General features: G+C 45.3%; 1 protein-coding gene and 1 long non-coding RNA gene across 2 annotated transcripts; one reads left to right on the top strand and one right to left on the bottom strand.

Annotated features, from left to right (window-relative positions):
* Positions 1-11,867: 11,867 nt before the first annotated feature.
* LOC138638085 (uncharacterized) lies at positions 11,868-75,475 on the bottom strand. The gene is made up of 4 exons (XR_011312450.1): positions 75,253-75,475; positions 21,163-21,263; positions 20,910-20,975; positions 11,868-12,123 (listed from the first exon to the last, which is right to left on the bottom strand). It is a non-coding gene; the product is annotated as an uncharacterized lncRNA (long non-coding RNA).
* LOC138638084 (receptor-transporting protein 3-like) lies at positions 53,432-79,148 on the top strand. The gene is made up of 2 exons (XM_069727072.1): positions 53,432-53,647; positions 77,526-79,148. The coding sequence occupies exons 1-2, from the start codon at positions 53,496-53,498 to the stop codon at positions 78,109-78,111; spliced, it is 738 nt and encodes a 245-aa protein (XP_069583173.1). The 5' UTR covers positions 53,432-53,495; the 3' UTR covers positions 78,112-79,148.
* The last annotated feature ends 54,402 nt before the right edge of the window (positions 79,149-133,550 follow it).

Consider the following 133,550-nt stretch of genomic DNA (forward strand, 5'->3'; position numbering starts at 1 on the left):
GAATACATCTCCTCGACAATGGCCTGCTGGGTTACTTTACCCTCTGCCGGTGGCGGGCAGGCCCTGGGAGATGGTCCGGATGGACTTTGTGGTGGACTTACCCAAGTCCCGTAGCTGCACCATTACTGAATTTTGGTAGCCACCGACCATTTTTCCAAAATGGTGCACTTGGTGCCGCTTCCACGGCTACCTTCTGCACGGGCCTTGGTGGCATTGTTTATTAAGCACGTTTTCCGCCTACATGATACGCCTGACAAAACTGTCAGTGATCGGGCTCCCCAGATTGCGTCTCGGTTCTGGAGAGAGCTTGACGTTTACTCAGCATTGAGCTAAATCACTCTTCAGCATACCATCCTGAGATGAATGGGTTGGTAGAGAGGGCCAACCAGACCCTGGTCACATACCTGCGACATTTTATTTCAGCCAGGCAGGATGACTGGGAATCCTTTATACCGTGGGTGGAGTTTGCGCTGAACAATGCCGTAGCCGACTCCACTGGGCAGACCCCATTCCTCCTTAATTACTGCCAGCATCCGCGGGTTCCTGTGCCCATGCCCTTGTTTTCCGCCGACTCCAGGGTGGCAGACTGGGCTGTGGAGGCACGTGACATTTGGGGCCACACACAGGTTGCTATCCGGGCCTCCAAGGAGAGAATGAGGTCCTCCGCCGATGCACATCGGCGCCCCACTCCGACCTTTGCTCTTGGTGACTTGGTGTATCTCTCCACCCGTAATATCTGGCTGCGAGTTGAGTCCACTAAGTTTGCACCTCGCTACTTGGGTCCCTTCAAGGTCCTGGAACAGATTAACCCTGTGGTCTACCGTCTGGCCCTTCCTCCACGCCTAGGCATCACCGACACCTTTCATGTGTCCCTCCTAAAGCCTGTTCCCATGTCCTGGTTTTTCGAGTCATCGATTACGAGGTGAACGCCATCATGGGGTGTAAGGTGGTACGTGGCAAAAGATTCTATTTGGTGAATTGGGAGGGTCATAGTTACATAGTTATTAAGGTTGAAGGAAGACTATATGTCCATCTAGTTCAACCCATAGCCTAACCTAACATGCCCTAACATGTTGATCCAGAGGAAGGCAAAAAAACCCCATGTGGCAAAGAGTAAGCTCCACATTGGGGAAAAAAATTCCTTCCCGACTCCACATACGGCAATCAGACTAGTTCCCTGGATCAACGCCCTATCAAGGAATCTAGTGTATATACCCTGTAACATTATACTTTTCCAGAAAGGTATCCAGTCCCCTCTTAAATTTAAGTAATGAATCACTCATTACAACATCATACGGCAGAGAGTTCCATAGTCTCACTGCTCTTACAGTAAAGAATCCGCGTCTGTTATTATGCTTAAACCTTTTTTCCTCCAACCGCAGAGGATGCCCCCTTGTCCCTGTTTCAGGTCTATGATTAAAAAGATCATCAGAAAGGTCTTTGTACTGTCCCCTCATATATTTATACATTAAAATAAGATCACCCCTTAGTCTTCGTTTTTCCAAACTAAATAGCCCCAAGTGTAATAACCTATCTTGGTATTGCAGACCCCCCAGTCCTCTAATAACCTTGGTCGCTCTTCTCTGCACTCGCTCCAGTTCAGCTATGTCTTTCTTAAACACCGGAGACCAGAACTGTGCACAGTATTCTAAGTGTGGTCGAACTAGTGACTTGTATAGAGGTAAAATTATATTCTCCTCATGAGCATCTATGCCTCTTTTAATGCATCCCATTATTTTATTTGCCTTTGTAGCCGCTACCTGACACTGGCCACTGAATTTAAGTTTGTCATCCACCCATACACCCAGGTCTTTTTCATTGACTGTTTTGCCCAGAGTTTTAGAATTAAGCACATAATTATACATCTTATTACTTCTACCCAAGTGCATGACCTTACATTTATCCCCATTAAAGCTCATTTGCCATTTATCAGCCCAAGCTTCTAGTTTACATAAATCATCCTGTAATATAAAATTGTCCTCCTCTGTATTGATTACCCTGCAGAGTTTAGTGTCATCTGCAAATATTGAAATTCTACTCTGAATGCCCCCTACAAGGTCATTAATAAATATGTTAAAAAGAAGAGGGCCCAATACTGACCCCTGTGGTACCCCACTGCTAACCGCTACCCAGTCCGAGTGTGCTCCATTAATAACCACCCTTTGTTTCCTATCCCTGAGCCAGCTCTCAACCCACTTGCACATATTTATAGTTACATAGTTATTAAGGTTGAAGGCCCTGAGGACAGGTCCTGTGAGCCTGCTGTTCATATTCAGGCTCCTGAGCTCATTGCGGCCTTCGAGCATAGCAAGGTCCAAGGAGGGGGCCCTGGGAGGGTGGGTAATGTTCGGTGTCGAGTTCCCGCCGCTGCACAGGGGGAATCTCGAACCATCTCCGCTGCGGTCTCCCATTCTCCTCCAGCCACAGTGGAGCCTGCTCAGCAGAGACATCGGTCCCAGCGTCTGGCTCAAATTGATACTGTGCGGCTGGTTACTGCTGTCCTTCCAGGCTCAGCCATCATAACCAGTACTGATCAGCAGCAAGCGGGTGCCCCTGGGACTTAGTCCTGCTTTTCTTCTTCTGAGCATGCCCAAGGGATAACCTCCCATTGGAGGTCGGGGGTCACATGCTCAGGTCCTGTAGCAGCTCCTATTGGAAAACTAGGAAGGTCCCAGAGAGCTTCCGCTATAAAAGGTTCACATGGCCGAACGGCCATGTGCTAGTATAAACCTGTTATCGTTTGTGTGTGGATGTATGCCTGCTCTGGTGATTGCTCCTTAATCATTCCCATTCCTAGTGTTGTTGAATGCCCGTGAATGTTGGAGCTACCTAGTGCCTGACAGTGCTACCCTAGACACAAGAGCACGATCCTACTGCATTAAACCAGCAACAACCGCCAGTGCGGCGCCATGCGCAATCAGTGTGCTTTCCTAGCCCTAGTTAGGGTGGTTAGTGGCATCTGCCAGAGCGGCGTACTCACTCTGTGCGGTAATCTTTAATCAATCCTGACAACCGGTCAGTGTAGGGTGGGAACTCAAGCTTGATCTCAGCATCTGACTCAGGGCATTCTCAGGCGTGGGCTCAAAAGCCACCGATGGTCAGAGCGAGATCAATCACCAACATACTGGGGATGAGTTTCAGGGATCCCACTAGCATCCATCTGCTGCACCCTGTGACTGCTAACAGGGTACAGCATTTCCTGTTTCCCTGCGACTCTGTGAAGCAACAGAAGATACAAACTTCAGGACAAACCATATGGATAAGAATCTCAACGACTTGTTCATGATTAAGGGAGCTTAGTCTCCTGAAACGCGTTGAGATTCTTACCTATATGGTTTGTGCTGACGTTTGTATCCTCCATGTTTAAGTTTGTGAATAAAGAAAAATTTTTCATGGACTCAATGAAGCTGGACATTTTCTTCACTGGGATATATGCCCTTCACCCGAACTGCATGGTCAGCCATGATCTGAAAGAACCGTAAGTCGATTTTCTTCTGTTAATCCATTTTTATTTGTAATTGTTTGTACATACCATACTTGTCTACTTTTATAAGATCTTTTTATACTTTTGTAAACACTGTCTATGTTTTTGGAGTAAAATATATAAAACTACTAGCTTCGTTTCTCCTTGCTCTATAACTTACTGTCACATCCTCTGAAGTGAATTACGCTACTAATTTGGGTTGGCTCCTGACCTGTTATTAATTAAGAAATTGGAGCTGGTGGCAGCTGACTTGTCCTGCGCGTTTGGGAAACCTGGTAGCGACGGACGGCATTGATTTATTGTTCCCGCCTGAGTGGGAGTAGTTATATCGCCCTTGCTGCAGTGTGCCCATTAGCCAGTACAAAGTAAGGCAGCCTTTCTGGCGACTAATTATCCTAGGTGCAGTACCCTGTCTGACCTGAGGGCAAGGGGGCGTCAGAGAGCTGCAAGTTCCAAACCGGAACTGGGAAGTGGTATATCGATAAATCCCAATCAGAAAAGAACTGGGCAACCAAACAACCCCGGTTCATGACATATTAGTGAGAGCGATGGGGATGATAAACATATCCTCCCTGTGAGTCGTGACAATTTAACAGACTGCATCATAAAGAAAGCAAAACCATAAAACACAAAATCCCTAACGTCCTGGCACTTACACAACAACAAATAAAATGAATAAGTTTTGGCAAGTTTCGCTAAGGTAACTGAATTTATTGAGCCAACCCACATGAGACAGATTATATGCCAACATTTCGGCCTTTTGGCCTGTATCAAGGTTATCTGTCACAAGTGCTCATCAGTGAGTAATACAGATCTGTACTGAAGCTCATCAGTGTTAGAAGATATGGCGTGAGATGTCACGCCAGCTCAGACTATAATGGTGCTGACAGAGTGAACATTCGCTCTGTCGAGCATGTAGTAGACTGTGTCTGGGTGTCAATCTCAAGCAGGTGTATATGCCCGAAATTGATGCACAGCAGAGCACACATTTTGTGAGGAGTTTGGACATAAACCGTGACATGGCCTTCGAGCGTGTAACAAAATGAAATATGAAAGCATCCTGATATACACCCCTCAATGTCCAGAACACCACTGCTGGCTGTGTCCACAGATTCATATATACAGAAGGTGGCACAGCAGCGATTTTCTACCTTTATATCGCTCAATGTTCTGCTCCTATCTGCTCACAGGCAGCTCTCTGGTGGACAGTGAGAAGCGCACAGCATGTGGTTCAAGGCACGGCTGCAAAACAGAGCAGCTGTGAATAGGTTGGACATGTGGCCTTAAATGCATACTAAAGGACTGGCCCGGGGTAAGCAAGTGCCACCCTTCCCCTTGGCAAAGCCTGCTCCTCCTCCTCTGGGACCGATAAATTTATTTACCAGATATTAGCACCATACAACACTAGATTTTGAATTGGTTTTCCTTTTTCAGGAATATATATACTGTATATACTTGAGTATAAGCCAAGAATTTCAGCCCATTTTTTTTGGCTGAAATTGCCTCTCTCGGCTTATACTCGAGTCATTCCCGGGGGTCGGCAGGGAAGGGGGAGCAGCAGCTGTCTAATAATACTCACCTGCTCCTGGCGCGGTCTCTGCAGGTCCCTGGTTCTCCAGGCGCTGACAGCTTCTTCCTGTATTAAGCGGTCACATGGTACCGCTCATTACAGTAATGAATATGGACCTGACTCCACTCTTATAGGGACAGCTCAATACAGGAAGAAGCTGTCAGCGCCCGGAGAACCAGGGACCTGCAGGGACCGCGCAAGGAGCATGGGAGTATAACAGGGGCATATTCACCTGTCCCATGTTCCACCATCGGCGCCGATCTGTCTTCCATGTCCTCTGCAGTGACGCTCAGGTCAGAGGGCGCTATGATGTGATTAGTGTGCGTGCCGCCCTCTGCCTGAACAGTCAGTGCAGAGGACGTGGAAGACACAGCGGCGCACAAAAGAAAGAAAAGCACAATTTTTTCTAGTGAAGCTAACACTAAATGATTCAGAAATACACTCTATACATTGTTAATGTGGTAAATGACTATTCTAGCTGCAAACATCTGGTTTGTAATACAATATCTTCATAGGTGTATAAGATGCTCATTTCCAACAACCATCACTCCAGTATTCTTATGGTACTTTGTGTTTGCTAACCGTGCAAGAAGGCTAATGGATGGTGAGAATACCATTGAAAACCCTTGTGCAAGTATATTAGCACAGCTGAAAACAGTTTGGCTGATTAGAGAACCTATAAACCTCACCTTCCTTTCAGCTAGTTGAGAATCTGGAGCATTACATTTGTTGGTTCCATTGAACTCTCAAAATGGCCAGAATAAAAGAACATTTATGTGAAACTCGACAGTTTATTCTTGTTCTTAGAAATGAAGTCTATTCCGTGTGAGAAATTGCCAAGAAACTGAAGATTTCCTACAACGGTGTGTACTACTCCAGAGGAGAGCACAAATAGGCTGTAACCAGAGTAGAAAGAGAAGCGGGAGGCGCCGCTGCACAACTAAGCAACAAGACAAGTGTCTTTCTAAATCATTTAATGTTAGCTTCATTGGAAAAAAACTGCTTTTCTTTAAAAAATAAGGACATTTCTAAGTGACCCTAAACTTTGGAATTGTAGTGTATACATACTGCATGGTAGTAATTTCATTTAGTGAAAACTTTACTGGTTTTATTCAGTTACTTAATGGAGGTAATCATATTTTTATACATCCCTGTATGATGGCATTATTCATTTACAGTGTGACAGTGTTATTTATTGTCAAGTGCCATTTAAATTTCTCCTCAGGCAGCAGGAAAGCAAGAATTGTCCTCGGGTACAATTATAAGCATTTCATATGTTTTAAACTTTGATCAACAAAATCATCAACTAATGTAAAGACTCAGTATTTAGAGTGATGACCCTTATTTTTTTTTAAGACTTCTGCACTTCTCACCGGCATGTTGAATATGAGTTTCTGGGACAAATCCTGATCAATGGCAACCTCGTCTTGCCTAATCACCGATTGTTTTTACAACACCCGCTTTTTACGGACTTACCACAAATTCTCAATAGAATTGAGATCTGGGGAGTTTCCTGGCCTTGGACCTATAATATTAATGTTTTGTTCTCCACGCCTCTTAGTTATCACTTTTTCCTTGTGACATGGTCAATGATCGTTCCCGAATCATTGGGAGAAGTTGTTGCTCTAGGAGCATGTTCAGATACTATTCTTTATTCATGGCAGAGATTTTAGGCAAAATTGTGACTGATTAATCCTATAATCCAAATGTTTTTTTATAGGCACATAATTAGCACTTCAATCATGGATGCTTACAAAAAGTTAAATAGACATTGGCATGTTATAGGAGCGTTTGTTATAGGAGCATTTATAGGAGCATTTAAAGGGGGCTTTTTGCCTAAGGCTAGGGTGTCCGCTAACGGAATCCGTTACATGGCGAAATTGGCGCAATTAACGTTATGTAACGGATCCGTTAGCGCACCCATTGACTGCAATGTGCTAACGGATCGTAGCGCATCGCTAAACGTATGCCTTTTTCGGCAGCGTCAGCGATGTGCCGTTAGTTTCGGATGGACCTCGAATGCTGCTTGCAGCGTTCAGGGTCCGTTCTTCACTAGCGCAGATCGGGCATCTGCGCTAGCGGGATTGCCAGACGCAATCCCTTTTTGGACATTGCGTTAGAGCAATCCGTTAGCATATCCGCTAAACGGATTGCACTAACGCAATGTGAACCTAGCCTAAGAGACTGCTTTAGGTCAGAGGTCCCCAACTCCAGTCCTCAAGGCCCACCAACAGGTCATGTTTTCAGGATTTCCTTTGCATTGCACAGGTGATGCAATTATTACCTGGGCAAGACTAAGGAAATCCTGAAAACATGACCTGTTGGTGGGCCTTGAGGACTGGAGTTGGGGACCTCTGCTTTAGGTCCACCCACATGCCAATGTCTATTCAACTCTGAAATGGGGATATATTATCAAGGGCAGATGTATTACCTATAGATTTATGCTAATCAAAATCCATTACTGTGTCACATCCTGTTTCTTTTTGGAGGTCCCACCTATACCGTCGTCCTGTCTTTTAATGTTATGTGATACACCTTTTTAATATATTGTTTCAATAAAAATTAATAATATTTTACTTACTACCTTTGAATCACTTCGTACCTTATTAGGTAGCTTTTTGTAAGCAAAATTGTGACTGAGCCTACAGTTTGGGATGAAAAATAACCCTACAAATGAATGGTCTTGGGAGGCTTTAACAAAGGAATAATTGTAGCTTTCAACTTTTTTTCTCTGGACAATCCTTCTTCTAGATGTCCCAAATAGTCTCAAAGGGGATCGTTAGAGAAAATAACTTTGCAGGAAGTTATTTTACCACCACCCTGTTACTTAAAAAAACTATTAGACCAACACCAATAATAGCACATACAAGTAACAAAAATCGTCACACCATAATCAGACCAAATATTACCACCACATAGTGACTGATAATACTACCATACTGATCAATAAAAAAACACTATATTAAAACAAATTTTACCCCGATACCATAACCATTTAGTTAGATACCAGTGATACACCAAAAATGTAAACAATTTAAGGCTATGTGCACACGTTGCGGATTTTGCTGCGGATCCGCAGCGTTTCCGCAGCTGCGGATCCGCAGCAGTTTCTCATGAGTTTACAGTGCAATGTAAACTTATGGGAAACCAAAAACGCTGTGCCCATGCTGCGGAAAAAGCCGCGCGGAAACGCAGCGGTTTATTTTCCGCAGCATGTCAATTCTTTGTGCGGAATCCGCAGCGGTTTTCCATCTGCTCCAATAGAAAACTGCAGATAGAAAACTGCAGCAGAATCCGCATTAAAAACCGCGATAAATCCGCAGTAAAAACCGCAGCGGTTTTGCACTGCGGATTTATCAAATCCGCAATGGAATCCGCAGCGTGTGCACATAGCCTAAGTGTATACAGGGCAGATTAAGCTAGTGATGTCTCATTTGAAGTAATTACCGTAATTTTTTAAATTCTTAATCTGATGCAGCCCTCTATGTGTTAGAACTCATCTCTACACAATGTAAAAAACACAGACAACTATGGCTGATCTCTTATAGAACACCCCCCACAATTTTCTCCGCACTTCTACACAAACTAATAATTAGTAAAACACACTAATGTCAACAGGGTAAAAGTAGTTTACACGTATAAAATACAAGAGATAAAATGATTAATAATCCATATAGATATATACCCTGAGAACACCCAGTGTGCCAGTGGTGTAGTGAAACACTACATTAATTGGAGGAAGTCATGCTCACCACATAGAAAAAAAACCCAGAGCAATCACAACAGAGAATGTAGTCATAAAATATTTTATTTATTATTAATAGTAGACCATACAAAAAAATAACATCAATACTAAAAGATAAAAAAATATATATATAAAAATTATATATATATACAGTTAGGGCCAGAAATATTTGGACAGTGACACAATTTTCGCGAGTTGGGCTCTGCATGCCACCACATTGGATTTGAAATGAAACCTCTACAACAGAATTCAAGTGCAGATTGTAACGTTTAATTTGAAGGGTTGAACAAAAATATCTGATAGAAAATGTAGGAATTGTACACATTTCTTTACAAACACTCCACATTTTAGGAGGTCAAAAGTAATTGGACAAATAAACATAACCCAAACAAAATATTTTTATTTTCAATATTTTGCTGCAAATCCTTTGGAGGCAATCACTGCCTTAAGTCTGGAACCCATGGACATCACCAAACGCTCGGTTTCCTCCTTCTTAATGCTTTGCCAGGCCTTTGCAGCCGCAGCCTTCAGGTCTTGCTTGTTTGTGGGTCTTTCCATCTTAAGTCTGGATTTGAGCAAGTGAAATGCATGCTCAATTGGGTTTAGATCTGGAGATTGACTTGGCCATTGCAGAATGTTCCACTTTTTGGCACTCATGAACTCCTGGGTAGCTTTGGCTGTATGCTTGGGGTCATTGTCCATCTGTACTATGAAGTGCCGTCCAATCAACTTTGCAGCATTTGGCTGAATCTGGGCTGAAAGTATATCCCGGTACACTTCAGAATTCATCCGGCTACTCTTGTCTGCTCTTATGTCATCAATAAACACAAGTGACCCAGTGCCATTGAAAGCCATGCATGCTCATGCCATTACGTTGTCTCCACCATGTTTTACAGAGGATGTGGTGTGCCTTGGATCATGTGCCATTCCCTTTCTTCTCCAAACTTTTTTCTTCCCATCATTCTGGTACAGGTTGATCTTTGTCTCATCTGTCCATAGAATACTTTTCCAGAACTGAGCTGGCTTCTTGAGGTGTTTTTCTGCAAATTTAACTCTGGCCTGTCTATTTTTGGTATTGATGAATGGTTTGCATCTAGATGTGAACCTTTTGTATTTACTGTCATGGAGTCTTCTCTTTACTGTTGACTTAGAGACAGATACACCTACTTCACTGAGAGTGTTCCGGACTTCAGTTGATGTTGTGAACGGGTTCTTCTTCACCAAATTAAGTATGCGGCGATCATCCACCACTGTTGTCATCCGTGGACGCCCAGGCCTTTTTGAGTTCCCAAGCTCACCAGTCAATTCCTTTTTTCTCAGAATGTACCCAACTGTTGATTTTGCTACTCCAAGCATGTCTGCTATCTCTCTGATGGATTTTTTCTTTTTTTTTCAGCCTCAGGATGTTCTGCTTCACCTCAATTGAGAGTTCCTTTGACCGCATGTTGTCTGCTCACAGCAACAGCTTCCAAATGCAAAACCACACACCTGGAATCCACCCCTGACCTTTTAACTACTTTATTGATTACAGGTTAACGAGGGAGACGCCTTCAGAGTTAATTGCAGCCCTTAGAGTCCATTGTCCAATTACTTTTGGTCCCTTGAAAAAGAGGACGCTATGCATTACAGAGCTATGATTCCTAAACCCTTTCTCCGATTTGGATGTGGAAACTATCATATTGCAGCTGGGAGTGTGCACTTTCAGCCCATATTATATATATAATTGTATTTCTGAACATGTTTTTGTAAACAGCTAAAATAACAACACTTGTGTCACTGTCCAAATATTTCTGGCCCTAACTGTATATATATATATATATATATATATATATATATGTGTGTGTGTGTAAAATTGTATATTCCAATATATGATTATAGCAGTGCCTGTGGCTATCTGATGGTCCAATAATAAAAGTTAAGTGTCTATATAGTATCCAAGTGGCCTTTAAAAATCAAACCAACAGTGCTGATAATATGAAAAAGGGGGCAAAAAGGAGGAGGTAAGTGTGGGAAATTTATGACATGCTTAAGTGCAATATAATATGGTGTATAACAAGTGTGCACAACCTAAATATTATAAAAGCAAGTGAGGTAAAAAGGGGGCCGATATAAGGATCATATAAGAGGACACTTACTTTGTGTAAATGGTATATATAATTCCGGGGACCACCAGCAGCACTCCAGGGCACCCCGACTCGCATTTCGGACGCACTGTTCCTTCGTCAGGGGGTAGCATTCAACTAGACTAGGGGTCTTTTATATAATGTGCCGGTAAATATGTGACGCCAATGGCTGCAGCCGCAGCGTAAGCGGCGCATGCGCCGTCGGAGGACCCGGAAACCAATGCCGGAGACGTCATGTGACTGGACGCACAGGGTGAGTTCCTGGCGTTGCCAAGGCCACAATGATGCTCCCGACGCGATCGCCGGACCCCAACCACGCATGCGCACCACCGTGGATGCGCCATGGGCGTTTAGAGCAAGGGTAATGTATAATGAATGGCTACAAGTCAAGCGGTGATCGTAGGGGAAGATAAGTTAAACTGAATAGTTAAACTAAATAATATGGGGCGTACCGGAAGGTGAAAAAGTGAGGGAAGTATGTAAACAGTCTTCAACTGTGCCTGAGACCAATACAAGTAATATATACTGAAGTAATGAGCGTGCTGAAAAAAATGGGGTTTAATTATTGACACATACTGGAAAGGGAAAAGGTAAGAGAGATATATTATGTGTGGACCAACACAGACAGTGCTTAGGGACCATATATATGACAATATGTAGTACAGATTGATATATGAGTATAAGCAAGTGTAAAAAAATGGGGGAGGGGGGGGAAGGGGGGAAAGGAGAAAGTAAAAGGAACGGGAGACATTTTAGATAATAGAAGGATATATATCCGTATATAAATCATATATATATATATATATATATATATACATAAATGTATATACTTCCATATACAATTACACATATTATATTAGATAATAACAATCGAGAAGGGATAATTGAAATATAATTCACACAAATAGTAATAATTGCTTAATATATTCCACAGAAAAGAGAAAAAAGAAAAAAGAAAGAAAAAGAAAAAAATCATTCCAGGCGGCCCGTGACAGTCTCCAGAAAAATGATGCAAGTCACACATGTGGTACAGGTCCAATCCACGATCACTAAATCACAAGTGATCAGAGCAATAGCGATCACTGAGATTCTGTCCCTCCATCAAATTCCAGGTATTCATGGACATCGCTATCACCATCCAGGTCAACAGATCACATCACTCTACGATAAATGTCAGGTATGTAGCATAAATAATAAAGGCCTACAATATACAAAATATTAATATTAATATCACAATCACTATATAAAAACCACTATTACGTTAAGATGAATAAAAATATTTTTATATTTTTTAAGGGATATATTATATATATATATATATATATATATATATATATATATATATATATATATGTATATATATATATATATATATATAAAAATGCAATAAAAAGAGAACAAGACATGGATTTTCATAAGAAAATTGCAATAAAAAAGAACACTTAAAAGAGAACAGACCATGAATTTTCATAAGAGCGGGGCAAAACTTAAGTTCTCATTTAGACCGTTGGGGGACACAGTACCTAAAATCCAAATCCATTTAGTTTCAAGTTGTGACAATGGTTTACTAGTCTTACCACCCCTTTCATTGGTTACAATTTTATCAATCCCGAATACATGCAAAAGGGATGCATCACAATTACGGTATAGTTTAAAATGTTTAGGTATTGTTTTCAGTAGATTAACATTAGCAATATCCTTAGCAGCCTGTATTCCCAAGATATGTTCGCGAATGCGAACTTTTAATTGGCGTGTCGTCATCCCAATACATATAAGGGAGCAGGGACATTGGGCAAAATAAATTACTGCTTTTGTTGTGCACGTGATAGCATGTTTTATTTGGTATGTAGTTGTACCCATAGCGTTCATAAATGTATGGGTCCTCTTAATATTCGGGCAGGCTACGCAATTCCCACACGGTTTACATCCCGGTGTTGGTTTGATTTTAGTTAAAAAGGAGACAGAAGGTTTCGGTTCTACAACATAATGGCTTTTAACCAGGGTATCTTTCAAATTCCGTGATCTCCTGAATGTTATATGAGGACGCTCACTAATGTACTGAGCTAGTATTGGATCGCTCTGGAGAATCGGCCAAGATTTCGTAAGGAGCTGGCGCATCAGTTCAGATTGGCCATGGAATTGGGTAATAAATCTAACTGGTTGAATCAATGATTTTATTTCAGTGGAGTATAAGGTCTGATGTCTAGTGGTGTTCTTAGCTCTATTAAATGCCTTTTTGATTGATCGATGGCTATAACCCTGTTCTAAAAATCTAGCTTTGAGGTCGGCAGATTGTTTCATAAAGTCATCTTCGTTAGTACAAATTCTTCTCAAGCGTAGGAATTGTCCAGTCGGTATGGCTCTTATCATAGCACTTGGGTGTGTGTTGTGAATTCTGTGGCAGAGCTCCCTCCTGTGGTCATAACTGGTACTTCGGCTGGTTCTCTCTGTGAGCTTCCGTTGGTGGAGGAAAGTGGTACTGCGGCTTCTGAGTTTCCTTCCTCAGGTGATGTGGTGAGGTTGTTAGGTGTTTCCCTATTTAACTCCACCCAGTGCTTTGATCCTGGCCTCCAGTCAATGTTCTAGTGTTGGACCTGTTTCCTCCTGGATCGTTCCTGTGGCTTTATGCTCTGCATAGCTAAGTTCCTCTTTGCTATTTGTTTGCTGTTTTTTTCTGTCTAGCTTGTCAATTTGTTTTTTTCTGCTTGCTGGAAGCTCTGGGACGCAGAGGGTGTACCTCCGTGCCGTTAGTTCGGTACGGAGGGTCTTTTGCCCCCTTTGCGTGGTTTTTGAAGGGTTTTGTGTTGACCGCAAAGTTACCTTTCCTATCCTCGCTCTGTTCAGAAAGTTGGGCCTCACTTTGCTAAATCTATTTCATCTCTACGTTTGTCTCTTCATCTTTATTCACAGTCATTATATGTGGGGGCTGCCTTTTCCTTTGGGGTATTTCTCTGAGGCAAGGTAGGCTTTTTTTCTATCTTCAGGCTAGCTAGTTTCTCAGGCTGTGCCGAGTTGCATAGGCAGCGTTAGGCGCAATCCACGGCTGCCTCTAGTGTGGTTTGTTAGGATCAGGGATTGCGGTCAACAGAGTTCCCACGTCTCAGAGCTCGTTCTCGTTTTTTGGGTTATTGTCAGGTCACTGTACGTGCGCTGACCTCTATGTCCATTGTGGTTCTGAATTATCTTTCATAACAGTACTGGAGGCCAATGTACTAATGATTCTCAATAGAGGGAAAAAAGAAGTTCTGAGACCATTTTTTTTCCCTTTGCACTGTGTTTTGCCTTTTTTTTCCCCTAGACATTTGGGTGGTTCAGGACACAGGTGTAGCAATGGACATTAAAGGTCTGTCTTCATGTGTGGATCAGCTCACGGCAAGAGTACAAAGTATTCAAGACTTTGTGGTTCAGAATTCTATGTTAGAACCGAGAATTCCTATTCCTGATTTGTTAATATCGATGAATTTTTCCTGGCGCTCGGATTGCTGTACGATGAGCCTAATTCTGTGGATCAGGCAGAGAAGAATTTGCTGGCTCTGTGTCAGGGTCAGGATGAAAAAGAGGTATATTGTCAGAAATTTAGAAAGTGGTCCGTACTCACTCAGTGGAATGAAGGTGCGCTCGCAGCTATTTTCAGAAAAGGTCTCTCTGAAGCCCTTAAGGATGTTATGGTGGGATTTCCTATGCCTGCTGGTCTGAATGAGTCTATGTCTTTGGCCATTCAGATCGGTCGACGCTTGCGCGAGCGTAAATCTGTGCACCATTTGGCGTTATTACCTGAGCTTAAACCTGAGCCTATGCAGTGCGATAGGACTTTGACCAGAGTTGAACGGCAAGAACACAGACGTCTGAATGGGCTGTGTTTCTACTGTGGTGATTCCACTCATGCTATCTCTGATTGTCCTAAGCGCACTAAGCGGTTCGCTAGGTCTGCCACTATTGGTATGGTACAGTCAAAATTTCTTCTGTCTGTTACCTTGATCTGCTCTTTGTCATCGTATTCTGTCATGGCATTTGTGGATTCAGGCGCTGCCCTGAATTTGATGGAATTGGAGTATGCTAGGCGTTGTGGGTTTTTCTTGGAGCCCTTGCAGTGTCCTATTCCATTGAGAGGAATTGATGCTACGCCTTTGGCCAAGAATAAGCCTCAGTACTGGACCCAGCTGACCATGTGCATGGCTCCTGCACATCAGAAGGTTATTCGCTTTCTGGTGTTGCATAATCTGCATGATGTGGTCGTGTTGGGGTTGCCATGGCTACAAGTCCATAATCCAGTTTTAGATTGGAAATCCATGTCTGTGTCCAGCTGGGGTTGTCAGGGGGTACATGGTGATGTCCCATTTCTGACTATTTCTTCATCCACCCCTTCTGAGGTTCCTGAGTTCTTGTCTGATTACCGGGATGTATTTGATGAGCCCAAGTCCGATGCCCTACCTCCGCATAGGGATTGTGATTGTGCTATCGATTTGATTCCTGGTAGTAAATTCCCTAAAGGTCGACTGTTTAATTTATCTGTGCCAGAGCACGCCGCTATGCGGAGTTATGTGAAGGAGTCTTTGGAGAAGGGGCATATTCGCCCGTCATCGTCGCCATTGGGAGCAGGGTTCTTTTTTGTAGCCAAGAAGGATGGTTCACTGAGACATTGTATAGATTACCGCCTTTTAAATAAGATCACGGTTAAATTTCAGTACCCCTTGCCATTGTTATCTGATTTGTTTGCTCGGATTAAGGGGGCTAGCTGGTTCACTAAGATAGATCTTCGTGGTGCGTATAATCTTGTGCGTATTAAGCGAGGCGATGAGTGGAAAACTGCATTTAATACGCCCGAGGGCCATTTTGAGTATCTAGTAATGCCATTCGGACTAGCCAATGCTCCATCAGTGTTTCAGTCCTTTATGCATGACATCTTCCGAGAGTACCTGGATAAATTCCTGATTGTGTACTTAGATGACATTTTGATCTTCTCGGATGATTGGGAGTCTCATGTGAAGCAGGTCAGAACGGTGTTTCAGGTCCTGCGTGCTAATTCTTTGTTTGTGAAGGGATCAAAGTGTCTCTTTGGTGTTCAGAAGGTTTCATTTTTGGGGTTCTGTTATGTCTGCTAATGAAAGGTGTAATGAAGGCAATCCAGAGACACAGTGTGCCTAGCGATCCGAGCGCACACAGTGATCTGACAAATACCAAAAAACAAAAGAACGAGCTCTGAGACGTGGAAACTCTGTAGACTGCACACCTGATCCTATCCTAAACACAACTAATAGCGGCTGTGGATTGCGCCTAGCAACTACCTATGCAACTCGGCACAGCCTAAGAAACTAGCTAGCCTGAAGATAGAAAAATAGGCCTGACTTGCCCCCAGAGAAATACCCCAAAGGAAAAGGCAGCCCCCCACATATAATGACTGTGAGTAAGATGAAAAGACAAAACGTAGGGATGAAATAGATTCAGCAAAGTGGGGCCCGATAATCTTAGACAGAGCGAGGATAGTAAAGCGAACTTTGCAGTCTACAAAAAACCCTAAAGCAAAAACCACGCAAAGGGGGCAAAAAAGACCCACCGTGCCGAACTAACGGCACGGCGGTACACCCTTTGCTTCTCAGAGCTACCAGCAAAACAAAAGACAAGCTGGACAGAAAAAAAGCAACAAAATAGCAAAAAAGCACTTAGCTATACAGAGCAGCAGGTCACAGGAACAATCAGGAGAAGCTCAGATCCAACACTGGAACATTGACAAGGAGCAGGGATAGCAGCATCAGGCGGAGTTAAGTAACGAAGCAGTTAACGAGCTCACCAGAACACCTGAGGAAGGAAGCTCAGAAGCTGCAGTACCACTTGTGACCACAGGAGTGAATTCAGCCACAGAATTCACAACAGGGTTCATCTTTTCCCCTTCTACTATCGAGATGGATCCTGTTAAGGTCCAAGCCATCCATAATTGGACTCAGCCGACATCTCTGAAAAGTCTGCAAAAGTTCCTGGGCTTTGCTAATTTTTATCGTCGCTTCATGTGCAATTTTTCTAGTATTGCTAAACCATTGACCGATTTGACCAAGAAGGGTGCTGATTTGGTCAATTGGTCTTCTGCTGCGGTGGAAGCTTTTCAAGAGTTGAAGCGTCGTTTTTCTTCTGCCCCTGTGTTGTGTCAACCAGATGTTTCGCTTCCGTTCCAGGTCGAGGTTGATGCTTCTGAGATTGGAGCAGGGGCTGTTTTGTCGCAGAGAAGTTCTGATTGCTCGGTGATGAAACCATGCGCCTTCTTTTCCAGGAAGTTTTCGCCTGCTGAGCGTAATTATGATATGGGCAATCGATAGTTGCTGGTCATGAAGTGGGCATTCGAGGAATGGCGTCATTGGCTTGAGGGAGCTAAGCATCACGTGGTGGTCTTGACTGATCATAAGAACTTGACTTATCTCGAGTCTGCCAAGCGCTTGAACCCTAGACAAGCTCGTTGGTCGTTGTTTTTTGCCCGTTTTGACTTTGTGATTTCATACCTTCCAGGCTCTAAAAATGTGAAGGCGGATGCTCTGTCTAGGAGTTTTGTGCCCGACTCTCCGGGTGTATCTGAGCCGGCGGGTATCCTCAAAGAGGGAGTAATTGTGTCTGCCATCTCCCCTGATTTGCGGCGGGTGCTGCAAAAATTTCAGGATAATAAACCTGATCGTTGCCCAGCGGAGAAACTGTTTGTCCCTGATAGGTGGACGAATAAAGTTATCTCTGAGGTTCATTGTTCGGTGTTGGCTGGTCATCCTGGAATCTTTGGTACCAGAGAGTTAGTGGCTAGATCCTTCTGGTGGCCATCTCTGTCGCGGGATGTGCGTACTTTTGTGCAGTCCTGTGGGATTTGTGCTCGGGCTAAGCCCTGCTGTTCTCGTGCCAGTGGGTTACTTTTGCCCTTGCCGGTCCCGAAGAGGCCTTGGACACATATCTCTATGGATTTTATTTCAGATCTTCCCGTCTCTCAACAGATGTCAGTCATTTGGGTGGTCTATGATCGCTTCTCTAAGATGGTCCATTTGGTACCCTTGTCTAAATTGCCTTCCTCCTCTGATTTGCTGCCATTGTTTTTCCAGCATGTGGTTCGTTTGCATGGCATTCCAGAGAATATCGTTTCTGACAGAGGTTCCCAGTTTGTTTCGAGGTTTTGGCGAGCCTTTTGTGGTAGGATGGGCATTGACTTGTCTTTTTCCTCGGCTTTCCATCCTCAGACTAATGGCCAGACCGAACGAACCAATCAGACCTTGGAAACATATCTGAGATGCTTTGTTTCTGCTGATCAGGATGACTGGGTGTCCTTTTTGCCTTTGGCTGAGTTCGCCCTTAATAATCGGGCCAGCTCGGCTACCTTAGTTTCACCGTTTTTCTGCAACTCTGGGTTCCATCCTCGTTTCTCTTCAGTGCAGGTTGAGTCTTCGGACTGTCCTGGTGTGGATACTGTGGTGGACAGGTTGCAGCAGATTTGGACTCATGTAGTGGACAATTTGACTTTGTCCCAGGAGAAGGCTCAATGTTTCGCTAATCGCAGACACTGTGTGGGTCCCCGACTTCGGGTTGGGGACTTGGTTTGGTTATCTTCTCGTCATATTCCTATGAAGGTTTCCTCTCCTAAGTTTAAACCTCGTTTTATTGGTCCGTATAGGATTTCTGAGGTTCTTAATCCTTTGTCTTTTCATCTGACCCTTCCAGATTCATTTTCCATCCATAACATATTCCATAGGTCATTGTTGCGGAGATACGTGGCACCTATGGTTCCATCTGTTGATCCTCCTGCCCCGGTTTTGGTGGAGGGGGAGTTGGAGTATATTGTGGAGAAGATTTTGGATTCTCGTGTTTCAAGACGGAAACTCCAGTATCTGGTTAAGTGGAAGGGTTATGCTCAGGAAGATAATTCCTGCGTCTTTGCCTCTGATGTCCATGCTCCCGATCTTGTTCGTGCCTTTCTTATGGCTCATCCTGGTCGTCCTGGGAGCTCTGGTGAGGGTTCGGTGACCCCTCCTCAAGGAGGGGGTACTGTTGTGAATTCTGTGGCAGAGGTCCCTCCTGTGGTCACAACTGGTACTTCGGCTGGTTCTCTCTGTGAGCTTCCGTTGGTGGAGGAAAGTGGTACTGCGGCTTCTGAGTTTCCTTCCTCAGGTGATGTGGTGAGGTCATTAGGTGTTTCCCTATTTAACTCCACCCAGTGCTTTGATCCTGGCCTCCAGTCAATGTTCTAGTGTTGGACCTGTTTCCTCCTGGATCGTTCCTGTGGCTTGCTGCTCTGCATAGCTAAGTTCCTCTTTGCTATTTGTTTGCTGTTTTTTTCTGTCCAGCTTGTCAATTTGTTTTTTTCTGCTTGCTGGAAGCTCTGGGACGCAGAGGGTGTACCTCCGTGCCGTTAGTTCGGTACGGAGGGTCTTTTTGCCCCCTTTGCGTGGTTTTTGAAGGATTTTGTGTTGACCGCAAAGTTACCTTTCCTATCCTCGCTCTGTTCAGAAAGTTGGGCCTCACTTTGCTAAATCTATTTAATCTCTACGTTTGTCTCTTCATCTTTACTCACAGTCATTATATGTGGGGGCTGCCTTTTCCTTTGGGGTATTTCTCTGAGGCAAGGTAGGCTTTTTTTCTATTTTCAGGCTAGCTAGTTTCTCAGGCCGTGCCGAGTTGCATAGGCAGCGTTAGGCGCAATCCACGGCTGCCTCTAGTGTGGTTTGTTAGGATCAGGGATTGCGGTCAACAGAGTTCCCACGTCTCAGAGCTCATTCTCGTTTTTTGGGTTATTGTCAGGTCACTAATGTGCGCTGACCTCTATGTCCATTGTGGTTCTGAATTATCTTTCATAACAGGTGTGATGACGTGGCATGGAGAAATGAATTTACGGATGTAGGTTTACGGTAGAAGTCGGTGACCAAAAAATTATCCTCTCCTCGTTTAACACATACATCCAGGAACTCAATACAATTAGGGTCACACTTGAAAGTTAGATGTATGTTGCTTGAATTTTGATTTAGCTGACCCATAAACTCATCAAGCAACACTCTGGATCCCTGCCAAATGAAAAAAATGTCATCAATGAAGCGCACCCACAGGGGGATGCGCTCCATTGATGCCATAAGGTCAGACGCAAGGAGGGCCCTCTCCCACAGCCCCAGGAATAGATTTGCGTACGCCGGCGCAAAAGATGCACCCATGGCGGTGCCCTGGAGCTGCAGGTAGAAGGACCCCTTGAAAGTAAAAAAATTGTGTGACAAAGAAAATTGAAGAAGTTCCAAAATGAAATTACTCATATCACTGGATATCATGGATGAATTTAAAAAATACCGTGTAGCCTTTAAGCCGTCCCCATGGCGAATGTTTGTGTATAACGACTCCACATCGCAAGACACAAGTAATGTATCATTGTCGACTTGGAGTCCATCAATTTTTTTCAAGAAATCGTTGGTATCTTTCACGAACGAGGGCAATTCTTCAACCAGTGGTTTCAGTTTAAAATCAATAAACTTATTTATATTTTCCATAAAATTACCACACCCTGATATTATGGGTCTACCCGGCGGTGTAATGCTATTCTTGTGTACTTTGGGCAGTAAGTATAGTGTGGGAATGATTGGTTCCGTAACCTGTAAGGCAAGGAATAAATCCTTGGTGATTATTCCATTACCATTGGCTTCTTTTAAAATCACCATCAATTCTTTACCAAATTTTTCCAGAGGATTGAATGTAAGTTTCCTGTAGCACACCTCAACCCTCAGCTGTTTAAATGCCTCCGCCTCATAGAGTATTTTTGGCCAGATTACTATACTCCCCCCTTATCCGCGGGTTTAATTAAAATATCATTCATTGCTTTTAATTTCACCAAACTCTGCTTTTCCTCATAGCTGAGATTATCCGTATTAGGGTAGCAAGGAATTTTATCAAATTCCCTGCTTACTGTCTGTACAAATATCTCCAATGTTGGACAAGAGGATAAAGGTGGAAATCTACGTGAGCAAGGTTGTATTGATTTTGGGATCTTACCTTCCTCAATCTCAATATGCTCCTGTGCCAGTTCCTCCAAGACATTCAGTGTCTCCTGCTCCGTCTCTGTTGGGAATAGTCTCATTAGATCCTCATTATGAAAATGCCATTTAAAGATAAGTTTTCTCGCAAATAAATGCAAGTCTTTGACTGCAGTAAACTTATCAAATTTTGCTGTGGGGCAAAACATCAGGCCCTTGTTCAACACAGCCATCTCAGTTTGAGAGAAACAATAGGAACTCAAATTAATTACCTTATTACTGCCTCTATAGTTGTCAGGCGAGTATCTGAAATTCTTCTTAGCCGGCATATAACGGGGTTCACGTTTCCGTTTAGGAGTAGAATTTATTGAAGCTGATGTAGAGACGGAGGAGAAGGCACACGAAACATCACCATTAGCCGCATCAGATGTAATAGACATTGTACGCTCACGTATCTCTTCTTTATTCTGAGGTTTCTGCCATCTATATATTCTGCCGTTTGCAATGTCTCTCTGATCTCTTAATAATTTACTAGTTTGTCTCACCTGTATATCTTTTACCCACTGATCCACTAATTTATCCAATTGGGGATTAATTGATTCATACTGATCACTTGTCAAGTTAATTTTTGCTTTAGTAATGGTCTCTTCCAACAGTCTATCAATGTCAGTTAGGGTTTTCATATTGTATTGTATCAATAGACCCATCAATTTTATAGATGTCTCATTACATATTGTTTCCCATTTATTTATAAAATCATTATCCTCAACCGGAAATGATGGTGTAATTTGGAGCTGCAGGCCCCTCGGAATAAGTTGTCTTTGCACATAGTTCTCTAAAAAAGCCCGGTTCCACCATGAGCGTGTTCTCCTGTATGTCAAATTTTTGATGGTATAAAAGAAATCATTAAATTGTGGACCCACGGCAGTAGTGACATTTGTACCGTTAGTCCCAAATACCATATTTACTTGTCCCTGCCAGGACTGTTCCCTGGACTTAAAATCCATGCGTAGAGCAAGAAAGTGGCCTGTGCAAAACACAGTAGATATATAATAATTAGTAAAACACACTAATGTCAACAGGGTAAAAGTAGTTTACACGTATAAAATACAAGAGATAAAATTATTAATAATCCATATAGATATATACCCTGAGAACACCCAGTGTGCCAGTGGTGTAGTGAAACACTACATTAATTGGAGGAAGTCATGCTCACCACATAGAAAAAAAAACCCAGAGCAATCACAACAGAGAATGTAGTCATAAAATATTTTATTTATTATTAATAGTAGACCATACAAAAAAAACATCAATAATAAAATATAAAAAAATATATATATAAAAATTATATATATATATATATATATACATATATATATATATATATATGTAAAATTGTATATTCCAATATATGATTATAGCAGTGCCTGTGGCTATCTGATGGTCCAATAATAGAAGTTAAATGTCCATATAGTATCCAAGTGGCCCTTAAAAATCAAACCAACAGTGCTGGTAATTAGAGTTGAGCGACCTTGACCTTTTTAGAGTCGAGCCGGGTTTTGCGAAACCCGACTATGTCCAAAGTCGGGTCGAGTGAAATCGGCCGATTATGACGTAAAGTCGGGATCGACCGAAACACGAAACCCAATGCAAGTCAATGGGGCAGCATAGTCGGCAGTGAGTGGGGGCCAGGAAAACACCTAGAGTGCCCATTTTAATGTCAAAACCATCCATTCTTCTTAATGAAGCTTGTCAAGCGTAATTTACCTTATAATAATTGGAAGGCATTTGAAATTGGGGGTCATTTGGCTAAAGTTGTGGGGGGTAGGGCTGGTTCAAGTAATTAGTGGGCCCAGGAAATCTGGACCACGTCACGGCAGTGGAGCAGGGAGAGGTAAGTATTTCAACTTTGCAAGTGCTGTGAACCTGAGCAAGCAGGGGGGGCCCACTCGTTGGCATTGGCACTGGCACAGGGCCCCTCAAAGTACAGCGGTGTGTTTGCACGGCGGGGGCGCCTCCCACCGGCAGCAACACTTTTGCGTACTATGAGAGGCCCTGTGCCAGTGACGTCGCCAACTAGTATTCCTCCCCCCACCTGATGAAGGAACCTGCACTTTCATCTGCACCTTCCTCTTTGTCCCCGTGTAAGGTGGTATGGTATGCGGGAAGAGCAACCTGACTTTCAGCAGGGTCACAATGTTGTTGTGTAGCGTGCACGGGGAATGTTGCGTTATGGGTCAATGTACCAGCAGACTCATCTATCACTGGCTGGGCAATGGGCACGATGAAGTGGAAACACAGATATAGGCCCAAAGAAGAAAGTGGGCTAAATGCAGTTCAAAATTGGTAACACAGGAATAACCAGGGGGCATTGCAGTGGAGGACAACTGGAATGAGAGGCTGACACAGAGAGTAGGGCCAAATCAGTAAGTAGTCGAAATGCAGTTCAAAATTGGCAACCGTAGTAAACAGGCGGCACAGCTTTGTTCAGTGGAGGAGAACAGCAAGGAGTGGCAGACACCGATAGTAGGCCCCAACCCAACTAGTAGGCCAAATGCAGTCTAACATTAACAACTACTTAACGAGAGGCTGAAAATGGTATTTCAGGACAGGAAACCAGGAGAACAGCAAGGAGTGGCAGACACCGATAGTAGGCCCCAAACCAACTAGTACGCCAAATGCAGTTGTTCCATTTAACCACAATTTAATGAGAGCCTGAAGATAGAAGCTCAGGAAAGGCAACCTGGGGAACACCTTGGAGTGTAACACACCATCTCTCTCCACCCCATACCCATTTTGTAGGCCTAATGCTGTGTACTTTTCTACAACTACTAAACGAGAGTCGGAAGACCGAAGCAATGGCAAGGAAACCTGGGGAACACCTTGGAGTGTAACACACCATCTCTCTCCACCCCATACCCAATTTGTAGGCCTAATGCAGCCTACTTTCCGACACCTACTAAACGAGAGCATGAAGATCGAAGCTCAGGAAAGGCAACCTGGGGAACACCTTGGAGTGTAACACACCATCTCTCTCCACCCCATACCCATTTTTTAGGCCTAATGCAGTGTACTTTTCTACAACTACTAAACGAGAGTCGGAAGACCGAAGCAATGGCAAGGAAACCTGGGGAACACCTTGGAGTGTAACACACCATCTCTCTCCACCCCATTCCCCATTTTTTAGGCCTAATGCAGCCTACTTTCCGACACCTACTAAACGAGAGCATGAAGATCGAAGCTCAGGAAAGGCAACCTGGGGAACACCTTGGAGTGTAACACACCATCTCTCTCCACCCCATACCCATTTTGTAGGCCTAATGCTGTGTACTTTTCTACAACTACTAAACGAGAGTCGGAAGACCGAAGCAATGGCAAGGAAACCTGGGGAACACCTTGGAGTGTAACACACCATCTCTCTCCACCCCATACCCAATTTGTAGGCCTAATGCAGCCTACTTTCCGACACCTACTAAACGAGAGCATGAAGATCGAAGCTCAGGAAAGGCAACCTGGGGAACACCTTGGAGTGTAACACACCATCTCTCTCCACCCCATACCCATTTTGTAGGCCTAATGCTGTGTACTTTTCCACCAACTACTAAACGAGAGCCGGAAGATCGAAGCTCATGAAAGGCAACCCGGGGAACACCTTGGAGTGTAACACAACCTCTCTCTACACCACGAAAGGGCTGATTCTTAGGAAGGAAGGCTGTTGTAAATAAGCATTGCGCGTCCGAGGGTGATTATATTCTTATTCGGTATCTACTCACCCTCGGACGCGCCATGCTTCTTGATTTGTAATTAATGTTTATTTGCAATGTGCTTTTGACTTACTCAATTATTTTTTTAATTATTGATTTTATTAAATTAATAGTTTAACATCTTATTGGAAATAATTTAAAGGAGACGCGACAGGACAACACTCGGTGGATGCCACATCTGTGTTAACAACTCCAAAAAACTTTCAGTTAACTTCTTGCAGGAGAAAGAAATTGTAGCTGTTGGACCTTTGTAGTACAGTTCCAGATATTTGTTGTGTGTTTGTTTTGATTGTTAAAATGTCTGCATTTGAGATCTCAACACGATCTTATTTTTTATAATCAAATTAATTTTTTAAATATTTTATTAGGTTGGTTCAAGGGGTACACGGGCCGCAGTAGACAGGTCAGTGGAGGCCTAGTGGAAGGAGGGACCGCAGATGCGCCACTGTTTCACCCATACACAATTAGTAGGCCTAATGCAGCGTAGTTTCCAACAGCTACTAAACGAGAGCCGGAAGATCGAAGCTCAGGAAAGGCAACCTGGGGAACACCTTGGAGTGTAACACAACCTCTCTCTACACCACGGAAGGGCTGATTCTTAGGAAGGAAGGCTGTTGTAAATAAGCATTGCGCGTCCGAGGGTGATTATATTCTTATTCGGTATCTACTCACCCTCGGACGCGCCATGCTTCTTGATTTGTAATTAATGTTTATTTGCAATGTGCTTTTGACTTACTCAATTATTTTTTTAATTATTGATTTTATTAAATTAATAGTTTAACATCTTATTGGAAATAATTTAAAGGAGACGCGACAGGACAACACTCGGTGGATGCCATATCTGTGTTAACAACTCCAAAAAACTTTCAGTTAACTTCTTGCAGGAGAAAGAAATTGTAGCTGTTGGACCTTTGTAGTACAGTTCCAGATATTTGTTGTGTGTTTGTTTTGATTGTTAAAATGTCTGCATTTGAGATCTCAACACGATCTTATTTTTTATAATCAAATTAATTTTTTTTATATTTAATGATGTTGGTTCAAGGGGTACACGGGCAGCAATAGACAGGTCAGTGGAGGCCTAGTGGAAGGAGTGACGGCAGACAGGCATCAAAGGCCTAACATTGGGCTGGCTGTAGGCAAGTTAAAATTGGTTCCAGGGGAACACGGCCATCAGTGGCCTGGTCAGTGTAGTTGTAGTTGAAAGAACGGGACGCAGACAGGCTTCGAAGGCCTAACATAACAAACTTGGGCTGGCTGTAGGCACTTTTAAATTTGTTCCAGGGGTACATGGGCAGCAGTGTATGGTCAGTGGAAGTCTAGTGGAAGGAGTGACCGCAGACAGGCTTCCAAGGCCTAACATAACAAACTTGGGCTGGCTGTAGGCACTTTTAAATTGGTTCCAGGGGTACACGGGCAGCAGTGGTCTGGTCAGTGGAAGTCTAGTGGAAGGAGTGACCGCAGACAGGCTTCCAAGGCCTAACATAACAAACTTGGGCTGGCTGTAGGCACTTTTAAATTGGTTCCAGGGGTACACGGGCAGCAGTGGTCTGGTCTGTGGAAGTCTAGTGGAAGGAGTGACCGCAGACAGGCTTCGAAGGCCTAACATAACAAACTTGGGCTGGCTGTAGGCACTTTTAAATTGGTTCCAGGGGTACACGGGCAGCAGTGGTCTGGTCAGTGGAAGTCTAGTGGAAGGAGTGACCGCAGACAGGCTTCCAAGGCCTAACATAACAAACTTGGGCTGGCTGTAGGCACTTTTAAATTGGTTCCAGGGGTACACGGGCAGCAGTGGTCTGGTCAGTGGAAGTCTAGTGGAAGGAGTGACCGCAGACAGGCTTCCAAGGCATAACATAACAAACTTGGGCTGGCTGTAGGCACTTTTAATTTGGTTGCAGGGGTACACGGGCAGCAGTGGTCTGGTCAGTGGAAGTCTAGTGGAAGGAGTGACCGCAGACAGGCTTCGAAGGCCTAACATAACAAAATTGGGCTGGCTGTAGGCACTTTAAATTGGTTCCAGGGGTACATGGGCAGCAGTGTATGGTCAGTGGAAGTCTAGTGGAAGGAGTGACGGCAGACAGTCTTCGAAGGCCTAACATAACAAAATTGGGCTGACTGTAGGCACTTTTAAATTGGTTCCAGGGTAACACGGCCAGCAGTGGCCTGGTCAGTGTAGTAGTTGTAGAAAGAAGGGACCGCAGACAGGCTTCGAAGGCCTAACATAACAAAAATGTCAAAACAATGGTATTGTCAGTGCCAGGCATTGAAGGATGTCAGCGCCTAGACTACACATTGGTGAAGCTGTGAGAGATAATTTTGCTAGTGGTAGAGCACTGTTTGAGCTGGGGGGGGGAACTGTCTTGTGGCCGGCGGTACAGGCACAGGGCCCCTCATATTACAACGGTGTGTCTGACGTTGGGTGCGCACCACCACCGCCAGAGACACTTTATTGTACTATGAGGGACCCAGTGGCAGTGCCGTCGACCAAAAGCGGCCACACCCACCTCTTCAGACAAACAGCACTCTCAAGGGTCCAAGCGCAAAGTGGCGATAGCACGGCCCCGTGTGGGGAGTTTGGCCATTTCGTGAGGTGGAAACATGTCGTATGCTGGACAATCAGGTGAAGAAAATTACGAGATTGGAAAAGTCATTCAGAATAGTCCACAGGCAAGACCTTTTCATAGGAAAGCTAGGTGTCAGCCGGGCAGGGTGGGGCAAAAGATTTTGAAATCCAGTTGTGGTTCATTTTAATGAAGGTTAGATCATCTACATTTTGGGTAGCCAGACGAGTCCTTTTTTCTGTTAGTATTGAACCTGCAGCACTGAATACTCTTTCTGATAGGACACTAGCTGCCGGGCAAGCAAGCTCCTGCAATGCATATTCTGCCAATTCTGGCCAGGTGTCTAATTTGGATGCCCAGTAATCAAATGGGAATGACGGTTGAGGGAGAACGTCGATAAGGGATGAAAAATAGTTTGTAACCATACTGGACAAATGTTGTCTCCTGTCACTTTGAATTGATGCTGCAGTACCTGTCCTGTCTGCGGTCATAGAAAAATCACTCCACAACCTGGTCAGAAAACCCCTCTGGCCAACGCCACTTCTGATTTCTGCCCCTCTAACACCTCTGGTCTGCTGGCCCCTGGAGCTCGTGTGAGAACGATCACGGGCGCTGTGTGCAGGGAATGCCAGAAGCAAACGGTCAACAAGAGTTGATTGTTTTGTTGCTAATATTAGTTCCAAGTTCTCATGTGGCATAATATTTTGCAATTTGCCTTTATAGCGAGGATCAAGGAGGCAGGCCAACCAGTAATCGTCATCGTTCATCATTTTTGTAATGCGTGTGTCCCTTTTGAGGATACGCAAGGCATAATCCGCCATGTGGGCCAAAGTTCCCGTTGTCAAATCTGCGGTTGTGCTTGGTTGAGGGGCAGTTGCAGGCAAATCTACGTCACTTGTGTCCCTCAAAAAACCAGAACCCGGCCTTGCCACGCCACCAATTTCCCGTGCCCCCGGGAAAGCTTCCTCATTAAAAATATACTCATCCCCATCATCCTCCTCATCCTCCACCTCCTCTTCGCCCGGTACCTCGTCATGTACACTGCCCTGACCAGACAATCGCTGACTGTCATCAAGGCTTTCCTCTTCCTCTGGTGCAGACGCCTGATCCTTTATGTGCGTCAAACTTTGCATCAGCAGACGCATTAGGGGGATGCTCATGCTTATTATGGCGTTGTCTGCACTAACCAGCCGTGTGCATTCCTCAAAACACTGAAGGACTTGACACATGTCTTGAATCTTCGACCACTGCACACCTGACAACTCCATGTCTGCCATCCTACTGCCTGCCCGTGTATGTGTATCCTCCCACAAAAACATAACAGCCCGCCTCTGTTCGCACAGTCTCTGAAGCATGTGCAGTGTTGAGTTCCACCTTGTTGCAACGTCTATGATTAGGCGATGCTGGGGAAGGTTCAAAGAACGCTGATAGGTCTGCATACGGCTGGAGTGTACAGGCGAACGGCGGATATGTGCGCAAAGTCCACGCACTTTGAGGAGCAGGTCGGATAACCCCGGATAACTTTTCAGGAAGCACTGCACCACCAGGTTTAAGGTGTGAGCCAGGCAAGGAATGTGTTTCAGTTGGGAAAGGGAGATGGCAGCCATGAAATTCCTTCCGTTATCACTCACTACCTTGCCTGCCTCAAGATCTACAGTGCCCAGCCACGACTGCGTTTCTTGCTGCAAGAACTCGGACAGAACTTCCGCGGTGTGTCTATTGTCGCCCAAACACTTCATAGCCAATACAGCCTGCTGACGTATGCCAGTAGCTGCCCCATAATGGGAGACCTGGTGTGCAACAGTGGCAGGTGCGGATGGAGTGTTTGTGCGACTGCGGTCTGTGGACGAGCTCTTGCTTCTGCAGGAGGACGAGGAGGAGGAGGAGGAGGAGGAGGGGGTGCGAACGGCTACAGACAACTGTTTACTAGACCGTGGGCTAGGCAGAACTGTCCCAAACTTGCTGTCCCCTGTGGACCCTGAATCCACCACATTTACCCAGTGTGCCGTGATGGACACGTAACGTCCCTGGCCATGCCTACTGGTCCATGCATCTGTTGTCAGGTGCACCTTTGTGCTCACAGATTGCCTGAGTGCATGGACGATGCGCTCTTTAACATGCTGGTGGAGGGCTGGGATGGCTTTTCTGGAAAAAAAGTGTCGACTGGGTAGCTCGTAGCGTGGTACAGCGTAGTCCATCAGGTCTTTGAAAGCTTCGCTTTCAACTAACCGGTAGGGCATCATCTCTAACGAGATTAGTCTAGCTATGTGGGCGTTCAAACCCTGTGTACGCGGATGCGAGGCTAAGTATTTCCTTTTTCTAACCATAGTCTCATGTAGGGTGAGCTGGACTGGAGAGCTGGAGATCGTGGAACTAGCGGGGGTGCCGGTGGACATGGCAGACTGAGAGACGGTGGGAGATGGTATTGTTGCCGCCGGTGCCCTAGATGCAGTGTTTCCTACTACGAAACTGGTGATTCCCTGACCCTGACTGCTTTGGCCTGGCAAAGATACCTGCACAGATACAGCAGGTGGTGCGCTAAATGGTGGTCCTACACTGCCGGAAGGGATGTTGCGTTGATGACTAGCTTCATTGGCCGAGGGTGCAACAACCTTAAGGGACGTTTGGTAGTTAGTCCAAGCTTTCAAATGCATGGTGGTTAAATGTCTATGCATGCAACTAGTATTGAGACTTTTCAGATTCTGACCTCTGCTTAAGGAAGTAGAACATTTTTGACAGATGACTTTGCGCTGATCAATTGGATGTTGTTTAAAAAAATGCCAGACTGCACTCTTTCTAGCATCGGATACCTTTTCAGGCATTGCAGACTGAGCTTTAACCGGATGGCCACGCTGTCCTCCACCAGGTTTTGGCTTTGCCACGCGTTTTGGGCAAGATACGGGCCCGGCAGATGGAACCTGTGGCGATGTTGATGCCTGCTGCGGCCCCTCCTCCTCCTCTGCTTCAGAACTGCTGCCGCCTGCACCCTGTTCCCCCAATGGCTGCCAATCGGGGTCAAGAACTGGGTCATCTAATAACTCTTCTTGTACCTCCTGCGCAACTTCGTCTGTGTCACCGTGTCGTTCGGTGGTATAGCGTTCGTGATGGGGCAACATAGTCTCATCAGGGTCTGATTCTTGATCAGCACCCTGCGAGGGCAATGTTGTGGTCTGAGTCAAAGGACCAGCATAGTAGTCTGGCTGTGGCTGTGCGTCAGTGCACTCCATGTCAGATTCAATTTGTAATGGGCATGGACTGTTAACTAGGGTTGAGCGAAACGGGTCGAACATTTTCAAAAGTCGCCGACTTTTGGCTAAGTCGGGGTTTCATGAAACCCGATCCGACCCCTGTGCGGGGTCGGCCATGCGGTACGCGACTTTCGCGCCAAAGTCGCGTTTCAATGACGCGAAAAGCGCCATTTCTCAGCCAATGAAGGTAAACGCAGAGTGTGGGCAGCGTGATGACATAGGTCCTGGTCCCCACCATCTTAGAGAAGGGCATTGCAGTGATTGGCTTGCTGTCTGCGACGTCACAGGGGCTATAAAGAGGCGTTCCCGCCGACCGCCATCTTACTGCTGCTGATCTGAGCTTAGGGAGAGGTTGCTGCCGCTTTGTCAGAAGCAGGGATAGCGTTAGGCAGGGTCCATTAACCACAAAACCGCTTGTGCTGCAGCGATTTGCACTGTCCAACACCACCCTCGGTGTGCAGGGACAGTGGAAGTTTTTTTTTTTTTTTTTTTCCCCTCAGCGCTGTAGCTCATTGGGCTGCCCTAGAAGGCTCCCTGATAGCTGCATTGCTGTGTGTACGCCGCTGTGCAAACCAACTGCTTTTTTCAAAGCACAAATCCTCTTGTTCCTTCCTTTCTGCACAGCTATCTTTTTTGTTTGTCCACACTTTTTATTTCATTTGTGCATCAGTCCACTCCTTATTGCTGCCTGCCATACCTGGCTGAGATTACTGCAGGCAGGGAGATAGTAGCTGCCTGCCATACCTGGCTGAGATTACTGCAGGCAGGGAGATAGTAATTGTAGGACATTCCCTGTTTTTTTTTTTGTTTTTTTTTTGGTGGGAGATTAAGATTGGCAATTTGGCATTTCTGCTAGAGTGCCATCCCTGTGTGTGCCATCTCTCTCACATAGTGGGCCATAGAAAGCCTTTTCATTTTTCTGTATTTTTTTTTGTGGGGTGTATAAATTCTCCCTGATAAAAATACAGTGGGAGATTAATATTGGCCTTTGGGCTTGTGTGCCAGTCCTGAGTGTGCCATCTCTCTCACAAATAGTGGGCCATAGAAAGCCTATTTTATTTTTTTTGGGGTTTTATAAATTCTCCCTGAAAAAAAGGGAGATTAATATTGGCCTCTGGGCTTGTGTGCCAGTCCTGAGCGTGCCATCTGTGCCAGCCCTGAGCGTGCCATCTCTCTCACAAATAGTGGGCCATAGAAAGCCTATTTTTTTTTTTTTTTGGTTTTATAAATTCTCCCTGAAAAAAAGGGAGATTAATATTGGCCTCTGGGCTTGTGTGCCAGTCCTGAGCGTGCCATCTGTGCCAGCCCTGAGCGTGCCATCTCTCTCACAAATAGTGGGCCATAGAAAGCCTATTTAATTTTTTTTTTTGTTTTATAAATTTTCCCTGAAAAAAGGGAGATTAATATTGGCCTCTGGGCTTGTGTGCCAGTCCTGAGCGTGCCATCTGTGCCAGCCCTGAGCGTGCCATCTCTCTCACAAATAGTGGGCCATAGAAAGCCTATTTAATTTTTTTTTTTGTTTTATAAATTTTCCCTGAAAAAAGGGAGATTAATATTGGCCTCTGGGCTTGTGTGCCAGTTGTGAGCGTGCCATCTGTGCCAGTCCTGAGCGTGCCATCTCTCTCACAAATAGTGGGCCATAGAAAGCCTATTTAAATTTTTTTTTGGTTTTATAAATTCTCCCAGAAAAAAAGGGAGATTAATATTGGCCTCTGGGCTTGTGTGCCAGTCCTGAGCGTGCCATCTGTGCCAGTCCTGAGCGTCCCATCTCTCTCACAAATAGTGGGCCATAGAAAGCCTATTTTATTTTTTTTGGGGGTTTTATAAATTCTCCCTGAAAAAAAGGGAGATTAATATTGGCCTCTGGGCTTGTGTGCCAGTCCTGAGCGTGCCATCTGTGCCAGCCCTGAGCGTGCCATCTCTCTCACAAATAGTGGGCCATAGAAAGCCTATTTATTTATTTTTTTTGTTTTATAAATTTTCCCTGAAAAAAGGGAGATTAATATTGGCCTCTGGGCTTGTGTGCCAGTTGTGAGCGTGCCATCTGTGCCAGTCCTGAGCGTGCCATCTCTCTCACAAATAGTGGGCCATAGAAAGCCTATTTAAATTTTTTTTTGGTTTTATAAATTCTCCCAGAAAAAAAGGGAGATTAATATTGGCCTCTGGGCTTCTGTGCCAGTCCTGAGCGTGCCATCTGTGCCAGTCCTGAGCGTCCCATCTCTCTCACAAATAGTGGGCCATAGAAAGCCTATTTTATTTTTTTTGGGGGTTTTATAAATTCTCCCTGAAAAAAAGGGAGATTAATATTGGCCTCTGGGCTTGTGTGCCAGTCCTGAGCGTGCCATCTGTGCCAGCCCTGAGCGTGCCATCTCTCTCACAAATAGTGGGCCATAGAAAGCCTATTTTTTTTTTTTTTTGGGTTTTAGAAATTCTCCCTGGAAAAAAAAAGGGAGATTAATATTGCCCTTTGGGCTTGTGTGCCAGTACTAAGCGTTCCATCTCTCTCTCTCTCTCTCTCAGTCAGTGGGCCATAGAACGCCTATTTTTGGTTTTATTTGTTTTCTAAATTCTCCCTGAAAAAATCATTTTATTTTATTTGGTTTCTAAATTCTTCCTGATAAAATCACATTTTTTTTATTATTTTTTTTTCTAAAGTCTCCCTGAAAAAAAAAAAAAAAAACAGTGGGAGATTAATATTGGCCTTTCTGCTTGTGTGCCAGTCTTGACTCCTGGGTGCGTCATCTCTCAGTCAGTGGGCCATAGAACGCCTATTTTTGGTTTTATTTGTTTTATAAATTCTCCCAGAAAAAATCATTTTATTTTATTTGGTTTCTAAATTCTTCCTGATAAAATCATATTTTTTTTATTATTTTTTTTTCTAAAGTCTCCCTGAAAAAAAAAAAAAAAAAACAACCAAAAAAAACAGTGGGAGATTAATATTGGCCTTTCTGCTTGTGTGCCAGTCTTGACTCCTGGGTGTGCCATCTCTCTCTCTCTCTCTCTCTCTCTCTCTCTCTCTCCAATTGTGGTCCATAGAAAGCCTATATTTTTTTTCCTTGATTTGGGTTCTAAAATCTACCAGAGAAAATAACTACATCAATCATTGGTAGAAAAATATTGGCCTCTGGGTTTGTGTGCCACTCCTGACTCCTGTGTGCGTCATCTCTCAGTCAGTGGGCCATAGAACGCCTATTTTTGTTTTTATTTGTTTTATAAATTCTCCCTGAAAAAATCATTTTATTTTATTTGGTTTCTAAATTCTTCCTGATAAAATCATATTTTTTTTATTATTTTTTTTTCTAAAGTCTCCCTGAAAAAAAAAAAAAAAAAAAAAAACAGTGGGAGATTAATATTGGCCTTTCTGCTTGTGTGCCAGTCTTGACTCCTGGGTGTGCCATCTCTCTCTCTCTCTCTCTCTCTCTCCAATTGTGGTCCATAGAAAGCCTACATTTTTTTTCCTTGATTTGGGTTCCAAAATCTACCAGAGAAAATAACTCCATCAATCATTGGTAGAAAAATATTGGCCTCTGGGCTTGTGTGCCACTCCTGATTCCTGTGTGCGTCATCTCTCACTCAGTGGCCCATAGAAAGCATATAGTTTGTTACATTTGTTTTCTAAATTCTCCCTGCAAATATCTTTTTTTTTTTTTTGGGGGGGTTTCTAAAGTGTTCCTGAAAAAAATAAAAATAAAAAAAAAATAATAGTGTGACATTAATATTAACATTTGTGCTTCAGTGACAGTCCTGCGTGTGGGGCATCTCTCTAATTTGCAGCCACCAAAAAAAGAGTGTGTAACATTGGGCCTGATTTTCGCTGTGGTCTCACCAACCTGTAAAGGGGTAGCTAAATCATACTGAAGTTATAGCTCACCGTGTAAGTTGTGTGACTGCAACAAATAACGTTAGTTTGGTTACGTTTTTAAAACAATGAGGAAGTCTAGTGGAAGAGGTCGTGGCCGGGGGCGTTCATTGTCAGCTGGTAATGAGGGTAGTGGTAGTGGTGGAGCATCAGGTGGTCGTGGGGGAAAAAATATTGCACCTAAGTCTGGAGCTGTGGAGCCAGGTTCGTCGTCCGGCTACACAAGGCCTCGAACGCTCCCTTTTCTGGGATTAGGAAAACCGCTTTTAAAGCCGGAGCAGCAAGAGCAAGTTTTGGCTTATCTTGCTGACTCAGCCTCTAGCTCTTTTGCCTCATCTCGTGAAACTGGTAAAAGTAAAAGCAGCGCGTCGTTAGTGGATGTTCACGGTCAGGGACAAGTCACTTCCTTGTCCTCTTCAGCAAAAACAACAACAGAGAAGAATGCAGCAGGCGACACAACGGGTTACTCCATGGAGCTCTTTACACATACCGTCCCTGGCTTAGAAAGTGAAGCAGTTAACAGTCCATGCCCATTACAAATTGAATCTGACATGGAGTGCACTGACGCACAGCCACAGCCAGACTACTATGCTGGTCCTTTGACTCAGACCACAACATTGCCCTCGCAGGGTGCTGATCAAGAATCAGACCCTGATGAGACTATGTTGCCCCATCACGAACGCTATACCACCGAACGACATGGTGACACAGACGAAGTTGCGCAGGAGGTACAAGAAGAGTTATTAGATGACCCAGTTCTTGACCCCGATTGGCAGCCATTGGGGGAACAGGGTGCAGGCGGCAGCAGTTCTGAAGCAGAGGAGGAGGAGGGGCCGCAGCAGGCATCAACATCGCCACAGGTTCCATCTGCCGGGCCCGTATCTTGCCCAAAACGCGTGGCAAAGCCAAAACCTGGTGGAGGACAGCGTGGCCATCCGGTTAAAGCTCAGTCTGCAATGCCTGAAAAGGTATCCGATGCTAGAAAGAGTGCAGTCTGGCATTTTTTTAAACAACATCCAATTGATCAGCGCAAAGTCATCTGTCAAAAATGTTCTACTTCCTTAAGCAGAGGTCAGAATCTGAAAAGTCTCAATACTAGTTGCATGCATAGACATTTAACCACCATGCATTTGAAAGCTTGGACTAACTACCAAACGTCCCTTAAGGTTGTTGCACCCTCGGCCAATGAAGCTAGTCATCAACGCAACATCCCTTCCGGCAGTGTAGGACCACCATTTAGCGCACCACCTGCTGTATCTGTGCAGGTATCTTTGCCAGGCCAAAGCAGTCAGGGTCAGGGAATCACCAGTTTCGTAGTAGGAAACACTGCATCTAGGGCACCGGCGGCAACAATACCATCTCCCACCGTCTCTCAGTCTGCCATGTCCACCGGCACCCCCGCTAGTTCCACGATCTCCAGCTCTCCAGTCCAGCTCACCCTACATGAGACTATGGTTAGAAAAAGGAAATACTTAGCCTCGCATCCGCGTACACAGGGTTTGAACGCCCACATAGCTAGACTAATCTCGTTAGAGATGATGCCCTACCGGTTAGTTGAAAGCGAAGCTTTCAAAGACCTGATGGACTACGCTGTACCACGCTACGAGCTACCCAGTCGACACTTTTTTTCCAGAAAAGCCATCCCAGCCCTCCACCAGCATGTTAAAGAGCGCATCGTCCATGCACTCAGGCAATCTGTGAGCACAAAGGTGCACCTGACAACAGATGCATGGACCAGTAGGCATGGCCAGGGACGTTACGTGTCCATCACGGCACACTGGGTAAATGTGGTGGATTCAGGGTCCACAGGGGACAGCAAGTTTGGGACAGTTCTGCCTAGCCCACGGTCTAGTAAACAGTTGTCTGTAGCCGTTCGCACCCCCTCCTCCTCCTCCTCCTCGTCCTCCTGCAGAAGCAAGAGCTCGTCCACAGACCGCAGTCGCACAAACACTCCATCCGCACCTGCCACTGTTGCACACCAGGTCTCCCATTATGGGGCAGCTACTGGCATACGTCAGCAGGCTGTATTGGCTATGAAGTGTTTGGGCGACAATAGACACACCGCGGAAGTTCTGTCCGAGTTCTTGCAGCAAGAAACGCAGTCGTGGCTGGGCACTGTAGATCTTGAGGCAGGCAAGGTAGTGAGTGATAACGGAAGGAATTTCATGGCTACCATCTCCCTTTCCCAACTGAAACACATTCCTTGCCTGGCTCACACCTTAAACCTGGTGGTGCAGTGCTTCCTGAAAAGTTATCCGGGGTTATCCGACCTGCTCCTCAAAGTGCGTGGACTTTGCGCACATATCCGCCGTTCGCCTGTACACTCCAGCCGTATGCAGACCTATCAGCGTTCTTTGAACCTTCCCCAGCATCGCCTAATCATAGACGTTGCAACAAGGTGGAACTCAACACTGCACATGCTTCAGAGACTGTGCGAACAGAGGCGGGCTGTTATGTTTTTGTGGGAGGATACACATACACGGGCAGGCAGTAGGATGGCAGACATGGAGTTGTCAGGTGTGCAGTGGTCGAAGATTCAAGACATGTGTCAAGTCCTTCAGTGTTTTGAGGAATGCACACGGCTGGTTAGTGCAGACAACGCCATAATAAGCATGAGCATCCCCCTAATGCGTCTGCTGATGCAAAGTTTGACGCACATAAAGGATCAGGCGTCTGCACCAGAGGAAGAGGAAAGCCTTGATGACAGTCAGCGATTGTCTGGTCAGGGCAGTGTACATGACGAGGTACCGGGCGAAGAGGAGGTGGAGGATGAGGAGGATGATGGGGATGAGTATATTTTTAATGAGGAAGCTTTCCCGGGGGCACGGGAAATTGGTGGCGTGGCAAGGCCGGGTTCTGGTTTTTTGAGGGACACAAGTGACGTAGATTTGCCTGCAACTGCCCCTCAACCAAGCACAACCGCAGATTTGACAACGGGAACTTTGGCCCACATGGCGGATTATGCCTTGCGTATCCTCAAAAGGGACACACGCATTACAAAAATGATGAACGATGACGATTACTGGTTGGCCTGCCTCCTTGATCCTCGCTATAAAGGCAAATTGCAAAATATTATGCCACATGAGAACTTGGAACTAATATTAGCAACAAAACAATCAACTCTTGTTGACCGTTTGCTTCTGGCATTCCCTGCACACAGCGCCCGTGATCGTTCTCACACGAGCTCCAGGGGCCAGCAGACCAGAGGTGTTAGAGGGGCAGAAATCAGAAGTGGCGTTGGCCAGAGGGGTTTTCTGACCAGGTTGTGGAGTGATTTTTCTATGACCGCAGACAGGACAGGTACTGCAGCATCAATTCAAAGTGACAGGAGACAACATTTGTCCAGTATGGTTACAAACTATATTTCATCCCTTATCGACGTTCTCCCTCAACCGTCATTCCCATTTGATTACTGGGCATCCAAATTAGACACCTGGCCAGAATTGGCAGAATATGCATTGCAGGAGCTTGCTTGCCCGGCAGCTAGTGTCCTATCAGAAAGAGTATTCAGTGCTGCAGGTTCAATACTAACAGAAAAAAGGACTCGTCTGGCTACCCAAAATGTAGATGATCTAACCTTCATTAAAATGAACCACAACTGGATTTCAAAATCTTTTGCCCCACCCTGCCCGGCTGACACCTAGCTTTCCTATGAAAAGGTCTTGCCTGTGGACTATTCTGAATGACTTTTCCAATCTCGTAATTTTCTTCACCTGATTGTCCAGCATACGACATGTTTCCACCTCACGAAATGGCCAAACTCCCCACACGGGGCCGTGCTATCGCCACTTTGCGCTTGGACCCTTGAGAGTGCTGTTTGTCTGAAGAGGTGGGTGTGGCCGCTTTTGGTCGACGGCACTGCCACTGGGTCCCTCATAGTACAATAAAGTGTCTCTGGCGGTGGTGGTGCGCACCCAACGTCAGACACACCGTTGTAATATGAGGGGCCCTGTGCCTGTAACGCCGGCCACAAGACAGTTCCCCCCCCCAGCTCAAACAGTGCTCTACGACTAGCAAAATTATCTCTCACAGCTTCACCAATGTGTAGTCTAGGCGCTGACATCCTTCAATGCCTGGCACTGACAATACCATTGTTTTGACATTTTTGTTATGTTAGGCCTTCGAAGCCTGTCTGCGGTCCCTTCTTTCTACAACTACTACACTGACCAGGCCACTGCTGGCCGTGTTACCCTGGAACCAATTTAAAAGTGCCTACAGTCAGCCCAATTTTGTTATGTTAGGCCTTCGAAGACTGTCTGCCGTCACTCCTTCCACTAGACTTCCACTGACCATACACTGCTGCCCATGTACCCCTGGAACCAATTTAAAGTGCCTACAGCCAGCCCAATTTTGTTATGTTAGGCCTTGGAAGCCTGTCTGCGGTCACTCCTTCCACTAGACTTCCACTGACCAGACCACTGCTGCCCGTGTACCCCTGGAACCAATTTAAAAGTGCCTACAGCCAGCCCAAGTTTGTTATGTTAGGCCTTGGAAGCCTGTCTGCGGTCACTCCTTCCACTAGGCCTCCACTGACCACACCACTGCTGTCCGTGTACCCCTGGAACCAATTTAAAATTGCCTACAGCCATGTGTTATTATTTTAGGCCTTCGATGCCTGTCTGCGGTCACTCCTTCCACTAGGCCTCCACTGACCACACCACTGCTGTCCGTGTACCCCTGGAACCAATTTAAAATTGCCTACAGCCATGTGTTTTTATTTTAGGCCTTCGATGCCTGTCTGCGGTCCATTCTTTCAACTACTACTACACTGACCAGGGCACTGCTGGCCGTGTTACCCTGGAACCAATTTAAAAGTGCCTACAGTCAGCCCAATTTTGTTATGTTAGGCCTTGGAAGCCTGTCTGCGGTCACTCCTTCCACTAGGCCTCCACTGACCACACCACTGCTGTCCGTGTACCCCTGGAACCAATTTAAAATTGCCTACAGCCATGTGTTATTATTTTAGGCCTTCGATGCCTGTCTGCGGTCACTCCTTCCACTAGGCCTCCACTGACCACACCACTGCTGTCCGTGTACCCCTGGAACCAATTTAAAATTGCCTACAGCCATGTGTTTTTATTTTAGGCCTTCGATGCCTGTCTGCGGTCCATTCTTTCAACTACTACTACACTGACCAGGGCACTGCTGGCCGTGTTACCCTGGAACCAATTTAAAAGTGCCTACAGTCAGCCCAATTTTGTTATGTTAGGCCTTCGAAGACTGTCTGCCGTCACTCCTTCCACTAGACTTCCACTGACCATACACTGCTGCCCATGTACCCCTGGAACCAATTTAAAGTGCCTACAGCCAGCCCAATTTTGTTATGTTAGGCCTTCGAAGCCTGTCTGCGGTCACTCCTTCCACTAGACTTCCACTGACCAGACCACTGCTGCCCGTGTACCCCTGGAACCAATTTAAAAGTGCCTACAGCCAGCCCAAGTTTGTTATGTTAGGCCTTGGAAGCCTGTCTGCGGTCACTCCTTCCACTAGACTTCCACTGACCAGACCACTGCTGCCCGTGTACCCCTGGAACCAATTTAAAAGTGCCTACAGCCAGCCCAAGTTTGTTATGTTAGGCCTTCGAAGCCTGTCTGCGGTCCATTCTTTCAACTACTACTACACTGACCAGGTCACTGCTGCCCGTGTACCCCTGGAACCAATTTAAAAGTGCCTACAGCCAGCCCAAGTTTGTTATGTTAGGCCTTGGAAGCCTGTCTGCGGTCACTCCTTCCACTAGACTTCCACTGACCAGACCACTGCTGCCCGTGTACCCCTGGAACCAATTTAAAAGTGCCTACAGCCAGCCCAAGTTTGTTATGTTAGGCCTTGGAAGCCTGTCTGCGGTCACTCCTTCCACTAGGCCTCCACTGACCACACCACTGCTGTCCGTGTACCCCTGGAACCAATTTAAAATTGCCTACAGCCATGTGTTATTATTTTAGGCCTTCGATGCCTGTCTGCGGTCACTCCTTCCACTAGGCCTCCACTGACCACACCACTGCTGTCCGTGTACCCCTGGAACCAATTTAAAATTGCCTACAGCCATGTGTTTTTATTTTAGGCCTTCGATGCCTGTCTGCGGTCACTCCTTCCACTAGGCCTCCACTGACCACACCACTGCTGTCCGTGTACCCCTGGAACCAATTTAAAATTGCCTACAGCCATGTGTTATTATTTTAGGCCTTCGATGCCTGTCTGCGGTCACTCCTTCCACTAGGCCTCCACTGACCACACCACTGCTGCCCGTGTACCCCTGGAACCAATTTAAAATTGCCTACAGCCAGCCCAATTTTGTTATGTTAGGCCTTCGAAGCCTGTCTGCGGTCACTCCTTCCACTAGACTTCCACTGACCAGACCACTGCTGCCCGTGTACCCCTGGAACCAATTTAAAAGTGCCTACAGCCAGCCCAAGTTTGTTATGTTAGGCCTTGGAAGCCTGTCTGCGGTCACTCCTTCCACTAGACTTCCACTGACCAGACCACTGCTGCCCGTGTACCCCTGGAACCAATTTAAAAGTGCCTACAGCCAGCCCAAGTTTGTTATGTTAGGCCTTCGAAGCCTGTCTGCGGTCCATTCTTTCAACTACTACTACACTGACCAGGTCACTGCTGCCCGTGTACCCCTGGAACCAATTTAAAAGTGCCTACAGCCAGCCCAAGTTTGTTATGTTAGGCCTTGGAAGCCTGTCTGCGGTCACTCCTTCCACTAGACTTCCACTGACCAGACCACTGCTGCCCGTGTACCCCTGGAACCAATTTAAAAGTGCCTACAGCCAGCCCAAGTTTGTTATGTTAGGCCTTGGAAGCCTGTCTGCGGTCACTCCTTCCACTAGGCCTCCACTGACCACACCACTGCTGTCCGTGTACCCCTGGAACCAATTTAAAATTGCCTACAGCCATGTGTTATTATTTTAGGCCTTCGATGCCTGTCTGCGGTCACTCCTTCCACTAGGCCTCCACTGACCACACCACTGCTGTCCGTGTACCCCTGGAACCAATTTAAAATTGCCTACAGCCATGTGTTTTTATTTTAGGCCTTCGATGCCTGTCTGCGGTCACTCCTTCCACTAGGCCTCCACTGACCACACCACTGCTGTCCGTGTACCCCTGGAACCAATTTAAAATTGCCTACAGCCATGTGTTATAATTTTAGGCCTTCGATGCCTGTCTGCGGTCACTCCTTCCACTAGGCCTCCACTGACCACACCACTGCTGCCCGTGTACCCCTGGAACCAATTTAAAATTGCCTACAGCCAGCCCAATTTTTTTATTTTAGGCCTTCGATGCCTGTCTGCGGTCCATTCTTTCAACTACTACTACACTGACCAGGTCACTGCTGCCCGTGTACCCCTGGAACCAATTTAAAATTGCCTACAGCCATGTGTTATTATTTTAGGCCTTCGATGCCTGTCTGCGGTCACTCCTTCCACTAGGCCTCCACTGACCACACCACTGCTGTCCGTGTACCCCTGGAACCAATTTAAAATTGCCTACAGCCATGTGTTTTTATTTTAGGCCTTCGATGCCTGTCTGCGGTCCATTCTTTCAACTACTACTACACTGACCAGGGCACTGCTGGCCGTGTACCCCTGGAACCAACATCAGAAAATATAAAAATAAGTATTTTGCTTATAAAAAAGAAAATACTGGTGAGATATCAAATGCAGACATTTTAACATTAAAAACAAACACACAACTAAAATCTGGTACAGTACTAAAAATGGCCACCAGCTACAATTACTTTCTCCTGCAAGTAGTTAACTGAAAGTTTTTTTAAATTGAAAACACACATATGGCATCCACCGAGTGTTGTCCTGTCGCGTCTTCTTTATATTATTGCCGAGAAGATGCAAAATAATGAAAATAATAAAATCATTAATTACCAAAATAATAGAGAAAGTCAACACCACATTGCAAATAAACATTCATTCCAAATAAAGAAGCAGGGCGCGTCCGAGGGTGAGTATATACCTAATAAGAATCTAATCACCCTCGGACGCGCAATACTTATTTCCAACAGCCTTCCTTCCTAAGAATCAGCCCTTCCGTCGTGTAGAGAGACGTTGTGTTACACTCCAAGGTGTTCCCCAGGTTGCCTTTCCTGAGCTTCGATCTTCCGGCTCTCGTTTAGTAGTTCTTGGAAACTACACTGCATTAGGCCTTCAAATTGGGTATGGGGTGTAGAGAGAGGGTGTGTTACACTCCAAGGTGTTCCCCAGGTTGCCTTTCCTGAGCTTCGATATTCCGGCTCTCGTTTAGTAGTTGTTGGAAACTACACTGCATTAGGCCTTCAAATTGGGTATGGGGTGTAGAGAGAGGGTGTGTTACACTCCAAGGTGTTCCCCAGGTTGCCTTTCCTGAGCTTCGAAATTCCGGCTCTCGTTTAGTAGTTGTTGGAAACTACACTGCATTAGGCCTACAAATTTGGTATGGGGGAAACATTGGCGCATCTGCGGTCCCTCCTTCCTCTAGGCCTCCACTGACCTGTCTACTGCTGCCCGTGTTCCCCTGGAACCAATTTTAAATTGCCTACAGGCAGCCCAATTTATTATGTTAGGGCTTCGAAGCCTGTCTGCGGTCCCTCCTTCCACTAGGCCTCCACTGACCTGTCTACTGCTGCCCGTGTACCCCTTGAACCAACATCATAAAATAAAAAAAAAAGGATTTTGCTTATAAAAAAGAAAATACTGGTGAGATATCAAATGCAGACATTTTGACATTAAAAACAAACAAACAGCTAAAATCTGGTACAGTACTAAAAATGGCCACCAGCTACAATTACTTTCTCCTGCAAGTAGTTAACTGAAAGGTTTTTTAAATTGAAAACACACATATGGCATCCACCGAGTGTTGTCCTGTCGCGTCTTCTTTATATTATTGCCGAGAAGATGCAAAATAATGAAAATAATAAAATCATTAATTACCAAAATAATAGAGAAAGTCAACACCACATTGCAAATAAACATTCATTCCAAATAAAGAAGCAGGGCGCGTCCGAGGGTGAGTATATACCTAATAAGAATCTAATCACCCTCGGACGCGCAATGCTTATTTCCAACAGCCTTCCTTCCTAAGAATCATCCCTTCCGTGGTGTAGAGAGACGTTGTGTTACACTCCAAGGTGTTCCCCAGGTTGCCTTTCCTGAGCTTCGATCTACCGGCTCTCGTTTAGTAGTTGTTGGATACTACGCTGCATTAGGCCTTCAAATTGGGTATGGGGTGTAGAGAGATGGTGTGTTCCACTCCAAGGTGTTCCCCAGGTTGCCTTTCCTGAGCTTCGATCTTCCGGCTCTCGTTTAGTAGTTCTTGGAAACTACACTGCATTAGGCCTTCAAATTGGGTATGGGGTGTAGAGAGAGGGTGTGTTACACTCCAAGGTGTTCCCCAGGTTGCCTTTCCTGAGCTTCGATATTCCGGCTCTCGTTTAGTAGTTATCGGAAACTACGCTGCATTAGGCCTACAAATTGGGTATGGGGTGTAGAGAGAGGGTGTGTTACACTCCAAGGTGTTCCCCAGGTTGCCTTTCCTGAGCTTCGATATTCCGGCTCTCGTTTAGTAGTTGTCGGAAACTACGCTGCATTAGGCCTACAAATTGGGTATGGGGTGTAGAGAGAGGGTTTGTTACACTCCAAGGTGTTCCCCAGGTTGCCTTTCCTGAGCTTCGATCTTCCGGCTCTCGTTTAGTAGTTGTTGGAAACTACGCTGCATTAGGCCTTCAAATTGGGTATGGGGTGTAGCGAGAGGGTGTGTTACACTCCAAGGTGTTCCCCAGGTTGCCTTTCCTGAGCTTCGATCTTCCGGCTCTCGTTTAGTAGTTCTTGGAAACTACACTGCATTAGACCTTCAAATTGGGTATGGGGTGTAGAGAGAGGGTGTGTTACACTCTAAGGTGTTCCCCAGGTTTCCTTGCCATTGCTTCGGTCTTCCGACTCTCGTTTAGTAGTTGTAGAAAAGTACACTGCATTAGGCCATACAAAATGGGTATGGGGTGGAGAGAGATGGTGTGTTACACTCCAAGGTGTTCCCCAGGTTGCCTTTCCTGAGCTTCTATCTTCAGGCTCTCATTAAATTGTGGTTAAATGGAACAACTGCATTTGGCGTACTAGTTGGTTTGGGGCCTACTATCGGTGTCTGCCACTCCTTGCTGTTCTCCTCCACTGAACAAAGCTGTGCCGCCTGTTTACTACGGTTGCCAATTTTGAACTGCATTTCGACTACTTACTGATTTGGCCCTACTCTCTGTGTCAGCCTCTCATTCCAGTTGTCCTCCACTGCAATGCCCCCTGGTTATTCCTGTGTTACCAATTTTGAACTGCATTTAGCCCACTTTCTTCTTTGGGCCTATATCTGTGTTTCCACTTCATCGTGCCCATTGCCCAGCCAGTGATAGATGAGTCTGCTGGTACATTGACCCATAACGCAACATTCCCCGTGCACGCTACACAACAACATTGTGACCCTGCTGAAAGTCAGGTTGCTCTTCCCGCATACCATACCACCTTACACGGGGACAAAGAGGAAGGTGCAGATGAAAGTGCAGGTTCCTTCATCAGGTGGGGGGAGGAATACTAGTTGGCGACGTCACTGGCACAGGGCCTCTCATAGTACGCAAAAGTGTTGCTGCCGGTGGGAGGCGCCCCCGCCGTGCAAACACACCGCTGTACTTTGAGGGGCCCTGTGCCAGTGCCAATGCCAACGAGTGGGCCCCCCCTGCTTGCTCAGGTTCACAGCACTTGCAAAGTTGAAATACTTACCTCTCCCTGCTCCACTGCCGTGACGTGGTCCAGATTTCCTGGGCCCACTAATTACTTGAACCAGCCCTACCCCCCACAACTTTAGCCAAATGACCCCCAATTTCAAATGCCTTCCAATTATTATAAGGTAAATTACGCTTGACAAGCTTCATTAAGAAGAATGGATGGTTTTGACATTAAAATGGGCACTCTAGGTGTTTTCCTGGCCCCCACTCACTGCCGACTATGCTGCCCCATTGACTTGCATTGGGTTTCGTGTTTCGGTCGATCCCGACTTTACGTCATAATCGGCCGATTTCACTCGACCCGACTTTGGACATAGTCGGGTTTCGCAAAACCCGGCTCGACTCTAAAAAGGTCAAGGTCGCTCAACTCTACTGTTAACTGCTTCACTTTCTAAGCCAGGGACGGTATGTGTAAAGAGCTCCATGGAGTAACCCGTTGTGTCGCCTGCTGCATTCTTCTCTGTTGTTGTTTTTGCTGAAGAGGACAAGGAAGTGACTTGTGCCTGACCGTGAACATCCACTAACGAAGCGCTGCTTTTACTTTTACCAGTTTCACGAGATGAGGCAAAAGAGCTAGAGGCTGAGTCAGCAAGATAAGCCAAAACTTGCTCTTGCTGCTCCGGCTTTAAAAGCGGTTTTCCTAATCCCAGAAAAGGGAGCGTTCGAGGCCTTGTGTAGCCGGACGACGAACCTGGCTCCACAGCTCCAGACTTAGGTGCAATATTTTTTTCCCCACGACCACCTGATGCTCCACCACTACCACTACCCTCATTACCAGCTGACAATGAACGCCCCCGGCCACGACCTCTTCCACTAGACTTCCTCATTGTTTTAAAAACGTAACCAAACTAACGTTATTTGTTGCAGTCACACAACTTACACGGTGAGCTATAACTTCAGTATGATTTAGCTACCCCTTTACAGGTTGGTGAGACCACAGCGAAAATCAGGCCCAATGTTACACACTCTTTTTTTGGTGGCTGCAAATTAGAGAGATGCCCCACACGCAGGACTGTCACTGAAGCACAAATGTTAATATTAATGTCACACTATTATTTTTTTTTTATTTTTATTTTTTTCAGGAACACTTTAGAAACCCCCCCAAAAAAAAAAAAATAGATTTTTGCAGGGAGAATTTAGAAAACAAATGTAACAAACTATATGCTTTCTATGGGCCACTGAGTGAGAGATGACGCACACAGGAATCAGGAGTGGCACACAAGCCCAGAGGCCAATATTTTTCTACCAATGATTGATGGAGTTATTTTCTCTGGTAGATTTTGGAACCCAAATCAAGGAAAAAAAATGTAGGCTTTCTATGGACCACAATTGGAGAGAGAGAGAGAGAGAGAGAGAGATGGCACACCCAGGAGTCAAGACTGGCACACAAGCAGAAAGGCCAATATTAATCTCCCATTTTTTGGGGGGTTTTGTTTTTTTTTTTTGTTTTTTTTTTTTTTCAGGGAGACTTTAGAAAAAAAAATAATAAAAAAAATATGATTTTATCAGGAAGAATTTAGAAACCAAATAAAATAAAATGATTTTTTCAGGGAGAATTTAGAAAACAAATAAAACCAAAAATAGGCGTTCTATGGCCCACTGACTGAGAGATGACGCACCCAGGAGTCAAGACTGGCACACAAGCAGAAAGGCCAATATTAATCTCCCACTGTTTTTTTTTTTTTTTTCAGGGAGACTTTAGAAAAAAAAATAATAAAAAAAATATGATTTTATCAGGAAGAATTTAGAAACCAAATAAAATAAAATGATTTTTTCAGGGAGAATTTAGAAAACAAATAAAACCAAAAATAGGCGTTCTATGGCCCACTGACTGAGAGAGAGAGAGAGATGGAACGCTTAGTACTGGCACACAAGCCCAAAGGGCAATATTAATCTCCCTTTTTTTTCCAGGGAGAATTTCTAAAACCCAAAAAAAAAAAAAAATAGGCTTTCTATGGCCCACTATTTGTGAGAGAGATGGGACGCTCAGGACTGGCACAGATGGCACGCTCAGGACTGGCACAGAAGCCCAGAGGCCAATATTAATCTCCCTTTTTTTCTGGGAGAATTTATAAAACCAAAAAAATATTTAAATAGGCTTTCTATGGCCCACTATTTGTGAGAGAGATGGCACGCTCAGGACTGGCACAGATGGCACGCTCACAACTGGCACACAAGCCCAGAGGCCAATATTAATCTCCCTTTTTTCAGGGAAAATTTATAAAACCAAAAAAAAAATTAAATAGGCTTTCTATGGCCCACTATTTGTGAGAGAGATGGCACGCTCAGGACTGGCACAGATGGCACGCTCACAACTGGCACACAAGCCCAGAGGCCAATATTAATCTCCCTTTTTTCAGGGAAAATTTATAAAACAAAAAAAAAAATTAAATAGGCTTTCTATGGCCCACTATTTGTGAGAGAGATGGCACGCTCAGGGCTGGCACAGATGGCACGCTCAGGACTGACACACAAGCCCAGAGGCCAATATTAATCTCCCTTTTTTTCAGGGAGAATTTATAAAACCAAAAAAAAAAATAAATAGGCTTTCTATGGCCCACTATTTGTGAGAGAGATGGCACGCTCAGGGCTGGCACAGATGGCACGCTCAGGACTGGCACACAAGCCCAGAGGCCAATATTAATCTCCCTTTTTTTCAGGGAGAATTTATAAAACCCAAAAAAAAATAAAATAGGCTTTCTATGGCCCACTATTTGTGAGAGAGATGGCACACTCAGGACTGGCACACAAGCCCAAAGGCCAATATTAATCTCCCACTGTATTTTTATCAGGGAGAATTTATACACCCCACAAAAAAAAATACAGAAAAATGAAAAGGCTTTCTATGGCCCACTATGTGAGAGAGATGGCACACACAGGGATGGCACTCTAGCAGAAATGCCAAATTGCCAATCTTAATCTCCCACCAAAAAAAAAAAAAAAAAAAAAAACAGGGAATGTCCTACAATTACTATCTCCCTGCCTGCAGTAATCTCAGCCAGGTATGGCAGGCAGCTACTATCTCCCTGCCTGCAGTAATCTCAGCCAGGTATGGCAGGCAGCAATAAGGAGTGGACTGATGCACAAATGAAATAAAAAGTGTGGACAAACAAAAAAGATAGCTGTGCAGAAAGGAAGGAACAAGAGGATTTGTGCTTTGAAAAAAGCAGTTGGTTTGCACAGCGGCGTACACACAGCAATGCAGCTATCAGGGAGCCTTCTAGGGCAGCCCAATGAGCTACAGCGCTGAGGGGAAAAAAAAAAAAAAAAAAACTTCCACTGTCCCTGCACACCGAGGGTGGTGTTGGACAGTGCAAATCGCTGCAGCACAAGCGGTTTTGTGGTTAATGGACCCTGCCTAACGCTATCCCTGCTTCTGACAAAGCGGCAGCAACCTCTCCCTAAGCTCAGATCAGCAGCAGTAAGATGGCGGTCGGCGGGAACGCCTCTTTATAGCCCCTGTGACGTCGCAGACAGCAAGCCAATCACTGCAATGCCCTTCTCTAAGATGGTGGGGACCAGGACCTATGTCATCACGCTGCCCACACTCTGCGTTTACCTTCATTGGCTGAGAAATGGCGCTTTTCGCGTCATTGAAACGCGACTTTGGCGCGAAAGTCGCGTACCGCATGGCCGACCCCGCACAGGGGTCGGATCGGGTTTCATGAAACCCCGACTTAGCCAAAAGTCGGCGACTTTTGAAAATGTTCGACCCGTTTCGCTCAACCCTACTGGTAATATGAAAAAGGGGGCAAAAAGGAGGAGGTAAGTGTGGGAAATTTATGATATGCTTAAGTGCAATATAATATGGTGTATAACAAGTGTGCACAACCTAAATATTATAAAAGCAAGTGAGGTAAAAAGGGGGCCGATATAAGGATCATATAGGAGGACACTTACTTTGTGTAAATGGTTTATATAATTCCGGGGACCACCAGCAGCACTCCAGGGCACCCCGACGCGCGTTTCGGACGCACTGTTCCTTCGTCAGGGGGTAGCATTCAACTAGACTAGGGGTCTTTTATATAGTGTGCTGGTAAATATGTGACGCCAATGGCTGCAGCCGCAGGCTGCTAAGGATATTGCTGATGTTAATCTACTGAAAACAATACCTAAACATTTTAAACTATACCATAATTGTGATGCATCCCTTTTGCATGTATTCGGGATTGATAAAATTGTGACCAATTTTTATATATATATTTTTTTATCTTTTATTATTGATGTTATTTTTTTGTATGGTCTACTATTAATAATAAATAAAATATTTTATGACTACATTCTCTGTTGTGATTGCTCTGGTTTTTTTTTGGTTTTTTTCTATGTGGTGAGCATGACTTCCTTCTACACAAACTGCAAACTAGTAGTGCCCCCTGGTGCTGTATACAGCAATACATCAGAGTAATTGCAGCCAGTGTTTGATTTAGGCCAGGGTCACACTAGACCGTAATACGGACGAGTAAAAAAATCGCATTGGGCTCGTCCCAATGTTAATTTATGGTGCAGCTCCCATCATTCGATTTTTTTCTCACCAATATTCCGGATCCGAGTGAAATCGCAGCATGCTGCGATTGTCAGTGTATCTCGGCCGAGAATCGCCAATGCAAGTCTATGGGTGCAAGAAAAAATCGGATTACATACGGACCATGCGTGTGCATTGCGAGAAATACGGAAGACTTCTCCAGGTGACAGGAAATTGAATCATCCATTATCAGGAAGCTTTGGCTGGTCCCAACATGTGTCTGCTCGACATGGCCATATTGGGGGGGACTGACCAAATGGGACAATCCAGTACCTAGGACTTGATGCCCTTCTACCCTCAACATCAAGTTTTACCTCATACACAGGATAGAAACTTGCAACAACACCCTCCATATATATCTGCCATACCACAGGTTGACAGTCTGGTTGGTCAACCACCTAGGCCAAATTCCGCACATGCTGGACACCCGCCATCACCATCACCACCCCCAACCTACCAGAACCTGTAATTTGTCCAAAAAAGTTTTTTGCCTGTCATTTAGGCTTTTTTGTGTGCTAAGTTATTTGTGACCTTAGCATGTTCATCTTTCTGGTTTCCTCTGGTTAATATGGCTCCAATTACATATGCTGTGAATATGTTTTTGGATAATATATATATGCTTTGAGCAGTAAAAATTGGTTAACAAATCTGAGTGTTATGTATTGGTCCAACTACATACATGATGTGACAACTTAACACACTTATCGAATTTATGAAGGACAAACATACTACACAATTCAAACAGGAAAATTATGCTATTTATTAACTTACAATATAACTAAACTTTAAAGCAAAACAGCATTGTCTTGCCAAACAGTCGATCCCTCTGGTGACACAAAAAAATTGGTTAACACATCACGAACTTTTAGGCCTTAGGGCTGATGACGTGAAGGAAGAACACGTGTAGTTGACAAGACATTATTTGTAGAATCAATTTCATCTGCAGCAGATGATGGGCAATCATGGTATCTTGTAAAGTTGTGAAGAACAACACATGCTTTTATCACGCCATTGACATTGCCTTCACTCAGTTGGATTGCAGACTGAAGGACCTGCCATTTTGCACTGAGAATGCTGAATGAACACTCTACCAGACGGCGGGCACGGGAAAGACGCAAATTAAAAATTCGCCGCCGGTAGTCCAGACCTCTCCGTGGATAGGGCCTCATGACGTTCCTTGATAATTGAAACGCCTCATCTGCTACCATCATGTAAGGCACCGCATCCAAATTAGCCCCTGGCATGTGACTTGGGGGTGGGAGATCCAATTCATTGTTGCGCAGCTGCCGACCCATAATGGAAGAACTGAAGACTCTAGAGTCTCCAGTTCTCCCGTAGGCCCCAATATCTACAATTATAAACCTGTAGTTGCTGTCGACTAGGGCCAACAGCACTACAGAGAATAACTGTTTATAATTATAGAATTGGGTCCCTGAACCTGGCGGCTTACGCACACGGATGTGCTTTCCGTCAAGTGCCCCAATACAGTGCGGAAACTGGCAGGTGTCCTGAAATCCTTGAGCAATATTTAACCAGTCTGCCATTTTGGGTTCAGGCATCACCTCTTGATGGAGTCTTCTCCAGATTTCCATGCATGTATCCTGCACAATTCCAGAAATTGTAGATTTGCCCAGTAAAAACTCTAAATGCAGTGCCGCATATGATAGGCCAGTGGCAAGGAAGCTAAAAGAAAAGAAAGTATTATTTAAAAATATAAAATGAACACAATACAGTGTTATATGGCCAAAAAATAAAAATAGATAACTAAGATGGCATGATTAGTAAAACATTAAGGACATGCGATGGCTTTGATGTTTTAGAAAATTAAATATTATAAAAGAAGGCCAAATGATGTGGAAGTTACATAACCATTTAATTAGCTAATTTTAAAAAGGGGTAACAACATTAAAGTCTAAACATTTTTTGTACAAAAAGTATTTCTATATACCGTAACGTAAGGATAAGGCGCTCCTCTGCTGAAATAGATTTGCGCATCCTGGTGTCCTTCTTCGTGATCCCTGGTCGCAAAATCTCCAACAAAATATCAAATGTTTGAATCCTCATCCGACAATAGTTGAAGAACTTGTCAGGATTTGTCCTCAGAGCAGCATACAGACGGCTGAAATGGCCTTTATTGATCCGTTGCTTCAGAAGTGGATGTACCAACATCCGTCTCCGCCTCCTCAGATCTACAATAACTGGGTATGGCTGGCCAAAACGTTGGGAAAGTACCCAGTTGTAAAGCACACGTTCTGTGGTGTTAAAAGTCAGTAGATCAGACATGTTGCTCATCAATCAGAAGTGCACCAACACAAGCAGTGACTCTACTGCATAGATTGGTGGCTGGCACCTGGTTTAGGGCCATTAAATAATGTTCTCGTTGATGATTTAAATTTTTTCAGGTGGAAAAACCATTATATGTCCATTTTGCGAGCCTGCGAGAAAATCTCGCCATACGGATGCCATACGGATGTCACATGGATCTCAAATGGATCATTTGATGCGAGAAAATCGCATCCTTGCACTGCACACGGATCACTGTTTTGGTAACATTTGTGCGATTCTCCGCCGTCAAAAACGGACAGTAGTTTTATACGTTGTGTGTGTCCCTGGCCTTATGCTGTCACTGGTTCAGGCAGCATAAAATGTCTATCAAGTCCTTTTAATATTTCCCCCTTTGTGGCTACCATATATTAATAAGGCCCCACATATACTAATAACACCCTTTATGGACCATATATTTATAATGTCCACTTTTCCCCCATATATTAATACTATCCCACTTTGTGACCCCTATGTATTAATAATGCCTCCCTGTGTAGTCCCCGTATAATAATGCCCCCTTTGTGACCTCAACATATTAATAATGATAGACCTACAGCTTGAATAGATAATGGAGGGCAGTGTTGCTCTCTGTTCCACCATACTTTTCAACTGGATATGCATTGTAGTATTCAAAAGAATAAAAAAAAAACACAGTGACATACCATAAAGATACAGCCTTCCCAAAACCTGTCCAATGACTGATGCACTAACAGGATGCAGCAGGCCCCCACTGATAAAGACTAAGAGCTGCACAAGTGCAAACTACTGATAAAAACAGCCTCCCACACACTTACCAAATTATGGAGGGTTTGGCTGCCTAGTAGAAAATCGCACACAAACAGGGCTTGAATAGGACGCCAGTCACATAGGTATGTGTGGTGCAAAGTTCTGGCTGACGGCCTATTAATGATGCCCAAGGTATTAGCAGGCGGCCTGCACTTTTTATCATTTTTTTTGCAGGATGCAGCTAGGTCCCTTTTTGTTGGCTTGGTGTACTGGGGAGACTGTCTCTGTGGGGTGCATATCTATATTGTGCTGGACAGCTCGCCTGCTAATACTTTGGGCGTCATCTACAGGCTGTCAGCCAGACACTTTGCACCACACATACCTGTGTGACTGGCGTCCTATTCAAGCTCTATTTGTGTGCAATTTTTCTACTAGGCAGCCAACCCCTCCATAATTTGCTAGGTGTCTTGGTGGCTGTTTTTATCAGTAGTTTGCTCTTAGCCTTTATAAGTGGGGGCCTAATGTATTGTGCTAGTGCAACAGTCATTGGGCAGAAAAAAAAAATCTATGAGCAAACTGCACTCAAATAAGATAAAAATATCAGCAAAATTCTGAATTTTAATTAAGTTTATAAAAAAAATTGTATGATCTACTGAAAAAGTAAAAAATAAAATACATGTACTGTCCCTTTAACTGTGCAAGGAGAACAGTTAGTTTATTGAACACTCGTCAGCATTCTCAGACAAACCCCCAAGACATTTACTTGCAGTTTCATTTCTCTGACATTTGTAGAGAAGATCCGCACGGCATCAGTACAATAACCTACACTGGGAGACAACTGAAAATGGAGGATTATAAGTGGCAAAACTTATTTGACATTGAGAAACAGGAATTCACCATGTGTGGAAGAAATAGTCACGTGTGGAGCTTTAGTGTGGATGAACACCTCCAGGTGCAGCAAGGGTATCTACAGCACACACAGCGCACCTTTGCCAGGTAACGAAATTAGTGATGAGTAGTGGAAGAATCACTAAACAAAATTCCAAAGGAAAGTGTATGAAATGTTTTCTTTGTTTTTCAGTTGTTTTTTTTCTAGCATCTATTACACCTGTACAATGAGTTTTTGACTCTGCATTTTTTCGTTGCGTAAAAACTGCAGCATCTTATAGTTCCAGCAAAGTAGATGGGGATAATAGAGATCTTATACCTGCTGTGCTTCTTTTTTTACACTGTGTAGACTGACCTGCATTGAACTTTTGAAACCTGCAAAGTGACAATTTCTCTTGAGTTACAGTGGGGCAAAAAAGTATTTAGTCAGTCAGCAATAGTGCAAGTTCCACCACTTAAAAAGATGAGAGGCGTCTGTAATTTACATCATAGGTAGACCTCAACTATGGGAGACAAACTGAGAAAAAAAAATCCAGAAAATCACATTGTCTGTTTTTTTATCATTTTTTTTGCATATTATGGTGGAAAATAAGTATTTGGTTAGAAACAAACAATCAAGATTTCTGGCTCTCACAGACCTGTAACTTCTTCTTTAAGAGTCTCCTCTTTCCTCCACTCATTACCTGTAGTAATGGCACCTGTTTAAACTTGTTATCAGTATAAAAAGACACCTGTGCACACCCTCAAACAGTCTGACTCCAAACTCCGCTATGGTGAAGACCAAAGAGCTGTCAAAGGACACCAGAAACAAAATTGTAGCCCTGCACCAGGCTGGGAAGACTGAATCTCCAATGGCCAACCAGCTTGGAGTGAAGAAATCAACAGTGGGAGCAATAATTAGAAAATGGAAGACATACAAGACCACTGATAATCTCCCTCGATCTGGGGCTCCACGCAAAATCCCACCCCGTGGGGTCAGAATGATCACAAGAACGGTGAGCAAAAATCCCAGAACCACGCGGGGGGACCTAGTGAATGAACTGCAGAGAGCTGGGACCAATGTAACAAGGCCTACCATAAGTAACACACTACGCCACCATGGACTCAGATCCTGCAGTGCCAGACGTGTCCCACTGCTTAAGCCAGTACATGTCCGGGCCCGTCTGAAGTTTGATAGAGAGCATTTGGATGATCCAGAGGAGTTTTGGGAGAATGTCCTATGGTCTGATGAAACCAAACTGGAACTGTTTGGTAGAAACACAACTTGTCGTGTTTGGAGGAAAAAGAATACTGAGTTGCATCCATCAAACACCATACCTACTGTAAAGCATGGTGGTGGAAACATCATGCTTTGGGGCTGTTTCTCTGCAAAGTGGCCAGGATGACTGATCCGGGTACATGAAAGAATGAATGGGGCCATGTATCGTAAGATTTTGAGTGCAAACCTCCTTCCATCAGCAAGGGCATTGAAGATGAAACGTGGCTGGGTCTTTCAACATGACAATCATCCGAAGCACAGCGCCAGGGCAACGAAGGAGTGGCTTCGTAAGAAGCATTTCAAGGTCCTGGAGTGGCCTAGCCAGTCTCCAGATCTCAACCCTATAGAAAACCTTTGGAGAGAGTTGAAAGTCCGTGTTGCCAAGCAAAAAGCCAAAAACATCACTGCTCTAGAGGAGATCTGCATGGAGGAATGGGCCAACATACCAACAACAGTGTGTGGCAACCTTGTGAAGACTTACAGAAAACGTTTGACCTCTGTCATTGCCAACAAAGGATATATTACAAAGTATTGAGATGAAATTTTGTTTCTGACCAAATACTTATTTTCCACCATAATATGCAAATAAAATGTTAAAAAAACAGACAATGTGATTTTCTGGATTTTTTTTTCTCAGTTTGTCTCCCATAGTTGAGGTCTACCTATGATGTAAATTACAGACGCCTCTCATCTTTTTAAGTGGTGGAACTTGCACTATTGCTGACTGACTAAATACTTTTTTGCCCCACTGTATATGTGCGGATTTTCCCCATAGAATTGCATTAGATGCGGATAATCCCCATAAAAAACGCTATGCATTTTTACTGAGTTTCTGATATGGAAAAAAACATATAATTTGCCTATGATTGTATCAATAAAGTTTTGTCTAAGCCAAGTACCGGGAAGTATCAAAAACAGAGCAGCTTTATTTAAAACATGACATTAAAGAGAGACAAAAAACACAAAAGCGCGATAAAAACACAAGTACGGTAATCTAATTTACCTAAATGAAATAAAATAATTTGCGCTGATTACATGTGCTAGATAAAAGGACAGGGATATAATAAATGGTTATAAGAACAGGAATATAAAATGGTTAAACTGCCATAAACAATTAGATTGATCACGTGAGGCAATATTGGCTTCTAAATCTTCAGGAGCACCTTAAACAAAGGAGTGAAGCAGACAGGGTATTTACCTAGAGGTCTTGCAGGTCCGGTCTGTAAAGGCCTCTGGTGCTTACGATAGGGTTAAGGCCCCTTCACATTAAGCGACGCTGCAGCGATACCGACAACGATCCGGATCGCTGCAGCGTCGCTGTTTGGTCGCTGGAGAGCTGTCACACAGACCGCTCTCCAGCGACCAACGATGCCGGTAACCAGGGTAAACATCGGGTAACTAAGCGCAGGGCCGCGCTTAGTAACCCGATGTTTACCCTGGTTACCATCCTAAAAGTAAAAAAAACAAACAGTACATACTTACCTACCGCTGTCTGTCCTCCAGCGCTGTGCTCTGCACTCCTCCTGTACTGGCTGTGAGCACAGCGGCCGGAAAGCAGAGCGGTGACGTCACCGCTCTGCTTTCCGGCTGACCGACGCTCACAGCCAGTGCAGGCGGAGTGCAGAGCACAGCGCTGGAGGACAGACAGCGTTAGGTAAGTATGTACTGTTTGTTTTTTTTACTTTTAGGATGGTAACCAGGGTAAACATCGGGTTACTAAGCGCGGCCCTGCGCTTAGTTACCCGATGTTTACCCTGGTTACCAGTGAAGACATCGCTGGATCGGTGTCACACTCGCCGATCCAGCGATGTCCACGGGAGATCCAGCGACGAAATAAAGTTCTGGACTTTCTTCAGCGACCAACGATCTCCCAGCAGGGGCCTGATCGTTGGTCGCTGTCATACATAATGATTTTATTAACGATATCGTTGCTACGTCACAAAAAGCAACGATATCGTTAACAATATCGTTATGTGTGAAGGTACCTTTAGTCCCACAAGGCTGCTCCAAAGCGATGAAACATTAGCGGTAGTTACTGCCGCGAGCAAAACTGATTTCAGCAGTTATCTTGCTAAAAGTAAAAGCACGGAATTGGTCCTGTTTGCCTGCCGTAATCAACCGGAGTATACCACATGACCGCAAGAGTCATGTGACTAAAGACGTCACACAGGTCCTGAAGGTATTGTAGGCAACCGCATGCTTACACGACTACCGCCAGACGCTGCAACTGAGTGCCTGTCATCGGCCGGGACAGTGCTTTTACTTTTAGCAAGATAACTGCTGAAATCATTTTTGCTCGCGGCAGTAACTACCGCTTATGTTTTATCGCTTTGCAGCAGCCTTGTGGGACTAACCCTATCGTAAGCACCAGAACACTTTACCGACTGGACCTGCAACACCTCTAGGTAAATACCCTGTCTGATTCACTCCTTCTACGTAGTAAATGAAGACTTACAGCTCTATACAACTTCCAAGTTATATGCAGCTGTAATATATCATTGTACGTATATAGGGGTCTTACTGTAACTAGATACACCTCTGAATACATAGTGACATACTCCAGACGCAAAAGGATTTAAAGGTTTCTCCTCTAAAAACAATGTATGACAGCCACAAAGAGCACCATATGGTAGCAGAGTGGGTAAATATAACACCATAAGTAGTGAGGCTAACATATCGATCGTCAAAAGTGTGCGAGTTCTGTCCCTCCTCCCTCCGACCAGGCAACGCCCTCCTCTATCAGATCATCTGGCATCATCTGTGTGTGTCTCTCCTTTTCCTATATTTTTATGCTTTAGATAGTGTAATTCCCAGTTCATTTAATTGTTATTCCATTCTTTTTGATAGTGGTATTGTTAGATAGTGTAATTCCCAGTTCATTTAATTGTTATTCCATTATTTTTGATAGTGGTATTGCTATGCTGGGTGATGGTGTATTGACCTACTACTAGCCAGCAAGAGGGGTGTGTGTGGGTCACACTTGGCACTAGCCATTGCACGGCCACACACCCTGAGGGCCGGATGTACTCTTCACTTGCCTCCCAGTCCTTGGAAAGTGGGACTTTGGCAGAGCCCTTGCCAGGCAGTGAGCAGCACGGCGGCTGGTGAATGCACAGGGCAAACACACCAGAACCAAATACCACAGGTGAACAATAATAAACCAAGCGCAGGCACCAAATCATGAACCTCCTTGGAAGCACAGAAACACTGACCTTAACCACCCACCAGAACTGATAATCAGGAACAAAAGGTGGAAATATGAGGTTTAAATCTGCCTTCCGGCAGTCACCTGACCACACTAGGGCAACAACCAATCTCCACCACCAGACCACATACAGTGGGTACGGAAAGTATTCAGACCCCTTTAAATTGTTCACTCTTTGTTTAATTGTAGCCTTTTGGTAATTTCAAAAAAGTTCATTTTTATCTCATTAATGTACACTCTGCACCCCATCTTCACTGAAAAAAAGAAAACTGAAAAACTGAAATATCACATGGTCATAAGTATTCAGACCCTTTGCTCAGACACTCATATTTAAATCACTTGCTGTCCATTTCCTTGTGATCCTCCTTGAGATAGTTCTACTCCTTCATTGGAGTCCAGCGTTGTTTAATTATTTTTATTGTTTACTTTTAAATAGCGCTAACATATTCCAAAGCACTTTACAGTTTGCACACATTATCATTGCTGTCCCCAATGGGGCTCACAATCTAAATTCCCTATCAGTATGTCTTTTGGAATGTGGGAGGAAGCCGGTGTACCCAGAGGAAACCCACACAAACACGGGGGGAACATACAAAATCCTTGCAGATGGTGGGATTTGAACACAGGACTCCAGCGCTGCAAGGCTGCAATGCAAACCATTAAGCCACCGTGCTTAGTGGTTAATTAAACTGATAGGACTTGATTTGGAAAGGCACTATAAGACCTCAATGCTCACAGTGCATGTCAGACCAAATGAGAATCATGAGGTCAAAGGAACTGGCCAAGGAGCTCAGAGACAGAATTGTGGCAAGGCACCGATCTGGCCAAGGTTACAACAGAATTTCTGGAGTATTCAAGGTTCCTAAGAGCTCAGTGGCCTCCATAATACTTACATGGAAGAAGTTTGGGACCATCAGAAGTCTTCCTAGACCTGGCTGTCCAGCCAAACTGAGCAATCGTGGGAGAAGAGCCTTGGTGAGAGAGGTAAAGAAGAACGCCAATATCACAGTGGCTGAGCTCTAGAGGTGCAGTAGGGAGATGGGAGAAAGTTCCACAAAGTCAACTATCACTGCAGCCCTCCACCAGTCAGGCCTTTATGGCAGAGTGCATATCCATATACACAAATGACAGCGAAGCATGGTATAATACAAATATATCTAATATTAGTAACCATGCAAACAACAGGACTCTGCTAGCCTATCATCAACTGCTACATATAACACCTCACAAAAAGATGATTACAAGGCAATATTTATTAATCAAAACGAATTTTTATTAAAGTACTACAAAATTTAAAACCATATTGACAGATTTGGGGAATAAGACAATATCCCTCTCCAATTACCAATGTTGACGCGCAGCACCAAGTAACAAGCGAGTACATCACATATCAGATGTTATGGTGGGAAGCACTAATGCCACTAATAATTCAATCCATAAATAATATCATGTAGTACATCTACGGCAGATCAAAAATAGTGTGCATCCATATGTTGAAACCACCTATCTCGCCCCACCAATACACAGCCTACACCACTACCATTAGTTCCAATATGGCTATGCCAGGTATTACTGGGCAAGCAGCAAGTGGTCAGTGGACCGGTATAATTACCTTTTTAGAGGCTGAGATATGGACTCCCCGCTGTCACCTGGGCCCGCACGTCCGCCCCATCGCGCGTTTCGGACTCCTTTTTCACAGGCCCCTTTTTCACAGGCAGCGGTGCAGCCAGGATATGGAGGAGTAAGGAACCCACGCGTTCCGACACACACGGTGTCTTTCTCAAGGTGAGTGTGGTGCTGTGTGTATCTGTGTGCGGGTGAGTGTCGGGGGCTGTTTGTGTGTGTGTGTGTGTGCGGGGCTGTATATGTGTTGTGCGGGTCTTTGTGTAGGTGGGAATCGTCCGATGGGACTTCTAGTCCCATCCGGCTATGCCTGCTACAGTAACAGGTAGCCGGATGATGGGACAACAGTAGTCCCATCATCCGGCTACTGTGTTCAACAGTAAAAGAAAACAAACACATACACACATAGACATACAGTATATACAGTACATACAACATACAGTATATTCTCACCACACAGCTAATTCCCGAAGCCATCGATTACCTGTAAAAAAAATTAAAATAATAAACCAACAGTATACTCCCTGATCCGCAGTAATCCATGCAATAACGAGTGTCCCAAGACGATCTCCCATGGAGAGCTGTCACATCGGCAGATGCGACCACTCCCCAGAGGCTCCAACGATACAATGACAGAAGGTATCCTTTCGCACTGTATTCCTCCGCCGCCGTGAGTGCAGAGTTCATACTGTCACTTGTGGCACCGCTGCGTGGGAAAATTCTCATGCAGCAATGCCGTGAATTGAGAAGCCATTGAATCCTCAGTGATAACACGGCAGGAGCCATTGTCTCCTGTCAGTGTGTCACTGGATGCCTATAGAGCTGTCACATCTCTTGATGTGACAGCTCTATAGGGTAGATCATCGTGGGACACTCGTTACTAAATGGACTGCGTCGGACCAGGGAGTATACATTGTGTTCCAAATTATTATGCAAATTGGATTTAAGTGTCAAAGATTTAATTGTTTTGTTTTTCAAATAAACTCGTGGATGGTATTGTGTCTCAGGGCTCAATGGATCACTGAAATCAATCTTAAACACGTGATAATTAGTTTTCCAGGTGATTCTAATTAAAGGAAAACTACTTAAAAATGATGTTCCACATTATTAAGCAGGCTACAGGTTTCAAGCAATATGGGAAATAAAAAGGATCTCTCCGCTGCTGAAAAGCATGAAAAAGTGCAATGCCTTGGACAAGGTATGAAAACATTAGATATTTCACGAAAACTTAAGAGTGATCATCATACTGTGAAGAGATTTGTGACTGAAACAGAGCACAGACAGAGTTCATGCAAATAAAGGCATAATGAGGAAGGTTTCTGCCAGACAAATTCATTGAATTAAGAGAGCAGCTGCCAAAATACCATTACAAAGCAGCAAACAGTTATTTGAAGCTGTTGGTGCCTCCAGAGTCCCTCGAACCTCAAGGTGTAGAAACCTACTATTCGGCCACCCCTAAAAAGTGTTCACAAGCAGAAACGGTTGCAGTGGGCCCAGACATACACGAAGACTAATTTTCAAACAGTCTTGTTTACTGATGAGTGTCAAGCAACCCTGGATGGTCCAGATGGGTGGAGTAGTGGATGGTTGGTGGATAGCCACCATGTCCCAACAAGGCTGCGACATCAGCAAGGAGGTGGAGGAGTCATGTTTTGGGCCAGAATCATGGGGAAACAGCTGGTAGGGCTCTTTAAGGTTCCTGAAGGTGTGAAAATGACCTCTGCAAAGTATATAGAGTTTCTGACTAACAACTTTCTTCCATTGTGTAAAAGGCAGACAAGGCAGAGCAATATCATCTTCATGCATGACAATGCACCATCTCATGCTGCAAAGAATACCTCTGAGTCATTGGCTGCTATGGGCAAAAAAAGGAGATAAACTCATGGTGTGGCCACCATCTTCCCCTGACCTCAATCCTTTAGAGAACCTTTTGGAGTATCATCAAGCAAAAGATCTCTGAGGGTGGGAGGCAGTTCACTTCAAAGCAGCAGCTCTGGGAGGCTATTCTGACTTTCTGCAAAGAAATACAAGCAGAAACTCTCCAAAAACTCAAGTTCAATGGATGAAAGAATTGTGAAGGTGATATCAAAGAAGGGTTCCTATGTTAACATGCAACTTGGCCTGTTAGGATGTTTTGGAGTTAAATAGCTTTTTTTGTTCAGTGAATGTGACCTCCTTATGCTGCAAATTCCACAAATGAGCATTTTCAGTTCTTTAAAACATATCAAATGCTTAGAAATTCTACTGTGCCTAATAATTTGGAACAGTGCATTTTGAGTTTTTATTCATTTTGGAGATTATACTGTTATCATTGGGAGGTTTCTTCAATAAAATTCGATGTATAATCTAACGGGTGATGACTTTTATTAGACTGACTATCATTTGCTCCGACCATTTAGGAAAATCCGAGAAAAATGTTATTTGCATAATAATTTGGAACATGGTGCACTGTTCGTTTATTATCTTTTATTTTTTTCCAGGAGAACACAGGCGTCGCAGAAATGAGCGTACAATAAAGATGGCAAAACTGTGTGGTGTTTTATTTCATTAAAATACTTTATTCTGCATGTGTGAGTTTATTTAACCTATTAACAACTATAGGATTATTAATGAATAGGTGTCTTATTGACACCTCTCCATTACTAAACCAGCTTAATATCACCTTACAAACAAAGGTGAGATTAACCCCTTATTACCCCATATGCCACCACTACAGAGCAGTGGGAAGAGAGGGGCTAAGTGCCGGAATTGGCGCATTTTTCAGATGTGCCATTTCTGGGGCAGTTGTGTGCTGGTGTTTGTAGTCGGGGAGGCATTATCGATGGTCCCTTCCTAGGCTATGAATATCATCCCGCAGCTGTCTGCATAGCCCTTTCTGGCTATAAATTATAGGGGGACCCCTTGTCATTTTTTTGGGAAGAGGTCCCCCTATTTTAATAGCCAGTAAAGGCTAAATATACAGCTGCGGTCTGATATTCATAGCCTGGGAAGATCCATAGGTATTAATCGCTTTCCCTGGCTATAAACATTGGCCCCTAGTCACTGGTTTTCCCTCCCTGGTGCAAAAAATTGCGGGAGCCCACGCATTTTTGTTTTCAATTTTTAAAAAAATTAAACAGATATTGCATTTAAGGCTGGGGTCACACTTGTGAAAAACTCGCACGAGTCTCTCGCATCAATACCCGACACTGCTGCCAGCACTCGGGATGGGAGTGTGCGGCTGCATGTATTTCTGTGTAGCTCAACGCTCTGGTCCCAGTGCCGGTGGCAGTGTCTCGCAAGTGTGACCCCAGCCAACACAGATTTTGTGTGTGTGTGTGTGTCTTTATTTAACTCTTTATGTACCATTTTATTAATGTTTATTACTAAACAGCAGGCTTGGTATTATCTATCTATCTATTATCTATCTATCTATCATCTATATATCTACCTACCTATTATCTATCTACAGTTAGGTCCATATATATTTGGACAGAGACAACATTTTTCTAATTTTTGTTATAGACATTACCACAATGAATTTTAAACAAAACAATTCAGATGCAGTTGAAGTTCAGACTTTCAGCTTTCATTTGAGGGTATCCACATTAAAATTGGATGAAGGGTTTAGGAGTTTCAGCTCCTTAACATGTGCCACCCTGTTTTTAAAGGGACCAAAAGTAATTGGACAATTGACTCCTAGGCTATTTTATGGACAGGTGTGGGCAATCCCTTCATTATGTCATACTCAATTAAGCAGATAAAAGGCCTGGAGTTGATTTGAGGTGTGGTGCTTGCATTTGGAAGGTTTTGCTGTGAAGTAAACATGCGGTCAAAGGAGCTCTCCATGCAGGTGAAACAAGCCATCCTTAAGCTGTGAAAACAGAAAAAACCCATCCGAGAAATTGCTACAATATTAGGAGTGACAAAATCTACAGTTTGGTACATCCTGAGAAAGAAAGAAAGCACTGGTGAACTCATCAATGCAAAAAGACCTGGGCGCCCACGGAAGACAACAGTGGTGGATGATCGCAGAATAATCTCCATGGTGAAGAATCTCTTCACAACAGCCAACCAAGTGAACAACACTCTCCAGGAGGTAGGCGTATCAATATCCAAATCTACCATAAAGAGAAGACTGTATGAAAGTAAATACTCATAAGCATCAAGAATAAAAAGGCTAGACTGGACTTTGCTAAAAAACATTTAAAAAAGTCAGCACAGTTCTGGAAGAACATTCTTTGGACAGATGAAACCAAGATCAACCTCTACCAGAATGATGGAAAGAGAAAAGAATGGTGAAGGCGTGGTACAGCTCATGATCCAAAGCATACCACACCAACTGTAAAACATGGTGGAGGCAGTGTGATGGCTTGTTCAGGCATAGCTGCCAGTGGCACTGGGTCACTAGTGTTTATTGATTATGTGACACAGGACAGAAGCAGCCAAATAAATTCTGAGGTATTCAGAGCCATACTGTGTGTGCTCAGATCCAGCCAAATGCAGCCAAACTGATCGTCATTTCATACTACAGATGGACAATGACGCAAAACATAAAGCAAAAGCAACCCAGGAATTTATTAAAGCAAAGAAGTGGAATATTCTTCAATGGCCAAGTCAGTCACCTGATCTCAACCCACTTGAGCATGCATTTCACTTGTTAAAGACTAAACTTCAGACAGAAAGGCCCACAAACAAACAGCAACTGAAAACCCCTGCAGTGAAGGCCTGGCAGAACATCAAAAAGGAGGAAACACAGCGTCTGGTGATGTCCATGAGTTCAAGACTTCAGGCAGTCATTACCAACAAAGGGTTTTCAACCAAGTACTAGAAATGAACATTGTATTTAAAATTATTAAATCTGTCCAATTACTTTTGGTCCCTTTAAAAACAGGGTGGCACATGTTAAGGAGCTGAAACTCCTAAACCCTTCATCCAATCAAAAACACATCAAATCCGCACCTGCGTTTTCTGCCAAGAGAGGAAGAATCTGCACAGAAAATTCCACAGGCAAATCTGCAACATTTGCAAATACCCTATAGTTAATTGCATTCTTACATAGTGCAACACCTGCACTGAGAGCCCCTCTGCAGGGAGGAAATTAATTTTATTCCTTCCAGCAGCCTTGCTCTTCCAGTCATTGGGGTTGCGCTGGCACAGTTTCAGTCACTGCTCTGTGTATAGACAGTAGCGGCTGTAACCTCACCCCAGCACTCACTGACAGCCAACCCTAAATAATAGTTCTTCTTAAGGGCCCACTTAATATTTAATCCACCTATGTACATGGCCCCAGCATCGTTGATGTGAGCAGGGGGTCATGTGATGACTCTTTTGGCTTCTTCCAATTGAGTGAAGTCAAACTTATCTAGTTGACGCAAGCAAATAGCAAACATGGTCGCATGACCTCCTGATCGCCTGATCGCACCAGTGATCTTGGGGTCTCATGACAGCAGCCACACCCCATTATGATTTTGCAGTCTGTAGCCTCAGAGTGACTGAGGACAATTATCCCGAGCCTTTAATAACTTTCTAATAATAAATTACTTATTATTAAATGGAATGCAGATTGTGGTTACTGTATTGTTATAATTGTTAGGGGGCAGACAGACGGATGTATTTCTCTTGCGAGGATCACATCGCAATCCTCGGACTGACCGTCAGCTCTCCACACCTGAGTGTGACAGCTGCATAGTTATCCATCACGCTGTCACGCTCATGTCAGGAGAGGTACTGGCCAGTTCGAGGATTGCAATGCAATCCTTGCATGAGTTATACTACTGTCTGTGCCCTTATGTTAATACTTATCCTTGTTATACTGATGAAGGATTTTCAATCCGAAATGCACGTCCGGGTGTGCGCATTATTAGGACAAGGTGGCACCTTAAAGGTACGGATTTCCAATTTATTTATATATTTTTGCACATTTTACCTTGGACTTTGTTGCTAGATGGAGTTTTTGGTTGCCGAATTATATTTAGCCACTGCTGCACAATGATTTTAGTAAGGATAAATTTTGTTCTCCTGCTTAATCATATGGTAATGGTATCACTTGTGGATTTTTAAATTAAGCACGTCCTCACTGAATTGCTGGAGATCTTCAATATCCTTTTCCAGTGCCCCCTTGTTTTATTTAGGCCCTAATATATTATTGGGTTTATACATTTTTTGGTCCATTACTTAGACCCCTTTATATCTTATTACTTTTTGTCCTGATATGTGCACACAATTTATCTTGTAGTAAAACTGTTGTGAATAAAGAAGATATACAGTATTTTAAATCTTATATCCTTGTTAGTATTTTTATCGTTTACTCCATGGTTCTGGAGTTTGTTTTTTTCTCTGCTATTTGAGTGGTTTCCACTCTTCTTTTGTAACACTGGGACAGATTATCTTTTGTTCTTTTGATTATAATATGTAAAATAATTTATTTATTGGTACATAGATATTATTCCCTGAGGTGTAAACAATATTGCAGGCTCCATGGTATGTGCACTCAGCCAACTACCGAATATTGACTTAATTGATTGTTATTTTATTATTTACGGATGGATTGTTATGACCTTATGATAACTTTTTGGTGTTTACATTATTCATGCATATTGCAGTTCCATTATGAGTGCCTATGTTGCTACGGTATCATGTCCTAGGGTCACATAGATGTATTATAGTACATGGATGGGGGTGTTATCATTGTTGTTTTTAAATGTTTTTAATCATGTTTGTGCTTTGGTGACAATAAAGTAGTTTTTGATATTTTCTGTACCTCGGGTGTGCACTTTCTACATACGCATTAGTCTTTCCTCCAGTTATTGCATCTCCTTTCAATTCGTTAGTAGCACCCTGTGATTATTATAATTGCATTTGAAATATATACTGTGGTGCACCATGCCCTTTGTTGTTTAGCCAGTAAGGACCCTAGGACATCATCGGGCGTGTGGAGGAGTGGGAGACTGCTGTGGAATACTTTTGGCTGCAGCGCAGCATAAGGGACTAGGGGCTCAGCGGGTCAGACCGATGACCGCCTGCTGCCGTCAGAAGAGAGAAGACCGACTTGTTAGGCAGGGAAGCTGGAAGAACCCAGCACCGGCCTCAACCAGCAGCTAGTATTCAATCCAGAAGAAGAGACAGGCACCCGAGTCACGCTAAGTGAAATTGACACATATATAAACTGCCACCTTGAATTGCCCTTTCCCTCTATAACTCCTAGCATTGATCTGATTTGTTCCCTGTTGCTCCCTGCGATTAGGTCTCTCCCTGTAACTATTAAATTATAAATTGTTTTGCAGATCAATCTACCATGAGTGCCCCAAGGTTGAGCTTGCCATTATGGGCCATGCTCAGCAATCTTCCAATATTCACAGGGAATAATATGATGTGAGACTGGACTGAGAGGGTTAATTGCGGATGCACCCCATGAACCCTGCTATGCAAGCTGAGATTGCTTTGATGACTCTGGATAGTGAGGCTCGGTATTCAGCCATGCTTTGCCCCCGGAATACTCTGGATAAGGTGGTGCAGATCCTGGAAGAAATGCATGGTGATCCCACTAATGTTGGGGAGCTACGGATGCGACTGTTTCACCACGTCCAGCCGGAGGGAGAGACTGTGACCCAGTATAATAATGCATTGCAGAAAGTGAATGCGTTTATTGTTAAACAGGATGATGTAGATACCATGGAAATGGGGCCCCCTGATATGATATTGAGGGATCAGTTTGTGTCGGGATCTGGTGTATTGAGCACCAACACTAGTATAAGCACTATTGGTTGGGGGCTGTGTGTTTACACGTTCTACATGAATTGGGAGTCCGGATTGGATTGTGGTTTCTATAACTACAATGTTGCTTTACCATGATTGGTTTGCTATTTTGCAGAGGGTCGATCTGTATTAATTTATTTCCTTGTTTTTTGCTATCTCTTTATATTTTTCATATATTTTATAACATATTTACATTGTATTACATTGTATTACATTGATATGAATTGTGTTGTATATTATGTTATAATTTTGTATGTTATTTGTATTTATTTGAGTTGGCAGTACCTTGTTGGTGATTGGTGTGGATGTGCCTCCACACTATATATGGTTGTATATGGTTGATAATGACCATTATTGGTCGAAACGTCACATCATGGCGGAATAAAGATTTTTCTCTTTTTCATCACCTGGACTGGATTCCATGCTGTTCCTTTTTTGTTCTTTGGATTATCTCATTTCCAATTAGGTCATTGGATCTGGAACGGGCATCCTGTGATTGATGTGCTGTCAGCTACCTCTTTTTCTCTTGTCCGTGGACTACCTGTCTGGGTTGTAGGTCCTGGTGCATATGGACAATAACACTCTGGCCCACCTGGAAAACGTGAAGTTGGGGGCCTTAGAACAGCGATGGGTGGCACGCATGGTGAAGTATCGATATGAGATTGCCTATCGGGCCAGGGCCAAGAACACTCACGCTGAGATTCCTGGGTTCCAGGACTTTGCCAAATTGTTAGTGGCAACTCAGGGACAGATCAGAGAGGCATCTGAAGAGCAGGTGTTGGGACTGCCCCGGGATGACTGCGTACGACTTCAACAGATACATTGCCTGGTAATATCCGATCATTTTACAAAATTTGCTTTGGTAACCCTGACCAGAGACCAGAATGCTGAATCAGCTGTGCAGGCCATCTGCTGGGATTTCATCCAAGTGTATGGTTGCCCCAAGAGGATGTATTCCAACCAAGGCACCTGCTTCCAGGGCCGAATGATGGAAGAGTTACAACAATCGAGTGCATAGTACAACGGGGTTCATTCCGTATACCTTGCTGTTTGGGTGAAGGGCGCGAGAGTTTTCTGAGCTGGAGTTGAACCCCGAAGAGGACTAACCATGGACGGGGGTGTTTTCTTAGGTCTGGGAGCACCGGCATCAACTGCATACCCTCCGCCAGCTGGTGCAGATGAAGTTTCAAGAACTCAAGCATCATGAGGTATAACCTATTCGAAGGACAACTCTGAGAGCAGGGGACCGGGTTTTGGTCCGGAACAAGTGGCCTCGAGGAAAGCTGGAAAGCCGATGGGAGCAGACCCCGCATCAAGTAACACAGCGTGTCAATTCTGACAGGCTGCTGTATGAAATTAAGCCTGAATGGATGGAAAGAGCACCTACCTGGTTGGTTAACCATAGCATGGTGCGGCCCTGCCTGTCCAAAGGACCCGAAGATGAAGATGAAGAATTGCTGAAAACTACCAAGTTACCTACTTCGATGGTTCTCGACTTTGACGAAGAAGAGATGCCAGCCTAACCACAGACCTTAATGATTTGCTGCCTTCCACTCCCAGAGATGTGAGCATTGAAGTACCAATGCTTGAAGCCACGGGAGCGACGGACATCTCGGACCAAATTTACTCCCCACCTCCCATCATTCAACCCGGACTATGCCGATCAGAGCAAACGACGGCTGGTGGGCCTCCGACTTGTTATGACCAAGATCAATTCATCTGGCAGCGGATCGTTCAAGAAGTTAAGGAATTTGAATGCCTGCTGAAAGCGCTCTCGCCCGTGGAATGGCGAGTTAAAGGAGAACGGGGGTGTTGAAAGCAAAACCAGGTTGTGGGTGCTGACAAGACACTGGGTCCAGAACTGCTGGGGCCGGTCCACTGTTGCAGTGGGAAAGGAGATTGAGGACAGAGCAAACCCTTGACCTGTGTAGAGGGGGCGTGGTGAGCCAGGTGAGCATAAGAGGGTTTGCGCGGGAGAAGAGAGGGAGGTCCCGACAGAGAGGTGACAGTGAGGATCAGAGCAGCGCCATGAGTAAGGATAGGCTGCTCAGCAGTGATAAAGGTCGAGTGCATTAAGGACCCTAGGATATCGTCGGACATGCAGAGGAGTGCACACAAAGTGGGAGACTTCTGTGGAATACTTTTGGCTGCAGCACAGCATAATGGACTAGGGGCTCAGCGGGTCAGACCGGTGACCACCCGCTGCCGCCAGAAGAAAGAAGACTAAATTATTAGGCGAGGAAGTCGGAAGAACTCAGCACCAACCTCAGCCGGCCGCCAGCATTCAATCCAGGAGAAGAGACAGGCGCTCGAGTCACACTAAGTGAAATTGACTTGTATATCAACTGCCACCTTGAGTTGCCCTTTCCCTCTATAATCCCTAGCATTGATCTGATTTGTTCCCTGTGAGGAGGTCTATCCCTGTAACTATTAAATCAGAAATTGTTTTCTCCTGTTAACCCTAGCTCTGTGGCTCTGTGTCGTTGCATCGAATTACCTGTGTTACATAGGCTGGCCATGACCTGATATTATGGAGTTCAATGAGGGAGGCCACAGCTTAATAAACTGTGAACCATAACGTGGGAAAGAGTATGTACTGTATCAACTGGGCACAAATCTTCATGGATGTTTCTTTTAACACATGGAACATCTTTATACACATTCTTTCTTTACTTCCTAAACCCGCATGATTCTGCCTCGGTTAGTTCCTATGCCTTCAGTACAACCCAGCACAGTGCTTTGGGAGCTTACCATGTCCCCAATAATGGCACTACAGTTCAGTAAGCGAGAGTCATATTTCTCAACCCGCTGTTTCTCATACTTTTATGCTAAGGGGAGCTACTTCTGCCACTATGGACATTACCAGCTTCTCTGCTTGCAGGCACCTCAGAACTACTGTAACTAATGGAAGCGGAGGCACAGATGAAGAAGTTCACATTTGTATTTTATTTTTTTAGTGGAACCTCGGGACCTCGGTCCGGGGGGCTCCGGAGCGGGTGTAACTAGTGAGTCCCAGGTTTCTGTAGCAAGATCCCTCAAACAGGACCAGAATGGAATACCTGGGGGACACAGGTGCTACCTCCAGTTGAACCCCAGACACGTGGCAGCTGTCCCAGTGGGACAAATGGATAAACAGATATCACAGATATGGTGGAGTTGAATGGCGGACACCGGGTATGATATATGAAGCTGGCTCTGGCGAGGGAAGTGAGATTCCAGGTAGATGGAAGCAGGGGCTGACTGGCAAATTTTGGCTTGGGGGGCAAGCAAACAGCAGTGGCCCATGAGGAGCGGCTCATCCTTAAAGGGGTTGTCGGATCTTATGCTACATGTCTACAGTCACTATGTGTGAATCCTTGGGCAGCACGGTGGCGCAGTGGTTAGCACTGCAGCCTTGCAGCGCTGGAGTCCTGGGTTCTAATCCCACCCAGGACAACATCTGCAAAGAGTTTGTATGTTCTCTCCGTGTTTGCGTGGGTTTCCTCCGGGTACTCCGGTTTCCTCCCACATTCCAAAGACATACTGATAGGATATTTAGATTGTGAGCCCCATCGGGGACAGCGATGATAATGTGTGCAAACTGTAAAGCGCTGCGGAATATGTTAGCGCTATATAAAAATAATAATAATTATTATTATTATTAATCCTCATATCGTGCGCACTGTGCGCTGTGAAGATTCTCTGGTGCCGGCAACAGGTGCTCTTGTGACCACAATCATGCAATATATATATTCCCAGCCACATTTCGACTAGACTGTTTTGTGCCTTGTTCAATACAGTTGCATTCGCCATGCAAGTCTTGTCGGCATGTGACCGCATGTATGCAAATCACAAACTTGCAGCCAGACACCCGCCAAATAACCACAGCTCTGCGAGCAGTGTGAGATGCACAAGTCTGCAGTCACATAGAATGATACAGTGAATTCACCAATGACACACACACACAGCCCCACTGTATAATGACAGACACACGCACAGCCCCACTGCATAATTACACACACGCACAGCCCCACTGTATAATGACACACACGCACAGCCATACTGTATGACACACGCACGCACAGCCATACTGTATGACACACGCACGCACAGCGTCACTGTAAAATGACACACACGTTCAGCCCCACTGTATAATGACACACACGCACAGCCCCACTATATAATGACATACACGCACGCAGCTCACACACACGCATGCAGCTCACACACACAGCTCACATACACACACAGCTCACACATGCAGCTCACATACACACGCAGCATCACACATACACACACAGCATCACACATGCAGCTCTGACACAAATGCATCACACACGCAGCCATCACACACACACGCAACTCTGACACAAATGCGTCACACACAGGCAGCCATCACACACACAGGCAGCCATCACACACACACAGCCAGGGGTGGATTAAGGGTAGCCAGGGCCCCGGGCTGTTTACACACTGTGGGCCCCCCCGGTCATGTGACGGGGGTCATGTGACGGGGATCATGATATACCTGAACCAGATTATTCCAGAAAAATGGCCGGGCCCTACTCTACTGTAACCTAATATTTGTTAAAATATGCAATACAATTTAGGTATATTTTGACCAATATGACATACAAGGAACAAATACCACCGCTCCATGACCAGACCACAAATTACAACCACAGTGATCGAATAATATCACATACAAGGAACAAATACCACCGCACCATGTCAACACCACATATTACCACCACTTGGTGACCAAATAGCACACACAAGGGACAAATACCACAACACCATTTCCAGACCACATATTACCACCACATAGTGACTGAATAGTACAATACTGATCAGTAATAAAAAAAGACACAATACTATCACCATAAGTGCCAGTATTCACAGGAGATCTGTACTTAGTATGCAGTGTCTGTGTAGAGGTAATACAGAGATCACTGGTGGTATTATACACAGGAGCTCTGTATATAATGTATAGATAATACAGTGATCACTGGTGACATTGTACACAGGACCTCTGTATATAGTATACAGTGTATAGTGTCAGTGTATAGGTAACACTGACTCACCAGTGACGTCTCTAGGTGAACTCCTTCATCTTTCATCCAGCACAGACTGCCATCATTTCTTCCAGCCAGGACTCATTTCTGCAGGAAATAACACAGATATCTCAAGCTCCGCTTGCAGAACACATTACTTAATTTTTCACAACTTCTACATAACACCACATGAAGAAAAAAAGGCGACATAGTGTCACTCTGCACAGTAACAGGACCGCCCCCCCCCCCATTTAAAACAGTATACTCAAAAAATAAAATAAATACATCACTGCAGTAACAATATCCCTTAATTAGCCCCTATGGTAATAATATTCCCCATCCTGGCCCCGTATATCTCATTACTGGCTCCAGCCATATGTTCTCGCATCCTGCCCTCATGAGTATCCATTCTACTCCATATGATCTCCCCATCCTGCCCCATCTGTCTCCATCCTGCCCCATAATCCAATCCTGCCCCATGTCTTTCATTCTGCCCCGTGTCTCCAATCATGCCCCGTATCTACATTCTGCCCATGCCTCCAGTCCTGCCCCCAGTGTGTCCAGCAATCTGCCCCAGTGTGTCCATCATATTAACCCCAGTATGTCCAGCATATTGCCCCAGTGTCCAGCAATCTGCTCCAGTGTGTCCAGCAATCTGCTCCAGTGTGTCCAGCAATCTGCTCCAGTGTGTCCAGCAATCTGCTCCAGTGTGTCCAGCAATCTGCTCCAGTGTGTCCAGCAATCTGCTCCAGTGTGTCCAGCAATCTGCCCCAGTGTGTCCAGCAATCTGCCCCAGTGTGTCCAGCAATCTGCCCCAGTGTCTCCAGCAATCTGCCCCAGTGTCTCCAGCAATCTGCCCCAGTGTCTCCAGCAATCATCTGCTCCAGTGTGTCCAGCAATCGTTAGGTTAGCAAAAAACAAAAAAAAAACAAAATAACAAACTGAGTTCTCCTCACCTTGCCAGCGCTCCAGGCGGCGAGCTCCCTCCAGCAGCGCGCATTCGCCGGCGACTGACAATGATGTCAGACGCCGGCGACATGTGCGCTGCGCGTGCGCCTGTGGCCGACTTCAGCTGCCAGCCTCCAGTTGGCTGGCGGCTGTTGTTGTTAACTATTGACGTGCGGGCACGCGCCCGCACGTCAATAGGAAACCGCCACAGCGCCGGTAGGGGCCCGGTGAGCAGATGAGACGGGGCCCGATGTGGGCCCCCTCTCTCTGCCAACCGGGCTCATAAATGATACGCCAGTCAGGGCACGGGCAGTAATGCCCTAATGGCGGCGGGCAATCTGTGCGGTAGCCCAGGGCCCCCCCACACCACTTGGCCCTGGGCTACCGCCCATATTGACCCTCTTATAATCCGCCCCTGGTCACGCAGCCATCACACACATGCAGCGATCACACACACGCAAGCAGCCGTCACACACACGCAAGCAGCCATCACACATGCATGCAGCCATCACACACATGCATGCAGCCATCACACACGCAGCCATCACACACATGCACGCAGCCATCACACACATGCACGCAGCCATCACACACATGCATACAACCATCACACACATGCATGCATGCAGCCATCACACACATGCATACAACCATCACACACATGCATACAGCCATCACACACATGCAGCCATCACACACATGCATGCAGCCATCACACATGTAGCCATCACACATACGCAGCCATCACACACACAACACACCAGATACCAGGCTCATACACACATCACACAATCTCCTCTGCGGTGCAGGGGCGGCTGATGTCCATGTGCAGCTCTTCAGTTTCTCCTGCTCACAGCTCTGCACTGTCCGGGCACCTCCCCCGTCTCTCCTTCTCTGCTGGGATAGCAGATAAGAGCAGGAGAAGCCGGAGCTCCATGCACACACAGGACATATGCTGAGTCGCTGTCGCTGACCTTTCATCTTGATTGCTGCTGGCTCTCTCCCTCAGAGTGGCAGCGCCGCACAGGAGCATGCTCATCACATACCCCTGCAGCCTGCATGTCGGCTGCTGGCGGGATGACGCCACCGCCGCGCACTACAGGTGGCGCTATGTCTTGCAATCACTGCTACTGCTAGTTCTCCAGCGGCCCTGTGCAGCTGCTTAGGCACCGGCCCGGGGGGCATATGCATTCCTGCCACCTGGGCCAGTCCGCGCCTGGATGGAAGGAAGCTGGCTCCAGCACCTTTAACATTGTCCAGGGGTTTGGATGGCGAGTGGCAGAACAGGATGGCACTTGAGTTTAAAGGTACAGCTGTCGTCTTAGGATAGCTGTACCACTGGTCACAGATACTCTGCGGAAACAAACAGTATTAGCAGAGTGCAAAACGGAATGCTATAACAGCACAGACAGAACAGGAACAGAACCGGAAATAGCAAGAGTAGATACCCTATGACGGAGGGCCCAGAAGTATTAATCAGTGTGCTGCCATTGGTTAATTTTCAAAAAATGCACGCTGTCGCTTTAAGAGACTGGAGGTAAGAGTGTGCATCCTAAGCATTTTCCCTCGAGGCCTGCTAGCAGTGTGCCAGGAAGTGGGGGAGAGAGAAGCAGCAGCAATACTCCGAGGGACAGACAGAGAGTGAGGATCCAGACAAAGACCACACAAGTACAGGAGCAGCCTCGGGAGCAGGATCGAGTGAGCGACCAGAAATGGAGGCAGCACCAGAATCGGGTGCAGGACCAGAACCGGGTGTAACAACTACTACACAGGAAAGTTTCTTCATCTCACGTTCCCTGCTCCCATTCGTCCCATTACGTCTTTGACTTATGAACTCAGGACCGTCCCGCCAGGCCTTCTGCCCCAGAGCCCGTCTCCAGAAAATCACTCACTTCTTCTATCTCTTTACCTCATCACTCCTCTGGATCATGCTGTCTTTTGCCTCAGTCTCCTCTCATGGACACCCACATCATGTGGCACTGCTCACTGGTCAGACCATAGGTCTGCCTTTACTGTATGCTGGCCCCTATCTAACATCCTGGCAGTAAACTGTCTCTGTCCCTTCAATTTAGCCCCTCCCACTATGGGATAGTCCCAACAATTAACTCTAACTGTCCCTATTAACTTCCTGCTGCTTGGCAAAATACAATCACTGTTAACACACCTTAGTAAACATGGCGCACATAATCTACATTGCAACAATACATGTCTTTCAGTGGAAGTCTGGGCAACACATACATATACATACACATCTCTGCAACCTCTTTACACAACTTGCCTCTACTACTACTCTCCACTTTTCTTCACTGCCAGTCATGTGATCTGAAATTGTCACGTGATCAAAAGGCAGACTAAATGGTGAAAGAAGCACTTGTCATCTCCCTGCTGCAACATTATATTCAGCTATATCTGTGACCTTTGGCCACAGATACAGCTGAAGTTAGGAAATACATATGATATCCTAAGATAACTGGACAGATCCCTGAATTCAGGACAGTCTTACTGCTAGTCCAATGAGCTGTTGCATGCAAGCAGGCAGTGGGCTTCATACAGTCTGATCAGAATGTTAAACTGAAAACCTCATATTCAGTTATATTAATTTTTGCCTAGCGGCTTTAGATCAACGTATGATTTTGGGATGTGCGGTTCATGCTCCTTTTTTTTTTTTCTTTTTTGCAAAGCATGTTGGATGCAAGCACTGCCTCACACTAGTGTGCAGGCATCGGGAGGCAGAAAGCGCGCACTGCGTAGGTGCCGGAATCGCATCTAGCACTTGTGCAGAAGAACCACAGAGAATGGTCTGTTGGAGACTGGGCATGACATCAGTTATGACATTAAGAGGAGTCTCTGAACAGTAAGAAACTACTCAGAATATGACTTGATCCTTCAAATCCCGAAATTACCATGGTCACATGCCGTAGTGTGGTATAGATGCAACGGTGCTGAATTCCGACAGAAAGTATATGACAAACTGTCAGCATTCTGCAGCTTAGGTTCATACATAAAATAGTAATAAAGCCCAGGCAACCTCTTTAAATGGAACCACATTATCACGCACCTGTGGGCATGATAACATGACTTACAAGAGCCAGTGTCATCGCCAGTGCTATACAAATCTTGCGCATGCGCGCAGCTTTGTTCACATTATTAAGCCTCTGAAGCCGGGTGTACGTGTCCAGGCTTCAGAGAGGCTCACTGCACATGATCGAAGTGCAGAAGACTTCTGATCATGTGTGAGAGTTGTATAGAGCCGGTGATATTGCCGACTGATAACAGGCTAAGTGGGCTGACTAATCTGGAGAAACTAACTCTACATCGCCTAGACTAAGGGTTCATTTATATATATGGGCAGCACAGTGGTTAGCACAGCAGCCTTGCAGCGCTGGGGTGCAGGGTTCAAATCCCACCAAGGACAAAATCAGCAAGGAGTTTGTACCTTCCCCCATGTTTGCGTCGGTTTCTTCCGGGTACTCCGGTTTCCTCCCACATTCCAAAGACATGTGAGCCTGAATGTGGACAGTGCCGATAATGTATGGAAAGCGCTGTGGAATTAATGGTGCTATATAATTGACTAAAATATATCATAAATGGACTTTAGAAATACTTTTTCTGAAGTTCCGTTCATGTGTTTATTGTGGTAAAGGGACTGTTAGGCCGGAATCACACATGTGAGAAATACGGTCGAGTCTCGCATGTTAATACCTGGCATTGCCGCCATCACTCAGGAGTGGAGCGTAGCAATACCTGCAGCCTCACGCTCCACTCCGGAGTGACGGTGGCAATGCCAGGTATTACCATGCGAGACTCGACCGCATTTCTTACATGTGTGATTCCGGCCTTAGTCAGGGAATTTAGATAGGTAGACATAGTTGCTGGTGGTTTCTGAGGGCACGGCAAGCAGCCCAGTAAGTGGCAAATCACTGGAAACTCTGCCCCTATATCATGCCTCTCACAGATAGGGTAGTAAAAACCTGATAACATAATATCTTTAAATGAGATGGTGTAGAATGATAAAAAAATCTAGTATTATAAAAAAAAACACATTTCAGTAAAGGAACATGACAGTAATAAGCACAATATAGTTATGCCTAAGGCACATCACTGTTCTATGCAAGAAATATATCTATAGTCAGTTTAATACTATAATATCATATTTATTTGTATTTTTATTTCTTGTTTTAGGTTCCAATGCTCACACTGTTGTCGATGGTGGGACTCAGCACAAGTACATATCCTGTTTTTGATAAGGTTGGATGCAAAACGTAGATGTGGCACCGTCAAAATGAAGATCTTTAGGCAAAGATGTAGACGATGCAATGTTTCTACTTTTGAAAAGGCTGAAATTTCTGAAGAGAACGGCAAGCGGGTCATCATCAACCTAACCAGCAAAATCCAAAGCAAGTTTTATGAGCGGAAAAATACAAGGCCAACATTAGAGCCGGAGGTTTACAGTGATGACGTGGAGGGGCCTCATGAACAGAAGTATTGCGAGGCTTGTAAGATGCAGGTGTGTCACTGGAATGCAGTCAGTGAAGAGAAAACAATGGCTGCTCTGCCCAAGCCAGAAACATTCTATCCCCGAGCAACGTCAAGAGTTTATGAACAAGATAAAACAATCTTCTGGCCAACAGAGACTTATGTAACTTCCCGTCCAACTAGGGCAGTTTACCAATCACCAGAAAATGAAAATGTAAATGTTTTCTTTGTAATAATTGTGTTCCTCATAATTGTTGCATTGCTGGCTACATCAGATATGAAAATACAGTAGTTAGAAACTGTTTTTTTCTATCCTACTGAAAAGAATATAAAGTTTGACAGGGCATGTGGATCTATTTTATATAAATAATGAAATTATAGAAATAGATAGGTAGGAAATTTAGATGCACTATACATTTTTCAACTTAGGCATCTGAATAACCTTAGTGTGTGTATAGGGCCTAAAAGGAATCTCACATATTGTCTACAGCATCTGCTTTATAAATCTATGTGTCTAGCATTAATGGGGTTGGCTGCGATTTTAACTATACTAATAAGAAATTTAAAGGGGTTTTCTGGGACTTTCACATTGATGGTCTATCCTTCTGATTCATCAATATCTGATTAGTGGGGATGGCTGGAACTGCTCTGTTGCGGAGTTGCACAGCACAACTCCATTGACGTAGTAGTGGCCATGGTCGGGAACTGCAAATCCACCCCCCTTTTGATTTTAAAAACCTGATGCTTACCTCACTAATTCCGCGATTCTCCAAATCCAGTGCTTACCAGGTCCACCTCTAGTTTTTGGTCTCTCTCACTATGGAATGACAGTTCAGCAAAACCCTGGTCTACTTTTTTTATAATGCTGTTCTGATCCTCTTTAAAGAAAAAAAAACAACAAAAAACAAAACAAAAAAAAATGGTTCCAAAGTGAACAACACCTTTAAGACATATGAATATAATCAAGAGCCCCCTTACCTTGAAAATATAAATAAATTTAATTGCAATTGTAATCTTAGGAGCTCGTTAGATGTGAAAGTGTTTTAAACACATAATTACGGTATGTATATGTATTTTGTGTCCAACAATCAATAGTAGCTTCATTATTTTATAGAACAATGTTAGTAATAATCAAAACAGCAAGTAGTGTTATTAATCATTATTATTGTTTTGTTATTCATTGCAAATTCACCAGATTCTATGTAAAATAAAATCAAAGATTGTGTTCTGCTATTTTAGCCAGTCATTTGATTTATGCTGCCCAAACTACATGCAGCACAATTGCAGTCAGGTATGTTTTTCCTGAAACTCTCCAGCATTTCACTTCACAGAAAACATACTTAAGAGGTACAGCCAGGAAAGACTTGTAAAATTCCTGGAGTGGGCGAGGAGAAGCTGCATCGGACTCATCTCGTCTCTCGCGGCTCTCTCTTCAAACCATGTTCTCTATGAAACGCCGGAGCAGCTCTGATTCATTCATTCTGATTTCCATGGTAGAACAGCATGAATCAAGTGACAAGTTCCCTTTAAAGTCCTTGCTTGGCTTAGTCACTAACCCAGCAAGAAGACTTGGTGCATTAACCCACCGACCCACCACCTATCATAAATATTCATGGGCAGGAACTTGTTACAGCTTATTCCTCCTCTCTTAAAAGGAACCAGTCAGCAGAAAAAAACTACTCACCTGCAGATATGGGGTTAATCTGCAGATTAAAAGAATTATTAACCTTCCCGACAGCTGCATGTAGCCGAACGCCATGGGGAGAAAGTAACATAGTAACATAGTAACATAGTTAGTAAGGCCGAAAAAAGACATTTGTCCATCCAGTTCAGCCTATATTCCATCATAATAAATACCCAGATCTACGTCCTTCTACAGAACCTAATAATTGTATGATACAATATTGTTCTGCTCCAGGAAGACATCCAGGCCTCTCTTGAACCCCTCGACTGAGTTCGCCATCACCACCTCCTCAGGCAAGCAATTCCAGATTCTCACTGCCCTAACAGTAAAGAATCCTCTTCTATGTTGGTGGAAAAACCTTCTCTCCTCCAGACGCAAAGAATGCCCCCTTGTGCCCGTCACCTTCCTTGGTATAAACAGATCCTCAGCGAGATATTTGTATTGTCCCCTTATATACTTATACATGGTTATTAGATCGCCCCTCAGTCGTCTTTTTTCTAGACTAAATAATCCTAATTTCGCTAATCTATCTGGGTATTGTAGTTCTCCCATCCCCTTTATTAATTTTGTTGCCCTCCTTTGTACTCTTTCTAGTTCCATTATATCCTTCCTGAGCACCGGTGCCCAAAACTGGACACAGTACTCCATGTGCGGTCTAACTAGGGATTTGTACAGAGGCAGTATAATGCTCTCATCATGTGTATCCAGACCTCTTTTAATGCACCCCATGATCCTGTTTGCCTTGGCAGCTGCTGCCTGGCACTGGCTGCTCCAGGTAAGTTTATCATTAACTAGGATCCCCAAGTCCTTCTCCCTGTCAGATTTACCCAGTGGTTTCCCGTTCAGTGTGTAATGGTGATATTGATTCCTTCTTCCCATGTGTATAACCTTACATTTATCATTGTTAAACATCATCTGCCACCTTTCAGCCCAAGTTTCCAACTTATCCAGATCCATCTGTAGCAGAATACTATCTTCTCTTGTATTAACTGCTTTACATAGTTTTGTATCATCTGCAAATATCGATATTTTACTGTGTAAACCTTCTACCAGATCATTAATGAATATGTTGAAGAGAACAGGTCCCAATACTGACCCCTGCGGTACCCCACTGGTCACAGCGACCCAGTTAGATACTATACCATTTATAACCACCCTCTGCTTTCTATCACTAAGCCAGTTACTAACCCATTTACACACATTTCCCCCCAGACCAAGCATTCTCATTTTGTGTACCAACCTCTTGTACGGCACAGTATCAAACGCTTTGGAAAAATCGAGATATACCACGTCCAATGACTCACCGTGGTCCAGCCTATAGCTTACCTCTTCATAAAAACTGATTAGATTGGTTTGACAGGAGCGATTTCTCATAAACCCATGCTGATATGGAGTTAAACAGTTATTCTCATTGAGATAATCCAGAATAACATCCCTCAGAAACCCTTCAAATATTTTACCAACAATAGAGGTTAGACTTACTGGCCTATAATTTCCAGGTTCACTTTTAGAGCCCTTTTTGAATATTGGCACCACATTTGCTATGCGCCAGTCCTGCGGAACAGACCCTGTCGCTATAGAGTCCCTAAAAATAAGAAATAATGGTTTATCTATTACATTACTTAGTTCTCTTAGTACTCGTGGGTGTATGCCATCCGGACCCGGAGATTTATCTATTTTAATCTTATTTAGCCGGTTTCGCACCTCTTCTTGGGTTAGATTGGTGACCCTTACTATAAGGTTTTCATTGTTTCTTGGGACTTCACCTAGCATTTCATTTTCCACCGTGAATACCGTGGAGAAGAAGGTGTTTAATATGTTAGCTTTTTCCTCGTCATCTACAACCATTCTTTCCTCACTATTTTTTAAGGGGCCTACATTTTCAGTTTTTATTCTTTTACTATTGATATAGTTGAAGAACAGTTTGGGATTAGTTTTACTCTCCTTAGCAATGTGCTTCTCTGTTTCCTTTTTGGCAGCTTTAATTAGTTTTTTAGATAAAGTATTTTTCTCCCTATAGTTTTTTAGAGCTTCAATGGTGCCATCCTGCTTTAGTAGTGCAAATACTTTCTTTTTACTGTTAATTGCCTGTCTTACTTCTTTGTTTAGCCACATTGGGTTTTTCCTATTTCTAGTCCTTTTATTCCCACAAGGTATAAACCGCTTACACTGCCTATTTAGGATGTTCTTAAACATTTCCCATTTATTATCTGTATTCTTATTTCTGAGGATATTGTCCCAGTCTACCAGATTAAGGGCATCTCTAAGCTGGTCAAACTTTGCCTTCCTAAAGTTCAATGTTTTTGTGACTCCCTGACAAGTCCCCCTAGTGAAAGACAGGTGAAACTGCACAATATTGTGGTCGCTATTTCCTAAATGCCCAACCACCTGCAGATTTGTTATTCTGTCAGGTCTATTAGATAGTATTAGGTCTAAAAGTGCTGCTCCTCTGGTTGGATTCTGCACCAATTGTGAAAGATAATTTTTCTTGGTTATTAGCAGAAACCTGTTGCCTTTATGGGTTTCACAGGTTTCTGTTTCCCAGTTAATATCCGGGTAGTTAAAGTCCCCCATAACCAGGACCTCATTATGGGTTGCAGCTTCATCTATCTGCTTTAGAAGTAGACTTTCCATGGTTTCTGTTATATTTGGGGGTTTGTAACAGACCCCAATGAGAATTTTGTTACCATTTTTCCCTCCATGAATTTCAACCCATATGGACTCGACATCCTCATTCCCTTCGCTAATATCCTCCCTTAAAGTGGACTTTAGACAAGACTTTACATAGAGACAAACCCCTCCTCCTCTCCGATTTTTATGATCCTTTCTAAACAGACTGTAACCCTGTAAGTTAACTGCCCAGTCATAGCTTTCATCTAACCATGTCTCGGTTATTCCCACTATGTCAAAGTTACCTGTAGATATTTCTGCTTCTAGTTCTTCCATCTTGTTTGTCAGGCTTCTGGCGTTTGCGAGCATGCAGTTTAGAGGATTTTGTTTTGTTCCAATCTCCTCACTGTGGATTGTTTTAGAAATGTTCTTACCTCCCTTCTGAGTATGTTTTCCTGGGTCGTCTTTGTTCGAGTCTAATGTTTTTCTTCCCGTCCCCTCTTCTTCTAGTTTAACGCCCTCCTGATGAGTGTAGCGAGTCTTCTGGCGAATGTGTGTTTCCCAGGTTTGTTGAGGTGTAGTCCGTCTCTGGCAAGGAGTCCATCATACCAGTAATTCACACCGTGGTCCAGGAATCCAAATCCTTGTTGTCTGCACCATCGTCTTAGCCAGTTGTTTGCATCAAGGATCCTGTTCCATCTCCTGGTGCCATGCCCGTCTACTGGAAGGATAGAAGAAAAAACTACCTGTGCAGTCCTTGCAGATTGTCGGTAGGTCCTTCCTTGCCGTGTCATTGGTGCCAACATGTATCAGAAGAAATGGGTGGACGTCCTTGGAGCTGAAGAGCTTTGGTATCCTATCGGTCACATCCTTGATCATCGCACCTGGAAGGCAGCATACTTCTCTTGCAGTTATGTCCGGTCTGCAGATGGCTGCTTCTGTGCCTCTCAGTAGTGAGTCTCCCACCACCACCACTCTTCGTTGCTTCTTGGCTGTACTTTTTGCTGTCACTTGTTGCTGTGTGCCCTTTTCTTTTTTGCTTGCTGGTATTGCTTCATTCTTAGGTGTGCCATCTTCATCCTCTACAAAGATTTGATATCGGTTCTTCAGTTGTGTGGTTGGTGATTTCTCCATGGTCTTCTTGCTTCTTTTGGTCACATGCTTCCACTCATCTGCTTTTGGAGGTTCTCTGACACTTTTTTCACCTTCTGTGACCAGTAGAGATGCTTCTGTTCTGTCTAGAAAGTCTTCATTCTCTTTGATGAGTTTCAAAGTTGCTATTCTTTCTTCCAGACCCCGCACCTTTTCTTCTAAAAGGGCCACTAGTCTACACTTCTGACAGGTGAAATTGGATTCTTCTTCTGGTCGATCTGTGAACATGTAGCACATGCTGCAGCTCACCATGTAGGTTGTCACATCTGCCATGTTGCTCCTAGATCCTGCTGACTTGCTGTGTGTTTTCCTTCTTGTGTAATCTACTCAGCCAAGCTCTCTTGCAATAATGTCCTACAGGCAAAAATTTGGTGATGCTTTCCAAGCAGCTGGTCCCGGCTGTACCCAACGATCTTCTAGCTTAGGGAGACTTCGCTTATCCCAGAAGGCACCTGGAATATGCAAATTAGCCTCCTGAAGCTTGAATCCCTGGTTTGGTGATGCTTTCCAAGCAGCTGGTCCCGGCTGTACCCAACGATCTTCTAGCTTAGGGAGACTTCGCTTCTCCCAGAAGGCACCTGGAATATGCAAATTAGCCTCCTGAAGCTTGAATCCCTGGTTTGGTGATGCTTTCCAAGCAGCTATTCCCGGCTGTACCCAACGATCTTCTAGCTTAGGGAGACTTCCTTCTCCCAGAAGGCACCTGGAATATGCAAATTAGCCTCCTGAAGCTTGAATCCCTGGTTTGGTGATGCTTTCCAAGCAGCTGGTCCCGGCTGTACCCAACGATCTTCTAGCTTAGGGAGACTTCGCTTCTCCCAGAAGGCACCTGGAATATGCAAATTAGCCTCCTGAAGCTTGAATCCCTGGTTTGGTGATGCTTTCCAAGCAGCTGGTCCAGGCTGTACCCAACGATCTTCTAGCTTAGGGAGACTTCGCTTCTCCCAGAAGGCACCTGGAATATGCAAATTAGCCTCCTGAAGCTTGAATCCCTGAACTGCATTCTCCCGGGCAGCATGCGGTTTTAGTCACGGGGCAGAGCCGCTCAGGTTCAGTCATTGCTCTAAGCATACAGAGCAGCAGCTGTTACCGTGATCCCGGCCCGGACTGACCGAGGAGCCCTAATGCAGAGCCAGGGTCAGTCAGGGTCAGGGGCCAGTTACCGGCCCAGTCTGACTGCTGAGCCCTAATGCAGAACCAGGGTCAGTCAGGGTCAGGGGCCAGTTACCGGCCCAGTCTGACTGCTGAGCCCTAATGCAGAACCAGGGTCAGTCAGGGTCAGGGGCCAGTTACCGGCCCAGTCTGACTGCTGAGCCCTAATGCAGAACCAGGGTCAGTCAGGGTGGGAGGTCAGTTACCAGCCCAGACTGACCGCTGAGCCCTAATGCAGAGCCAGGGTCAGTCAGGGTTGGAGGTCAGTTACCAGCCCAGACTGACTGCTGAGCCCTAATGCAGAGCCAGAGTCAGTCAGGGTTGGGGGCTAGTTACCAGCCCAGACTGACCGCTGAGCCCTAATGCAGAGCCAGGGTCAGTCAGGGTTGGGGGTTAGTTACCAGCCCAGATTGACTGCTGAGCCCTAATGCAGAGCCAGGGTCAGTCAGGGTTGGGGACTAGTTACCAGTCCAGACTGACCGCTGAGCCCTAATGCAGAGCCAGGGTCAGTCAGGGTTGTAGGCCAGTTACCGGCCCAGTCTGACCGCTGAGCCCTAATGCAGAGCCAGGGTCAGTCAGGGTTGGGGGCTAGTTACCAGCCCAGACTGACCGCTGAGCCCTAATGCAGAGCCAGGGTCAGTCAGGGTTGGGGGCTAGTTACCAGCCCAGACTGACCGCTGAGCCCTAATGCAGAGCCAGGGTCAGTCAGGGTTGGGGGCTAGTTACCAGCCCAGACTGACCGCTGAGCCCTAATGCAGAGCCAGGGTCAGTCAAGGTCGGGGGGCCGGTTACCGGCCCAGACTGACCTCTGAGCCCTAATGCAGAGCCAGGGTCAGTCAGGACCGTGTGTGTGGTTACAGCTGCCGCTCTGTATACTCAGAGTGATTACTGAACCCATGCCAGCGTCGCTCCCATCACTGAAACCGCATGCTGCCAGGGAGAATAAAGTAAACTTTGTCCCTACAGCATTCGGCTACGTGCAGGTGCCAGGCAGGTTAGTAACGCTATTAACCTGCAGATTAACCCCGTTTCTGCTGGTTAATAATTTTTTTTTCTGGTGACAGATTCCCTCTAATGTTATAAGCAAAGCATGACAGACCAGTCCTAGTAGTGTGAGAAATAATCAGCTGTGTGACAAAGGGATGGTTAAAATGATGCCATGAAGTACAGATATTTGATGCCACTATGAAAAATTGATAGCCTCAATCCCTGATGACGCCAGTCTATGCTGGCGAAATGTGTCGGGAAGGCTTAGGGCAAATTTTAAATAGCACGAAACAGCTTTAGTAGGGCAATAGTTTGGGATATAGGTAGCGGCCGCACCTTGATGCATAAGCCCACAAATGAATTAATATTAGGACAATGAGTATGGTATAAGATGTTAGTCCAGTGAGTAGATATTAGTGTCCACTTTCTACTAAACTGAGTAGTTCGGTTTTTAATCTTATAAATTTCTTTAGTAGTTGAATTAAAAGTTATATTTTAGGTCTTTAGTTAGGGATTAGTTGCCTTTTGGCAAATTGTTATTCAGTTTTGTTACCCTACGCTGAATTAGGACAGCAATTTGTGTTTATGAACTATGCAAAATTGAACACTTAATAAAATCTACTTTTTTAACCAAAAATAGTGATGCATTAAAGTTTGGAAAAACAGCGCTGTTGTGTGTATTGCTTTTCTTTGTGTACAGTACATTTAGTTCATTTTTATTTTATCTTTAAGTAATTAAAGTTAAATGATTTCACTAGTATTATTATATCTCCCCAATTGTATTTGTTTCTTCAGAATTGTTTGTCTTTACAGGGAACCTGTCATACCCCCAAATGCTGCTAAGGTCGGGGTCACACTTGCGAGTGCAATGTGAGAAACTCACGCGAGTCTATCGCCTCAATACCCGGCACTGCCGCCGGCACTAGGGACCGCAGCATTCAGCTGCATAGCGATGCATGCAGCCACACACTCTGGTCCCGAGTGCTGGCGGCAGTGCTGGGTATTGAGGCGATAGACTCGCGTGAGTTTCTCACATTGCACTCGCAAGTGTGACTCCGGCCTAACCTGCAGATACAGTGGGGAAAAAAGTATTTAGTCAGCCACCAATTGTGCAAGTTCTCCCACTTAAAAAGGTGAGAGAGGCCTCTAATTGACATCATAGGTAGACCACAACTATGAGAAACAAAATGAGAAGACAAATCCAGAAAATTGCCTTGTCTGATTTGGCAAGATTTATTTTGCAAATAATGGTGGAAAATAAGTATTTAGTCATTAACAAAAGTTCATCTTAATATTTTGTTATATATGACACGCCCACCAGGGCCGTAGGGTACTCGGAACCGGATCGCTCAGTTCTTTGGGGAAGTCACGGGACCGTGACCCAACTCCGTGGCCCTGGCTGTGCCGTAAAATGGAGAATATGTACCGTATATACTCGAGTATAAGCCGAGATTTTCAGCCCATTTTTTGGGCTGAAAGTCCCCCTCTCGGCTTATACTCGAGTCATATACCCGGGTGTCGGAAGGGGAGGGGGAGCGGGGGCTGTGTAATCATACTTACCTGCTGCGGCGCGGTCCCTGCAGTCCCTGGCTTCTCCGGCGCTGCAGATTCTTCCTGTACTGAGCGGTCACATGGCACCGCTCATTACAGAAATGAATAGGCAGCTCCACCCCCATAGGGGAGGAGCCGCATATTCATTGCTGTAAATGATCGGTGCCATGTGACCGCTCAATTACAGGAAGAAGCTGCAGCGCCGGAGAAGCCAGGGACTGCAGGGACCGCGCCGCAGCAGGTAAGGGGAGCGCAGCGCTATAATTACCTGCTCCTCGCTCCGGTGCGGCTCAGTCTGCAGCGTCCTCTAGCAGTGACGCTCAGGTTAGAGGGCGCGGTGACGTAGTCAGTGCGCGCCCTCTGCTGAGTGTCAGTGCTGGAGACGGAGACGCAGAGGAGCAGGTAATTATTGAAAGCGCCGGCGTCCTGAGAAGAGAGGTGAGTATGTGATTTTTTTTTTTTTTTATGGCAGCACCAGCAGCATTCTAAGGAGCACCTATGGGGCCATAAAGGTGCAGAGCATATATGGGGCACAGCATTATAAGGAGCACCTATGGGGCCATAAAGGTGCAGAGCATATATGGGGCACAGCATTATAAGGAGCACCTATGGGGCCATAAAGGTGCAGAGCATATATGGCACAACATTATAAGGAGCATCTATGGGGCCATAATCAAAGGTGCAGAGCATATATGGCACAACATTATAAGGAGCACCTATGGGGCCATAATCAAAGGTGCAGAGCATATATGGCACAACATTATAAGGAGCATCTATGGGGCCATAATCAAAGGTGCAGAGCATATATGGCACAGCATTATAAGGAGCATCTATGGGGCCATAATCAAAGGTGCAGAGCATTCTATATGGCACAGCATTATAAGGAGCACCTATGGGGCCATAATCAAAGGTGCAGAGCATATATGGCACAGCATTATAAGGAGCACCCATGGGGCCATAATCAAAGGTGCAGAGCATATATGGGGCACAGCATTATAAGGAGCACCTATGGGGCCATAATCAAAGGTGCAGAGCATATATGGGGCACAGCATTATAAGGAGCACCTATGGGGCCATAATCAAAGGTGCAGAGCATATATGGGGCACAGCTTTATAAGGAGCATCTATGGGGCCATAATCAAAGGTGCAGAGCATATATGGCACAGCATTATAAGGAGCACCTATGGGGCCATAATCAAAGGTGCAGAGCATATATGGGGCACAGCTTTATAAGGAGCATCTATGGGGCCATAATCAAAGGTGCAGAGCATATATAGGGCACAGCTTTATAAGGAGCATCTATGGGGCCATAATCAGAGGTGCAGAGCATATATGGCACAACATTATAAGGAGCATCTATGGGGCCATAATCAAAGGTACAGAGCATATATGGGGCACAGCATTCTAAGGAGCATCTATGGGGCCATAATCAAAGGTGCAGAGCATATATGGCACAGCATTATAAGGAGCACCTATGGGGCCATAATCAAAGGTGCAGAGCATATATGGCACAACATTATAAGGAGCACCTATGGGGCCATAATCAAAGGTGCAGAGCATATATGGCACAACATTATAAGGAGCATCTATGGGGCCATAATCAAAGGTGCAGAGCATATATGGCACAGCATTCTAAGGAGCACCTATGGGGCCATAATCAAAGGTGCAGAGCATATATGGCACAACATTATAAGGAGCATCTATGGGGCCATAATCAAAGGTGCAGAGCATATATGGGGCACAGCATTCTAAGGAGCATCTATGGGGCCATAATCAAAGGTGCAGAGCATATATGGCACAACATTATAAGGAGCATCTATGGGGCCATAATCAAAGGTGCAGAGCATATATGGCACAGCATTATAAGGAGCATCTATGGGGCCATATTCAACGGTGCAGAGCATTCTATATGGCACAGCTTTATAAGGAGCATCTATGGGGCCATAATGAACGGTGCAGAGCATTCTATATAGCACAGTTGTATATGGAGCATCTATGGGGCAATAATGAACGGTATGGAGCATCTATTTTTATTTTTGAAATTCACCGGTAGCTGCTGCATTTTCTACCCTAGGCTTATACTCGAGTCAATAAGTTTTCCCAGTTTTTTGTGGCAAAATTAGGGGGGTCGGCTTATACTCGGGTCGGCTTATACTCGAGTATATACGGTATATGGGATATAATGTGACGCCACCTGTGGCTTTCGGCAATGGATGGCCGACGTTGCTAAATGAAACTGCTGGGGCTGATGGTGATGCAGCTGGGAAGGTTCTGCTCCCCACAGATGGAGCTGGGCCTCAAGGCTACCGGTTCTGTTTGTCAGGCTTCGTGTACCTTGTGGTGCAGGACTCAGGGTGCAAGAGGTCACTGAATGACACAAGGGCTGTAGTTTTCTTTTCCTTTACTTGATGGTTGATAGTACAGACTGGAGTACTGGTAACAGATTGTAATGGAGAGCCGGGCAGTCTGGAAGCAATTTTTGGATACACCTGGCCAGGTAGGTACAGAGGCCTTCCTTCTACGCTGTCCTCCCTTTTTTTCCTTTCTGCCTAACAGCTCACCCTCCTGCTGCTAACTGCCCCTCTCAGTTTTTTAAAACTAACCGTTGCCTGCATGGCAGACAGCTGGAGCCTATCACAGGTGCCGCTCCTAGGTGTTGGCTCCAGGCTCTGGTATGCTGCTGTGCCACCAGGTATTAGATTGGGCCAGGAGACCTGCAGTCCCCTGCCCTTCAGATTTAGCTGCCGGGGCTTCAGTACCCATGCAACTATGGACTCCGGTATCCAGTTCCTAGTGCTCAGCTCTGGGGTGAGTTTAGTCACAGTTCCACTCCCCAGGTTCTGCTCTACTTCTCTCCTACTGACACCTGGTAAGGGGACCCCTTCTTGCTTCCAGGCATGACATTATTCCTTGTGAGGGAGACAGTGCCACTGTGACAACTGGACTCCTGGAGTGCCACATATATCCTTTGCTCGCAATCACAGAGGTCAAACATTTTCTGTAAGTCTTCACTAAGTTGGCACACACTGTTGGTGGTATGTTGGCCCATTCCTCCATGCAGATCTCCTCTAGAGCAGTGATGTTTTGGGTCTGTCGCTGGGCAAAACAGACTTTCAACTCCCTCCAAAGGGTTTCTATGGGGTTGAGATCTGGAGATTGGCTAGGCCACTCCAGAACCTTCATATGCGTCTTACAAAGCCACTCCTTGCTTTCCCTTGCCGTGTGCTTGGGATCATTATCATGCTGAAAGACCCATCCACGTTTCATCTTTAATGCCCTTGCTGATGGAAGGAGGTTTGCACTCAAAATCTCACGATACATAGCCCCATTCATTCTTTCATGTACACAGATCAGTCGTCCTGGTCCCTTTGCAGAGAAACAACCCCAGAGCATGATGTTGCCACCCCCATGCTTAACAGTAGGTATGGTGTTATTTAGATGCAGCTCAGCATTCTGTCTCCTCCAAACACGAGTTTTGTTTCTACCAAACAGTTCTACTTTGGTTTCATCAGACCATATGACATTCTCCAAATCCTCTTCTTGATAATCCAAATGCTCTCTAGCAAACTTCAGACGTGCCCGGACATGTACTGGCTTAAGCAGGGGGAATGTCTGGCACTGCAGGATCTGAATCTCTGGCGGTGTAGTGTGTTACTGATGATAGCCTTTGTTACGGTGGGCCAAGCTCTATGCAGGTCATTCACTAGGTCCCCCCGTGTGGTTTTGCTCACCATTCTTGTGATCATTTTGACCCCACCGGGTGAGATCTTGTGTGGAGCCCCAGATTGAGGGAGATTATAAGTGGTCTTGTATGTCTTCCATTTTCTTATTATTGCTCCCACAGTTGATTTCATCACAGCAAGCTGCTTGCCTATTACAGAGTCTTTCTTCCCAGCCTGGTACAGGGCTACTTTACAATTTTGTTTCTGGTGTCCTTCGACAGCTCTTTGGTCTTCACCATGGTGGAGTTTGGAGTATGACTGCTTGAGGTTGGGGACAGGTGACTTTTATACTGATAACAAGTTCAAACAGGTGCCATTACTACAGGTAATGAGTGGACGACAGAGGAGCCTCTTAAAGAAGAAGTTGCAGGTCTGTGAGAGCCAGAAATCTTACATATTTTTAGGTGACCAAATACTTATTTTACACCATAATTTGGAAAATAAATCTTGCCAAATCAGACAAGGTGATTTTCTGGATTTGTTTTCTCATTTTGACTCTCATAGCTATGGTCTACCTATGATGTCAATTACAGGCCTCTCTCATCTTTTTAAGTGGGAGAACTTGCACAATTGGTGGCTGACTAAATACTTTTTCCCCCACTGTATGGATTTAATCTACAGGTTAAGCCGCGGTCACGCGGTCATCGATTCTCTCATGTGAGAGAATTAGGCATGATTAGTCAAATTACATATGGCTCAGACTCTGTCAGAGTTTGAGCCGAGTGTCAGTGCAATGAGATCTGATTCTCTCACATGGGAGAATTGCAGCAGAGGTGTATAGTGAGCCCCTGGGGAGGCGCCAGATGATGCAGAAGGGCCAGCTGGGGCATGTAGTCCCACTGGCAGCAGATAATGTCACTGTAGCTGAAGTGGGTTGCTGGACCCCTGAACACTTCCCTCACCAATTGTCAATAGCGGGAGGTGAGACTTGTGGATGGTATAGGAATCCTGGGGGCACTCCTGTAGCGGTTGTGTCTGGGTACAGGTTTTGGAGCGCTCATGGTGTTTTAGCAATCTCAAGCAGCCAGACACGCAGGTGAACTTGTAAACATAACAATTTTACTGCACGATGTAATGGGGTACATTCTCTCTCTTAAACCAAAGTTCACAGTATATTGTGCATATGAAAGTAATGGTTTTCTCCTCATGAGACAAGCGAGGTTATGGCCTCTCAAGGCAGCTGGAGCAGAGTTCTCTTCACTTGCTATGAGAGGAAATGCTATACACAGTCCAAAAAATATTACACTGATGGAGGGACCTTCACAGATTGGCTCTCTGTGGAAACACACTGAAGTGTGGAAGCACTCACAGTTTTGAGCCTACCGACCCCTTTTGCAGGGGGAAGGTGAAGCAAAGTTGGTGGCGTGGCAGCAACTTGGGTGTGGTCCTGGCTAGAAGCAAACAGGATAACCAGCATGCAGGAGAGCATATGTGCAGCGTTATCTCTCCTGACTGGATGAGGCTTCCCTCCTTTTTGGAGGAGATTATGTGGCAAAAGATGTCCCCCCAGCCTGGACTGGCATGGAAAATATGATGGGAGCAGTAGTGTTTGCTCCCTCAGGCAGCTTGAACCACCCAGAACTGGAAGTTACCTCATTAAGTGTGTGAGCCATGAGCTGGGAGGCTCCTGCCAGCCGTTTCTATGGCAGCTTGTTGGGAGGAGAATAATCACTTAGCTTTCATATGCAAAGCACATTTATGAATCGTCGGTTTACAATGCAATGTCTTGCATCTCCTAACTCACAGTGTCCAAACTAATTCTGACACACTGGAACAAATCTACTGCCATACAGCAACTGTCTCATTCAGCAGCAGTACAACCGGTACCGGGATACCACAAACACGGAAGAGACGGAGAAAGTAATTACTACATCTCCTCCATTGCCGCTGCAACACCCCAGTTGGCCAGTTGTTGCAGTGATGTTGCCTTCCTTTCGGGGAGGGTGATGTCACTCTGGTAGGCAAGGGAGATTCTCTCTATCAGGTAAGGTACTCGCATTCAACACATCTGAATCCAGGCCAGGAGGGGGAGCTCAGGACCTGGATTCAGGGTAGCTTCCTTACTCTTTATGTATCCTGGTCTGGAGGAGGAGCTAGTCAGACAGAGAGGAGAGGAGAAGGACGTCTGGAGCAGACGTAGGGGCCGAGCAGCCACGAGAGATCCGCTACTCCTGGAAAGAGTGAGAATCTGAAGGAGGCAGAAACAGCAGAGGAACAGCGGAAGTACACTCTGGGAGGTAGAGCGCAGAAGCCATGTACCGGGAGCCCGAAGTCGTGTTGTTTTCCAGGACACACGGCAGAACCAGAGGGCATAGGACTGTATGTCAATTGCCTGCATCAAGTCTGAAGTGAAGCAGTAAGCTTAGAGCCCGGGTCATGATAGAGACCCTAGAAACAGGCTCGAACTGCCTATCATACAAACATCATCTTAGGACAGGAGAGAGGGGACTTGCAATAAGCTTCAAGTGGCAGGGACCTAATCAACTAAATAGCGTGGGTAGGAAAGGCTTACGGACCTCACCTGGGAGAAGGATCTCCTATTGCCTCCAAGCCGGCCAGACCACAGCTGCCCTGCACTTGGTACCCTGGACTGAGGACTGCTACCATCAATAAACCAGGTAAAGACTGCAAACTTGTGTCCTCGTTCTTTCCTATACCATCCACCACATCATCGGTGCCATACACTTGGGAAGCCCTGGGGACCCCGCTTCACCTGTGGGAAGCGTCACCATCTAGCTGCCCTACCATCACCCCAGAGGACCCCTTTAAGCGGTGTCGGTCCTTACAGACCGAGAACCACAGGTGGCATCACGAACAAAAGACATTATTTACAATTCCCTTTAAAAGATCTTTCCCCTTTAATTGGGTGCCCAGGGCCATGGACGGGGTCGCAGCCACCATGACATCCCCTTTTAGACCGGACCCGGTACCGAGTAGCCCACGGCCCTGCCTGGTGTTCCATTTTGGCGTCACAAACAGGATGAACCAACCCTGAGAATTGGGTCATGTGCACCTAAGAGACTGTGCCTAACTGTGTGACTTGTGAACTGTAAAATACCAACAAAACCGCCCCCATTACGGCACCATGTGGCGTGCAGGAGGAGTGGGGCATGTTGTCATGGGCAGAGCTTGGAAAAACAGCGTGGAAATTATGGCCGCCCCTCACAGATATTATTATGTGCGGGAAATATGCCGATCAACGAAAGATCTGCCTCCTAGTCTGGCATGGCATGAGAAAGAGGAGTAGAAACCGCCCACGAAAGGAGAAGCAGCAGAAACAACAGGTAGATGCCGAGGGGAACCTGGTTGGCAAGATGGCAAGCGGAGGTCACCCGGAGGAGGGGGAGAAAGCTCGCAGCTGTCCCAGCCAATAGGAGGAAGGAAAGGCCCCGCCGTCACCGATGAACCCGGAGGTTCTCGGCGCAGAAGTGGAGGAGCTGTGCCGTCAGCTCTGGTGGTCCTGGTTCTGCACAGCCGCAAGCGCCTAGGAGTGGCAGCACAGACAGCCTACAGGACCTCAGCCTGCAGTGAAGGAGTCCGGCACCAGAGACAAGGCAGCAGCGGATGAGAAAACCAACCCTGCCTCGGTAGCCGATGACACCTTGCTAGGGCCCGTAGATGCCCCGCCACCACTACCACCTGGCCAGGTGTGCAGCCTCCTCGAGAGGGAGCGGCCCTGGAAGACATTACAAATTGCTGAAGCCCTGCTACAGCCGATGAGGGGGGCCCCATCCGTACACGGGGAATGGGTGATCTTCCAGTGGAAGCACTCCGGCACTGACCTGATTAGGTTCCCTGGGGAGAACCAGGCTGAGGGAGAACACCTAGAAATCATCCGCCAAAGGGAGTACTGCCAGGAGCAGGCACACAAGCAGAAGCAGGAGGACAGAGAGCGGGAACTCCAGCATAGAGCTGCAAAAGAAAAAGACCTGCAGGCTAAGGCACAGAATAGTAGAGCAAGCCATGAGGACAGGGGCCCATGGAAGATTAGGACTGTGGCAGTCTTCCGCATTAGCACTGGCTGGGGGTACATTAACCCCTTTCTGACCTTGGACGGGATAGCACGTCCAAGGTCAGATCCCCTGCTTTGATGCAGGGCTCCGCGGTGAGCCCGCATCAAAGCCGGGACATGTCAGCTGTTTTGAACAGCTGACATGTGCCCGTAATAGGCGCGGGCAGAATCGCGATCTGCCCGCACCTATTAACTAGTTAAATGCCGCTGTCAAACGCAGACAGCGGCATTTAACTACCGCTTCCGGCCGAGCGGCCGGAAATGACGTCATCGCCGACCCCCGTCACATGATCAGGGGTCGGCGATGCGTCTCCATTGTAACCATAGAGGTCCTTGAGACCTCTATGGTTACTGATCGCCGGTGGCTGTGAGTGCCACCCTGTGGTCGGCGCTCACAGCACACCTGCATTTCTGCTACATAGCAGCGATCAGCAGATCGCTGCTATGTAGCAGAGGCGATCGAGTTGTGCCTGCTTCTAGCCTCCAATGGAGGCTATTGAAGCATGGCAAAAGTAAAAAAAAAAAGTTGAAAAAAATGTTAAAAAAATAAAAAAAATATAAAAGTTTAAATCACCCCCCTTTCGCCCCAATCAAAATAAATCAATAAAAAAAATATAAAATCTACACACATTTGGTATCACCGCGCTCAGAATCGCCCGATCTATCAATTAAAAAAAAGCATTAACCTGATCGCTAAACAGCGTAGCGGGGACCCTGCTTCACCTGTGGGAAGTATCACCATCTAACCACCCTACCATCACCCCAGAGGACCCCTTTAAGCGGCGTCGGTCCTTAATGACTAAGAACCACAGGTGGCATCACGAACAAAAGACTTTATTTACATTTCACCTTTAAAAGACCTTTCCCCTTTAATTGGGCGCCCAGTGCCACGGACTGGGTTGAAGCCACTGTGACATCCCCTTTTAGACCTAACCCGGTACCGAGTACCCCACTACCTTAGCGGGCGTTCGACCGGCATCCGTGGTAATCAGACTGCATTCGGATGACATCCGAGTGCAGCCTGATGGTTGTTAACTAGCAGACAGTCTTGTATGGCTGCATGCAATCCAATTCTCGGATGCATCAGGCCACGCCTCTGGCCACACCCAGTCATAACTAGTCACACCTATATCCACGTCTCAACCACACCCATTTAGCACTGCTGATCACACTTCATAAAGAATAATTATAAACAAAAAAATATGGCCACACAGTGCTCCATACTGTATAATGGCCACAGATGATGCTCAATACTGTTTAATGGCCACACATGATGCTCCATACTGCATAATGACTGCACATGATGCTCCATACTGTATATTGGCTGCACATGATGCTCCATACTGTATAATGACCGCACATGATGCTCCATACTGTATAATGGCCACACATGATGCTCCATACTGTATAATGACTGCACATGATGCTCCATACTGTATAATGACCGCACATGATGCTCCATACTGTATAATGATCGCACATGATGCTCCATACTGTATAATGACCCCACATGATGCTCCATACTGTATAATGACTGCTGTTATGAAAGGTAATTCAGAAACACAATGGATATAGAGGTCAGCGCACATACAGTGACCTGACAATAACCCAAAAAACAAGAACGAGCTCTGAGACGTGGGAACTCTGTTGACCGCAATCCCTGATCCTAACCAACCACACTAGAGGCAGCCGTGGATTGCGCCTAACGCTGCCTATGCAACTCGGCACGGCCTGAGAAACTAGCTAGCCTGAAGATAGAAAATAAGCCTACCTTGCCTCAGAGAAATACCCCAAAGGAAAAGGCAGCCCCCACATATAATGACTGTGAGTAAAGATGAAAAGACAAACGTAGAGATGAAATAGATTTAGCAAAGTGAGGCCCAACTTTCTGAACAGAGCGAGGATAGGAAAGGTAACTTTGCGGTCAACACAAAACTCTACAAAAACCACGCAAAGGGGGCAAAAAGACCCTCCGTACCGAACTAACGGCACGGAGGTACACCCTCTGCGTCCCAGAGCTTCCTGCAAGCAAGAAAAAACAAATTGACAAGCTGGACAGAAAAAAAAACAGCAAACAAATAGCAAAGAGGAACTTAGCTATGCAGAGCAGCAAGCCACAGGAACGATCCAGGAGGAAACAGGTCCAACACTAGAACATTGACTGGAGGCCAGGATCAAAGCACTGGGTGGAGTTAAATAGAGAAGCACCTAACGACCTCACCACATCACCTGAGGAAGGAAACTCAGAAGCCGCAGTACCACTTTCCTCCACCAACGGAAGCTCACAGAGAGAACCAGCCGAAGTACCACTTGTGACCACAGGAGGGAGCTCTGCCACAGAATTCACAACAGTACCCCCCCCTTGAGGAGGGGTCACCGAACCCTCACCAGAGCTCCCAGGACGACCAGGATGAGCCATATGAAAGGCACGAACAAGATCGGGAGCATGGACATCAGAGGCAAAGACCCAGGAATTATCTTCCTGAGCATAACCCTTCCACTTAACCAGATACTGGAGTTTCCGCCTTGAAACACGAGAATCCAAAATCTTTTCCACAATTTACTCCAACTCCCCCTCCACCAAAACCGGGGCAGGAGGGTCAACAGATGGAACCATAGGTGCCACGTATCTCCGCAACAATGACCTATGGAATACGTTATGTATGGAAAATGAATCTGGAAGGGTCAGACGAAAAGACACAGGATTAAGAACCTCAGAAATCCTATACGGACCAATAAAACGAGGTTTAAACTTAGGAGAGGAAACCTTCATAGGAATATGACGAGAAGATAACCAAACCAAGTCCCCAACCCGAAGTCGGGGACCCACACAGCGTCTGCGATTAGCGAAACGTTGAGCCTTCTCCTGGGACAAAGTCAAATTGTCCACTACATGAGTCCAAATCTGCTGCAACCTGTCCACCACAGTATCCACACCAGGACAGTCCGAAGACTCAACCTGCCCTGAAGAGAAACGAGGATGGAACCCAGAGTTGCAGAAAAACGGTGAAACTAAGGTAGCCGAGCTGGCCCGATTATTAAGGGCGAACTCAGCCAAAGGCAAAAAGGACACCCAGTCATCCTGATCAGCAGAAACAAAGCATCTCAGATATGTTTCCAAGGTCTGATTGGTTCGTTCGGTCTGGCCATTAGTTTGAGGATGGAAAGCCGAGGATAAAGACAAGTCAATGCCCATCCTACCACAAAAGGCTTGCCAAAACCTCGAAACAAACTGGGAACCTCTGTCAGAAACGATATTCTCTGGAATGCCATGTAAACGAACCACATGCTGGAAAAACAATGGCACCAAATCAGAGGAGGAAGGCAATTTAGACAAGGGTACCAAATGGACCATCTTAGAGAAGCGATCACAGACCACCCAAATGACTGACATCTTTTGAGAGACGGGAAGATCTGAAATAAAATCCATAGAGATATGTGTCCAAGGCCTCTTCGGGACCGGCAAGGGCAAAAGCAACCCACTGGCACGAGAACAGCAGGGCTTAGCCCGAGCACAAATCCCACAGGACTGCACAAAAGTACGCACATCCCGCGACAGAGATGGCCACCAGGAGGATCTAGCCACTAACTCTCTGGTACCAAAGATTCCAGGATGACCAGCCAACACCGAACAATGAACCTCAGAGATAACTTTATTCGTCCACCTATCAGGGACAAACAGTTTCTCCGCTGGGCAACGATCAGGTTTATTAGCCTGAAATTTTTGCAGCACCCGCCGCAAATCAGGGGAGATGGCAGACACAATTACTCCCTCTTTGAGGATACCCGCCGGCTCAGATACACCCGGAGAGTCGGGCACAAAACTCCTAGACAGAGCATCCGCCTTCACATTTTTAGAGCCCGGAAGGTATGAAATCACAAAGTCAAAACGGGCAAAAAACAACGACCAACGAGCTTGTCTAGGGTTCAACTGCTTGGCGGACTCGAGATAAGTCAAGTTCTTATGATCAGTCAAGACCACCACGCGATGCTTAGCTCCTTCAAGCCAATGACGCCATTCCTCGAATGCCCACTTCATGGCCAGCAACTCTCGATTGCCCACATCATAATTACGCTCAGCAGGCGAAAACTTCCTGGAAAAGAAGGCGCATGGTTTCATCACCGAACAATCAGAACTTCTCTGCGACAAAACAGCCCCTGCTCCAATCTCAGAAGCATCAACCTCGACCTGGAACGGAAGCGAAACATCTGGTTGACACAACACAGGGGCAGAAGAAAAACGACGCTTCAACTCTTGAAAAGCTTCCACCGCAGCAGAAGACCAATTGACCAAATCAGCACCCTTCTTGGTCAAATCGGTCAATGGTTTAGCAATACTAGAAAAATTGCAGATGAAGCGACGATAAAAATTAGCAAAGCCCAGGAACTTTTGCAGACTTTTCAGAGATGTCGGCTGAGTCCAATTATGGATGGCTTGGACCTTAACAGGATCCATCTCGATAGTAGAAGGGGAAAAGATGAACCCCAAAAATGAAACCTTCTGAACACCAAAGAGACACTTTGATCCCTTCACAAACAAAGAATTAGCACGCAGGACCTGAAACACCGTCCTGACCTGCTTCACATGAGACTCCCAATCATCCGAGAAGATCAAAATGTCATCCAAGTACACAATCAGGAATTTATCCAGGTACTCTCGGAAGATGTCATGCATAAAGGACTGAAACACTGATGGAGCATTGGCTAGTCCGAATGGCATTACTAGATACTCAAAATGGCCCTCGGGCGTATTAAATGCAGTTTTCCACTCATCGCCTCGCTTAATACGCACAAGATTATACGCACCACGAAGATCTATCTTAGTGAACCAACTAGCCCCCTTAATCCGAGCAAACAAATCAGATAACAATGGCAAGGGGTACTGAAATTTAACCGTGATCTTATTTAAAAGGCGGTAATCTATACAAGGTCTCAGTGAACCATCCTTCTTGGCTACAAAAAAGAACCCTGCTCCCAATGGCGACGATGACGGGCGAATATGCCCCTTCTCCAAAGACTCCTTCACATAACTCCGCATAGCGGCGTGCTCAGGCACAGATAAATTAAACAGTCGACCTTTAGGGAATTTACTACCAGGAATTAAATCGATAGCACAATCACAATCCCTATGCGGAGGTAGGGTATCGGACTTGGGCTCATCAAATAAATCCCGGTAATCAGACAAGAACTCAGGAACCTCAGAAGGGGTGGATGACGAAATAGTCAGAAATGGGACATCACCATGTACCCCCTGACAACCCCAACTGGACACAGACATGGATTTCCAATCTAAAACTGGATTATGGACTTGTAGCCATGGCAACCCCAACACGACCACATCATGCAGATTATGCAACACCAGAAAGCGAATAACCTCCTGATGAGCAGGAGCCATGCACATGGTCAGCTGGGTCCAGTACTGAGGCTTATTCTTGGCCAAAGGCGTAGCATCAATTCCTCTCAATGGAATAGGACACTGCAAGGGCTCCAAGAAAAACCCACATCGCCTAGCATACTCCAAGTCCATCAAATTCAGGGCAGCGCCTGAATCCACAAATGCCATGACAGAATACGATGACAAAGAGCAGATCAAAGTAACAGACAGAAGAAATTTTGACTGTACCATACCAATGGTGGCAGACCTAGCGAACCGCTTAGTGCGCTTAGGACAATCAGAGATAGCATGAGTGGAATCACCACAGTAGAAACACAGCCCATTCAGACGTCTGTGTTCTTGCCGTTCAACTCTGGTCCAAGTCCTATCGCACTGCATAGGCTCAGGTTTAAGCTCAGGTAATACCGCCAAATGGTGCACAGATTTACGCTTGCGCAAGCGTCGACCGATCTGAATGGCCAAAGACATAGACTCATTCAGACCAGCAGGCATAGGAAATCCCACCATAACATCCTGAAGGGCTTCAGAGAGACCTTTTCTGAAAATAGCTGCGAGCGCACCTTCATTCCACTGAGTGAGTACGGACCACTTTCTAAATTTCTGACAATATACCTCTATTTCATCCTGACCCTGACACAGAGCCAGCAATTTCTTCTCTGCCTGATCCACAGAATTAGGCTCATCGTACAGCAATCCGAGCGCCAGGAAAAATGCATCGATATTACTTAATGCAGGATCCCCTGGCGCAAGGGAAAATGCCCAGTCCTGAGGATCGCCACGCAAAAAAGAAATAACGATCCTAACTTGTTGAACTGGGTCACCAGAGGAGCGAGTTTTCAAAGCCAGAAATAGTTTCAATTATTTTTGAAACTCAGAAATTTAGTTCTATCTCCAAAAAACAAATCAGGAATAGGGATTCTCGGTTCTAACATAGAATTCTGAACCACAAAGTCTTGAATACTTTGTACTCTTGCCGTGAGCTGATCCACACATGAAGACAGACCTTTAATGTCCATTGCTACACCTGTGTCCTGAACCACCCAAATGTCTAGGGGAAAAAAAAGGCAAAACACAGTGCAAAGGAAAAAAAATGGTCTCAGAACTTCTTTTTTCCCTCTATTGAGAATCATTAGTACATTGGCCTCCAGTACTGTTATGAAAGGTAATTCAGAAACACAATGGATATAGAGGTCAGCGCACATACAGTGACCTGACAATAAACCAAAAAACAAGAACGAGCTCTGAAACGTGGGAACTCTGTTGACCGCAATCCCTGATCCTAACCAACCACACTAGAGGCAGCCGTGGATTGCGCCTAACGCTGCCTATGCAACTCGGCACGGCCTGAGAAACTAGCTAGCCTGAAGATAGAAAATAAGCCTACCTTGCCTCAGAGAAATACCCCAAAGGAAAAGGCAGCCCCCACATATAATGACTGTGAGTAAAGATGAAAAGACAAACGTAGAGATGAAATAGATTTAGCAAAGTGAGGCCCAACTTTCTGAACAGAGCGAGGATAGGAAAGGTAACTTTGCGGTCAACACAAAACCCTACAAAAACCACGCAAAGGGGGCAAAAGACCCTCCGTACCGAACTAACGGCACGGAGGTACACCCTCTGCGTCCCAGAGCTTCCTGCAAGCAAGAAAAAACAAATTGACAAGCTGGACAGAAAAAAAAACAGCAAACAAATAGCAAAGAGGAACTTAGCTATGCAGAGCAGCAAGCCACAGGAACGATCCAGGAGGAAACAGGTCCAACACTAGAACATTGACTGGAGGCCAGGATCAAAGCACTAGGTGGAGTTAAATAGAGAAGCACCTAACGACCTCACCACATCACCTGAGGAAGGAAACTCAGAAGCCGCAGTACCACTTTCCTCCACCAACGGAAGCTCACAGAGAGAACCAGCCGAAGTACCATTTGTGACCACAGGAGGGAGCTCTGCCACAGAATTCACAACAGACTGCACATGATGCTCCATACTGTATAATGACAGCACATGATGCTCCATACTGTATAATGACCGCACATGATGCTCCATACTGTATAATGGCCGCACATGATGCTCCATACTGTATAATGACTGCATATGAATCTCCATACTGTATAATGGCCACACATGATGCTCCATACTGTATAATGGCCGCACATGATGCTCCATACTGTATAATGACTGCACATGATGCTCCATACTGTATAATGACCGCACATGATGCTCCATACTGTATAATGATTGCACATGATGCTCCATACTGTATAATGACCGCACATGATGCTCCATACTGTATATTGGCCGCACATGATACTTCGTACAGTATAATGGCCACACATAGCTACTCCTACACACGCGGCTGCGCTCCGTACACTTTGCACACACGGCTCTGCTCCGTACACATGGCTCCAATCCATACACCTCGTACACACACGGCTCCACTTCGTACACCTCGTACACACACGGCTCCGCTCCGTACACCTCGTACACACACGGCTCTACTCCGTACACCTCATACACACACGGCTCCACTCCGTACACCTCGTGCACAGACGGCTCCGCTCCGTACACCTTGTACACACACGGCTCAGCTCCGTACACCTCGTACACACACAACTCCGCTCCGTATACCTCATACACACACGGCTCCGCTCCATACACCTCATACACACACGGCTCCGCTCCATGCACCTCATACACACGCGGCTCCGCTCCGTACACCTCGTACACACATGGCTCAGCTCCGTACACCTTGTACACACACAGCTCCGCTCCGTACACCTCGTGCACACACGGCTCCGCTCCGTACAGCTCGTACACACACGGCTCAGCTCCGTACACCTTGTACACACACGGCTCAGCTCCGTACACCTCGTACACACACAGCTGCGCTCTATACACCTGATACACACACGGCTCCGCTCCATACAGCTCATACACACACGGCTCCGCTCCATGCACCTCATACACATGCGGCTCCGCTCCGTACACCTCGTACACACATGGCTCAGCTCCGTACACCTTGTACACACACGGCTCCGCTCCGTACACCTCGTGCACACACGGCTCCGCTCCGTACAGCTCGTACACACACGGCTCAGCTCCGTACACCTTGTATACACACGGCTCAGCTCCGTACACCTCGTACACACACGGCTCCGCTCCATACACCTGATACACACACGGCTCCGCTCCATACACCTCATACACACACGGCTCCGCTCCGTACACCTCGTACACACACGGCTCCGCTCCGTACACCTCGTACACACATGGCTCTGCTCCATACACCTCATACACACATGGCTAACTGCACAGACTTCTCCATACTGATACGTCGATCTGCAATCACAGCAGCAGAGGCCAGTAACAGAGGAGGCTGTGAGTGTTTCCATCCCACCATGCTCAGCCCCACTCATTCCACGCACAATTAGTTTACTAGCCAGGCATAATTAGCTCAGCAGTCCATTGGTCTGCTGCTTTTTGCGGCACCCAGGGCTGTGTTCGGCAGATAAGCCCTGGAGATGGTGACTGACTGTGTTGTAACTTATTCAAAGAACAGAAGTGCCCCCTCTCAGTGTCTCCCTCTCTGAAGTTCTGTACCGCACGCACACTGGAGACTCACTCAGGAACATATCGGGAAGGGGCGTGGCCTAACACAAGGGGGCGTGACACATACCTCAAAAATGTCCCCTCTCTCCCTCTGAGCTGTACCGCGCACACTGGAAGAAAAACAGACTGCAGGGGAAGGGGCGTGGCTTAACACAAGGGGGCGTGCCGGCTGCTTCTCATGCTCTCTGCGGGAAGCAGAGCGTCCCGTGCTGGACAGCGGGGCAAAGGCTCAAATCCGGGACAGTCCCGCACAATGAGGGACGGTTGGGAGCTATGGCTAAACCATCTGTTCTGTTAGCTGGCATTTGAGGAAGTAAAAGGTTCCCTTTAAGGGCTGACAATCTGGGGACGTCTGGGGTTGAGGGCAGAGAGACATATGCCCCCCAGCCTTGTCCCCTAGCGGCTGTTTGGAGCCGCCTGATGCTTTAGACATGTTACACCTTTAAATTTAAACTATCTGTCAGCACACACAAAGTCTGCAGAAGACATAACTCTCTCACACTGCCTGCATGAGAGGAGCATGTGAGGGACACTATCTATCACTGCCTGACTGGCCTGAGAAGGTACAGTGACAGGATGCCAGCCAACTAAAGAGCAGTCAGCAAACTGTATAAGTACAATATCCACTGCTTTTCTTGTGGCTGCTACTAGTGGCCCGCACAGGCACTGAGAGTCTGATTCAGGTAATGACATCGTTTACTGCTGACGAGCAGTCTCCGGGCCTGTGCAGCCTTAATAACACTCACGGAGCAGTAGGACATAGATCAAATATTTTAACCACTGCACCTGCGCCAGCGAGACAATTGTTTATGTTGATATCACCTCCTGTGTATAGCAGCAGGTCATTATACTGCAGTGCCCAGACAAGAGCGAGGTTCAGACAGAGCAGAGACAGAGTTATGGCCTCATTCATGTCTCACCAGGGATATGTAGAACATCTGGCCACTTAACCCTGCTCCATTGCTACAAAACCCTATTATAGTCAGAACGGGAAAACTAAGATTGATTTAGTAAAGGGAAACATTGCCAAAGTATGTTTTTATTTTATAATAACAATAATTTTATTTCTATAGCACCAACATATTCCGCAGCACTTTACAATTAAGCGGGGACATGTACAGACAGTAAAGACCATACACAGTAACACATAGTTCACCAGTTACAGGAGGAGTGAGGGTCCTGCTCACAAGCTACAATCTATAAGGAAATATGGGGGACACAATAGGTAGAACGTGCTCGTCATGTATGGTCCTGCCATCATTATACAGTTAGGTCCATATATATTTGGACAGAGACAACATTTTTCTAATTTTGGTTATAGACATTACCACAATGAATTTTAAACAAAACAATTCAGATGCAGTTGAAGTTCAGACTTGCAGCTTTCATTTGAGGGTATCCACATTAAAATTGGATGAAGGGTTTAGGCGTTTCAGCTCCTTAACATGTGCCACCCTGTTTTTAAAGGGACCAAAAGTAATTGGACAGATTCAATAATTTTAAATAAAATGTTCATTTTTAGTACTTGGTTGAAAACCCTTTGTTGGCAATGACTGCCTGAAGTCTTGAACTCATGGACATCACCAGACGCTGTGTTTCCTCCTTTTTGATGCTCTGCCAGGCCTTCACTGCGGTGGTTTTCAGTTGCTGTTTTGTTGTGGGCATTTCTGTCTGAAGTTTAGTTTTTAACAAGTGAAATGCATGCTCAATTGGGTTGAGATCAGGTGACTGACTTGGCCATTCAAGAATATTCCACTTCTTTGCTTTAATAAACTCCTGGGTTGCTTTGGCTTTATGTTTTGGGTCACTGTCCATCTGTAGTATGAAACGACGACCAATCAGTTTGGCTGCATTTGGCTGGATCTGAGCACACAGTATGGCTCTGAATACCTCAGAATTCATTCGGCTGCTCCTGTCCTGTGTCACATCATCAATAAACACTAGTGACCCAGTGCCACTGGCAGCCATGCATGCCCAAGCCATCACACTGCCTCCGCTGTGTTTTACAGATGATGTGGTATGCTTTGGATCCTGAGCTGTACCACGCTTTCGCCATACTTTTCTCTTTCCATCATTCTGGTAGAGGTTGATCTTGGTTTAATCTGTCCAAATAATGTTCTTCCCGGACTGTGATGGCTTTTTTAGATGTTTTTTAGCAAAGTCCAGTCTAGCCTTTTTATTCTTGATGCTTATGAGTGGCTTGCACCGTGCAGTGAACCCTCTGTATTTACTTTCCTGCAGTCTTCTCTTTATGGTAGATTTGGATATTGATACGCCGACCTCCTGGAGAGTGTTGGTCACTTGGTTGGCTGTTGTGAAGGGGTTTCTCTTCACCATGGAGATTATTCTGCGATCATCCACCATTGTTGTCTTCAGTGGGCGCCCAGGTCTGTTTGCATTTATGAGTTCACCAGTGCTTTCTTTCTTTCTCAGGATGTACCAAACTGTAGATTTTGCCACTCTTAATAATGTAGCAATTTCTCGGATGAGTTTTTTTCTGTTTTTGCAGCTTATGGATGGCTTGTTTCACCTGCATGGAGAGCTCCTTTGACCGCATGTTTACTTCACAGCAAAACCTTCCAAATGCAAGCACCACACTTCAAATCAACTCCAGGCCTTTTATCTGCTTAATTGAGAATGACATAATGAAGGGATTGCCCACACCTATCCATAAAATAGCCTTGGAGTCAATTGTCCAATTACTTTTGGTCCCTTTAAAAACAGGATGGCGCATGCTAAGGAGCTGAAACTCCTAAACCCTTCATCCAATTTTAATGTGGATACCCTCAAATGAAAGCTGAAAGTCTGAACATCAAGTGAATCTAAATTGCTTTGTTTAAAATTCATTGTGGTAATGTCTATAACCAAAATTAGAAAAATGTTGTCTCTGTCCAAATATATATGGACCTAACTGTATAATAGGGGTTTTCAGATAAAGCTGCATGATCCGGTCATCAGCCGGTATCTAAGTGCAGTTACCAAGTGCTACTGGGTGCGTGGAGGTTGTGGAGACAGATGAATAGGAGGGAGCAGATTCTGAGGAAACTACAGAAAAAGGGAACAAGGAAAAGTGAGATTAGTGAAGCGAGGTGACACACTTGTCTAAACAGTTGTGTTTTTAATGCACTCTTGAAAATGTGAGGGCTTGGTATAATCATTTTAGTAATAGTAATACTTTGATCACGTAAATAATTTAGTCACTCAGAAATATTTGTAGTAGAATAAAGCAGATAGTCAAACCATCACAGTTCAATAAAAAATAAAATATACCGCTTACCCATAGTAGCAAAGAAAGATAATGATGAGTTTGGGGAAATCTGTAATGGTTTGACTATCAGCTTTATTATCCCCTAGTTATTTCTGAGTGATTACCTTTTTTACATGCTCAATGGATAGAATTGGTTATTACAGGCTATTGATGTGGTTCGTGTACCGGCGAGGTCTCTACCAGAATACAGCGTGCTGAGGACAAAGTGACCAAACAATTTGCCAAGGAACTATACTTTACTTGGAATTCAAGAAAGAAACACAGTAAAATTTCACACATACCTAGCCCGGGTTGGCACAACCGATAGGCACAGGACGTTCTATGGAACATACCTTAATTTGGCTGACCTGTGGTTCCGCCTAGTGCAATAGCCAAGAATTAACCAATGGTGAAGGTGTTATTAAATGGGTGCAAGAATCGGTTCCTACAGTGGTGCAGCGCAGAGATTCACAAACTTATCAATTCTCTAAGATTACAATTCTGTTAGGCTATATGTATACGGTGTTTATTTATCTCTGCTTATACAGTTCTACTAGCAACCATTGTCTCTAGCTGAGAATCTACATTTGGCACCAAACTCTCTATGTCTGCATGCATGCTCCCATTGGGATCCCTGTGATGGAGCCTGAGCTCAGGCCGTAAGCTAGTCACTGATGAGGCTGGCTGATCGTTCCATTCGGCTGTTAAGCTGGGAGGCTGAGGAGTGGATCCTGGACTTGTCATCTGGAGCTTAGTTTTAGCCTGGTAGGTTAGCAGGAGGTCCTCCACGTGACAATCCATGTCCTCCCACCAAAGTAATTATTTCTCTCTAACAGGAGTCTCGGGAACAGGTACACTTTTCTCCAGTACTCTGGTCAATTTCTGGAAAATGGCAAACTCTGATCTCCCAAGAGGCTAGTGTATTGTCCTGCTCCAGTCAGCTCTCTGATCGAACTGAAGAAATGCCATGAGGTCTGCAACAGTCTATTCAAGAGGCAACAGTGACTTCTTGTGGCTGGAGTCGATAGTGCAATAATATTTATTCCTTACCATCTCACATGCCACCCCACTAGAGGTTGGCATCCCCGACACACCTTCTCAGATGAAATTGTCCTGCGGATAACGTTGTGGGGTACACCCGTGGTGCCTGAGTGGTCCTTCCCAGGACTGGAGTTGACAATACCCCTGTTGCACTATCGCTGGGGACAGCCATATGTCGTAAAAGGCAGCCGTCGTCTCTCCTGTATATCGTCAACCACAGGTTGTGAAGTAGTCTCTCTGGGGGGCAATATTATAACAGATGGGCCCTCAGTCTGCAAGGGAGTGGGCACAGTCCACCAATTAACATCTATGCTGCTGTCTGCGGCTCAGGTGCAGATGTCACCTCAATGATGGCTGGTTCTTCAAACTGCCACCGTCGCAGTGTAACAGTGTCTTCTGTCATCCCATCTCTCCTCCTGCTCCCTCTTTGACCGGTTACAATCTGGCTTCCGACCCCATCACTCAACTGAAACTGCCCTAACTAAAGTCACCAATGACCTACTAACCACCAAAAGCAAGCGGCACTACTCTGTCCTCCTTCTCCTGGACCTGTCTTCTGCCTTTGACACTGTGGACCACTCCCTTCAGCTACAGATTCTCTCATATCTTGGCATCACAGACTTGAATCTCATCATATCTAACAGACCGAACATTCAGTGTCTCCCTCCCCCACACCACCTCCTCACCTCGCCCCTTGTCTGTCGGTGTTTCTCAAGGCTCAGTTCTAGGACCCCTACTCTTCTCCATCTACACCTTCGGCCTGGGCAGCTCATAGAATTCCACAGTTTGCAGTATCATCTCTACGCCGATGACACACAGATCTACCTATCCAGACCTGACCTCACCTCCTTATTCAACAAAATCCAACACTGTCTGTCTGCTATCTCGGCCTTCTTTTCTGCTCGCTTTCTAAAACTGAACATGGACAAAACAGAATTCATCATATTTCCCCATCTCATTCTACCCCTCCATCAGACCTATCCATCAATGTCAATGGCTGCTCACTTTCCCCAGTCGCGCATGTTTGGTTACTCGGGGTGATCCTCGACTCTGCCCTCTCTTTCAAGCCACATATCCAAGCCCTTGCCTCCTCCTGCCATCTCAAACTCAAAAATATTTCCCCGAACCGTACATTCCTTGACCAAGAAATCACAAAAACACTAGTGCACACCCTTATCATATCCCGCCTTGACTACTGCAACCTCCTACTCTCTGGCCTCCCCTCTAGCACTCTGGCACCACTCCAATCCAATCTACACTCTGCTGCCCAACTAATCTTCCTGTCTCCCCGCTATTCCCCAGCCTCTCCCCTATGCCAAGCCCTTCACTGGCTTCCTATCGTGCAGAGACTCCAGTCCAAAACCCTTACTATGACATACAAAGCATCCACAACCTGTCTCCTCCATACATCTGTGACATGGTCTCCAGGTACTTTCCTACAAGCAACCTTTGATCCTCCCAAGATCTCCTTCTCTACTACCCTCTTATCTCTTCTTCCCACAACCGCATCCAAGGCTTCTCCTGTGCTTCCCCCATACTCTGGAACTCTCTACCCCAACACATTAGACTCTCGCCTACCATAGAAACCTTCAAAAAGAACCTGAAGACTTACCTCTTCTGACAAGCCTACAGCCTGCAGTGATCCTCAACCTACTAAACTGCCACACAACCAGATCTACCCTCTCCTAGCATATCCTCACCCATCCCCTGCAGACTGAGAGCCCTCGTGGGCAGGCTCCTCCCTCCTTCTGTACTTGTAAGTGCCTTGTTTTTTTCTCATGTTTATTGTATTTGTCTATATTTGCCACCTTTTCACATGTAAAGTGCCATGGAATAAATGGTGCTATAAAACATGTATAATAATAATGTTGCGATGGAGATTTCTAGTCGGCCCAGTAGACCACAATGGTTCCACCTCACACATGGGTATATTTGACCTCACTCTCTTTTTCACCACAAACTGTACTGCTTCCTACCAGTTACAGTTATATGAAAAGTTTGGGCACCCCTATTAATCTTAAGCTTAATGTTTTATAAAAATTGTTTTTTTGCAACAGCTATTTCAGTTTCATATATCTAATAACTGTTGGACACAGTAATGTTTCTGCCTCGAAATGAGGTTTATTGTACTAACAGAAAATGTGCAATCTGCATTCAAACAAAATTTGACAGGTGCATAAGTATGGGCACCCCACCAGAAAAGTGACATTAATATTTAGTAGATCCTCCTTTTGCAAAAATAACAGCCTCTAGTCGCTTCATGTAGCTTTTAATGAGTTCCTGGATCCTGGATGAAGGTATTTTTGACCATTCCTCTTTACAAAACAATTCCAGTTCAGTTAAGTTTGATGGTCGCCGAGCATCGACAGCCCTCTTCAAATGATCCCACAGATGTTCAATGATATTCAGGTCTGGGGACTGGGATGGCCATTCCAGAACAGTGTAATTGTTCCATTGCATTAATGCCTGAGTAGATTTGGAGCGGTGTTTTGGATCATTGTCTTGCTGAAAGTTCCATCCCCTGCGTAACTTCAACTTTGTCACTGATTCATGAACATTATTGTCAAGAATCTGCTGATACTGAGAGGAATCCATGAGTCCCTCAACTTTAACAAGATTCCCGATGCCGGCATTGGCCACACAGCCCCAAAGCATGATGGAACCTCCACCAAATTTTACTGTGGGTAGCAAGTGTTTTTCTTGGAATGCTGTGTTTTTTGGCCACCATGCATAACGCCTTTTTGTATGACCAAACAACTCAATCTTGGTTTCATCAGTCCACAGGACCTTCTTCCAAAAAGAAATTGGCTTCTCCAAATCTGCTTTTGTATACCTCAGCCGACTCTGTTTGTGGCGTGCTTGCAGCAATGGCTTCTTTCGCATCACTCTCCCATACAGCTTCTCCTTGTGCAAAGTGCATTGTATAGTTGACCGATGCACAATGACACCATCTGCAGCAAGTTGATGCTGCAGCTATCTGGAGGTGGTCTGAGGATTGTCCTTGACTGATCTCACCATTCTTCTTCTCTGCCTTTCTGATGTTTTTCTTGGCCTGCCACTTCTGGCCTTAACAAGAATAGTACCTATGTTCTTCCATTTCCTTACTATGTTCCTCACAGTGGAAATTGACAGGTTAAATCTCTGAGACAGCTTTTTGTTTCCTTCCCCTGAACAACTATGTTGAATAAGCTTTGTTTTCAGATCATTAGACAGTTGTTTTGAGGAGCCCATGATGCCACTCTTCAGAGGAGATTCAAACAGGAGAACAACTTGCAAGTGGCCACTTTAAGTAGCCACGGCAGTGTGGCGTTTCAAGCAGGGGGGTGAGGACCCGCCTCCCTGGATAAAGACAAGTATTTTGGAGAAGTAATAAAACACTTTATTTGAGCAATACATGCACCAAAAACTAAAAGAGCCACCTTGTTAGAATGCAGCATTACTGCTGCACAAGGTGGCTCTTTTAGTTTATAACGGCTGGAGGGGGTGACAGTGACCCTTTAATAGGGGTGCCCGAACTTTTTCATATAACTGTATCTAACTTCCCTGATCGCTTTTTGATTCGGACTAGTACTCTTTCTCCTGGAGCAAACACTTTCTACATTACCAGTCTCTGGTCATAATGTGTCACCTGTCTCATCCCATCACCCACCACTCTGGGCACTGTTCTCAAGAGCAGCTGATGCTACTGGGCCCATGAGGTAGTGGTCCAATGAGGATCAGCCTTGGGAACAGGCATATGTAGGTATAGGTAGGTATTAGACCTGTCCTCTGCTTTCGACACAGTTGACCACTGCCTCCTACTACAGATCCTCTCCTCCTTTGGCATCAAAGACCTCGCCCTATCCTGGATCGCCTCGTACCTTTCCAACCGCACATTCAGCGTTTCCCACTCCCATACTACCTCCTCATCCCACCCTCTCTCTGTTGGAGTCCCCCAAGGCTCTGTTCTAGGACCCCTACTCTTCTCAATCTATACACTTGGCTTGGGACAACTCATAAAGTCCCATGGATTCCAGTACCACCTCTATGCTGACGACACTCAGATCTACCTCTCTGGCCCAGACGTCACCGCTCTGCTGTCCAGAATCCCAGAGTGCCTATCAGCCATATCCTCCTTCTTCTCCTCTCGCTTCCTCAAACTCAATGTGGACAAATCTGAACTCATCATCTTTCCTCCATCCCACAAATCTTCCTTACTTGACCTATCTATCGCAGTCAATGACATCATGCTTTCCCCTGTACCCGTAGTCCGCTGCCTCGGCGTAACCTTCGACTCTGCCCTGTCCTTCAAACCACACATCCAAGCTCTTTCCACCTCCTGTCGCCTCCAGCTCAAAAATATCTCCAGGATCCGTCCTTTCCTCAACCCCCAATCTACTAAAATGCTTGTGCACGCCCTCATCATTTCCCGCCTTGACTACTGCAACATCCTTTTCTGTGGCCTCCCTGCTAACACCCTTGCACCTCTCCAGTCCATCCTTAACTCTGCTGCCCGACTAATCCATCTTTCTCCTCGCTACTCCTCCGCTTCCCCCCTCTGCAAATCTCTTCACTGGCTCCCATTCCCTCAGCGTATCCAGTTCAAATTGCTAATACTGACCTACAAAGCCATCCACAACCTGTCTCCTCCATATATCTCTGAACTAATCTCTCGATATCTTCCCTCACGTGACCTCCGGTCCTCCCAAGACCTCCTTCTCTCCTCCACACTTATTCGCTCCTCATCCAATCGCCTCCAAGACTTCTCCCGAATATCCCCCATCCTCTGGAACTCTCTGCCCCAACACGTCCGACTATCAACCACAGTCGGATCCTTCAGACGGAACCTGAAAACTCATCTCTTCAGGGAAGCCTTCAGCCTGCACTGACACCGCTGCTGCCTCATCACCAACGAAGCTACCGCCTCACCAACACCGGAGCTACCGCCTCACCAACACCGGAGCTACCGCCTCACCAACACCGGAGCTCCTGCAACCCTCAACCTACTGTCTCCTTCCCCATAATCCTGTAGAATGTAAGCCCGCAAGGGCAGGGTCCTCGCCCCTCTGTATCAGTCCGTCATTGTTAGTTTGTTTACTGTATGTGATATTTGTAACCTGTATGTAACCCCTTCTCATGTACAGCACCATGGAATCAATGGTGCTATATAAATAAATAATAATAATAATTCAATCTCCCTACCTTCTCTCCCAAACATCAGCATGTGGGGCGAGTACCCTGTCGTGCTGTGCACCCGAATTTCATAGGCCCACATCAGTTCAGGCAGGTACTCAGGACAGCATGCTTTTTTCTCCAGGGTCTGCAGCATTTGCTGGAGGGTGCAGTTGAAACGTTCACATGCAGATGATAGGAAGTCATCCTAGTCTGCTCAATACCACACAGGCAGTAAAGTTGCTTCATTAAGGCACCCTGGAATTATGCTCACTGATGAGAATGAATCCACCGCAGACACCCAAACAATTGAATGAAGTGCTGATATACTGCCTCAGCTGCTGATTCTGTGGTTTGGTCTCTGTTAGGTACCACCACTGTGTATTTAGTGAAATGATCGGTTATCACTTGGTCTATCATGAATATCTCCAACTGAACGGATGTCCGGATCGTCTGAACAGGAGCTTGCTGTTCCAGACTCTTGCTCAATCCACATGATCGACATTTTTGACAAGCTTCAATTACCATTTTTTCCAGATCTTGGCAGTATATTATTATCTGTAACCACTTATAAGTCTTTCTGTCCCCAAAATGAGCCCCTCTCTCATGGGCCTTTCAAGCAGCTACTGGACTTAATGACATGGGAATTACAAGTTGATGGCGGTGCTGCAACTCCAACTGTAGGTAGATCTTACAACATAAAAGGCCCTGAATCACACTCAACTTATCCCATTGACTTAACTATTTTTCCCCCTCCGAGGACAGCGCTGCCCATTCCTCAGGCTGTGGCCAAATATTGACCTGGACCCAGTGTTTCACCCACTGTAAATCTCCAATGCGTTCTAGGCGTGTTCCCAAGCTGCTTGAGCTTTTCTGAACACTGTGGGCAACCTAGAGACCATCCCACTTGAATGTACCATGGTCTGGAGGACAGTCAGCTGGCCTAGGTTGGGGTCTCCATGTCCTTGAGTTCATCATCTATACACATAGCTGGTGGTCCCATCAGAACCAGGTATAATGCGTCTGCGTTTCCATTTTCCCTTCCTGACAAGAACTTAGTAACATAGTAACATAGTTAGTAAGGCCGAAAAAAGACATTTGTCCATCCAGTTCAGCCTATATTCCATCATAATAAATCCCCAGATCTACGTCCTTCTACAGAACCTAATAATTGTATGATACAATATTGTTCTGCTCCAGGATGACATCCAGGCCTCTCTTGAACCCCTCGACTGAGTTCGCCATCACCACCTCCTCAGGCAAGCAATTCCAGATTCTCACTGCCCTAACAGTAAAGAATCCTCTTCTCTTCTATGTTGGTGGAAAAACCTTCTCTCCTCCAAACGCAAAGAATGCCCCCTTGTGCCCGTCACCTTCCTTGGTATAAACAGGTCCTCAGCGAGATATTTGTATTGTCCCCTTATATACTTATACATGGTTATTAGATCGCCCCTCAGTCGTCTTTTTTCTAGACTAAATAATCCTAATTTTGCTAATCTATCTGGGTATTGTAGTTCTCCCATCCCCTTTATTAATTTTGTTGCCCTCCTTTGTACTCTCTCTAGTTCCATTATATAATTCCTGAGCACCGGTGCCCAAAACTGGGTAGTTGATAAGGTAGTTAAAATTAGTCAGCCATACCATCTACCTTTGTTCTAGCTCACCAGTTTGGTGTTTTCTAAGTGGGACAACAGATTGTTATCAGGTGTTACTATCGCTTCAGCCCATTAGGTACACTGAAAATCGTTTGGTCATAGCCCCAACCAAAGTCAGTAGCTCTAACCTAAAATTATCTACAGTGTATGGGGTTACATTCTTTCTCTCTTAGGGAACAGCTTCCATAGGTGACCACTCTCTCCCGGCCATCCTGTACCTGCGATAACAATGCTCCCACACCATGCAGATTGCCATCCATGTAGAGCAAGACTGGAGTATCAAACCCGGCAAAAGCAAGAATCTGTGCACTCGTTAGGTTGGCTTTCACATGCTCAAAGACATTGTGTTATTGAGGACCTCACTGAATTGGACAATTCTTAGACCCTTGGGATGTGCCTCTCAGTAGCTCGTTCAAAGGACCAAGCAGATGGGCAAACTTTGAGTTAAACCACTGGTAAATCCTGCTAGTCCCAAAGGCTCTTGCAACATTCTCGGCTTAGGCCACTTCTGGATGGCCTCATCCTTTCTAGCAGTGGGATGTACTGCTTCAGGAGTCACCACATAACCCAGGTATTCTATACGGTCTCAGAACAATTGGCATTTCTTTGGCTTGATCTTTAGTCCATGGTCTCGAAGTTGCTGCAGGACCTGCTGTAGTTTCTGCAGAGGATCCGAACACTACCACATTGTCCAGGTAGATTAATACAGACTCAAAGTTCAGGTCACCCAGATAATATTTAATTATCTGTTGAAATGTTTCAGGTGCATTTGAAAGACCAAATGGCATTCTGTTGAAGTCGTAGAGTCTCATTGGCATGATGAACGCCGTCTTTTCTTTGTCGTTCTCTGCGTACCCCAGAGTATAGTGACTTCAGTATCCAACACGTTGATGCAACGGATGGGTACTCAGCTATCTTTCACAGTTGATAGCGCACGGGCAACCAAAGATGTTGTCTTAAAACCCTCCTCGAAAATAAGCACCTCCAGGTCATTCAGCCTCTGGTAGGCCCCCACAGGTAACATCAGCAGTTGTTCTCTCTTCGGTGAGATCACCACTGGTATACGTGAAGGAACTTTGATGAGGCCCAATGACTGGATAAGGCGCTTTTCTGAAAACCACAACTTCTCGCTACCTGCTGCAGGACCCTCTGGGTTGGCCAGTGGGTTGTCATGCATTGCCAGTACCACAGGCATTCCTTAGTGCACAGACGGTTATCCAGATCCTGTAATATGTTCATTTCCAAGGTCACGTCCATTCCCCTCCTTGGGGGGTGATCCACTAGAACCACTCCTTTCGTGCCTGTATGTTGGCTACATAGCTTCACTCTCATCCACACAATTCCCTTCATGAGCAGCTGGCCATCGTTAGCTGCTGTAAGATGATTAACACTCCCATCTTCAGGTTCCATCATATGGCTGAAATAGCTCTCAAAGATCTATATGGGCATAATGGGGCATTTGGACCCAGTATTCACTAAAACCTCACTTTCTGTCCTTCAAAATAAGCCTCGAGCACCAGACTGCATCGATACAATTCGTGTTCTCAAAGTTATGGGCTATGCAAATCAGAAGTCGCTGCAGGGTGCCCAACTACTGCAGCGGTTGGTAGTTTAAAGTTGGTGCCATCATCTCAAGGTCAGTCCCTACAGAGTCTTTGGACCCCGCCTGGCTTCCCATTACTAGAGTGCTATTCACTATTTTCTTGACCACAGATGTGGACTCCTTTAATTTCTCTATTGCGCTAAGGTAGACATTGTAAAACGTGAGGTCATGCATCATCAGGGTCTTCTCTTGCAACTTGTCCCATAGGAATTTGTTGGCTAACCCAGCTATGAACTGATCCTGCAAAAGACTATCCATCTCCTTGAAAGCTCCCATAGCATCGGGATCCCGCTGGTGTGCTTCATTCAATGATTCTTGCAAGGCATTGCAGTATTGCATTAGAATGCTGCCTTCCAACTGCAGATGGCTGAAAAAGGAACTTCGCAGTTGAGTTACTTTGGCAAGCCCCCGTGGATTCCTTACAGCAGCGCGAGTATTTTGTCTAAGGTATCCCTTTCGGACTTGGGGCTGTACCATTACTGTCTGTCTAGAGCATTCAGTGCTATTTTTACTCGCAACTCCGGTACCAAGTTGCACAATAAAACTCCACACCCTTTCTGTCCAGTCTCGCAATGTCATGTATTTACTGATATATTTCGGCAAATGTTGCAAAAGCACCCCGGCTGAAAGGTACTCAGCTGGGTCCAAGGCTGTGGCAGGTGGGTTCAACAACTGAGTTGGGGACTCTGGCAATAAGGGATCGTTTCTCTCCATGTTCCTGTCCATGTTAGTTGCTGTATCCTGCCGAACATGTCAAATTGTAAGGTGCACAGGGCGGTAGTTATGGACGAGGGGCTGTTGTTCTCCCACACCCTGGCACCCCATAAAAAAACGGTGACGCTATTCTCCTGTGCTATGCGTGTGGTATACACACAGGAGAACAACGGGAGTTTTTAGAAAGTATATAGTTTATTTAGTTTGTTTAGTTTGTTTAGTTTTTTAGTTTATTTAGAAAATTAGTTAAAAACTAACACACATTAAAAAAGGCACCAATGAAAACACCAGAGATACATACATATTAGTATACTCATATTTGCAACAAAATTGTTGGCATATCTAGATATATAAGGAGAAGATCCTAAATCCCCAAAAGAGAACCAAAACCTCTTGTAAACCAGCCTAAGTATCCCATACCTAACAAATATCGCCGCTGTGGCCGCGGATATGTAAGGAAGAAGCCAGCACAGAATGAATGGTACTAAATGAGGGTAAAGGTGAGGAGTGCCAAGAGGAGCAACATGAGTAAAATGCCACCTGGCGTGAAGAGCGCCCCTCCCGGGACACAAGTTGTGAGCGGATCTTACCCAATAGATGTAATACCTGGATAGAGCGCTACCCCCTCAGTATACTCATATTTGCAACAAAATTGTTGGCATATCTAGATATATAAGGAGAAGATCCTAAATCCCCAAAATAACCCCCAAAAGAGAACCAAAACCTCTTGTAAACTAGCCTAAGTATCCCATACGTAACAAATATCGCCGCTGTGGCCGCGGATATGTAAGGAAGAAGCCAGCACAAAAGGAATGGTACTAAATGAGGGTAAAGGTGAGGAGTGCCCAGAGGAGCAACATGAGTAAAATGCCACCTGGCGTGAAAAGCGCCCCTCCCGGGACACAAGTTGTGAACGGATCTTACCCAATAGATGTAATCCCTGGATAGAGCGCTACCCCCGACGCGCGTTTTGCTGTTATCCTGCTGCTTTATCAAGGGGAAGCAGAATAACAGCGAAACGCGCATCTGGGGTAGCGCTCTATACAGGTATTACATCTATTGGGTAAGTCCACTTACAACTTGTGTCCCGGGAGGGGCGCTCTTCACGCCAGGTGGCATTTTACTCATGTTGCTCCTCTTGGCACGCCTCACCTTTACCCTCATTTAGTACCATTCATTCTGTGCTGGCTTCTTCCTTACATATCCGCGGCCAAAGCGGCGATATTTGTTAGGTATGGGATACTTAGGCTGGTTTACAAGAGGTTTTGGCTCTCTTTTGGGGATTTAGGATCTTCTCCTTATATATCTAGATATGCCAACAATTTTGTTGCAAATATGAGTATACTAATATGTATGTATCTCTGGTGTTTTCATTGGTGTCTTTTTAATGTGTGTTAGTTTTTAACTAATTTTCTAAATAAACTATATACTTTCTAAAAACTCCCGTTGTTCTCCTGTGTGCATACTGTTCTATTGGGAGTAGCATGTATAATGGGCCTAGACATTGTCTTTGGCCACTGTGTTCACTATGAGTCTGGGTTTATGTGTAGTGCTATGCGTGTGGTGTATAACCTTCAAGTTTTGGACTCAAGCCTTTGCTGTCTCTGGCTCTTCACCTTCAGGAACCGCCGCACACACATTGGGGAACATCATTTTTTTTTCTATAACAAAGAGGTTTACTTAACTCTCCATTTTCATCATATTGAAACATGCAGTTATGGGCACAAACTTTTAAGTTTTCAAAATCCATAGTACAGCACGTTCTGATGTCCACAGTTCACTCACCCTGAGCTATCCCTTTCCAAAATGGCATCTCTGGCCCATGGGTCACTCCGTTTGGCTCTGCAGCCTCCATGAGTCCAATCCCAACTCAACTATGTGATTCCCTGTTTGACTTCCTCTCCTAGGAAGATATTGAGGCACGCTTCTCAGTGCCTCAGTGGGACCGTAGGTATTAGGTGTTTCAAGAATATGCGCTCCAAGTTTGTGGCTAACATTCTCTTGCTGCTGAACAGACTATGCTCCTTGTGCCCACAGACCTCCAACTACTGTTCCCTCTTCAAAACCTATAAATAAACCTAAAGATCTCTCCTATTAAGACCATGAAAAACACCTACAACAATTAAATAGGCGTATATAGCCAAAATATTTACAAATTAATTTTATTCAGTCAAAACATGCAAAATGACAAAATGACATAAAAGTTTTAAAAAGGAGATGCTAAAACAGAGGTAAATCTGACCATGGGTTAAGGTGTGCAAATGGTAACCAACTGGTGTTTTTTTAATTGGAAAGAAAATGTCTCACTGAAATTCGATCTACGTATAGGGAAAGCCTTCCATGTGTTTCAATTTTAATACATTATTTGCTATTGCACTGGACAACATCTGAAGTAGAGGATCTCTCTTTGGGTAAATATGCCACTGTGGCTGTACTTTTAGTGTATTCTGTCTGTGCAAATACTGAGCATGAATGAGCATGCCTATTAACAATGGGAGTCTGGATTTGTTTTTTTTCTATTTTGCTATGCAAATTTCTACTTCAGATCCTGAAAAAGGAAAAAGAAATGGGCAGAAATACATACACATTTCCGTCCTCTTCTTTTTCTGTTTTCCTCCTGAATTGATTCATTATAATAATATAGTCCTCACTTTTTACCCTCATCTTGGTAGTCACATAGCACTGCATTATTTCTTGGAATTAATTGAACTTTCTTTGGGTAAGCCAAGCCTAGTTTTAACTTTTGTATGTACTGCCATCAGGGCCGGTTTTAGGCAAAGTGGGGCCCTATGCAAAAGTTTCAAATGGGGCCCCAAATGCTAACATATTGCACATCACACAAAAGCATTTCTAATTTATTTACATGCGCTGAGTTCAGGCCGCTAAACGAGTGTGATCGATAATATTGAAGTCATTCGACACTTGTTTCCCGGCCTCTTTACACCAACTGAGAAAGAACGATAGGGACAGAACAAACACTATTAGAGCAATCTGTCCCTATACAGTATCATGTTATCAGCAGCACATTTACAGCTTACACCAGGCGATGTGCTGCTGAGAACAATGATTTCTGTTCCAGCATAAACAATCACTCGATGAATATGCAGCATTTTGCTTGTTTACTATAATACACACCATAGTCCTCCATATATTTTAATGTGCACCACAGTCCTCCATATTGTAAAATGCAAACTCCATAGTCCTCCATATAGTATAATACACTCCTCAGTCCTCCATATATAATACACTTCCCAAAGTCCTCAATATAGTATTATATACTTCCCATAGTCCTCGATATAGTTTAATACACTTCCAACAATCCTCCATATAGTATTATACACTTCCCATAGTCCTCTGTCATGATCCCAATGGCAGGGGATCACAAAAAGGACAAGCACAGATACAAACAAGCTCTAGGGCGATGGAACCTGAGCTGACCGCGACCCTGAACCTAACACACAAATAAAAGTAGCCGGGGAACGTGCCTATGATGATCCTAGACGTCTCGCTCCAGCCGAAGATCTAACTTCCCCTATCAGAAGAAACACAGACCTCTCTTGCCTCCAGAGAAATACCCCACAGCAAATAGCAGCCCCCCACATATAATGACGGTGAAATGAGAGGGAAGCACATACGTAGTATGAAAACAGTTTCAGCAAAATGAGGCCCGCTAAAGCTAGATAGCAGAGGATACAAAAGTGAACTGCGCGGTCAGCGAAAAACCCTTCAAAAAACCATCCTGAAATTACTTGAACTCATGTGCCAACTCATGGTACATGAAAAGCAATTTCAGCCCACTAGAGCAACCAGCAGCAGAGAATCACATATCTGCAGGCTGGACTAAAAACCAAATTAAGCAAACAACAAAACAGGAAAATCCAAACTTAGCTTATCCAGAAGGTTCTAGGAGCAGGGAGCAGAGGTAACAAGACACACTGGATACATTGATAACCGGCGAGGAAATGCCAGCAAAGCCAGGTTAAATAGGAAACTCCCATATGCTGATGGAACAGGTGGAACCCAGAAACCCAGGAAAGACAAGTCACCCAGCACCATCAGTAACCACCAGAGGGAGCCCAAAAACAGAACTCACAACAGTACCCCCCCCTTGAGGAGGGGTCACCGAACCCTCACGAGAACCACCAGGGCGACCAGGATGAGCCCTATGAAAAGCGCGAACCAAATCATCAGCATGAACATCCGAGGCAACCACCCAAGAATTATCCTCCTGACCATAACCCTTCCACTTGACCAAATACTGGAGTTTCCGTCTGGAAACACGAGAATCCAAGATCTTCTCCACAACATACTCCAATTCTCCCTCCACCAGCACTGGAGCAGGAGGCTCAAGAGAAGGAACAACAGGTACCTCATACTTCCGCAACAACGACCGATGGAACACATTATGAATAGCAAACGATGCCGGGAGATCCAAACGAAACGACACAGGGTTAAGAATTTCCAAGATCCTATAGGGACCGATGAACCGAGGCTTGAACTTAGGAGAAGAGACCTTCATAGGAACAAAACGAGAAGACAACCACACCAAGTCACCAACAAGAAGTCGAGGACCCACGCGGCGACGGCGATTAGCAAACTGCTGAGCCTTCTCCTGGGACAACTTCAAATTGTCCACCACATGACTCTAAATCCGATGCAACCTATCCACCACCATGTCCACTCCAGGACAATCAGAAGGTTCCACCTGACCAGAGGAAAAACGAGGATGAAACCCCGAATTACAAAAGAAAGGAGAAACCAAGGTAGCAGAACTAGCCCGATTATTAAGCGCAAACTCGGCCAGCGGCAAAAAGGTAACCCAGTCATCCTGATCAGCAGAAACAAAACACCTTAAATAAGTTTCCAAGGTCTGATTAGTTCGTTCAGTCTGGCCATTCGTCTGAGGATGGAATGCAGACGAAAAGGACAAATCAATGCCCATCTTAGCACAGAAAGTCCGCCAAAATCTAGACACAAACTGGGATCCCCTGTCAGAAACGATGTTCTCAGGAATCCCATGCAAACGAACCACATTCTGAAAAAACAGAGGGACCAACTCAGAGGAGGAAGGCAACTTAGGCAAGGGTACCAGATGAACCATTTTAGAAAAGCGATCACACACAACCCAGATGACGGACATTTTTTGAGAGACAGGGAGATCCGAAATAAAGTCCATGGAAATGTGCGTCCAAGGCCTCTTCGGGATAGGCAAAGGTGACAACAATCCACTGGCCCGAGAACAGCAAGGCTTAGCCCGAGCACAAACCTCACAAGACTGCACAAAAGAACGCACATCCCTCGACAAGGAAGGCCACCAAAAAGACCTGGCCACCAAGTCTCTAGTACCAAATATTCCAGGATGACCTGCCAACGCAGAAGAATGGACCTCGGAGATGACTCTACTGGTCCAATTATCCGGAACAAACAGTCTCTCAGGCGGACAACGATCAGGTTTAGCCACCTGAAACTCCTGCAAAGCACGTCGCAAGTCTGGGGAGACAGCAGACAAAATCACCCCATCCCTAAGGATACCAGAGGGCTCAGAATTTCCAAGGGAGTCAGGCACAAAACTCCTAGAAAGAGCATCCGCCTTCACATTCTTTGAACCTGGCAGGTATGAAACCACAAAATTGAAACGAGAGAAAAACAGTGACCAACGAGCCTGTCTAGGATTCAGACGCCTGGCAGACTCAAGGTAAATCAAATTTTTGTGATCAGTCAAGACCACCACACGATGTCTAGCACCCTCTAGCCAATGACGCCACTCCTCAAATGCCCACTTCATGGCCAAAAGTTCCCGATTACCAACATCATAATTCCGCTCAGCCGGCGAAAACTTTCTAGAAAAAAACGCGCATGGCTTCATCACTGAGCCATCGGAGCTTCTCTGTGACAAAACCGCCCCCGCTCCAATCTCGGAAGCATCAACCTCAACCTGAAAAGGGAGCGAAACATCTGGCTGACACAACACAGGAGCAGAAGAAAACCGGCGCTTAAGTTCCTGAAAGGCCTCCACAGCCGCAGGAGACCAATTAGCAACATCAGCACCCTTCTTAGTCAAATCCGTCAAAGGCTTAACAACACTAGAAAAATTAGTTATAAAACGACGATAGAAATTAGCAAAGCCCAAGAACTTCTGTAGACTCTTAAGAGATGTAGGCTGCGTCCAGTCACAAATAGCCTGAACCTTGACGGGATCCATCTCAATAGTAGAAGGGGAAAAAATATACCCCAAGAAAGAAATCTTCTGGACTCCAAAGAGACACTTTGAGCCTTTTACAAACAAGGAATTGGCCCGCAGGACCTGAAACACCTTCCTGACCTGCTGAACATGAGACTCCCAGTCATCAGAAAAAACCAAAATATCATCCAAATACACAATCAAAAATTTATCCAGATATTCACGGAAAATATCGTGCATAAAGGACTGAAAGACTGAAGGAGCATTAGAAAGTCCAAAAGGCATTACCAAATACTCAAAATGGCCCTCAGGCGTATTAAATGCGGTTTTCCACTCATCACCTTGCTTTATTCGTATAAGATTATACGCACCCCGAAGATCAATCTTAGTGAACCATTTAGCCCCCTTAATGCGAGCAAACAAATCAGTCAACAATGGCAAAGGATACTGATATTTTACGGTAATCTTATTCAAAAGACGATAATCTATACAAGGCCTCAAGGAACCATCTTTCTTGGCCACGAAAAAAAAACCTGCTCCCAAAGGGGACAAAGATGGACGGATATGTCCCTTTTCCAAGGACTCCTTAACATAATCCCGCATAGCAGTATGCTCTGGCACTGACAGATTGAACAAACGACCTTTAGGAAATTTACTGCCCGGAATTAAATTTATAGCACAATCGCAATCCCTGTGAGGAGGAAGCGAACTGAGCTTAGGCTCCTCAAAAACATCCCGATAGTCAGACAAAAACACAGGAATCTCAGAAGGAGTAGATGAAGCGATAGAAATCGGAGGTGCATCATCATGAACCCCCTGACAACCCCAGCTTAACACAGACACTGATTTCCAGTCAAGGACTGGATTATGAGTTTGTAACCATGGCAGACCAAGTACTAGAACATCATGCAAATTATACAGTACCAGGAAGCGAATCACCTCCTGATGAACGGGAGTCATACGCATGGTCACTTGTGTCCAGTACTGAGGTTTATTCATAGCCAAAGGTGTAGAGTCAATTCCCTTCAAAGGAATAGGGACTTCCAGAGGCTCCAGACTAAACCCACAGCGATTGGCAAATGACCAATCCATAAGACTCAGGGCAGCGCCTGAATCCACATAGGCATCGACGGAAATGGATGACAATGAACAAATCAGAGTCACAGACAGAATGAACTTAGACTGTAAAGTACTAATGGCAACAGACTTATCAACCTTTTTTGTGCGTTTAGAGCATGCTGATATAACATGAGCTGAATCACCACAATAAAAGCACAACCCTTTTTTCCACCTATACTTTTGCCGTTCACTTCTGGACTGAATTCTATCACATTGCATTATCTCAGGTGACGGTTCAGACGACACCGCCAAATGATGCACAGGTTTGCGCTCCCGTAAACGCCGATCAATCTGAACAGCCATAGTCATAGACTCATTCAGACCAGCAGGCGCAGGGAACCCCACCATAACATCTTTAATGGCCTCAGAAAGGCCATCTCTAAACTTTGCAGCCAGAGCGCACTCATTCCACTGAGTAAGTACCGACCACTTCCAAAATTTTTGACAATAAATTTCTGCTTCATCTTGCCCCTGAGAGAGGGCCAACAAAGCTTTTTCAGCCTGAATCTCTTGGTTAGGTTCCTCATAGAGCAAACCCAATGCCAGAAAAAACGCATCTGCATTAAGCAACGCAGGGTCCCCTGGTGCCAATGCAAATGCCCAATCCTGAGGGTCACCCCGCAGGAAAGATATAATTATCTTGACTTGCTGAGCAGGGTCTCCAGAGGAGCGAGATTTCAAAGAAAGAAACAACTTGCAATTGTTCCTAAAATTCAGAAAACGAGATCTATCTCCGGAAAAAAACTCTGGGACAGGAATTCTAGGTTCAGACATAGGAGCATGTACAACAAAATCCTGTATATTTTGAACCTTAGTGGCAAGATTATTCAGGCTGGAAGCCAAACTCTGGACGTCCATGATAAACAGCTGAGATCAGAGCCATTCAAAGATTAAGAGGAGGAGGAAGTAGCCAGGCTGCAATAAGGCTAGGCAGCAAACTCTGAGGGGGAAAAAAAAAAAAACTTCCTCAGACTACTTATCCTCCTACTTCAGCCAATACAATTAACACTTTGTGGGCCGGTTATACTGTCATGATCCCAATGGCAGGGGATCACAAAAAGGACAAGCACAGATACAAACAAGCTCTAGGGCGATGGAACCTGAGCTGACCGCGACCCTGAACCTAACACACAAATAAAAGTAGCCGGGGAACGTGCCTACGATGATCCTAGACGTCTCGCTCCAGCCGAAGATCTAACTTCCCCTATCAGAAGAAACACAGACCTCTCTTGCCTCCAGAGAAATACCCCACAGCAAATAGCAGCCCCCCACATATAATGACGGTGAAATGAGAGGGAAGCACATACGTAGTATGAAAACAGTTTCAGCAAAATGAGGCCCGCTAAAGCTAGATAGCAGAGGATACAAAAGTGAACTGCGCGGTCAGCGAAAAACCCTTCAAAAAACCATCCTGAAATTACTTGAACTCATGTGCCAACTCATGGTACATGAAAAGCAATTTCAGCCCACTGGAGCAACCAGCAGCAGAGAATCACATATCTGCAGGCTGGACTAAAAACCAAATTAAGCAAAACACAAAACAGGAAAATCCAAACTTAGCTTGTCCAGAAGGTTCTAGGAGCAGGGAGCAGAGGTAACAAGACACACTGGATACATTGATAACCGGCGAGGAAATGCCAGCAAAGCCAGGTTAAATAGGAAACTCCCATATGCTGATGGAACAGGTGGAACCCAGAAACCCAGGAAAGACAAGTCACCCAGTACCATCAGTAACCACCAGAGGGAGCCCAAAAACAGAACTCACAACAGTCCTCCATATAGTATAATACACTCCTCATAGTCCTCCATATATTAAAATACAATGCCCAGTCCTCCATGTAGCATAATACACTCCTCATAGTGCTCCATATAGTATAATGCACCGCCATAGTCATCCATGTAGTACAATTCACTTCCCATAGTATAATGTACCCCATAGTTCTTCATATAGTTAATGTATTCCCCATAGTCCTCGATACAGTATAATGCAGCCCACATATAGTATAATGTAGCCACCCCACAGAGTATAATGCAGCCATCCCAAAGAGTATAATGTAGCTCCCTCAGAGTATAATGTAGCCCCATCATACAATATAATGTAACCCCCATAGAATACAATGCAACCCCCCTCATAGTATAATGCAGCACGTTCATAGAATAAATGGTAGCCCCCACAGAATATAATGCAACCCCTCCATAGAATATAATGCAGCCCCTCCATAGAATATAATGTAGCCCTCATCATATAGTATAATGAAGCCCCCCATACAATATGATCTAGTCTTCCCATAGAATATAATGCAGCCCCCCCATAGAATATAATGTAGCCCCATAGAATATAATATAGCCCACCTCCCCATAGAGTATAATGCACCCCCATAGAATATAATACAGTTCACCTCCCCATAGAATATAATGTAGCCCCCCATAGAATATAATTCAGCCCACCTCCCAATAGAATATAATGTAGCCCCCCATAGGATATAATACAGCCCACCTCCCCATAGAATGTAATGCAGCCCCCCATAGGATATAATACAGTCCACCTCCCCATAGAATATAATGTAGCCCCCCCATAGAATATAATACAGCCCACCTTTCCATAGAATATAATGTACCCCCATTGAAAATAATACAGCCCCTCCACAGAATATAATGTACACCCCACAGAATGTAATACAGCCTCCCATAGAATATAATGTTCCCCCATAGAATATAATACAGCCCCCCATAGAATATAATGTACCCTCCATAAAACATAATGCAGCCCCCCATAGAACATAATACAGCCCCCACGATAATGGCCCCACAATCCAGTACTCAAGTACTCATTGATATAGTAAAAAAAACAAACACAATCCTCACCCCTCCTCATGCCCAGCGCTGCTCCAGGCTTGGCTCCAGCCTCCGGTCTCAGATGCTGCGCTGCCCGGGTCCTTCACATAGCGGATGCGCAATGAACTGATGTCATCGCGCTCCCGCAGTGTCAAAGGGGAATGATGAGAGAGGGAGCGTAATCTGATTCTCTCTCCTCCATCATTATTTTGAACTGTAATGGCATCATAGACAATGCGGCGGCAGCAGGGGGAGTCGGTGCTGGTGGCAGGCGAGACCCCCTGACCCACGGGCCCCATAGTGGCTGCATGATGTGCCGCTATTAGCGGCACGCCACTGGCTGGGGGCCCCTGGGGGAGCGGGGGTATAGGCAGCTGCCTGGTCTGCCTGCCACTAACACCGGCCCTGACTGCCATGTATAACTGTAATGAGACTCATGATGGTAGCCGTGGGTGAGGTACTCATCTTCTGTACCACAGCCCGCTCCAAAAGAAATGGAGTCTTGCTTTGTTGTGTGTGCAACCATATTACTGTAATGGACACCTTCCAGCTCTGGTCTGTCACGCATTGCATTGCTATGGTTCCCATCAACCCCACCATCCCTTGTGGAACCAGCATTTAATGAACTCCACCATTTTCCTGGGATAGAGACTGTGGAGTAACAGGTGAAGATATTTTTTCTTGATGGCGCTTCGGTTAACATAAAATTGGTACTTAATCCCTTCCTCTTCTCCCTCAAAACACTTTCCTGCAGAGAAGCTGCATCTTTCCAACTATGCCAAATATAACGGGGCTTAGGACGGTAGGCGTTGGGGAGATACTATGCTACAGAAAAATGGGGTCGTGCTTTGGTGTGTGTGTGTGTGTGTGCAGCCATGTTACTGTAATGTACACCTTCCAGCTCTGGTCTGCCACACGTTGCATGGCTCCGGTTCCCATCGACTCCATAAGAAAGAGACCAGATCAGTCGATAAAAAGAAAATCCTTTCTAAAAACTGCACCTCTCAAGGTGCTCAAAACCACATTCAATATGTTTATTAACCCTTCAGGTGCTTCACAGGAATTTTTGGAATGTTTAAAAAAATATGAACATTTAACTTTTTTTCACAAAAAATGTATTTTCAGATCCAGTTTGTTCTATTTTACCAAGGGTAACAGGAGAAATTGGACCCCAAAAGTTGTTGCCCAATTTATCCTGAGATACCCCATATGTGGGGGTAAACCACTATTTGGGTGCATGGCAGAGCTTGTTAGGTAAGGAGCACTTTTTCAACGCAGAATTGGCTGGAATTGAGATCAGATGCCATGTTGCGTTTAGAGAGCCTCTGATGTGCCTAAACCGTGTAAACCCCCCACAAATTACCCCATCTCGAACACTAGACCACCCAAGGAACTTATCTAGATATGTGGTGAGAACTTTGAATGCCCAATTGTTTCACTAAAGTTTATAACGCAGAGCCGTGAAAATAAAAATCATTTTTTTCCACAAAAATGATTGTTTTAGCCTGAAATTTTTTATTTTCCCAAGGGTATCCAGAGAAATTGGACCACAAGAGTTGTTGTGCAATTTTTCCTGAGTACGCTGATAACCCAATGTGGGGGGGGGGGGGGGGCACCGTTTGGGTGCATGGCAGAGCTCAGAAGGGAAGGAGCGCTGTTTTGGAATGCAGACTTTGATAGAATGGTCTGTGGGCGTCAAGTTGGGTTTGTAGAGCCTCCTGATGTTCCTAAACAGTAGAAACTCCTGAAAAGTGACCCCATATTGTAAACTAGACCCCCCCAAGGAACTTATCTAGATGTGTTGTGAGAACTTTGAACCCCCAAGTGTTTCACTAAAGTTTATAATGCATAGCCATGAAAATAAAAAATAATTTTTTTTCCACAAAAATTATTTTTAGCCCCCAGTTTTGTATTTTTCCAAGGATAACAGGAGAAATTGGACCCCAAAAGTTGTCCAATTTGTCCTGAGTACGCTGATACCCAATATGTGGGAGAAAACTACTGTTTGGGCGCATGTTGGCGCTCAGATCGGAAGTAGTGGCGTTCTGGAATGCAGACTTTGATTTAATGGTCTGCAGGCGTCATTTTGCATTTGCAGAGCCAGTGACGTTGCCTAAACAGTGGAAACCCCTCCCCCCCCCACCATTTGGGTGCATGGCAGAGCTCGGAAGGGAAGGAGCGCTGTTTTGGAATGCAGACTTTGATAGAATGGTCTGTGGGCGTCAAGTTGGGTTTGTAGAGCCCCTGATGTACTTAAACAGTAGAAACCCCTGAAAAGTGACCCCATATTGTAAACTAGACCCCTCCAAGGAACTTATCTAGATGTGTTGTGAGAACTTTGAACCCCCAAGTGTTTCACTAAAGTTTATAATGCAGAGCCGTGAAAATAAAAAATCATTTTTTTCCATAAAAATTATTTTTAGCCCCCAGTTTTGCATTTTTCCAAGGACAACAGGAGAAATTGGACCCCAAAAGTTGTCCAATTTATCCTGAGTATGCTGATACCCCATATGTGGGAGAAAACTACTGTTTGGACGCACGTCGGTGCTCGGAAGGGAAGCAGTGGCGTTTTGGAATGCAGACTTTGATGGAATGGTCTGCAGGCATCATTTTGCGTTTGCAGAGCCACTGACATTGCCTTTTTAATGGTGTTCACGAAAGGGTTTAACTAGTGGGATAGTTTTAGAGGTCAGGTTGTTACAGACACGGCAATGCAAAATATGCGTACTTTTATTGTTTGGATTTTTCTTTTATTTCAAATATTTATTTATTGATAGAATAAATATTGATTTTTTATTATTATTTTTTAAATATTTTTACAATTATTAACTTTTTTTTTTAGATTCATTCTTACTTTTACACTGTGTCCCGTTATTGGACACTCATTTTGTGCAGGCTGATCTCTTATGTGGCATGCAGATCTGCATGCCATATAAGCTGTCGGTGCTGCACTCTGCACACTGACCTCAGAGACTTCCTGACATGTCCTTGCGCATGACAGGAAGTCTCTCAGCTCTGGTAACCTGGATGCCGTCATGTCGACATCGAGTTACCATGGGAGCGATCGGGACCCCAAAAGCAGAAATCACAGTGTTCCATGGGTTAAAGTGCCGGGAGCAGTCCGTGACTGCTCTTGCACTTAGTGCCAGGTTTCAGCTATGAGAATCAGCTGACACACAGCCGCGATTGCATTGAACGTACTATTCCATCCATGGGAATTAAGTCCCAGGTCACACGGATGGAATAGTACGTCCAATGCCAGAAAGGGGTTAATGCTATGGGAGTATTCCACTATTTGTTTGGTTTATTTATTGTATACTAGTTATCTCCAACCTATACCTATAATGTGTTTTTTGAACAACTTCATATTTACATGCAGATCAGATCGTGTTGTTAATGGGAGGCATTTGCTCCAGCGTCACTTGATCTGTATGAAAGCTCAAGCTGCAGCAATTACTCACAGCGATCCTCAGAAAGAGTGTACAGACACCAATATACTCTGCAGTGACTGGTCCTGAACCTGCGTCCAGGACAACCTGTATTATATATCAGATATACATTATAATGTGTGAGGTCCTGCAGCCTGAGGCAGGAGTGCTCAGTCAGCGCATATAACACCGTATATAGTTGCACATAGTAACACCCATCACAGATCAGCATACGGCTCATATATAACAGACCTGGGCAAAGTGCGGCAATCGGACTGATAGCCAAAGACCCAACAACACTGGTCCACAGGCTGCCCGACATGGCGCCCTGCATCCAGATTTCACTGCTATATGCATCTTCAGGATGGGGAAATATGTGAGGACTCATGCTGTATATACAGGGCTCTGTAAGGGCTCATGCTGCATATAGGGGGCTCTGTGAGGGCTCATGCTGCATATAGGGAGCTATGTGAGTGCTCATGCTGCATATAGGGAGCTATGTGAGTGCTCATGCTGCATATAGGGGGCTATATGAGGGCTCACAAAGTACCGGTATATCAGAGACTATGTGAGGGCTCACACTGTATATAGGTGGCTTTGTGGGGGTTCATGTCATATATAATGAAGCCAAGTGCAGGCTCCTACTGTATATATGAGACTATGTAGGGGCTCATACTGAATATTGAGTGGCAATGTGGGAACACATATTGTATACAGGGAGAGCTGTGTGGGAACTCTTCCTGTAGTTTGACTTTTGCAGAATAATGTTGCATGGAATAGTGCAGTCTACTACACTATTCCATATTTTTATTTGTAGTATACTACCAGATACCAGACATAATTTAATATACATATGGTTGGTCTCTGCCGGTTCCAGCAGTAATCACGTAACCATGAGGATGTGCTTTGCACACTTGCTGTCATGTAACAACTAGAGTGTCAGCCACGTCTTCAAATGTTCTATTCACCGACATAGCTGACACTCAAGTTGTCGCTTGATGACAAGAATTTTGTGCTGGAACCAACAGAATCAAATCTTTCCAGAGGCGTAGCTAAGGGTTCAGCTCAGGCGGGGGCGAGACATCTGAGTGGGCCCCTAACCCCTGATTACAACTACGGTGTGGCACTGTAATTGTGTGTATAAGAACCTCAGCCGATGATCCCCCTGTAACTAAAAAAAATCTCCACAAAGACCAACACTGATATTACCGCAATATTGTGACCATACAGTGGTAGATACCAGTTCTACAGAACATAGATCACTGCACAGTTACAGATGGTGACTTAACAGTGACATTCTTTCTGATGGCGTTGTCACTTTTCCCGTCTTTTCCATCTGGCCCAGACCGACATGACAACTTCTTCCAACAATGACTCAGCTGCAGAGAATACAACAAAGACACATTTCACTTCTCTTATTCCAGCCCCATCACCATCTATTCCCAACCTGCACAAACTCCTCATCCAGCTGATACCCCAATACTGAGCCGCTGCTGCCGTATGTGTCCCTATTACTGCACCTGATACCCCAATACTGAGCCGCTGCTGGCATATGTGTCCCTATTACTGCCACTGATACCCCAATACTGAGCCACTGCTGCCGTATGTGTCCCTATTACTGCCCCTGATACCCCAATACTGAGCCGCTGCTGCCGTATGTGACCCTATTACTGCACCTGATACCCCAATACTGAGCCGCTGCTGCCATATGTGTCCCTATTACTGCCACTGATACCCCAATACTGAGCCGCTGTTGCTGTATGTGTCCCTATTACTGCCACTGATACCCCAATACTGAGCCGCTGCTGCCGTATGTGACCCTATTACTGCACCTGATACCCCAATACTGAGCCGCTGCTGCCATGTGTCCCTATTACTGCCACTGATACCCCAATACTGAGCCACTGCTGCCGTATGTGTCCCTATTACTGCACCTGATACCCCAATACTGAGCCGCTGCTGCCATATGTGTCCCTATTACTGCACCTGATACCCCAATACTGAGCCGCTGCTGGCATATGTGTCCCTATTACTGCCCCTGATACCCCAATACTGAGCCACTGCTGCTGTATGTGTCCCTATTACTGCACCTGATACCCCAATACTGAGCCGCTGTTGCTGTATGTGTCCCTATTACTGCACCTGATACCCCAATACTGAGCCGCTGCTGCCATATGTGTCCCTATTACTGCCACTGATACCCCAATACTGACCCGCTGCTGCCGTATGTGATCCTATTACTGCACCTGATACCCCAATACTGACCCGCTGCTGCCATATGTGTCCCTATTACTGTACCTGCTGTGTGGTACAAAAGCATTGTTCCTCATACTGCTTCACATAGTAATGCCACCATTGTGCCCTTACATAGTAAAATGTCTATGTGCCTTCACAGTAGCCCCCAAACTGTTTACAGCCCCCACAGTGGTCCCAACACTGTATAATAACCCCCACAGTAGCTCCCACACTGTATATACGTCCCTACACTGTATGATGGCCAGACAGCAGCCTCCAAACTGTATAACGGCCCTTGCATTATCTCCCACACTGTATAATGACCCCCGCAGTAGCTCCTATACTGTATAATGGAACTTGCAATAGCTCCCACTCCTTAGAATCTGGTCAGTCTGTCCTTGTCTGTGGGCTGCTACTTGTACAGCCCTGATATACTTAACAAAGAGCTAAATAGAAGAAAATAGAAACAGCCAGTGGGTGCGTATAGAGGCCAGTGTATGGGTATAGCTCCCTGAATGTATCCAGGTAACCTAAAAAAATACTTTTGTCTGGACGAGACCCCAAAGAGGGAAAAGGAAAGGAGGCAACCAGAAGAAAGAGGGGAAGGTAGAATATTACCAATCTAAAGAAGAAAGTACATCCCCCTGGCTC

Source organism: Ranitomeya imitator, chromosome 5 (genome assembly GCF_032444005.1).
Source record: "Ranitomeya imitator isolate aRanImi1 chromosome 5, aRanImi1.pri, whole genome shotgun sequence".
In the NCBI taxonomy this organism is placed as follows: Eukaryota; Metazoa; Chordata; class Amphibia; order Anura; family Dendrobatidae; genus Ranitomeya; species Ranitomeya imitator.

Excerpts from the sequence above, each read along its gene's own strand:
- LOC138638084 (XM_069727072.1), top strand. The coding sequence starts at position 53,496 with ATGGAGGATTATAAGTGGCAAAACTTATTTGACATTGAGAAACAGGAA. Across the intron at positions 53,648-77,525 it reads ACACAGCGCACCTTTGCCAG|GTTCCAATGCTCACACTGTT; the intron begins GTAACGAAATTA and ends TTCTTGTTTTAG.